General features: G+C 35.4%; 6 protein-coding genes, 1 long non-coding RNA gene and 2 pseudogenes across 7 annotated transcripts in view; 3 read left to right on the forward strand and 6 right to left on the reverse strand.

Moving 5' to 3' along the window:
* Positions 1-6,416: 6,416 nt before the first annotated feature.
* On the reverse strand, positions 6,417-7,889 carry LOC113773951 (annotated as a pseudogene).
* A 15,976-nt stretch (positions 7,890-23,865) lies between these two features.
* On the forward strand, positions 23,866-34,236 carry LOC113773952 (annotated as a pseudogene).
* On the forward strand, positions 29,336-33,288 carry LOC113773047. The gene is made up of 4 exons (XR_003468741.1): positions 29,336-29,647; positions 31,473-31,563; positions 32,644-32,880; positions 33,009-33,288. It is a non-coding gene; the product is annotated as an uncharacterized LOC113773047 (long non-coding RNA).
* A 9-nt stretch (positions 34,237-34,245) lies between the features above and the next one.
* LOC113773953 (disease resistance protein At4g27190-like) lies at positions 34,246-45,385 on the reverse strand. The gene is made up of 4 exons (XM_027318541.1): positions 42,512-45,385; positions 35,498-36,328; positions 35,315-35,370; positions 34,246-34,484 (listed from the first exon to the last, which is right to left on the reverse strand). The coding sequence occupies exons 1-3, from the start codon at positions 45,383-45,385 to the stop codon at positions 35,347-35,349; spliced, it is 3,729 nt and encodes a 1,242-aa protein (XP_027174342.1). The 3' UTR covers positions 34,246-34,484; positions 35,315-35,346.
* A 21,486-nt stretch (positions 45,386-66,871) lies between these two features.
* On the forward strand, positions 66,872-70,144 carry LOC113773046. Its single transcript, XM_027317566.1, has 5 exons — positions 66,872-66,992; positions 67,291-67,381; positions 69,047-69,413; positions 69,674-69,910; positions 70,039-70,144. Exons 3-5 carry the CDS (start codon positions 69,267-69,269, stop codon positions 70,057-70,059), a joined length of 405 nt encoding a protein of 134 aa, XP_027173367.1. The 5' UTR covers positions 66,872-66,992; positions 67,291-67,381; positions 69,047-69,266; the 3' UTR covers positions 70,060-70,144.
* A 9,432-nt stretch (positions 70,145-79,576) lies between these two features.
* LOC113773954 (disease resistance protein At4g27190-like) lies at positions 79,577-84,427 on the reverse strand. The gene is made up of 6 exons (XM_027318542.1): positions 83,875-84,427; positions 83,682-83,766; positions 83,456-83,528; positions 81,752-83,410; positions 80,340-81,167; positions 79,577-79,651 (listed from the first exon to the last, which is right to left on the reverse strand). The coding sequence occupies exons 1-6, from the start codon at positions 84,425-84,427 to the stop codon at positions 79,577-79,579; spliced, it is 3,273 nt and encodes a 1,090-aa protein (XP_027174343.1).
* Positions 84,428-96,674: 12,247 nt separating this feature from the next.
* Positions 96,675-97,319, reverse strand: LOC113773099. The gene is made up of 2 exons (XM_027317634.1): positions 96,892-97,319; positions 96,675-96,757 (listed from the first exon to the last, which is right to left on the reverse strand). The coding sequence occupies exons 1-2, from the start codon at positions 97,282-97,284 to the stop codon at positions 96,683-96,685; spliced, it is 468 nt and encodes a 155-aa protein (XP_027173435.1). The 5' UTR covers positions 97,285-97,319; the 3' UTR covers positions 96,675-96,682.
* A 693-nt stretch (positions 97,320-98,012) lies between these two features.
* Positions 98,013-100,955, reverse strand: LOC113773955 (disease resistance protein At4g27190-like). The gene has a single exon (XM_027318543.1). It carries the CDS (start codon positions 100,953-100,955, stop codon positions 98,013-98,015), a length of 2,943 nt encoding a protein of 980 aa, XP_027174344.1.
* Positions 100,956-140,323: 39,368 nt separating this feature from the next.
* Positions 140,324-144,179, reverse strand: part of LOC113773957 (disease resistance protein At4g27190-like) — a 4,252-nt gene continuing 396 nt past the window's right edge. The window contains exons 1-2 of the mRNA XM_027318544.1: positions 141,921-144,179; positions 140,324-141,145 (exon numbers count right to left, since the gene is read on the reverse strand). The exon at positions 141,921-144,179 is cut by the window's right edge and continues 396 nt beyond it. Coding sequence (XP_027174345.1) covers positions 140,324-141,145; positions 141,921-144,179 — 3,081 coding nt within the window. The remainder of the gene's footprint in view (positions 141,146-141,920) is intronic.

Consider the following 144,179-nt stretch of genomic DNA (forward strand, 5'->3'; position numbering starts at 1 on the left):
CACAATACATAGATACATTTTATTATTAAAAAAAAGGACTGGCAAAACAAGCTATATAAATTCCACAAGTATACTTTTATCTCCACTGCCTCAATATACTTCGTCTGTTACGTAGGTGAGTTCTCTTCAGCACAGAAAATGGTCTTTGAAGAGTTCTGTGCAGCTGCAATAAATGTGCACCATCTTGAAGGCATGGAAAGCTGGGAGCAACTTTTTGGGAACTCATAAAAAGGTTGTCTATTTTGCTAATTAGCATGACTTGTTACATGTCATTTGAAGGGGGCAATAGGAATTTGATGTATTAGAGATCCATCATAGCTAAAATGAACAACTGGGAATTCTCACTCTAAAGTACAAATTTACGTCTGAAATGTGATCCCTTTATTTGCTTTAGAACTAGTAATCCAGATGAAATAAAATGCATTGACTAGAAGCAGCTAGCCACTGATACAGATTTACTCTTTCATGGGTTTACTTAGAAATGGTTGAGAATACTGGTTTGTGTCACGATGCTAATAGCAGCATCAAAGTACATGCCTCGTAGCCCTGTGCAATAGGATCTCCTAACACTTGACTTTATGATTGATGAGTAGTTCTTTAAATGATAGCATTCTTAATGCTACTCCTGAATTATAATTTCTACACAGAAGCTCGGACTTAGTCCGTCAGTCCCGATGACTGAATTATAATTTCTGCTGGACTGGATACGGCATTCTGATAACTCAGTTTCTTGGGATTTGTGAGGCTTTTGCATGGAGTTCCCCATGAACATTTCAGAAGGCTTGAAACCACCAACTACTCAGATTGATCCTTCAAATGCTTCTCTTAATCAACAGATTAGCAGCATCTCGAAGGATTACAGATTTGACTGTTAATATAGCACGTAAAAGGCAAGAAGTATCTGTTAATTGCAGTCGTAGGGCGCTCTCAGTGCAGTAGCTGAAATTTGTCAGTTCAAAGCCATTTCAGCTTATTCTTGCAGTAGTATGCTCCTGCTCATTGTTCTCCTTGTATCTCTTCCTCCAGCGTTAAAATTTTAGAGGATCTTACAATTGATGACAGATATTAAAATTGTATTTAGGACTAGAAAATAGCTTAAAGCTGCAGTAAGTTTTGCGGCTTTGGATGTATCCCTTCTGTACCCTGGCTACCTTAACTTCTTAATAAATTTTTACTTAGTTCTATAACTTAAATGTTTTCTTGAGCGTTCGAACTATATTGGTTGGACTCCCATCTGTTGCGGCTCTGCTTTCCCTTCTTCAAGGAACTTCTGATGCAGTTAACTACTTTCTGTTCATTTAATTTCTCCTCTTTCCGGAAAAAAATCTCTCACATATGATTTGGTGTCTGGAAGTATATGTTCTGTCCTCATTTTGGCTCCTGCGATGGATTGCACAGTAAAGTGAAAAGGAAGCATTTCAGTTTGTTCAACTTATTTTAGTTGGACAAATTTGTCATCGTAACCTTGAAATGGGACTAAAGTAAAAAATTACGACAGCTAAGAAGAATAGCTATTCGACACAATAATGAATGAAGAAAAACCTGTTATTGTAATCCGAAAAGTGTCATGCTGTTACAAAATTTCTTTGCAACTTTCACCCACATATAGAAGGCATAATTCAATCAAGCATCCCAAAGCATCATTAGAAATCAAAATATTCACAAGGAACGAAAGTTCTATATGTCACCAATATCCAATATGAGAACATGAGTTCGTCAGGAAAAGCGTAGTAGTTTTGTACAATTATCAAGTCCAGAAAAGCGTTTGGAAAAGCGTTATGACAAATCTAAACTTATGAAGTTGTAAACCACCAATTTAAAGATAAATTTTATATCTTATTTTGATTAAATATTATTAATAAATATTTATGACATATTTATAATGTCATTTAATTTGACTCCGATTAAACCCGATCGAACCAATTGATCCCTGACCCCTGAGCTCAGCCGAGTCAATACCCGGTCCGAGTCTGAAAACATAGCGGAAAAGCGTTTGGAAAATATGAAACAGGGTAAGATCCTTGTAATTTTTTTTTTTTAAAAGATAGATCAATAGTAAAGCCATGTGCAATAGTAAAAGTTTAAGGTAATACGTTTCACTATACTATGGGACCAAAATTAGCAGCATGCGACATTAAGGAACTATTAAAAAATAATTAAAAATAAGCATTGCGACTTATCTGCTTCGTAGAATTGAATTTAAAGGGTGAAAATGTTTTAGTTTTGATTAGTATTTAGTATTTATATTGGTGTCAAGACTTAATTTTTTGTAAGAATAAACTTCTAGCAGTTCTATAGCAACTTTCAGTGACCACTTGTGTAATGGAATACCATAAAAATCTCTATTGAACCATGTATATTTTAGATTCTGCCCATTTAGAAGACAAACTCAACCACATTTTTATTGTAGAAACACACTTATAAATTAAGGAACATGCTTCAATAAAATTTTCTTAAAATCACCCCCAGAAAAATCAAGAAGGTAAGCCCAATTAAATTTTAAAATTGTTGTTTAATCACCTGTTGGTCCAGAACACATGCTGGCAAAATTTGAGTGCCTGTTTGAGTTAAAATTTTCTTTTTGGAGTGTTTTTAGAGAATTTATTGTAGACTAGTAATACTTCACATATTTTACATGTGATTGTATTATCCTAAAATATAATACTTTTTTAGATATTATGAACAACCATCATACTTTAACAATAGTATCATATGAACCTACTAAATTATTTATTTTACATTCATTATATAGTCCAATTAATCATCTGATCATATACTATGTCAATAGATTAGATAATTTGAAATATTTATCTAACTTTTTTCTCTTTTTCTTTTTCTTTCACTCTTGTAGATGCCTTTGAATCGTTAGCTAGTTGTCCTTCTTTATTTTCACAAATTAAGCATAAGCAACAATAACTTTTTGATTCCAGCATCACCTTTTTTTTGTAGTATCTATATTTCTGATGATCTTGGAATTGGAATTACAATTGTGGATAATCAAGAATTTTTCATTAACTGATAAATTGGGAGTAAAACGCAAAGGGACAGTTTTAGATAAAAGTGCTTTATTATTTTAATTGTCTCCATAATTCAAATTTGCTGCTTCATTTTTTGTCACAATTACCATTATTGAATATTAGGGGGAAATGCAGTTTTCATCCCCAGTGTTTGGATGAGGGACCAAGTTCGTCCTCAAAGTTTCAGCAATAGCACATTTAGTCCTCAATCATTGTCAATTTTGGTCAATTTAGGACAATTGACAGAAAACTCTTGAAATTGGATGGAAAGTAGTCACATGAGACGCATGCTCCTTTAGTGTAATTTATTGCAGCCAACAAAAAAGAAAAAAAATTGTCTTCTTTTTTATTCTTTTGTCTTTTTTTAACAATGAAGAACTTTTCCAATATTCTCACTGACATCAATCGGACGATCGGCTGGCTACTAGCTAGAAGATTGGTGAAAGTGGATCCATGTAGAACCCCATTGAAGAAAAATGTCCCTACAAAAGAAGGAATTAAATGATTGGTCACCCCCACAATAGGGATCTCATTATAATCATGTTGAACACTACTATATGTAAAATAGGGATTAGCTCATTATTGACTTTGGATTTACTTTTGTTTATGGTCCCCAACTGAATAGGATACAATTCATTAAGAATATATACGTGTAACTATTATCAGAATTGAGATTGCAATTGTACGAAATTGGGAACAAATTATGTGACCAGAATCATATGACAAAATTGAGATTTCACCAAGTTTTCATACACAAAATAGCTTCCTTACAAACATAAAATGTCCACTTCCATACGTAAAATGTACATAATTGATCAATCAACAGCTGGTTTTCATACTTCTCTGCTGCTACTTTAGTCTACGTTTATCCTAAATCCTACCTCTTACAAACAAAGGATTATCCAACTAGCATTCTAGCAAACACATTTGTTTCCACAAAATACAATCTCAGTCTGGCAAATTTAACAACATTTCTTACTAGACTTAGCAACAGCTTGCCCCACTTTCCATTTGCTTTGCTTGTTCTCCTCCAAGTCAAAACCAACAACACCATTAGGACTACAATAATGATGATGAAAATTTTCTCCCTCTTTCGTATCTTTTCAATTATTTCTTCCAACTTATTCACCCTTTTTGGCAAACCAGGTATAAGCACCCTTCCTCTTGGACCAATTTCCTCATCAACCTATCAAAATACTTGCACCTGTCGAGTCTAATAAAACATAATTCAAAAATTTGTTAAAATCAAAGTTTTACTGGTGTGTCAATAGTACAATGAGTTCTTACTAGCCACAAAGAACAACTAAGAAATCTTCTTTTAAATTTTCGCCCTGCTAACAAGTTGTTAGTTTTGTCCTCAATCCACAATTGCAGACACGTGTTGATGAAATCGAAGAAGCAGAACTTCTTCTTCTTATTTTAGCACTCTAGGTTCTCCATGGCCTTCGCTATTAGAAGTAGAATAATAGGTATTGAGCATGATGAAACTTTGCCTGCAAAACTTAGGGCTAGAAAAAACAGAGCATATACTCAAGAAAGAAGAAGACACCACTACAAGAAAATTGTTCATCAGTGACAACACAAAGTCATCACAGAACATACAAATATCGTCACAAATACCTTTTATTGACGACTTTTTGATCGGCACAAAGTCGTCACTAAATCCCCGTCGGTAAAAGTAAACAGTGACGACCTAAAATGTCGTCACTAAATAGTTCTCATTAGTGACGACTTTAAGTAGAGCATTTTTGACAAAAGATCAATTCGTCAATAAAACACTTCCAGATTGTCGTCACTAATGACAACTATTTAGTGACAACTATTTGGTCGTCACTAAATAGTTGTCATTAGTGACGACAATCTGGAAGTGTTTTATTGACGAATTGACCTTTTGTCAAAAATGCTCTACTTAAAATCGTCACTAAAAAGCACCGAAAGCCATTGTATATAACTATTTTACTGACAGCAATTGTCGTCACAAATGTAACTTAGATTTAGTGACAGTCTCTGTTGTGACAAGGAGTTTTTATTTTCTATTTTGTGACAACTTTTTTTTGTCATTAGATAATTTCATAATAGCTTAATAGTCATAATTTGGCCTGTTATCATTGCTAAATCATTAATTTTAAACAAACCATACAAATAAACATGAATGATTGATAACCAAAAGTATTTGCATTAGATTACATGGTAATAATATAGCATTCTCAAATGCCAAATTCAAGTGTACATTGCCCAACTAATGCCTACAAAAATAACATTTGTCCAAAATATCACTTGTACATAAGGTACATTTACAAAAGCAATCACAGTTTAAGAAATTGAAGAACATCTAAATGAACCACTCCATGAGCAAAAGGCAATTTTGTCTTCAACATTCTTCAACCATAACCATAGATATCTTCCAAAAGCTAGTATGAATAGCATTTATCTGTCATAAAAGAGTAAAAGAAGTAGGTAAGGGGAGGAGTACAATAATAAAGAACAAGTAATGAGACTTAGATTATTAAGACAAAAATTACAATTCATTAAGAACCTCATATAATTTGGCCCACATATTACAACACCAGCAAGAAGTTAGAAATCACAGTCCAATCTATACAAATACAACACTGCATAAGCTCAACTAAAGAGCTCTCTAAAACAGTTTTTTTAAATTTTCTTTCTTCTTCTTTAAATAGCTCAACTTATTGAACAATTAAATTGGACTCCCACAGTAATTATTGTTTAATGTTTATGCTTTTGGTTGTTTATATATTAAAACTAGGTGATTGCTTCCCATGCAAGGCGTGGGAACTTTAGACCTGTTAGTAAGGTTGTATTTGTTATTGTAATATTTTTAATATTTTAGATGATGAAAAGAGTGATGTGGTGTGTATCGTGAACTTGGGCTGGGAGTGAAAAGGAGTATTAGTCAAAAATATATTAGTTCAAAGAGTAGTCATGTACTAATACAAAGGATACAGCCAATGCAGTAATGATGATTCACAAGAAAAAGGAAAGCATGATATTTACATATACAACAGTAATTTAGTATAGATGATTCAAAAGAAAGAGGCTCCTTTGACGTTCAAATACATTCCATTAACATGTAACAACAACTCAGATGACAATGAAATAAATTCACAAGTACCAATCACTTGGTCATTACTGCAGTAACAGTTAATGGAAGTAGCAAGATATTGCTACAACTTGGTCACATGCAAATTTTTTTTTTTGTTCTGGGTTCACAAGGAATGAATTCATAAATTATGAAGCAGCAAAATTAATTCACAAGTACCAATCACTTGGTCATTACCACAGCAACAGTTTCAATACCAACAGTTTCAACTTTCTTGAGACAATCAAGTTGCATCTTAAGTTTGCAAAATATCAAGTTTTACATGTCCATTAAAAATTTTAAAAAGTACCTTTGTTTTCATCATCACCTTTCCGGCTTAGAATACCTCCTTGAACACCACCCCCATAAGCCACTGCTTCATCTGGTTTTACACTCTTGTTGGGTTCCTTTCCATCAAAGTAGTCCTTGAGAAGTTATTGGACTTTTGGGATCCTGGTAGCCCCACTAACAGGAACAATTTCATGCATCTGGTGGTTCTCCAAACCAGCATCCCCCATAGCCTTCTTGACAAGTCCCATGTTTTTGCTAAAGAGGTCATTGTTCAACTCGTCAAATCAAGCATGAGTCCTAACTTGCTGCTGGCTGCTTAAAGCTCTTTTGGCACGTTCAGCTTCCCTCAGTTTTCCAAGTGGTCTATTGTGGTTGCTGATGTTCTTTCCATGTTTCTTGTTAATCAACTTGATGAAATATTCTATAATCCTTTGATGAAAGCCTTTGCCTACAATAAAACAGAGCAATTAGAACCATATGAAAGCTTTTTATAAGAAATGTAACTAATAAAACTTATACAAGAAATTGGTTGCTTTAATCATTGTTCAATATTTTGCAAAATCAACAGTTAATTAGTGTAGTTAGATAAACTTTTTTAATTCGTAGTTAGACAGGCAACTGCTGCTGCTCTGGGTTCATTGATAGTCCTAGCAACATTCAGCCCAGCAATAATACCTGCATTCTTTGTTGCCTGCCTCTGGGCATCATTGAAGTAAAATATGATTCAACGAGTAACTCTAGAAATTGAACTATACCGGGAACAGTTACCACAGCATCCTTAATTTTCTTTGCAAGGAAAGCTTCAGCTGCTTCTTTCATCTTAGTTAAAACCATTACACTAATTTCCTCAAGACTGAAGACTTTAACCTTACTATCCTTAATTTTCACCTAGATATAAGGTTTTCCATCCTTGTTCACAATCTTACAAGGAACGAGCTTCATATCCCTCTAAACTTCATTAGTCTCAATCCTGTTATATAACAGTTAAGACTTCAGTGAGCATATGTATACACACCAAAATGTTCCAGCAAAAATGATAAATACACGAGTGTGCCTTACTTTCATCCAATAAGTCTCTTGACATCAAAGATAGTTCTTTCAACATTAACATCGAATCAGTCTTTCGCTACCAGCAAATGCAATCCATGATGGCTTAATACGATTCCTTGGTCATTTGCTGTGATTTCAACATGACCATTTTTGTAAATATGAGCACATGTATAGGTAGTTCCAAGATCTATTCCAATGACTATTCCCAATTTTGCAGCTTATTCTTTGGTGATGGAAATTGTAGATAGACAGCCTTTTGCACCGAAAAATATTATTGGAAAAAGTAAAACTCTTATGTATAGTTTTTGAGAGAAAAAAACTAAAACACTGCAGGATGAAGCAATTCCACACTCATGATGAAATCCACAATTACTCGAGCAACCGTGGGATTGAAGAGTTCGAAGAGCTTGCTCAAACATTGTGGTGACCATCCCAAGAACAAGTGGAAAAAATAAGAACTCATTTAATTTCAAGAAAATGAAATGAACATCAAGTATCAAACTAACAAACAGTGCAGGAACAGAAGAAGGATATGAACTGCGAAGAACAATCTGATAGATAGCCTAGTGGTTAATGGTTTTTTTTCCCATCTCCCTTTTTTCTTCCTTCCCAATCCTTCCTTGCTAAAAAATGGCTTTGAAAGTATCAAATAGTACCTATCAAATTAGCGAACTGAGTTAGTTTAAAGAAGATCCTATAATAGTTATTCTAAAAATCTTTAGTCACTTGCTACGTGAGGAGGGCGTGGCAGATAATAACTCTTTGTTTTTTGGCTCATTTCGAATTGATATACTTTTTGGCTTAATTGGAGAGAACTAATTTGAATCATTTCCAACCAATTTACAGATAAAAAAAATTTCATTTATGAAAATGAAATAGAAAAAATAATAGCACAAAAACAATGAAAATAGACATCAATGGCTAGTAAAAAAAAGGTGTTCTTTTATCATTGAAAATTAGGCCAATGCTGATCAATGAGCTATAGTTGTTTGACTATCAACAGACATAATATCAAGAAATTATGAGAGCTTTTTTTGCTGTAACATCAACAGGCATAATATCAGATGTGTAATCTTGTTTTACCAGAGTTTCTGCCTATACAGTGATAATCTAGCACATTAACAGGCAAAAACAATAATCAGGCAGACAGTCACTGAATCGAATAATCAGGCAACTTATTTTCATTGAGCACCACCTTGCCATCAGAATAGTAAAAGTTCGCTGTCTCTAAGTAGAATTTTTTCACTTCACAATATTTACAATCCAATGCATCAGGCAGACGGTCAACATTATGGCTAATGAAATTCAGAGCATCTAACCAGCTATATTTTTATGAGCGTGTTATGTGCATATCAATGGGTTATAAATATTTGAATATGAATAGATGTAAGATAAAGAAAGAACGAGACCTTTGTTTTGCATACAAGTCTTCTCATACTTCATCCTCCAAAACTGGGAATCCTAAAATTAGTTCTCAATACACGTAAGATGGTACTTAACTACCAGTGTTTTTCATTGGTTGGTGGTTGTGATAGTACCTAGACAATTACTTTAAGGACAAGCCTGTTCCATATTACCAACTGAATGCAAAACCCATCTCCACTACACTGTCTTCGGTATTAACTCAACATTAAAATAGAGTTAAAAAAATGCTTACAACCTATAGTATAATTGTGCAAAATTGAAGTTTTCACCATCTTTTTTTTTTTTTTGAAAAATAATAAATATTTCTTCATAAAAAAAATTTCATGAATCACTTATCAGCATCTTTGACTACAAGAATTAGTACCTTTTAATAGATCAGCAGAAAGCCGCAAGATTTTTCCAAACTTTATCAACCACGCTGCATATCACATGATATTATTCCCATTCAATTGTTGATGGAGGCTTGGAAGTAATATCTTGAACAACTCGATTTACACCACGTACACTATTGCATATCTTTCTTGCAACAACATCAAGGAAATTGTGTTCAAAATTGTACCAGTCAGCAGTCATCCCATCTTGACTTGTGACAGCTCTCAATGCAACAACATGAGAATGTGTTCTTTGATCACCTTGAACTCCAACAGACCTTATGGGCAAGAAAACAGCAAAAGCTTGCTATATTTTAAAAAAAACAACCAAACCAAATCAAACCAACCTTTACTAATGATTCTAAGAAAAACCCACTTCAATTTTACCAAGAAACAAATTGCAAAACAAATGATACAGGAAAAGAAACATCCAACTTCATAAAACTAAACAAAAAACCCATAGAAAACAACAGAAAACGTAAATGGAGTTTGAAAGTGATATTCTTAGAGGGGTTCAAATGCAACTAAATAGGGACTTAACTGAATGAATTATGGATGTTTTAGGGTCGAATTACGAAGTTCAGGAACTCTGGGGCTAAATTACAAAAAAGAAAATGGAATGACCGGAATTGCAAATTTAAGCAAACGATCGTCTTCCCCAAGCAGATTAGGCATCAATCTTCTATTTAGACCTTCACTCGGGCATTTTAACAAACAGTACATGGGCATAGAAGGATCCAGCAATTTTTGCTCAATTGGGACTGTAATTAGCCCCCCAAAATTTGTCAAAACACAAGAGATTTCAGTCCAAACAACATACAATAGCATACAATCTAAAATCGTTAGCAATCAACATGAAGTTGGCACTGAACAAACGCACGGCAAACATGCTTTGAGACTTTTCAATGTTCATACTAAAAATGGAAAACTAAAATTCAAAGAAGGCAGACGGCTTACAGCGTTTGCTTGGCGAAGTCTGCAGGCGATGGTGATGGTCGAAGGAAGGTACGAATGATCAGGCGGCTGTAGCTGCCATGGTAGCCGCGCTGGAGCTGGGCGCCAGTGGTGGGTGGCAACATGAAATCGAGGAGCGACAGTGAGAGAGAAAGGCCGTGCGGGAAGGGGAGATGCGTCAGGCAGCTAGGCGGCGCACGAAATGGAGGTGCCGTGGCGGAACTTGGAGGCGGCGGAAATTGGATGAGAGCAGAGTGACGGCAGCTATGGAGATTGCGCGCTGTGATGGCCGATGAGCGGCTGTTGCTCTGTATTTTCTTTGTGTCCCCTCTAGGCCAAGACCTTTCTCTGTTTCTGGTTTCACTTCCTCAATCACCAGCCCCCAAATGAAACTTTAGTTTTTTCCTTCGTTCCCCTGCCGACGTCCCCCTTTTCTTCCTCGACAGCTAAAAGATTTTGGGCAGAAATTTGCAAAAAATATTGTAGAATATTAGGGATTTGGAAAAATTGGGGAAAATGTATAGGAGAGAGAAAAATGAACCTTTCCAATGAAAACCTTGCCCTTTAATGCTGGACAGCCATGGTGATGCTAGTGAGAAGCCAGAGAACGGATTTGTTGTGTGGGTGAAGGTATCAGGTGCCGTGCGGAAGCTCTGTTTTGTGCTCAGTGCAGAAGCTTGTTTGTTTCAGCTCGGTGAAAGTTTGTGTTGCTCAAGTGTTCCGTTGCTTTAACTCAGACCAAGTGTTCCGTTGCTTTTGTTTTCAGAATGTGTTCCGCTGCTTTGGTCTTTGCTTTGCTTTGGATATTGTTTTTGTTGCGCGGCACTTTCACTATGATTTGATCAAAATTTTGACTTCACTCATTTTCCCTCCATTTGATACCAAAAATCATGTTTTTTTCTGGATTTGTAATATGGTTTGAACCATAGATTTTAATGCTATAGTATTATTCTTTATTTTTTAGCAAAAAATAAAAATTTTCATCAACATAGGTGGCAAAATTTGTTAATTTCATATAATTGAAAATGTACTTTTATAATTTGCTAATATTTTATACTAATTTCTTATAATTGCAGCACTAAAGAACATCATGTAATTGAAAATAATTAAACTCAAATTATATGGTTATAACATAGTTTCAATAAAAATAATCATTTTCCCAACATTTGAGACCAATCATCATGCTTTTTTTATTTTTAATTTGGTTTGAAGCATAGATTTTATTGCTATAGTATTATTCTTTATTTTTTAGTACAAAAACACAAATTTTCATCAATATAGGTGGCAAAATTTGTTAATTACATATAAGTGAAAATATACTTTTATAATTTGCAAATATTTTAGCCCTACAATTTTTTATAATTGCAGCACTAAAGTACATCATTAATTGAAAATAACGAAAGTCAAATTCTATGGTTATAACAGACTTTCATTAAAAATAATCAAATGCTATTAATAAGACATTATTGTTAAGTCAAAATCAAAGAAAATTTAGTGATGACATAATGTTATCACTAATTTATTCAAGATTATAATGACAAGAAAAGTCGTCACTAATTAAATTGCTAGTTTTTAATATTGTCAATTGCTAGTTTTTAATACTTTTGTGAAAATATTGATAATGGTTGAGAAAATTTTGTTACATTACTGCAAGTGATAAATGTACTTTTGTTCTTTTTCAAACATTTATTTTAATGTTTAATTTTGTTTAAAACTATTGTACTAGTATAGATTTGCAAAACAAAACTTAAGTTCTCAATAGTTAAAAAATTCATTACAGAGAAAACACAAAGTAGTAGTTGCAAAATGTGTATAAATTACAGATATTTTAATGTGTATAAATTACAGTTTATTTTAATGTTTAATTTTGTTTGAAACTATTTTACTAGTATAGATTTGCAAGACATAGATTTATGGGTAATTTCTTTTTTTTTTGCTTTCACATATTTAATTTATGTTAAATACAAAACCTACCAGTTTCCCTTTCATAAAAATATTAGTGCAACACTTTTTGAATTTTACTTACAAACATTTATGTATTTAACATAAATTAAATGATTCAGAGTGAAATGCCCATAAAGAGCAGAATATTTGTTCATGTAATGGAGGAAACCCACAAAGAGTTGGTACTTTATGGGCCATTTCTTTTTTTAAAAAAATTTAATTTATGTTGAAAAGATAACCTGCCAGTTTTCGTTTTGTAAGAAATCAGTGTAACACTTTTTGAATTTTACTTACAAACATTTATAAATTTATCATAAATTATATGTTTGAGAGTAAAATGCCCATAAAAAGTTGGTACTTTGAATAGATAATGCTCATTTGCCCATAAACTACACTCCCTGAAGGCTATTTTGTTAATTACTTTGTAGTACTTTGTTATTCCTTTGCTAATACTACTTGGCATGTAGTACAAAGGATAAATCTGGCATAAATTTCTTATTCCATTGATAAAAAGACCTGCCTGCCTTATAACTATTGTAATGAAAGATATATCTTTAGAGTTTATAACAAATTATTACTTAAGTTTGAGAAAATTATAAAATATTTATGCATAGTTTATCAAGATACCATTCGCAATTTCCTAATAAAAAAATAGGGGCTAAATTGTAAAAGCTAGGGTGCCATAATAGAAATAATAAAATTGGTGTATTACATATGGGGGTTAAATTGCAAAAGTTAGAGTGCCATAGTAGAATTAATAAAATTGGTGAATTACATATGGGGCTAAATTACAAAAGTTAGGGAGTAATAATAGAATTAAAGAAATCGGTGCACTACATATGGGGCTAAATTGTAAAAGTTAAGGTATCATAATCGAATTAATGGAATTTTTTACAACATTTGGGGCTAAATCGCAAAAGTTAGGGTGGCACAGTAGAATTACAGAAAGTGACTTAGAAATAAGTACTTTAAACAGTGACGATTAATTCTTGTCACTAAATCCAAATCGGTAGAGTGACAGTGACGATATTAGAAGTTGTCACTATATAGATCATTTTAGTGACAACTTTTTCAAGGTCGTCACTGAAGACTTAGTTGCTTTGAGCAATTATGACAACTTTCCTTGTCGTCACTAAACAACCACGTTTTGTGACGACTTTTGTCGTCACTAAAAAATGTTGTCACTAATGACCATATTTCTTGCAGTGTAGTTTGTGACGAAAATAACGGGTCGTCACTAAACATTTAGTTGCTTTGATGCAATTATGACAACTTTAGGTGTCGCGACTAAAGAAGCTCCTTTTGTGACGACTTATTGTCATCACTAAAAAATGTTGTCACTAATAAATTTTTTTTTTAGTGATCAGTGACGACAACAAAAAGTCGTCCGTAAATAGGCCAAGCAATAGTGATGATGTTCTTAATGTCGTCACTATTGTGTGTTCTAAACACTCCCGCGCTCTTGCTAAAACTTGGCGGGAATTTACTAGTGACGACTTTTCTAAGTCGTCACAAATGAGTTGGCTCCCATTAGAGGTTTGTGACGAGTTAAAAAGTCGTCAATAAAGGATCCACTTTTGTGACAACTTTTTTTCGTCACAGAGAAAAGTTGTCACTGATGACCAATTTTCTTGTAGTGCACGAATGAAAAAAGAAGACAGTTTTCCCCATTTTGTTGGTTGCAATAAATTAAACTAACGGAGTATGCTTCTTACGTGACTATTTTCTATCCAGTTTCAAGAGTTTTCTGTCAATTGTCCTAAATTAACCAAAATTGAAAATGTTTGAGGATTAAATGTGTTCTTGTTGAAAATTTGAGGATGAAATTGGTCACTCACCCAAACATTAGGGATGAAAAGTGCATGAATATTATTCTAGAAGAGAGTACTTAAACCATCTCTAAAAACTAAGACTAGATTTTACAAACACTGTAATATAAGACTATTGATACTTTAGGTATCAAAACATCCATCATTTGTGTTGAATTTTTCAACGTTTTGTCATTTTTTGTCATTCTTTGTGTCATTTTATGTAGAGTACTTTGGACATCATTGAAAACTCAAACCAATTACACGAACACTTTAATGTGACTGAGACAGCTGGTACTATTGGTGAAAAAGGGAAAAAATCCACTTTTTGTCCTTAAACTTTGAGTTAAGGACACATTTCATCTCCAAACTTTTTGACGCACCACAATTAGTACATGAATTAATTATTTTTTGCCACATTTAGTCCAAAAATGATAAATTGCTTAATTTGGATAGAGAAAGTCACGTGTTTGGCACGTGGCCGTTAAGTAAAAAAAAAAAAAAAATTTCAGTCAAAATCAACGCCACATCAGTTTTCTCCATCCAAATTGAATATTTTACCGTTTTTGGATTAAATGTGGTCCAAAATAATTAATTTATATACTAAATGTGATGCGTCTAAAAATTTGGGGATAAAATGTGTCCCTAACTCAAAGTTTGAAGATGAAAAGTGGATTTTTCCCGGTGAAAAAGTATCTACATTTACATCTATATTTATTTTTTATAGTTTTGCTCGATTTGGGTGATCTTAATGTTCTTTTTTATGACATCTGACTTGAATTTTGCAATTTTTTTGGGTAACATTTATCATTCTTTATGTAATATTATTTTTTTTCTTTTAGTTTTGGTCTTTTTTTAGTGTTTCTTTTTTTTTTCTTTTGTTTACGATTAATATTGACTTGTAAATGATGTATAGTGCTATTTCAGTTATAAGACTATCTTTGGACATGAGTGTTTGAGTTTTAATACACCATCACTCAAAGGGACGTTTCATCTTTGTAACCGTATTTATGAATCATATTAATTGATATTGATTATTAATGAAATGCAATAAAATGTTTTTAATTATTGAAGAAAATAGTAATTTTGGAATCATAAAAACTAAAACCAATTTTTTTCTACACTTCTAAATAACAAGGATTCATTGTTCTAAAGTAAAATCGTCACATTGGGTGTGACATACAAAATTCTTCCCTTTTGTTTGAATTGGATGGATACAACTAATATAATTCATCTATTTGCTGAACGTTTCTCAACTCATTTTGTGTTTACAAGTTTAAGGAGATTTTTCTTTATAAATTAAAATGGTATGACGCAATATAGTGAACATAATCATCAATTAATGTTTTGTCTTCTCATCAACCAATATTTTCTAGAATGAATTTAAATCATCATAAATTATAAGAGTGGAATATAGAACATTAATCATCAATCAGTAAGGGCACAATTAGGATAACAAAAACTAAGATCATAAAAATGCAAACATTCAAAGGTACCAAAACACATGATAACTTTTATAGCAATAATGATGATAATGATAATGATAATAATATGTTTTTAAAAACTTTTTAGATGTGAGGCTTTAAGTTGTTTTTAGAGTTTTTGAGATATATTTGGAATACCTCTCTTTCCCTTGGGACTTGACATCCCTTCTCCATCCTCATCTCCTTCCCCTCTCTCACCCCTGACCATGAGGTCCTCTCTCTATTCACTCCTTTCCTTTGCCCCACCCGCCATTCCTTTCCATTGTCAAACCCCTATCCCCTTTCTCTTATCTCCAAACCTCCTTCCTCTCCATTATAGAAGTTAGGGGGTTGATGAGCAAGAAAAGGAGGATGGATGGGAGAAGTTGCAAGGAAGGTGGGGATAGGTGATGGACAATAGAGCTATTGGCTCAATAGAGGTTCCTAATAAGAAAGGAATATAATGGTGGAGAGGGGAGGAATGATGATGATGAGGTGTGTGTGTTGGTATGTATTTTGCTCTTTTTTTTTTTTTGCTTTTTTTTAGTAATTTTTTGATATTTTTAGATGTTTTTGGGTGTTTTTAGTAATATTCTACGAGGTGTTTATTATAGATGTGTATTTTAGGTACGTGTTTTTTTATAAGTACAGCTATCCAACCAGGGATTTGGCTTTTTTTCTAGTGGATTCTCTCTCCATTTATTGCAGTGCATATTTAGATATATGACACGTGTCTTTATTTATTAACAAGGGTTACGTTAATCAAATTTAAAATGATCATGTCCTTTTCTAATAAATAAAGACACGTGTTGTCATGCATCTAGATGTACATTATATGAAATGGAAAAAGAATCCATTGAAAAGGAGCTAAATCTTCCAACCAACAGCTTGGATCCTATCTAGTAGATTCTCTCTCAATTTTTCACAATGCACATCTAGATGCGTAACACGTGTCTTTATTTATTAACAAAGGTTAGGATTAGTCAAATTTAAAAGGATCATATCATTTCTTTTATTAACAAGGATTAGAATTAGTCAAATTTAAAAGAAAAATCTTCTTTCCTAATAAATGAAGATGAGAATTAGAAGATTTTTCTTTTAAATTTGACTAATTCTAATCCTTGTTAATAAATGAAATGATAGGATCCTTTTAAATTTGACTAATCCTAACCTTTGTTAATAAATAAAGACACGTGTCACGCATCTAGATGCGTATTGTAGGAAATGGATAGAGAATCCATTGGAGGGGAGTCAAAATCCTCCAACTGAAAACTTGGCTCTCTTCTCGTGGATTCTTTCTCCATTTTCCGCAGTGCATATTTGGATGCATAACATGTGTCTTTGTTTATTAATAAAGGTTATAATTAGTCAAATTTAAAATGATCACGTCTCTTATTAGCAATTGAAAACACGTATCATGTATCTAAATGTGCATTATAAAAATGGCGAGAGAATTTAATGGAGCCAAATCCCCCAACCGACGCTAAAATTTAAAAGCGACAAGGGGTTAAATGTTAGATTGTCTAACTTACAAGAATTAAATTGGCATTTTTTATTTATATATGAACACTTTGCTATTCAAAGACTAGAATCTAATTATTTCCATAACTTGGAGAAATTTCATTTGAGAAAAATATATTATAAGTAGAATGTAATTTGGCTAGTAGTTATTCCGTTATTTTCGATTGTGGGTTTTGGATGTCATGAGTCATAAATAACAAAAGGTAAGTGTACTTTGGGTTAAAAGACCATTTGACTTGATTTTTTTGAAAATTTTATAGAAAAATATTCGGTAATAATTTGATACATACAAAATAAAATGTGATTCAGAAATGGATTCTGATATATGTAAAGTAAAAAGTGATTGAGAAATGTTTCATAGAAAACAAAATTTTCTTTGAAAACTATAATTCAAATAGGTAATAATTTGTATATTTTTAAAAAAGGGTAATAATTGGTAATACGAATTTTTGGAAAAAAAATACAAGACTAAAATTGAAGAAACCTCAATGAAAAATATTTGGACAAATCACTAGCGGGGTAAATGTAATTAACTGTAGTCGTAATTTACCCCAGATCTTCTATTCTTGTCGTTCTTACAATTGGTTGCATTGCTGTTCTCTACCTTGCATCTTCTTTCTTTTTTTTATCTCTTATGGTTCATTATGCAACTGGAAGGATGAAGGTTCATGATAGAAGGTATTGGTAAAGTACAACATTGACAAAAGTACAAGTGAATTTCGATATGTTATTGATTAAAGAATTTTGCTTATACATTATGTCTATTATGGGTCTATTGGTGATTTTGATTGGATATAGAATGGATCTAATTTTGAAGAAGAGAGAGATCTACATCTTTTTGCAGTGTTATGTACAACTGATTCTTTATCTATGATGTAGTTTGTCTTAAAATGGTCCGTTTTTTCTAGGTAAGTGAAATGCGTATAATATCGATATAGAGGAATTTTCATCTCACTTTGATTTTCCCAATTCTTTGTCCCCTTCTATTACTCAGTTTGGTTCAAAAAGTTGTAAATTTTACTGATCAGGAAAGATATGGTTATATACAACATTGGCAACACAAAGTACAAGTGTACTACCATAATAGTATTGTAAGAAAATTTGCTTACCCAGAAGGCATACAATGTGTTCCGTTTGTGACTCTGATTGGTTGTAAGATGGGTCTGGTATTGACAAAGAGGAAAGCTGCATCATTTTTTGGTATAAACTAGAAGTGAATTGTTAAATCTGGTTTAGTTTACCTTGAGATAGATTGATTTTCTCTTGGTAAGTACTGTTGTTATTACTGTTATAAAAGAAATGTCCATCCTCCATTTTATTCTCCTTTCCCCCTTTTTCTGAGCGAATTTGATTGAGAAAGTTATAGATTTTATCATTTGGAAAGAGGGTGATGTCTGAAAATTGCAATGGAGGTTTAAGTGCCTTCAATTGAATTCTGTGCCTAGGGGAGTAGAAGAATATTGCTTTCACCTGAGTATGTATTATTGGATTTGAATTTACTGTTAGTCCTATAATCCTCTAGGGATTTGTTGGGAAAGACGGGAACTTGTAATTGAAGAGGAGAGTTTTAGAGTGCGAATTATGGGTGACACAAGTTCACACTGCATTCCTTGAATGTTGTTTTATGATTTAAAATACTGTTTGAGGTTTTGCAAGATTATGAGGTTAGCTGATGAAATTTAGCATACAGAGATAATGTGACACCCCCACTTCTCCCAAGGGCGAACCCAAGGGTATCCGCGGGACGCCTGCCCAACTCTCGCCAGGACTCGAGACAAATCTAATTCAAACCTAGTCTAATACTAACAATGAAAGTCAGAATAAAGGTACGAAATCATTTCCATACATATATATCCAGTCGTGCATCACAATTTCAAATTTACAATCACTTTTCCCAAAATATACAACATCCAAAAGTGTCTAGTCGATTACAATTAAACCATTAATACAAAAGTGTCTCAAGTTGGCATTTCCTTAACTTCTTCCAATCGGGTTCCTGTTAAGGAAAACAAACTAATGGGATGAGCCAATACTCAGTGAGATCAAGAAACACACATGCAAACACATAGTCCAAGTAGCAACAACAATTACATTATAAGCAAAGCTATCAAATTCGAATAATTCACACTTCGAATAGGAAAATAAACAGAAACAATTCAAGGATACTGTAGCTCTCAGGAGCTAAATTCCACGTAGTCGTATCCGAGTTTTGATCACATCTCCTGTTGACACTCCGTCAACCACATAAGTATCAAATCCGTAGATACACCACTTTCTTCGAATCCCATCACCGTTACACCCCCTTACTGGGCCCGCTCATCAAAGTTTTGATAATACCCAAGTATATTATGGCAATACTACGCGAGTAATGCCAAGCAAGATCTCTCCAATAGATCATGCTCTACGAATATCTCATGATTTGCTAAGCTTATCAACCAAGCCCATGCTGGCTCAAATCGCAAAGTTAATCAACGAGTTTGGGCGTCCCTCGAATACGAATACGAATTTAAGTCGATAAACAACGCTCAAATCGACGATTCCAAATAGGAATCACAAATACGAATCACATCCACATTACTATGTACAAGTCGAATATGAATTCACATAGCAAAAATTCAAATATAATTTCATTCGAAAGAGAGAGAGTGCGGTAAAGTACACACTCGTCTCAAATTTTCAAATTCACATAACGGATAAGAACCAATTAACCATTTAGCAACAAATTCATGCATTTGACACTCACAGTGATTCAAGTAGCAAGTTCAAATGATGGTTTAGGTGTCTCTCGTGAGATCCTCTGGAAGGTCCTCTTGAGCACCTGAACATTTAATAATAAACTATCACTTATACATCCCAATTAATAAGGAAGATTGTACCCTTGTACAATCTAAAAAAATTTCACGAGAATGAGCCTTAATTACTCGTAAATCGAGACTCAAAAGTGAGGTTTTAAAACACAAGCAAAATCTGATTTTCATCCTTGAAATCGAGTGTAAAACGATCCAGTGATATCAAAGGAAAAAGAGAGAGTTTGCAAAACTCCATTTCCTTGAAGTTAGAAATTTTCAGATTTATTACATTTACTTTGAAAAATCATATCTCACTCTCTACACGTCCAAAATTGGAAAATTTGGTACCGTTGGAAACTACTTCCAAATTACTAAAAGTTCCTAGCATACACTTTTCCATGATTCCAAATGGAAGGCATTCAAAATTGGCTCAACGTTACTGTTTTAAGCTTGCAAGACAGTTTTGAGGTTGATTTTTCGCCAACTTTGGAAATTCGGTCAAATTAACAGAATTTGAACTAGCCTCTCAAATTTGAAATTCAATTAGATTTGCAATCAAAGTTTAAGACAAAACAAGCAGAATGAAAATCGGAGTTTTGAGCACCAAGATACGGTAGCTCAAAGTTGCTGCAAAAGTGAAGTTGTCAAGCAAATTCCAGGTTTAAATCACGTACTTTGGGACTTTGTTTGAACATAGAAACGGACTCGGAATGGTACAAAAATTAGCAGTATTACACTACCATATAAGAGTTATTTCTCTACCAAATTTCATAGGAAAATTCATTCGGGAAGTTGGTTAACAAAACCATCAAAGTTTCCAAATCTCCAAGGCAAAGCTGCCTTGTACCTTTAGTTTTCTTTTTCTCAAACCTTTGGCCAATAAATTGCCTAAAACATGCCTCATTTATGATATCCAGGTCTAATAAGGATCCAAGATACATTCGGTAGGTGATTTACACCAAGAATTTCGAATAGTAAGTCCCAAGTCAAGATTGGTAGCAACTCTGTCCAAAATGAGGGTTTTGAATCATTGAGTCAGTTTTGGATTTCGGCCACAACTCACTCAATTGAACTTGGAATCGAGCGTGGTTGGTGGTGTTGAAAACTAGATTCATAAAACTACATTTTCTTAGAAGAAATTGTTTCCAAAATCTGTCCACAGCCAGCTCATATTTGAGCATCAACTCGCTGCTCAAAACAGAGCTCCCAGTGTAGACGTGAAATAGGACAGTCATGTTCAAACGATTGGTATGGACTACTCAAGTGGAATCAGAATGTCCATTTTATACAGTTGGAAATCTGGGAATGTCTAGTTTCCATTGCCGCAAACAACACTCGATTTTGACATCAGAGTAAGAATTATTGCCAAAAGAAAAAGACTGCCTGGGCAATCCGGGAAATTTTTCCAGTTTTGCTAAACCTTTGAAATCACTACAATTGGCCAACCAAATCATGTTATTTTTCAATGAAACTTTCTACACCATTCATATAACATGTATACATCATAAACAAGTCATTAAAACCTTAAAATTTCGCACCAAAGTGCACGAACATGGCAGGGGTAAAATGGTCACTTTTGTTCATTGCACCTTCCTTGAGTTTCTACCAACAACCCAACATCATTCCACCAATTTAAGCACTAAACTAACATTAATAGCATTATCATTCACCAAATCAGTCCATCCAACTAAAGTGGGAGTTCATAGAGCCCACACAATAATTTTTTCAACATAAACAAGCTACCCACAAGCATGCATAAGCTTATATGTGCACTACTACTTCCATAACTCAAGATTTTCAAGGTTGATCGTCCATTACCTCTATTGACAAGCAAAACAGAAATTTTCGGCCCTCCTTAGCTCAAGAAAACCATGGAAAGCAGCCCCCTTTTGTAGCTTAAGATGATCACCAAGTGTTTAGCTAAGTGTGGTTAAATTTTGGTGTGATTTGGTAGAAGATTTGATGAAGAAATGAAGAAGAAATTGGAAGAGCTTTTTGGTTCTTTTTTTCTTTCTTGATGCACGGCTGCTATGGTGAGGAAAAGAGTGTGTTTTGCAGCTGAAAAAGCTTCTTGAGAGACTTAAGAATGAGTGGCTCAAAATGCTCCAAAAGTCAACTAGGACTAGTGCGCGCACGAGCGCGTTTCGCGCTCGATTCCTCTTGAGTTTATTTCACTAGTGCATTAAACCTCTAATGCACTTATATTCATACTATTATTATTCACTTTTAATGGTCTAAAAATAATGGTCTTAAGTCCCTCAATTAATCGCACGCATAAAAACGCGTACTTCCGATTTGTGCGCGATAAAGTGAAATTTTCAAGAATTTCTTATAACGGTAGTATCACTAACTAATAATTGAATACTTAAACATAAAAATACCTATTTCAAGACTAATGTACAAGTTTCCAATTTTTCAAGCTTATTGTATTCTCAAATCGATTATTATTTCCAATCGCGTATTCACTATTCTCACTTTACGAGTTTTCAAAAATTAAATTTTGAAACGAGTCATTTTAAAAATATAAGTAAGTCATAGATCAATGTAATTAGGTCTCAAGAGGCTAGAAAATAATATTCGGAGTAAACGGCCAAGTAAATAATTAAATGAGTTAGAATTAGGAGTTTAAAATAGATAAATTTTGTGAGTCTTCACAGATAAACCAGCACATGGTGAGCTGTGGTAGCATGCAACTTTAGTTACATATTAATGAAAATTTTAGCTGGACTTGATCTACAATTATGACAAAAACAAATGTTTTCTAGTTACCTGCACGTTCTGCATTTTGACTTCCGAGATTTTAGCTTACTCTGGCAAAATTTAGCATTTTAAGACTTTCCATTCTTCTTAGTGTTTTGCACTTGGAGGACCTGTTTCCACATTCAGTTGGAAGTCTTACTTTATGGATGTAATCTTTAAAAGACTTGCAGCAGCTAGCTTTATGCTTTGGTGCTACTGGATTTCAGGCTTCGTGGACCTTCCACTTTTCATGGCCTCTTTGACTCTATTTGCTCGTTTAAGCACAAGAAAACCATCTATTTTGACAATTGGTGGTCTTAGCATTCCAAGTTTTTGTTCCTTTTCTTAGACCAAAATTTTGCCAAAAAAAAAGGCCTACTCGTTCCTGTGTTTTGCCCCTTTTATATGTTTAAGAACCTTTGTAATTCCTCTAGAATGTGCATCAATCCAATACACAACAAGAAAGGGATTCTTCACCAATCAATTGATGCCAGTTCATAACAAAGTTCAGTTCTGGTGAAGACTAGCATTTAGCATCACTGCAAACTCTGGCCTCTTACAGTCAAAGAAAAAAAAAATATATAAGAAAAAAAAGGTAAGATAGAAGCTGTTCCAGGTGCTACTTGTTTGAACCAAAAGATGCAAGATGTCGAGTTTTCCAGTATCGCTAATTGCTTACATATGCTTTTAAAACAAAAATGAAACAACAAAGAGTAAAACAAATTGATGCAGCTGAAAATTTTTGTGAGTTTTGTTCATTTTATTCCATTTGTATTTTCCTTAAGTGCCTGATAATATACGTCAGTAAATAGTGGCCATTTAATGATTAATCCACATTTTTTAATTTTATTTGTTAGGTGGGCAGCTAGCTCTTGCTCAATGTATTCCTTGTATTATCTTGATCTCATATCAGAAATGGCTAATAACAGTGGCATCGGGTGCTATTGACAAGCAAGAAATTGGAATCCTGAGGGACTGCCAATGTGGCCGGAAGGACCTCAGATCAAATAGTCTGTATTCCAATATTTTACTCGTAAATCAAACAGCGATGTCTCTGTCATGGTAATTTTACTTCTGTACTGCCTTTTGCTTTGCTTTGTTCTAAACATTCTCCATCCTTCTTGCATTCAATTATTTGTTTAAGAATGATCAATCTTTAGGATTTTGTTACATATTGTTGAGGGCTCTTTTAATATTGTTTTTGGGTTAAGTTTTTAGCCCTTTAACTTGTTGAATGGTGCTTGGGTTGGTCATTCCCTTTCTCCCTCTAAGTTTAGGTTCACTGAGGATTACAATTTCATTGCAAAAATTTCTTTGTGAAGCTCAATGGACTTAGTTTTTTGAATCTTGATAAATTTCTTGTAGGTATTAATCATGGTAATCATTCAAGTTCATGAAGTGCAAGGATCAGAATAACCGTAATGCTATTCTCGTCATATTATTTTCTTCCTTTAGTGGCTGGCATGAAGTCGAAGATTGGAGCAGAAAAGGTTGGTTCATGGTGCTATATGCAGTATTTTGTTCCATTTTCTGTTTCTTGTCATTATTATCAGTGACCGTTGAAACACGAATTATTGTGCTGTGGGACTTTCCCTTGTCCTAGAAATTTAACTTGTTTGCAGATAACACTCTTCTTATTAGCATACCATCTTTTCTGGTTTATGCCCATGCAATTGGTAAAGTTTGCCTTGCTATTTTGTTTTTAACTTACCCACTTATCATGGTAATGTTTTCAAGTGTTTGACAAAGCAGGACCTTACCCATTCATGTTTATGATACTTAAGTTTAGCAACAGGCTAAAACATAATTAAGTGGAGGCTATATTCCGGAGTTTTAAGTTTTTCTTTTTTTCCTCCTCTTATTTGTAATATACTTTTCTAATCATTTGTTGAGTTGTTTTGGGGTCTTGTTTCGTGGTCTCAAGTACACAGTGTGAGCTTTAGACCTTGGAATGACATGATTCTAAAGTTTGCTCTATAGCTGCCTATGATGTAAAAATCGGACCACTGCTTGTCTCTAACCTGAGAGTCAGGTGGCTTGTAGATAAAGAAGAATAAACTTCTCTTTAAATGTGAGCTTTAGACTGAAGCAATTCAGGTTGCTTTGGAAAAATTCCCACCATCGGCTTAGTTAAATAATCAAGAAGTCTTTTTTGGTCTAATTGTAGCCCTCTTGGTGCTTTAATTGTTTTTGACAAGTTTTATATCAACTAATACTCGTTCAAAGTCTACTAACTAATTGGTGTCTCATAATTGTCTTAGAGCGTTGCTTTCATTGGTTCTTGTAAATTGTGTAAGTAAGCTTAATTACAAGCTTACATTTAGGCTGAAAACTAACTTCATTATTGTCTAAAAGTGGATGTAAAAAATGTCGATCAGTTGATTTTTTATTTTGAAGGTCTTCAAAGAGCCTATCAAGAAGTTAAGAGTTGTTCCAACTTTCAAACTCTGTATGTTAGCCATTCTTGATTTTTGAATTTGAAGCATTATAATATATGGTTTATTTGGATAGTGAATTATTTGCCAAAATTTATTTTCTTGTATCATCAACACATTTTTCAACCATCTTTTTATCCCACATACATCACATCAAAAAAGTGTTACAGTAGTTTTTCAAAAAATTATCCCAAATAATCTACTATCCAAACACACTATTATATCCATTATGTACTCTAAGTTGTTTTTGGTCATTTTTGTAAATGTACAATTACAATGTGGCAATTCATTTTTCCATGTTCTTGCTAATCTAATTTAGACATGATAGGAGCATTGCATATATTTCTATTGATGATCTCCTGAAGGTGCTATATATGGTGTGAACTTTTTTGACAGGGGGAATTATTGCCATGAGTTTTCCCCTTTCCTTCCTCTCCTATAGCTGAAGAGGAAAAGAACAGACAAACAAAACTAAACAAAACAAATCAAAAAAAAGGAGGAAAGAAAAAAGGGTTCTGTCAAATATGGGAACACAATGGTCTGCCATAGGTGTGATACTTAATAATGCCCTTGTATAAATGTGTTTTGCTCAATATTATGGGGAAGATAGTCGATAAGTTGACCTTATGTTTGGTAGCCGAAATTTATATGCTCGTTACATTATTTGTACATTGCAAATGTATCGTTGCTTTCTTGAGTTGACTATCATAGTTTGGATTATTGAAAACAATAGAACCTGGGCTTGTAGTAAACTTGATGTTGAGAATACTGTGGATTTTGTTTGGAAAAACTGGTCATGATATCTTAATGATACGTAAAATTGCTATTCCTATTGGAAGATTTCTAGTTGGTGCTTCTACAAGAAGTTTGAAATATGTTCCCCTTTTGTAGTCATTTTGGTGATGGGACTTTAAGAAGACTGATTATTTCTACCATTCACCACTCCCTGGCAGGGTAAACATTAATGTCATAAAAGCTTGACTACTGCAATTAGTTGTAAGGTGCATTGTTACTTTTCGCAAACAGGTTGTGAACTTTTAATTTTTTAAGAAAAAATAATATTTCCTTTTCCTGTCTGACAGTTGAAGCTTCTACATATGTAAATGAACACTAGTGTTAGGGTAAGCACAGGTTCTCTATTAATGTTTGGCACCACTCGTAATAGGTGCGTCACGTGCTCTTTGCATTGAAAGAAGTCTAGCATACATGTCAAGGGGCAAGTGAGAGTCCTTGATAAGTAATTTCTTTCTTTTATATGGCTTAATCATATAGATGAGGGAGATATAATTCACCACATAGAGAGACTGTATTGTGCTTGTGAGTTACACTTGAAATTTGTACAAGAAGGCTTGCCATTTCACTGCTGCATGCTTTACTAGTGGGCTCCTTTAGTTGGTTGGTTGATTATAATTTTGGTGCACAGTGTAGGGCTTGAATATTTTACAGGAGATCTGAGAATGAACCTTGGTGTTCAAACATGACAGTGAGTTTCTTTTTGTTTCAGAGCCATTCTTTTCAGCTAGCTGTTTGTGTATGCCCCAAACCATTTTTGTCAGAGGTGCTGATCATTGGTTGGTGTTGGATTTACAGTTGGAGAGTCAAGAGTGTGTACCAAAAAAAGTTTTGGGTGTACCTTTGTGTTCTACATGTATTTAGAAGTTTCATACACATGTTTGGTTCATCTGTCACTCAAAATGGCTTTGCCTAATTGTGGTCTAATGTTATCCATATGTGGGCACCTGTTTGAATACCTTCTTTATGGGAGCTAAAAGCTCTAATATGACATCATTGATGCTTTCGAATTGCTAGCGTTCTATTGCAGTAAGCTATAACATTGCTTTGTTTTAAAACTTTCTGTTTTTAAGTGATTGACATTTAATATGATTGGTGAGGTTTCCTATTGTTATTTGTACAGATTAAGGTGCTTCTTGGTGATTGTGATGCTATCCATGTCAGATGAGGTGATAAATTGAAAACTCGTAAGGATAGGTTCGGCATTGATCAGTCTTGGTATCCTTATCTTGATGGGGATACCTGTCAAGAATTTATTTCCTGCAGAATTGCAAAATGGGTCCCACAGAACAAACCTTTTTTATTGCTTGAAATGAGAGGACCCCAGGTTTCTTTGCCCATCTTGCCTCAAGGTATATTATCTTTCACTCTGATCCTCTGAACTTTATATGATTGTCTTCTTGGGAGTAACAGTAGATCAAAATTTTGTATATCCTTTGCAAACCCCCCTTGAAAAAAAGAAAAGAAAAAGAAAAAGGCCTTTTACTTGTCAAATGTTTAGATACATTTTTTTGCCTTGGTAGTTGTATGAGTTCTAATACCGTTCCTTGTGTCAATTTTCTTTCTGCCAAGAGTCACTTTTTAGGTGGAAATTTTTTCCTCTTGAATTGTAGCTTGGTTGTACTAAGCTGCTCAGGAAAAGTATCATTACCCTTTTGTGTCTTTTCTCATGGTTATCTAATGTACAAATACTCCTTTGACTGTATTGTAAGTGATTTAGTAATGTTAATCTTTCTTGTTTGGTTTAACATTTCCTGATCAGGACATCTTATGGGTTAGAAGACTAGAAAATTGCCCTTTCTTCTTTGTATTTGTTTGTGTGGTTTACAATTAATGGAGTGTGTTTGATCTTAGAGTTCTTCTCAACCAAATTTGAGGTAGGGGTGGGTACGGGTCGGGTACCCGCCCCTAACAAGATTTGGCTGACCCGAACCTAAAAAATCGGATCAGCCATTTTACGACCCTAACCCGCTCCTAATATTTTCGGGTACTCAAAAAAAAGGGCGGGTCATAGGGTACCCGCCCCTAAAAAAAAATTTATTTTCTAATAAAAATATATTTTTCACTTAATATCAACATGTTTTACAATAAAAAAAAAGTATGCTTTTCAATTAACATTGGTAGAGATATTATAATCAAAATCCATACATCACCATTCTCATACATTTCATCTAATAATCAAACCAATTTCATAAATTTAGTACATATTAGAATTATAATATCTAATAGATAAACGAAGTTTTATGATAATTTTGAGTACATCACCATTTTTATGCATTTCATCCTTCTACAACATAATAAACACAAGAATAATAAGTATATGGCAACTTTTCCAACTTCCTTAAGGATGTTATGGTACAAGATTGCATCCAAAATGAGTCGATTGTGGAATCAAGTCCGGAAAAGAATTGAACAGAGCTAATAGTTTTTGAAGAAAGTATAACCAAAATAATCTTGAAAAATTTTTCCCAACTTTCTTACATCATTGGAATAGACCTTATTGCATTAAAGGTGATAAAAAATAAATAAATTTCTTGCACTAAAATAAAAGGAGACAAATTTAAAAGACACAATTGCAATAAAATAAATAAATAAATGAAAGACACAAATGTTTTAATCATCTAGCTAACAGAAAATTGGAGCTCCAAACACAAATTTTTGATTGAATTGATGAAAAATTTGTAGGAAAGATCGATGGAAGTATAATAAAAATGAAAAAGAATGAAAGGGATGAACAATTTTTATGATAGAGTTTCACAAATTTTTCTTTCTTTTATTTATTTGGTTCAGGTTTCACCAAGAATATTTGCTTTTTTTAGACAAACTGAGGAGAGACTGATTATATGAGATTAAAATATGAGGTTGTGAACCACTTTACTTATACTTAGGATTAAAAATTATAAAATTATATAATGAACCCTTATTTTTTTAATATTTATATAATATACCATGCGGGTCGGGTACCCGCGGGTTTTTATTTTACTGATCCGTATCCGTATCCATTTTTGCGGGTACCCGATCTGCATCTGTCCCGCTAAGAAAAATCGGATCGGATATCCTATTTTTCGGATCAGATCGGGTTAGTCAGGTTTCAGATCGGATCGGATCGGTTTTTTTTTTTTTTTTTTACCCACCCCTAATTTGGGGCTTGTGCTAAATCGGCCACATTTGGTTTTTTTTTTTTTTATGTGAATATGACTGTGCGACTAAACTGTAAATAAATACATATGGTAAGATTAATTTCCCATCCTTGTTTTCCTATTTTTTTTCTCTAAACCATCTATCTGATATATTCCAAGCTCCAAGTTTGTCACGAAGAGATATGGCAATCCTCGCTATGTTGTTTAGCAATAGTGTTTGATTTTTATTGTCTTCATGACTTCTGTAATATTGTTGCATAGATTCACTACTACAAAAATGATCTTTAGTCACACACTTAATATGACATTTTCTTAAAAGTGTCACAACAGAGAGTTAATGTAACATGCAGTAGGGAACGTCATTACAGTGACAAAGAAAATGACGAGTACGACGTCGTATCACTCTAATTCGTCCAAATAGAAGTAAAAAGTGAAAAACAAATGCGGGAAAGAGAATGGCGCTACACTTCAGCGCCATTTTTTTGGGGGAAAAAATCTAACAACTCCAATGAACCCACTGAACTTTACTCTTTGTTCATCCGAGTTCTCTCTCCTAAAATCTTCAATCACATTAACTCTCTCTGAAAAAAGCCAAAATCCTTCACCCCTCTAACAACCGAATCCCTTGTTTCTTTCCCTTTCTTCTATCCGATTTTTAATTCTCCCCAATTTGAAGACAAAAATGTAATATTTGAGATCTGTCAGCCCGAAGTGCAACGGTGGAGGACGGTGTTCATTGGAAATCGCCAACAACTCTCAGGACTTGTTCTTCTACTTACAACAACATCTGAAGGAAGATTACTACCAGGTAACCTATACATTTTAGACAAAATTAATAACTTTTTTTTATTACTCTATTTCTTCTCCGGAGACGGCGTGGGACATGGGGCAGGAGCAAGATGGGTGACAGAGGGTAGCCCAGGCGGTGCCTTGCTAAAAATTATCACCCAACTCGACATTCATTTTGGGTGCTACTCTTTTTGCCCCCTATAACTAAAATTTTAATTGGATTCATTCCTCTGCCACTCTTCGGCTGCCTCAGAGAACCTCGACTCTGGTAACAAAATTGCCGTTCCTCATTCCCTTCGCCGCCGTTAGACCCAGAAAATTGGACCTTTTGTAACTGCAAAAGAATGGTGCGAATAGCTGAGGCTAGAAAAATGAGATCTTTAGGCTCATCATACGCTTGTTTGGAGTTTTTGAGTTATCAATCTCTACAAAGATGCTTAGTCAGCGGAACTGCAAAAGGGAAATCTAAAATCAAAGGATCACAGCCATTGAAGAGATCGAAGGTAACAACCAATAAAGGAACTGGGTCGGGTGATTCGAATCAAAAAGAAGGTGGGCCTAGAAAAAAATCTGAATTTGATGAATTGGTCGACGAGTGCTTGGCTTTGACTTCCCCAATCAGATTCTTGAAGCATAAGGAAAAAGCTAGGGAAGCTGAGAGAGAAAAGATGGGGCTGAAAAGTAAGGTAATGATTACACTTGGTTGATGAGTATAGCAGGGTTCTGATTACGCTGGGCTTGCCAAGGAGTATAGCAGGGTTCTGATGAGGAAGCATAGAGCTAGACAGGCTGCTGAGTCTGCATTCTTGAGGTGTAAGAAAGAAGCTATTGAGGCATTACCCGAGGGTCTGAAGGCTGCTGCTTTGGTCCCCAATTTGACACCCTTTCCGGCGAATTGATTTATGGCCAATTTTCACCTCCTATTGAAGGGTATATCGAGAAGGTTAAGGCGGCAGCCAAGAGGAGTTCTGGCAAGGAAAAACTTAGATGATCGCTTGAAATTTTTTTTATTACTTTCTTTTTGGGTTTCTTTTTACTGCATTTACTGTCTTCTTGCTGAATTTTCTGGTTCTATTTATTTTATGGTGCATTTTCAAATTTCACTTTCTTTACAAATATGTGCCTTCTCTTCTGGCTACAAGAATTCTTGCTGTAATTGAGTTTATTGTGAAGAAGAGTGGCTTTTTAGTCATCTTTGCACTAGTTCATTGTCTGAATGGTTATCAAATTACCCAGAATGCTTTTACGCTAGGATTTGTAGGTAGGACCTGAATTCATTTTACTAGTTCATTGATCCTGATTTGTATCTTGTTCTGTTATTGAAGTAGCTTGAAAATTTCTGTTATTGAAGTAGCTTGAAAATTTCTTGGACTGCATAGTTGTTGACCCATAATGCAGTTGGTCTTTCTCCAACTTTTGAGACGCCAATATCTATTAGGAATAGCTGCCCATAGGCCATCCGACAACTTAACAGTTGGCTAGTACCTCATGTGCCTTCCAGTACTAGTTTCTTTGCAATAACTAGAATAGGACTTTTTACTTGACCCTTTTGCGTGAGCTTGACTCCAGCCTTGTCACCCCATTTTTCTTCTTTGGGAGCTCCAGGATTTCCTAAAATGGTTAGCAATTAGGTGTTCTCTTTAAATATCTTCTGCCTTTGCTGCAAAACTTGACCAAAATTGAAGTAGGTAAATTGGCTTAGAACTTCCTACCACTAACATTTGCATCATTGGTATTGAACTTGATATAGAATGCTCTGCCCATAGGATTCTAATGCAAAGTGCATCTTACATACATAGCATATATCAAGTGGTGACTAAGTCAAGCTTATTCCATCAATGCAGTTTCAAGTTTGTAGCGGCCATCATCTTCGATTCCATCTAGCGAGCACTGATCGTTGATTCCCTTTCCACTTGGAGCAAATTGGAGTTGTTGGTAACCAAAAATATACATTATGTTTCTGCTACTCTTAGGTTGCCAATACATTATAGTTCGAGGCAATTATTTCAATTGTATAGAAATTCTATTGCTGATTAGTTGGGTTGCTAATATGTTGTCCAAGTTCTCTATCTCAAATTGATATTGGCTATATTATTGGACTAATTTTGAATTCCGTAGACTGTTATTCTTTTGTGCCTACCATCTGTTCGATAGTTTGTGTCTTACAATCTGAAATTGAACTTTTGCTATCTTTCCTTTTGATATCATATTCTGTTTTGATACTTTTGGATTAGTTCTTATTACTCAAAAGTCTAGAACACCTGGATATGTGAACATTCTGTTTTGAACTGCCTAGAACACTTGGATTAGTTCTTACAACATAGTTTTGATACTTTTGGTAGCTTTACTTTAGAAGATATTCCATGAGTGATTTGTGTCTTCTATTAATCCTGTTGAAATTAGTTTTCTTATCTAAGTAAATGTTTCATGCAAAAATCAGTAATAGTTTAGGTAGAATTCTCTTGTAGATGCTAATGAGGCTTTTTTTCTTTTTATAATTAGAATCTATGTGAACATGGATAAAAGATGGATGAGTATGTCACGATCAAGTGATGAGTATAAAGCTGGTTTAGAAGATTTTCTTGATTTTGCATTTACGAATGGAAGTATAGGGGAGATGATTTTATGCCCATGCATTAGGTGCGGGAATGGGGTATTTGTCACGAGAGAGCAGGCCAAATCACACTTGATATGGAAAGGGTTTATTAAGGGATATACTCAATGGTTAGCTCATGGAGAGGTATCTTCGAATTTGCATCATACATCTTCACATTATGACCTTTTTTAGATGTTGCGTTCACAAATGGTTTTCATGAACATGTTTGTAATTGCTTTATGTTAATTGTGGAGATTCTTGTTTTGGATATCATTATTGATTGTAATGGACTGCACTTTGGTTTTGGTATTTGTTGTGGCTGTCATTTTGGGTTGATTCTTGTGGTATTGTGATTGAATATCTGTTCAAGACTTGCTCTCTTATATGTGGTTATATGTTTTATAAAATTTGTTTTTAAGGTTGGGGATAAAGTTACAGTAAGAAGCATGGTTGATTCGAGCAAAATTTGTGCTGTTGGAGTGGTTAGAAATTTGGATCCAACTTCTGAAGTTGGTGACACACCTTTGGGATCACATTGGTGTGAAATCCATGTGAATGTGCCTGTGGAGAATGATGAAGAGCTAATGAGGCCATACCATAATTTTCGCAAGATTGGAGATGCAATTGGAGTAGCTATTGCTTGGCCAATAAACCTGGTAATCTTTTTATCTTATCTTTATCATTTGTTTAACTTAATTTTTATTTATTTTCTAACATTAAAACTGTAAAAGAAGAGCTGTAGATGTGATTGTAACTCCTATTTCTTGGTTTATGACACTTGTAGGTGATTCTTGAAGAAAACTAAAGGATCCTTGGGTCAAATGGCTATATTTTGAAGACATTGTCAATGCGTTTTTTGTTGAGTTCTTGTTGAACTATTGCTTCTTTGATATGTATTGGCAATACTACTGCAATACTCATAACTTTTGAAAAATCTCTGAATTGGCATGTAATTTGTTGACATAGTAGCCATGTAAGTTACTTGGATGATGTACTTTTGCACCAGTTTGGCTGCTTGTATTGCACTAATTACTATGAAAATGTAAATCACCTTGATTTTCCTTTATAAGATGGTACTAATAACTTTATTATTCCAAAAATTAGAATCTATATTGTGCAGGCAGGATGAAATGTGATTCTGCTTTTGGGTATAAAAATCCGGATGGTACACAGGGCTAATGCAATATGATGTATTGACACTAAAAAGTGTCACCACTTCGAGTTTTGCAGTTCATAATATTCACAAATTTTCATGTTAACAAGTGTCAGAACAACCTAATCTAGTTACACCATAAAAGTGTCATAATATTTCATTTTACTTATACTGCAAATGTGTCATAATATCTTATTGTACTTACACCATAAAAGTGTAATAATATTTCATTTTACTTATACTGCAAATGTGTCATAATATCTTATTGTACTTACATAATAGAAGCGTCATGATAGATCCAATATATGACAGGCATCAAGTGTCACTTTAGATTCATATAACCTTACCTGTTCTCCAGCATTTCTTGTCATTTAAAAGTGTCATTAAAACGATAAATAATAACATTTATAAATGCCAACAGAACTACAAATTAGGACTCATACAACTGTCATAAACCTATAGTGACGCTGGAATGGACGACGTTTCTAGCAGAGCGTCATCATAGATCAAACGTCATTACATCGAGCTATAATGACGCTTTTAAATGTCGTAAAACGACATTTTTGTAGTAGTGATTGAACAAGAAGAGAGTTCAACATGGATGTATTGCACTGTGTACAAGTTGGCATACTCATCAAACTGCAGCAGCATATTGAGTCCAGTAATTGAAAACAAATATCAACTCTTTATGGTAGAGAGACTAATCATGATGGGAGCCAAGATATTCATGAGAATGTTCAAGGAAGATTACAATGATCTTAGCCTCACCGATATCCAAAAAAGAATTGTCAGGAGAATTAGGATGTATGTATGTACCTTTAGATCCATAGGAAACAAAAGCTTCATTCTTTATGTTTAAAGTCCATGATATGATACATACAATGCATTTATTAGTTGAAAGTCATGATACAATACATACATACAATATGTTTATTATTTGAAAATCAATGACAAAAGTGGGCACATAATACATATATAAGTTCCACACTTATAGTATTAATCATGTTAAGATCTCCATCCATATCTGATAGCCCAATCCACCAATTCAGTCAAGACTGTGGTAATTGGACCACATTATTCGATCAACTTGATGGTTCCCACAACATTCTATGAAAGAAAACAGAGGCATGAATATTACAACTCTGTCATAATGTCCAAAACAAATATAGATGGTATAATACATTGGAGCTCCCACATCAATTTGACATCAGGCTTGTGTAGCTCCAGTTTATTTTTTGCTTTCTCTACTCAGGATTTTTTTCCTTGATTCCTACATGGAATATTCAATTTTATATCTTTGAAGAGATGGGAGATTTGAAAGCTGAAATATAAAGGCTGCAATTTTTCATAGCGGAAATTATTTTTTTTATTGGAAATTATTTTCAAAAAATGAAAAGAAGAATATTTCATAAAAATACATACATTGCAAGAAATATAAGCAAACCCAAAACAAATATAGGATTTAACTTCTTAGTTTTTACTCCAAAATAGTAATATTTGGATGAAAAAAAAAAGAGTTGATGAGAAAACCAACAATACAAACTCAGTATAGAAGTATAGTTCACAAACAGTAAGAATCAGTGCATAATACTACACGAAAGTAGAATCTGATTGATTAATAGAAGAAACAAAGCATATAGCCTGCAACTTGTAATTATAACTTATATTCACCTCAAAAAAATGCAAAATAAAAGGGAAAGATGAAGTTAGAAGAAAGGGAAAACGTAAAGTTTGTAAGCATATAGAAAGGTATTTACCTTAACATCCAAATGGAAAATTCCGCAAGAGTTCATATAATTTTCTAATCAATGAGATTCCACAATTATGTAATACCGTTCATTGATTCATTCATATAAATCCAAAGCATGCATACTGCAGCTTGTGATTACAAAGAAAGGGAAAAGATAAAGTTTGTAAGCATACAAAAATGCACGTACCTTAATATGCAGATAATCGTGTCAATTTGAAATTAATAAGGACAAATCTCTCGATCCTGTAAAATATAATATGCTCAGCAATAATTATTTAAAATATACATTCTCAACTCTTAGGGAAATAAGTCTACTGAAGTGAGACAAAATTAAAAGGGTTGGTTGAAAATAGAGCGAAGATATTAGCACCTTTAAATCCACAGGAACTTCAAAATCCTCTATATCTCCAGGTGCTGTTTGGACTTTCTTAAGCAATGATGCATTCAACTTTCCGGAACAGAATTTCTTCAATTTTGGGCAACTCTCTATGATCAATGTCGTGAGTAGGGGAAATTTAAACTCATAATCCTCCCGGTGACTACCACCAAAACTTCGAAGATTCCCAAGCGCTTTCAACTGCAAAGAGCTTAATTTAGGAAACACGAACTCCTTGCTAGTTCTTCCTAGTGCAATTTCTCTATGTTTTCCAACATCATGATGCCGAGCATTATCTTCTTGGCTGACCTCTTCATCTTCCTCACCTATAACTCCATGCATTTCCGAGCACCAACGAACGTTCAGTCTCTCAAGACTTATGAGCATGGTGGCCACACAAGGAGGATGAAACAAACATTTTAAAGGGCAGTTGACCACATGTAGACTTTTTAAGTTTTGGAATACTCGAACCCCTTCAGGAAAATTCCTCCAAATATGGATTAATCTTGGACAGCCATGCAAGTCTATTGACTCTAGTGTGGGGAGAATTTCGAGTCCCTTTTTTGACAGCATATTACTAACTTTTAGACCCTCAAAGTCGACAAGAGATTCCATCCCATTACAAGCCCACATGCGAAGTACTTGCAAGTTTTGTAATAATGTAACTGTATCAGCTTTGGCAATGCATCGGATAGAGCTCCAGCGCCAGAGCTTCACGGATTTCAAGTTGTCGAGGGACCCACTAGGCATTTCCCTTCCTATTAGTTGTTCGGGGCCATCAGCAAGATAAGTAATGTCTAGTACTTCCAAGCGGGGTAGTGAAACCTGAAAAATTTGGCAAACTTAGCCCCATAATGCAAAATGCAACATGCACTTACAGTAGTGTTCGGATCCATCCAGCTGCTAGCAATCTATTTGTTACGCTTGATGACGTGACAGACATACCACCACGTCACTAGAGCGCCAAAATTATTGTTGTCAATATTTTTATTACCCTATTTTTATTCATCATCACTGGACTTTTAATTACTAGTACTACACCAAACAACCCTATTTCTTTTTTTCTTTTAATTACTGTTTTTTAACCTTTTTTTTGTTTTTTGTTTGGGGGCTTCGTTGGCTGAAGAGTATCCGAGTTAGTTGTTGAAGATTGGAGTCGAGAAACTGAATTATATCAGTAGGGAAGATAGAAGAAGAGAAATCAGGAGGGAGAAAGGAGAAGAATTTCAGTGGGAGGAGGGAAAAGATAATGAGAGAGACAGATATTATTGAGAAGAGAATTAAGCAACAATGAATCTGATGCTTATTACAATTGCAGATGTAATACTTATACAAATCCTAGTGTTCTTTCAAATACCAGATTGCTAGCAATTAACTAACTTTCCTGCCAAAACTCTTCATTCTGTTAGGACCAGGCTTGGTCACGTGATTCTTCCCCTGTGCTCCCATTTCTCATGCTACCTCCTCTGCTGACTCTTTCTGGTAGTTAGTTTAATAGCTTCCCATGAATTCAGGTCATAACAATGCCTCTCCCTAAAAATAATCCTAGTCTCTAGGATTGATTAAATTGGAAAGTAGGGAATTGAGCATGAATGAATGTCCAATCTTCCCAGGTGGCTTCCTCAGGTTCCATGTTTTCCCATTGCACCAACACCTGTTCGACCTCTTGCCCTTTTCTAAAGATTGTCCTCTGGTCTATAACTGCTGAGGGAGCAACACCAAACTCTCCATCATCATTTAGGGTAGGCAAGGCAGTGCTAAGAGGAGCCCCCTTAGGTGACTTCTTGAGTAAGGAGACATGGAAAACAGGATGTATGGTTGATCCTGCTGGTAACTTCAACCTGTAAGCTACAGTCCCCAACTTTTGCTCTACTTGATATGGCCCATAATACTTAGCCGCCAGTTTTATGTTCCTTCTTACAGCTACAGAAGTTTGTCTGTAAGGTTGAAGCTTCAAATAAGCCCATTCTCCTACTTCAAATTCCCTGTCACTCCTCCCTTTATCTGCCATTTGTTTCATCCTGTTCTGAGCCTTCAACAGATTCTCCTTGAGCAAGGAGTTCCAGCCCACTCGTTCTTGTGCCCAATCCTCCACTGCAGCTACTAGTGTGCTATCAGGCCTCAGGTTCATCTGAGTAGGCTTGTAACCATACAAGGCCTGAAAGGGAGACATTTGTAAGCTATTATGGTGGTTAGTGTTGTACCACCACTCTGCAGCAGGTAGCCATTTCCTCCATTTCCCTGGTTGATACATACACATACTTCTCAGGTAATTTTCCACACACCTATTCACCCTCTCAGTCTGTCCATCAGACTGAGGATGATATGCAGATGACAGATTTAATTCTGTGCCTAGCATTTTGAAGAGCTCTTGCCAGAACAAGCTAGTAAAAGCCTTGTCCCTATCAGAGACAATGTGTGTTGGTAGGCCATGCAACCTAAAAATCTGATCAAAGAATGCCTCTGCGACACTTTTAGCAGTATAGTGAGAGGTCATTGGAATAAAATGGGTGTATTTAGTGAATCTATCCACCACCACGTAGATCACATTACAACCAAAGGACTTGGGTAATCCCTCTATGAAATCCATAGAAATTTGTTGCCAAGCTTGGTCAGGTATGGCCAGTGGCTGCAGCAAACCTGGATAGGGGCAATTTTCATTTTTGCTCCTTTTGCAGACCTCACAGCTCTGTACATATTGCTCCACTTCCTTCTTCATTCCAGGCCAGTATAGATAACTCTTAATCCTCTGATAAGTACCAAGATTCCCAGAATGTCCCCCAAGACTAGAATCATGAAAACAGGAAACCAGCCTTTGTCTTAATTCAGAATCTGCTCCTATCCACACCCTTCCTTTGAACCTTAGAATTCCCTGGTTATAGGAGTAATCTGGTAATGCGTCAGCTCCCATAGCTAACTTCAGCAGAACCTCCTTGGCCATCTCATCACTGTTGTAGCTCTCAGCTACCATGGTCAACCACTGAGGCTTGATGGCAGTGATAGTATGCACAGATGTTTCTGCTGTATTCTCCAAGTCACCCCTCCTTGACAAGGCATCAGCAACTACATTTTCCTTCCCTTTTTTGTATTGAATCTCATAATCCATTCCCATAAGTTTAACCAGCCATTTTTTTTGGAGAGAGGTGTTAATTTTCTGATCCAACAAGTATTTGAGACTCTCATGATCAGTTTTGATAATGAAATGGTGTCCCATCAAGTAGTGTTTCCACTTGTGAACTGCAGTGATGAGTGATAAGAGTTCCTTCTCATAGGTAGACCTGGCTTGATTATTCTGTCCCAGTACTTGGCTGTAATAAGCTATTGGCCTCCCCTGTTGCATTAGAACAGCACCAATGGCTTTCTGACTGGCATCAGTTTCCAGCAGGAATGGCTTTGAGAAGTCAGGTAATGCCAACACTGGTGCTGCACTCATTGCCAGCTTCAATTGTTGGAATGCAGTTTCTGCAGCAGTACTCCATGCAAATTGATCCCTTTTTAGCAGTTCAGTAAGAGGCTTAGCAATCTCCCCATACCCCTTAACAAACCTCCTATAGTAACCTGTCAAGCCCAAGAATCCTCTGAGAGCCTTTACACAGGAGGGCGTTGGCCAGGACAGCATAGCTTCCACCTTGGATGGATCAGTTTTCACCCCTGCACTAGTAATTATGTGTCCCAGATACTCTACTTGGTCTTGACCAAAAGAGCACTTAGATATCTTTGCAAACAAAGAGTGTTGTCTCAGGGTTTCCAAAACTATGGATAAGTGGTGTAGGTGACTCTTGGAGTCTGGACTATAGATTAAAATGTCATCAAAGAACACAAGAACAAATTTCCTTATATAAGGTTCAAAGACAGAGTTCATTAGTGCTTGAAAGGTGGCTGGGGCGTTTGTTAGACCAAATGGCATGACAAAGAATTCATATAGACCAGAATGAGTCCTAAAAGCAGTTTTATGGATGTCATCAGGATTCATCCTGATTTGGTGATAGCCCGATCTCAGATCAATTTTAGAAAAAATCTTGGCTCCATATAGTTCATCCAATAAATCATCTATAATAGGTATAGGAAATTTATCTTTAATAGTGAGGTTGTTCAGTTGCCTATAATCAATACAAAGCCTCCAGCTCCCATCTTTCTTTTTTACTAAAAGAGCAGGTGATGCAAAGGGGCTATGGCTATCTTGTATAAGGCCAGAGTTCAACATCTCTTTCACCTGTCTGTCAATCTCATTTTTTTGTACATGAGGGTATCTGTAGGGAGGAATTTTGAATGGTTGGGCATCTGGTTTGAGGGGAATTTGGTGATCATGGCATCTATTTGGGGGAAGGGTGTTTGGTTCTGCAAAGACATCATCATACTTAGCCAACAACTTAGTAAGAGAATCTGGTTCAGAAATTACCTGTGAGTTGTGAATCTTCACCATACATGCTTGCTGCAATGCCTTCCTGATCTTGTGTTTGACATACTTGTGAGCTGAGGGACCTTGCTGCATCCTTACGTTTGCATTGTTGGAGTCTCCATTTAGCACCACTTGCTCCCCTCCTTTTTCAAAAGACAGATTCAGCTTCTTGAAATCAAAAGTAATAGGACTATAGGACTTCATCCAGTCAACTCCAAGGATCAAGTCATAAGGCTCCAGGTCCAATACAAACACATCATGTGCAAATCTGTGGCCCTGCATGCTCCACTGCATCCCTGGAATCCACTGGTCACATGTCAACTCCTTGCCATCAGCTATCTTGACCTTGAAGGGCCTGTGGTTCTGTACCCTTTCTGGAAATTGCTGAGCCACACTCCTCCTGATAAAGCAATTAGTACTTCCCCCATCTAGCAGGACTGTCAAGTGCTGGTTCATATATTCCCCTTGCATTTTGATAATGCTTGAGGATAATTCCCCTGACAGTGCATGCAAGGTTAGCATCACCTCATGCTCTTGCTGAGTTCCCATGTATTCAATAACCTCCTCCTCTTCTGCTGTGTGATTTTCCTCACCCTTCTCCTCCTCCCCTACTATCATCATGTGGATCCCCTTGCTTTTGCAATTGTGACCTGGACTAAATCTTTCTCCACACCTGAAACATAGGTTGTGATCCTTCCTGTACTGGAATTCAGTGGGGGAGATTTTCTTGAAAACTTGCTGTGAATTAGACTTCCTGCTGAATTCTGTTGGTGATGTCCCAGCTTGTCTTGCTCCCGGATCCTGAGCTCCATTTCCTCCTTTGTTAATTCCAAATGAGGTTGAGTGCATGGTATTTCTGAGTATAGGCCTACTGGACTTGTGAACCAGATCCAAGTGATGTTCCTGCCATCTGGCCATCTCAAAGGCAAACTGTAGACTGTCTGGCCTGTGCATCTTCACGGCAGATTTAATTTCCCCCTTCAGTCCACTTAAGAAACTAGAAATGTAGTAGGATTCAGTCAGTTCTGGCATCTGGATCATTACAATAGACCTCAACTCCTCAAACTTCTCCTGATAAGCCAAAACAGTGGAGGTTTGATTGAGTTTGCTAAACTCTTCCACTGCATCAGCCTCTCCCACAGTGCTGAACCTCCTACATATTTCTGATCCAAAATCCTTCCATTGGACTATTCCCCTATCTTTTTTGAAATTCTGATACCAGAGATCCGCCTTTCCTTCTAAGTGCAGTTCCACAAGGTCCATCTGCTGCTCCTCAGTAGTGCGAAATAGTTGGAAAAATTTCTCACACTTCCTGACCCACTCCTTAGGACTGTGGCCATCAAATCTGGGGAAATCCAACCTGGGGACCCCCATGGGCCAGTGTTGCCCCTCTCCTCTAGAGGAATTGCCAAATTCACCATGCCTGGTATTCGAATTTCCCGCATTTCGATTGTTAGGAGTCCTTTCTGCAGAACCATTAGGATTTCCCAAAATGCCTTTGTCCCCCTGCAAACTCCTCAAAATCGAGCTGATCTGGCTACTCACAAAGTTCTTCAGTTCTGCGCTATTTGCTTCCAGTAAGGACCGCATCTCCCTTTGATTAACTTCCAACTTTTCCTCCATGACCTGCTTGTCTGCTATCATGGAATCGAGAACCGCTTGAATCCTGGCATCCTGTTTCCTAAGCTGCTCTTCGAAGCTTTTCATGCGTGTACCTTCTGCCATTATGGATTGTGGAAGAACTTGCAATCCGAGGACCGCAAGCTCTGATACCACTGTTGAAGATTGGAGTCGAGAAACTGAATTATATCAGTAGGGAAGATAGAAGAAGAGAAATCAGGAGGGAGAAAGGAGAAGAATTTCAGTGGGAGGAGGGAAAAGATAATGAGAGAGACAGATATTATTGAGAAGAGAATTAAGCAACAATGAATCTGATGCTTATTACAATTGCAGATGTAATACTTATACAAATCCTAGTGTTCTTTCAAATACCAGATTGCTAGCAATTAACTAACTTTCCTGCCAAAACTCTTCATTCTGTTAGGACCAGGCTTGGTCACGTGATTCTTCCCCTGTGCTCCCATTTCTCATGCTACCTCCTCTGCTGACTCTTTCTGGTAGTTAGTTTAATAGCTTCCCATGAATTCAGGTCATAACATTAGTTTACCACTTCTAACCTTAAATCGTCACAAGCTGTCTTTATTAGAATTAAATAATCACTAATAACTACCAAGAATAATTGTACAACTCCAGGTAGAATTTGCTCAAGTAACAAACAATAGGGAGTGGTACTAGTTAGTTACATACAGCCTTCAAATTCACTTCCACCACAATTTAATAGTCAGTACATTTGTACGTGAAATGACTGACATTAATATGAGTCGTACAAACAAGTCAATTTGGAACATTAGTTTTACCTTTACAGTAGTCAACATTAGAAATTCCGCATCACATTAACTGATGAAACATTATTAATTTTGAAAATATAATTAACATATTGAGAAAGAAAGTGCTTGCGTGTGTTTTCGGTGTTCACCTGAATTCAACTATATTAAGTATATCATATAATTACACAAACTAAAAGAGAGAGAGAGAGAGAGAAGACAGACCTGGTCAAAGAAAGCCACAGCTTTATCATCTTTAGAGCCAAAACCAATAAAGTTTGTCCCGCTTAAGGTTAACGCTTTGAGTTGGGGTAGTTCAAGCACTTCCTCTCTCAGACTTTCCTCCCTCGGAACAATTCTCTCCAAATTTTCACATTGATATACGTATATACTTTGAAGTTTCACCAGACATTTCAGTGCTGATTGTGAGAAGAAAGTTGTAATTTGATGACAATACTGCACCTCAATAGACCTGAGGTTGCAAAGCGATGGAGGTTCGACTGATCCCTTCCACAAGCACTCTAAGGCACTTATAGAATAAAGTCTCACCTCTTGAAGTTGACTGAAGCACCCAGATGGAAGAAATCCATTACATATTTCTTTCAACTCCAAACCTTCTAACTCCATGGACACCAAATTTTCAAAAACATGTCCAGCAACAAAGTTGGCGGTAGAATCAACAAGGCATTCATATTGTCCACCGTCTAGACGAAGCTTTTTCAAATTGATGAACCCATTTTCACCCAAGTCAGGCACAAGATTCCTTAAGCATGATGATATTGGAAGATCCAAAGTGAGATTCTCCGTTCTCTTGACAATGCTAGTAACATTGGGGTCAAAAAGTTTTTTCAACCCTTCATCACAATGATCTAACAGATAAAGCTCGAAGCTTTTCCCAAATTGATAGTTTATGCTGAGATTTGCCATTGCTCTTTCATAATTATCTACTGCAATGTCAAATCTTGACAACCTCTGAGTATCAAATTCTTGCAAACATAGAAGTATGACGCTAAGGTCATAAAAAGCAATCTGGAGACATGCAAGGTTAGCGATTGATGAGATCTCTTTAAGGCATCCTATTTCCTCTTCTTTATCTCTCCCTAGCCGCAAATGATCACCAGATCCCAAATACAATTCTTCTAGTTTCTTCAAGCTTGACAAGATACCACTAGGCAAGGGATGGAGGCTACTTTCAACCCTCAAATCCAACAACTTTAAATTACTCAACTGACCGATTTCAGCTGGAAACCGATCATCCAGAATGTCGGATTTAAAGAGGCTCAAAGTTTCCAATTGCGTCATGTGTCCAATCATTGACGACATTCCAGTGCCCAATACACAATAATCCAGACACAGTGTTCGAAGGCTCCTTAACATTTGGCCAGGCCATGGCAGTGGAAATTCAATAGACGAGTTGTTTAATTCCATGACCCTGAGAGCTTCCATTCCTACAAAAGAGTCTTCTGATAGGTTGAGTTCCCCTGATTGGACTACCAAACGCAACAACCTAAGCCTTGGATATTCCTTGCAAAATGGAAGTAGATCATGATTGGAATCTTGCAATATTAGTGAAATTGCCGTGTAAGAATTCTTTTCTCCCAATCCTGAATTGCTCACTAAAAACTCATGCTCGTCTTTTGATGCAATTGACAAGCACACATCTCGCACGACATCGTGCAATTTTACAGAGTCTTCTTTTTCAGCATCATTTAGCAACAAATAGGAGCTTTTCAACTCATCAACCAGCAAGTCTACTTTGTCCCTTGCATCTATCAAATTCTCTGTATCCCGGAACAATTGTAGCCCTTTTCCATACCTAACCAAGTGTTCGATCGGAATACTATAATCCTCTGGAAACAAACTACAAAGCAAAAGTAGGTGCTTAGCTTCATCGGTTCCCAAATGATTATAGCTCCACTCAATTCTTAAAAACACCAGATCTTGAACACCTCTTAGATTTCCCATTCTGTCCTTTCTTAGTTGCCGAAGGGCACGATCCCAGGATTCTGAAGTATGATTGCTCTTTAATGCCTTGGCAACAACAACGATTGCAAGAGGTAGACCTTTGCATTCCTCTGCAACCTGCTTTGCAACACCACTCAAAGCAGAATCATCAGAAATTTCTGCAACCTCTTTAAAAAGAAGCCATGCTTCTTCTTTAGGCAAGACATTCACCTCAAAAATTTCAGCTCCCATGTCCCGACAAGCATCTAAGGATCGAGATGTCAGTATAACTTTTAAGCCCTTGCATTCATCTTTGACGGGAATTCCCAGACTCTTAAGATCAAGTTCTTTCCAAATGTCATCCAATATAACAAGAATTCTCTTGTTACGGCCAGTCAGTCTCGTATACAATCTTTTAGCTCTAGCAAGATCAGTTTGCTTTGTTATCTTTAGCCCTAATTGCTCAGCAAGTTGATCTTGGACATTTCTCATGTTTGGACTTTGAGACACTGTTGCCATGGCGACTTCATCAAACAATTTCTCGAACTTAACCTGGTCAGCAATTTGTTTGACCAGAGTAGTCTTGCCTACGCCGCCCATACCACAAATCGCCATTAGGTTAGTTTTCTCCTGCTTTAAAGCTTCCATCAATTCCTTCTTTGTTGACATCCTAGAAACTAGGCCTTCCTCTAAGGACGGGATTGATTCACTTAACGACATTTCCCCGATTGGAGCAATGGATCCAACTTCATCAAATTGCCCCTCTTCTAAGAGTTTTTCAACAACACTCGTTACTTTCACCGCACGTCGGCCTAGCAAATAGCATGACTTCAAATTCGGAAGCTTGACAATATTAAAGCAATTCACCTTAGCAGTCTCCATACCCACAAAAATAGTATGTGCATCTTTCTTTACATCCTCAACTCGTTTCAGCCAATCAACAACAGTTGCTTTAATTTCTTCAGCGTTGTCTTTTGCTCGATTTACCTTTTGTTGCACCTCAGTTTCCTTTATCTCAAGTTTTTTGATGTCATCGCTCAGAGTTTGAACATTACTTTTGTAGAAGATTAAGTACTGAAATTGGCGCAAAATTGGATTGATGCACTTCTCTACAATTGTTCCCACAATTGAATTGGCAATTTCTTGGATTGCCATTATTGCAAAATTCTGTTCAAATTTCTATTACTGTGTTATTTGAAAGATATAGAAAAAGTAATCTAATAAATTGCATGAAAAATATGAAAAAGATTCAAGGATACGTAAATAAGGTAATAAAAATTGTGTAAGAGTAGAAGTACAAAGAAGGAAAAAAAATGTTAGGCATTGAATTGAATTTAATGAAATGTTTCTGGAAAAAAAAGAGTAAAGGACACAAATAACTCATAAATTGTTCTCACCAACAAATATTTTTTCAATAGATTGTTTTAGATTTTTGTAGAACTATTTTGGATAATACATGAGGTACAGTTTGGTGCAGAGTTATATTACATTTTCACCTATTTGACAAAACTATAAGTTTTCATATGTCCAACAATTGACGAAATGTTGTCAATACACAATCTTAGGGACAAAAATACCGCTTTGACTGTAAAGTATGTTAGTCTCTATAAAGTGTGTCAATGTATTTGAAAGAAAACTGTAAAGGCTAGTTTCACAAGTATAATGATGCTTTTACTCATTGCTTTAGCAGGATTATTATATTTAAATAGCCGAAATGTCTCAAAAGCTTCTTATATTTTCTCTACATGTTTAAATTTGAAATAACTTGCAATCATTTCAAGTCTGATGAGTAAATCATTATTAATTCATGATAATTTTGATGTTAACGAAAATTATGATTAACATGAAAAAGTTCAACAAATTTAGGAATCTGAAGATAAGAAAATCCTTGTCTTGGCGTAGAGCAATGACTGAAAAACGTCATTACAAATCTAATTGACTTCATTGTTTGAACAAATCCCAAAGGAAGATTAGAAGTAGAACTAATTGACTTTGTTGTTTGAAGAAAAAATTAGCGACGAAGAATCAAATTATCACTATATTTATTCCTTTTTCTACTTCTTCTTCCAAGTGCAGTTTGAAGAAAAAATTAGCAGTGACGTCTTTTAATCAAATTAACACGTGTACATTGTAGAAACCACCAATCAATTCTAGCGGCATTTATTAAAACAATGAATAAGTTCTTCATCATTGTATATCACAAATCTGTTATGTGTATCTAAATACATAATCTACAAGAAAGTTTGTTGGTCTACATCAAAAGACTACCCAAGCAACTTTACTTTTATTTGTATTATTAGAAAAGCACACCCTATGGGTGTGCAAATTTGAAAAAAATAATTTAGTTGTTTTTGTTAAAACCAATAGGGTGTGCAAATTTGAAAAAAATAATTTAGTTGTTTTTGTTAAAACCAATAGAAGTTATTAGAATTTTTTTGACAAATAAAAAAAGAAGTTATGATTTTTCATTGGCAAACAAATCAAAAAAATAAAATTTACTAGAAGTGGAAGTTATTAAAACTTACTAAACTTAAAGTAGTTGTCTTTAGTAAATCTTTACTTTTGTAAGGGCAAAATTGAAGGCCTAATACCAAATCCCCTCCTTATGCTTTATATATAGAAAAATTGAAGATAGCACAAATGTAAATCACACTAAAGTTAAGTAAAAGTGAGTATAGTTAAGTGTATCTATTAGATCAGGGGAAGGGAGTGTAAGCGAGAGATCTCAAATTTGAATCCTCCCACTTACACTAAACAAAAAAAATATTTTTTTAAAAAATGTATGTATATTAGATAAAAACCTGTTTAAGGTCCTAATCATTTGAGCAAGTCAAACCAAATTCAACTGTCATACAAGTATTTCGTGAACTCATCCATATCAATAAAAAGTATACATAATGCATATTGAAAATTAAAATCACCATCCTCCCAAACCTCCCCACCCACCCTTCCCCTACAAAAGAAAAATAAAAGTAAAGATATATGAGATTAAGCTAAAAGAAACAGAACAATAGCGTTTGCAAGCCTATGAAGTTTATGTACCTTAACATCTAGACAACTCTATTTGTCTCTTTTTTTTTGTACCAATAATAGAATTGAATGCCTCAAAAAGGTGACCTCTCTTTCCTGTGAAATACATACTCGAGATAATTAATGAAAATATGAATTCTCAACTCTTAGGGAAACTAAAATATTGTGAAGTGAGACACAAAATTAAAAGGTGAAAATCCACAGAGATGGCTTCATTCTCTACTACAATTTTCTTAAGATTTGGTGCATCCAACTTTCTGGAACACAATTGCTTCAACTTCCTAGAGCACATTATTTTTAAATGAGTTAGACAAGAAAATTTGAATGCACAATTCTTGCGGTGACTACCACCAAGCTTAGAAGATTTCGGAGGAATATTACACTTGTACTTACATAATGTATTGTTATATATAGGCACAAGTATTTGGTACCTTTATGTGACACATGATAGGTTTTTTTAAATGATTATGAGATAATAGTGATTTTTGTAGTTAGCCCTTCTATCTTTTTAAAAGCTTCAACCCCATGTTAACTCCAGAAATTGAAAGCGCAATTTCTCCAAATTTCCTTTCTTTATTCACCGGTCAATTGTCCAAATTTTCGTTCACAACTTTTTTTAAAAACAAAAATTAAATCCTAAACCACGCAAAGCCAAAACCAGTTCCCAGTATATCTAATAATTCCTTCCAATATATTATTAACATCCAAAAATATGTAGTGGCTGATTTCATGCAAAAATTAAACATTGAAAACAAAAGGCAAAATATGAGACATAGAACCGACACAGTAGCTAAAAATACTTTTTTTTTTAATGAAAAACACTAAAATCTTAATTGAAGATATTGTTCATGCATGTCGTGAAAAAACCAAGCACAAGAATCATACCAATAGAATAATAACAAAGCAGACATCACGAATAGAGTGGAATGTAAAGACTAATGTTTTGAAACATGAGTCGTTAATTGAACTAATGATGTGTTCGGATCATAGTTCAATCGGTTGGACCGATTCAATGATTTTTTAAAAATAAATTATATAAATATATGTGCACAGAATAACACGTCCAATAGACTAATTTAAGACTTTATATGATAAAAAGTTTAATATTTTCAAAGAATTTCGACTTTCAGAAGTAATTTTTTTAAATTATAAGTTAAAAAATAAAATTTATCTCAATTGTATCTACCAAAAAATAATCTTAAATTCTACCCAAAAACACCACAATATTCTGAAATTAGACAAAACTCATGCCTTTGGGTATTTGACATTGTGAGTTTAAACTTTAAATCAAATCTTTTGGAATTGAAGATTGCAACTTTTATTTTTTTTTAAATTTGGAATTTGGAGGAAGTTAGGAAACTAGAAAATAGAAATGAAAACTTGATAGGAGACAAAAGCCCAAAAGAAAGTGAGTAGGGTATGGGCCGTATGGCACTTAGTGATTAGTTTTACGGTTAAGGAGAACCTATTCATTTTTATTTTTATTTTTGTCAATTTCATAGAGAAAAATAAAAAACCTCCGATTCAATGGTCCATTCTAGTTTGAATGGGTCACACAATTCTTATCAGTTCCTAGGTCCAATCAACCCAATGTATGAATTGAATTAAAGCCATGGCCGGTTCGCAATCTTACTGACCGAACCGACCGGTCCAACTGAGGTTTCAAAACAATGGTAAAGACCTATAGTAAAGCATAGATTTTTTGGACGCTTAGTATAGAAGTTACAGTAATGCAGAAAATGATGAAAAGTAGATCCATGACATTGGAAGGAGAGTAGACAGAAGAAGAAGATACGAGTAAAGTCAAGGATATTCAGTATTGAAAAAAAATGACCACTATGTTTGAGGACAAAATTCGTTTGTAGGAGTCTTTAGAAATTTTGTGGCCTTCTTAGTTATTTACCAAATTTAAAAGAAAGGGATAATTTTAGAAACTTCCCTCGAGATTTTTGACAATTTCACCTAGTACCCTTGAGGTTTTCAATATTACACTTACCTCCCTTAACCCTATAAATGAACATAATAACCTTAACATGTTAATATTTTTTTATGTAATTAAACAATTCGCTCCTAATCTTGTGCATATGAATGTATCATACAATTAGACATTTAATGGAGACAAAAACAAGATATTCACCCATGAAATAACCAATTATGTCCTAAACATAATTTTAACATACTACAAATTAATTTTAATTTTGCTTGGAGGATCTAGAGATAAATAGAAGATTTCAGATGAAGGTTTAAAAAAGATGGGGCTATTGTTGGTACTCCAACATTTGAGAGATAAGATATTACACTAATGCGGTTGGTGAAATTTTTTGGGTTAATAATGCTAATTTGGTTTTTATCATTTTTAACTTAGATAGAGGTTTTAGAATTTAGAAACTGATGGTGTGGTAATCTTGGTGATAATAGTAACAATTTGAGATGTGGGAATACAAAAGGTTTAATACAGTAAATATGATAGTTGAAAGTAGGATTGAGATTCTATGTATGTTCCTTTCTTTTTTTAAGAATTTTATAAGAAGGTAAAATGAACTTTACAATTTCATGAAGACATTTTGGATTATTTGTTCAAAATTTTGACATTGAATGGTTTTTGTTACCAAAATGATAAACTCAAGGAAAATATGTGTAATTCTTTAAATCTCAAGAGAACTAGGTGAAATTGTCAAACAACTGAAGTGTGGTTTCTGAAATTATCCCTACGAGAAATCATCTCAAGGGCATAACATGCATTATTAATAGCTAAAAGCCTAATCAGCGCTGTGTTTTTTTCCCTACACATAGGGTCAAAAAATGAATTTACGAGAATGCCTATGTACCAAGTTGTCTAATATTGCTCCACAAAAGATTCAAATAACTCTCTGAAATTATTAAAAGGTCCCCAAAGCAAGCAGTTGAAAGTTGAAGCCATGTGAATACTAACATATGAATTATATACATCTTTCCCTGAATTCATATTCTTATCCCCAGTGATCTTGATGTGATACTCACTTGGACACAATCTAAACAACGAACACCAATGGTTTGGCAGCGGAAATATGACCCAATCTAATCCCCAAAGTAGCGAACATTATTGATACTATCTCAACCCACTACTTAACGAATTAGCTAACCAAACTATAAATAGAGGAACGCCACAACCAAGGAGTTACTTGATTAATAAGTTCGCTTGAATAACTTGAGAAAGATTCTCAAATATTCAAAGAAGCTCTCTTGGAAAGAGAAAAGTGAAAACTCACAATTTTATTAATTCAAAAATTGATTATGAAGGTCTCTTGCTTTGGTTATTTATAGCCATATACTTGACAACCTAAAATGAATTAGATTCACTTAAACTAGAAATCTTAAAATGAATTGGATTCACTTGTTCCCTAAACTAACAACTAATTTAATTCGGTTATCCAAACAAGGTCTGGCCGAATTTTAGACTACAAGAAACGACTCCATTTAACAAGGACAAATGACAATAAAATCCTTGCTTAACAACACCAAATAAAACAACTTGGACTAATTAGCTAACTAAATCGATTTGCTTGGACAATCTTCATGTTCTCACCAGATCTTCTCATGGCTAGTTGATCAATTAAATACATTCATTACAATGCACGTACCTGGTGGTTATTATTATATTGTAGATCGGTATACATATGCTTGTGGGTTACTAGTATTATTATTTACTTTACTCATATTCTTATCTGATCTTCTCATGCCTCATCAATTAGATACGTGTTATAACAACTCATGTACTTTTTGGTTATTATTGTATTATGGATCAAAGTGAGTATTTTTATTTTTTTGTTATCATCGGCATCATTGGTTTGGAGTAGAACAATATTTGCTTAATTTTGTAAAATAAACGGTGGGTGTAGTTAAGTAAACAATCATTGCTATGAACATAGTACTTTTTTGGCAATAATCTTTATGTCTTACCACCATCATAACAAAACTTATTACCTTTACAGCTAAAATTAATACTTAGTTGGAAAACTGACCATTTAATCCTGGAGGTAGAAGCAGGCCATAGCCGTGTTTTCTTGTTCTTATACTTCTACTTAAACAATGCATGGACATTATGACAAATTATGCAAAATTATGATTATGATTTGTGGTTTTACACCCACAAAAAAACATACTTAAGTGCTGAACTAAAAGAGAGATTAAAAAAATATAAGCACATACCTCTTTTTGTTGGATTGATATGAAAACCAAGGTGATAATCCCAACAGAGAATTGCTGAGAGATATAAGTGAAGTTGTGAATAGGTAAAATGAAGGACAAAGAATTTGTGGGTGGGAAAGTTGAGAAACTACAATCAACAAGAAGGCAAATTTATAGGGGATAGATATGATACCTTGCTAATGCAGCTGGAAATGGAAATCCCATTTTTGGTTAGTAGTTTTTACACTCTATACTATATTCCTTAGAATGGTAACCATCACTTTTATTCTTTCCCCGTCACTTTTACTGTTCTAAAGGAAATAAAGTTACACACTTGCACAAGTAATATTATGGGGACAAGTCAAGAATCAAAGCCTGAAAAAGCAAAATTCAAAACAATTATGGTAGAGTAAAGATTGCTTCTGGGAAATTCGCTAGCCCATCGATGACTCAATTTCATCCTACAAAAGAATATTGAAGATGCAAAAAGCAAATTTCTAGTTAACATGTGAAAAACAAGATCTTACTTATTATATTCATTGTTCAATATATTTATGTCTAATATATATACACATACACGGGAGGAGCCAAAGCTTGGAATTTGGGTGGCAAAATTTATAAAGATATATGCTTAAGGGGCACTCTTATACTTTCGTAAAAAAAAATTTTGGGTACTTATATTGATACAAGTGAAAACTTTTAGTATGTTAAGAAAGTATAAAAGGACTTCTAAAATCCTGGGACGGCAAAATCTAATTTCTACAGGGATGTATGTGAAATATTAACAAATTTTTAAGAGGGCAATTGCGCCTCCCTACCCTTCTTGCATCCGTCATGTACACATATATACAAGTACACTTGTTTGAATCTGGAGAAGGTACCATTATATTATTTTTGGTTCTGCCTACTTGTAGTCACTATAATATTTAAGTGTACATCAATCCAAGGACGGAACTAGGGAGGGGCATGAAGGACCATCTTCTCCCCTTTTTCCTCTCTTAAGTTCTTGATATTCATATTTTTTTCCTTAAAATTTTGAAAATTTTGAAAAACTTTTATGTCAAAAAAACTTTTAAGCTATTAGCCTACCTCAATCAAAAAATTTCAAAAAATGTCAGGTTGATTCGAATGTTTATATGCATAAATATTTCGTTCCCTCGAACTAATATTTTTCATTCCATCCTTGCATCAAACTTGTTGTATAGAATATATATGAAATATTTTAGTGTTATATATATATTATATACCTACTATTTTACAGATAAAATATAATATAGTAAATAAGATAGTCGTACAAAATTGGATGTAACCACAACTTTGCCTGTCCCAAATCCCTTTTGTCCAACCTCAAGGAAAATTTGTTTATGTTTAAGTATAGTTTAGATATGCTAGGCATGCCAATAAATCTATCTTCCACAAACCCAATCCAACCGATCCTTTTTTTGTTTTTGGTCTTAACATTTAAACCCAAACCATATTCATCCTCAAACCTTATATGAGAATTATAGGTTTCGTCAGAGCTTGATTTTGTACAATCCAAACTCAGACCCTTATCAAGACTCAAACCATATCTAAACTCACATGCATACCTTAATTATTCATTAATAATATAGTAGCTATGTCTTAGAATGTTTTATTACCTAACGAAATTTTTATTAAATAGTTGAAAAACTATAACAAGAATTAACAAACATTTATAGGGGAGAGAGGGCAAAAGATCTTCTATTATATATTTATCTGACTTGTGTTACACTCTTTGGTCAGCGTAAATTGTTTAATATTTGGTGTATTTTTTAACCAAGTTAGTGTACTCGAGGCTTGCACAAAAATTGTATTTTATTGGTGTAAGTCTTACAACATTTGATATGCACAAAACCAAGCGGAAAGATACACCAATATTCAACAACTTACACCAACCTGAGGTATAACATGGGTGTAACGTAGACTTCTACAATAGAAATTAAATCCTTTGCTAGATAGAGAGAAGATACTTTCTAGTGTAACCGGAAGTTTGAATCCCATTTTTGCTCTGCAGTTATAACATTCTGTCCTATAGCCTTTGGAATGGTAATCATGACTTCTATCTTTTCCTTGTCACTTTTACTTTGTGAAGAAATGATGGTCCACAACTACTTTAATGGTACAAGTAAAGAATCGCAAATCCTCAAAAAGAACAAACTCAAAAATAATCTCATGAAGCAAAGAATGCTTCTAGCCAATTTGTTACCCCCACAATTGTTGTTCTTATAGGACAAAAGAATATTGAAGTTGCCTTTTGCCTCAAAAAGAACAAATTCAAAACAATCTAGTGGAGCAAAGTATGCTTCTGCCCAATTTGTTAGCCCCGCAATTGGGATCTCATCCCACAAAAAAAATACGAAGATACAAAAGAAAAAAATGAAGTTAAAATGTGAAATAATTGAATATATTTGTCCAAATGCCTCCAACCCGCAGTCAAATTGTTGTTTACATTTTGATATAGGTTAGATGTATAATTGTGCTGTTAGAAGGAAGTGTTTTGATCTATAGAATTAGACAAGGAAGGATAGAAGAGAATTAAAGAATTGAAAAAAAGTCGAGCAGGGTCCCTATTACCCTTGTAAGTGATTTCATTCCTGTGGGTACATGTCCATGATGCATATGGTATCAAAGGGGAGGAAAAAGAAGGAAGAAAGTTAATGGTTAGGAAATAATAGATAATCCTCAATATCAAACCTTACACCTGTGACGCCCCCACTTCTCCCTAAGGCGAACCAAAGGGCATCCGCGGAACGCCTACCTGGCTCTCGCCAGGACTCAAGCAATTCCATTCAAACTTATTACCGGACCACACAATACGAGTCAATAACTTAGATACAATAAATGCGGAAGCGTTCAAGTTTAATGAAAGTCATCCGTTATCCGACCCGCACATCGGGTGTTCAACAACCATTATATATATCTCAAATATACATCATGCTCCAAAAGTTACATTCGGATTCCAAAATATAATCCAAAAGCCAAGACATAGTCAAAAGTAATAGAAACCCTAAACAAAAGTGTATTAGGAAGGTTTCTTCGATACCTCGCCAAATTCAATCCTGTTAAGGAAAACAAATCTACAGGGTGAGCAAAACGCTCGTGAGGCCAAGAACACACATGCAGACACATAGTTCAGATAACAAGCCCAAATAACAATTCAAATAATAGCTTGCAAGTAATTAATAACGCCAACAAAATGTAACCAGAAACAATTCAAGGATATGGAAGCTCTCAGGAGCTAAGTTCCACATTTTGCCGATGTCATTCGTATATCTCCCCGTGATGACTCTCCGTCAACCGGGTTGATATTTTCATATCCGTAGTTCACCACTTACTTCTCATCCGTCCACCATACACCGCTTCGGGCCCGCACGACATTTATAAGACGATACTTCATGAGTATGCCAAGCGAGATCTCTCAATAGATCAAGCTTATCATGTGAATCTCATGGCTCACCAAGGTTCCCGACCAGGCCCATGCCGGCTCGAGTTCCAAGGTCGGCCTATGAGTTTGGGCGTCCCCTATGTATCATGTAAATGTCGAGGAGATTCACTCCATCGACGTATGCAATCATAGCATACCATGTCATATATTCAAGCATTTGACAGGTTTAAGCATGTATCTTAGGTCATGTAAACCAGGCAAAGCATGTTAAACATGAGTCATTTGTTCAAATGAGAACGAGTGCGATTAAGTACACACTCGACTCCATTTTTCAAAACCAAATAGACTAAGCATGTAATCAGGTAAGTCAAGCATGAATCAAGTCTTTAGAGTTCAAGTAGGCATACACTTGACACTCACCAAGTTATGCAAGCAAGTAGGTTGGAGGGAGAGTTCAAACTTCCACGGTAGGGTCCTCTTGGAGGTCCTCGTGCGTGCCTGAGTATCGAATAGAAGACAATTTCTATAAGTCCCCAAGTGGCGAGAAAGATTGAACACGTGTAGGGCTCGGAAATATTTTGAAAATTTCGTTTAAGCTTGTCTTTGAAGTTGGATTCTCAAAAGGTGCAGGACTCGAGTAAAATTGGATTATTATTCTCGAAATCATTGGATGGAAACGAGTACGAGCGAATCGATTGCAAAACGAACGATCAAAATCGGAAGTGGGATGGCCACGTCACAATCTGGCCGGAACCTGGCCGGATATCCGGCCGGATTTCTGGTCGGATTGGAGGCAGTAGCCATCCTTATTTTTTTCAAATCTCAACTACAATCCGGCCGCTTATCCGGCCAGAAACTGGCCGGATTCAAGGCCGGATTTTAGAAAAATGCTTCCCGCGTGGATTTCTTTTGAATTTTCCAGAATTCTCGATTTTTGGTAAAATCTTTGAAAAATCATAACTTCTTTTGTACTAGTCAAAAATTGGAAAACTTGGTACCGTTGGAATCGTCTTTGAAGTTACTAAAAGTTCTTAGAAGACACTGTTCCATGAATCGAAATGGAAGGTATTCAAAAAATGAGTTTAAAGTTGCTGTTCCAAATCACCCAGGATTGAGCCCGGGTTGGTTTTTCGCTAACTTTGGAAATTCGGCAGAATTCACTCGTTGCAAACCAGCCCTTGAAATTTATAGCTCAATTAGAGGTGCAAGTAAGGTTTAGGACAGAACAAGCGGATCGAGAATCGGAGTTTCGAGTATCAAGATATGGTAGCTCAAAATTGGGAAAAATTCAAGACTGTTACAAAATTTCCAGATTTGGTTCCGACTTTGGACCTTTTATTAAGTGTCGAAACGGATTTGGATTGACACCAAATTTTGCAGTATAATACTCCCATATGAAGGGTATCTCTCTATCAAATTTCATAGAAAAATACCCTCGGAAAGGGGGTTAATCAATCAACCAAAGTTTGGAAAAATCCATAAGGCAATCTGTCCAAATCTAAGGTTTTCAAAAACGGGGCAGTCGCCGTATTTCGCTCATAACTCCCTCAATTTAACTCGGAATTGGGAATGGTTGATAGTGTTAGAAAATATATTCACAGGGCTAAAATTTCACAGAAGAAATATTTTCAAGTTTCAGCATGCAACTAGCTCGAAATTAAGCCTAAAGTTGCAGCATCATCAAATCATTTCGGCAGAACGGAGAAACAGGGCAGCTGAATTCAGATGAATGGTGCGGTTCACACACATGGAAACAGAATATGAATTATACACCGTGGGAAACATGGGAACGTCTAGTTTCAAATGCCGCTAACGGCACTCGATTTCGACGTCGGAGTACGGAGTTATGGACGAAACACGAACACTGGTCTGGTTACGACGTCAACCGTTTCCAGATTACTAGCTTTGGAAAATAAATTCTTTTGATCAACCAAAACTCAATATTTTTCAACGAAATTTTGTACACAACTTCTACAACATGTAAACAACACAATCAAGACATTAAATCCTCAAATATCTGCAGTAAAGTGGCCGAACAAACAGGGGCAAAATGGTCAAACTTGGCCATTGCACTCAACGTGAGTTTCCAGCAGTTTTCCTTCAACAAATCACTAACTTAAACACTGATCTGATATCATAAACTTCATCAAGCACAAAATCAGAAACAACCCAAGAGTGGGAATTCATAGAGCCCACTTTTTTTTCCAACAATACAAGCTACTAAAGTGAAGATTCCAGCTCAAATGCATAAATCAACCTCCATAAGACAAGTTTAAGGTAATTGATCATTACCTACTTTGATGGTTGTTTAAATCAGAATTTTCGGTCCCTTTGAAGCTTGAAGAAAACCGTGAAAGCTCCTCCCCTTTTCAGCTTAATGTGTTGTCCAAGTGTAGAGCTAAGTGTATGTGAAGTTTTGGTTGAATCTATGGAAGTTTGGTAGTGATTTTTGTGAGCTTGGTAGAAGGAATGGTGAAGCTGCTGCGGCTGAAGCTATCCGTCCATTGCAGCTAGAAGAAATGAGATGCGGTTCTGGTTTCCTTTGCGTACAAAAGACGCTTGACGTCTAATATTTTAAATATGTCAAATCAATTACAACTAGTGCCCTACGCGCGCGTTTTGTGTTCGATTTCTCTTACGTTTGTTGCACTAGTGCACTAAACCTCTAGGGTACCTATATTCATATAAATATTATTCATTATTAATTGTCCCAAAATAATGGTCCAAAGTCCCTCAATTAAGCGCGCACGTGAAAACACGTAATTTAAATTTAGGCGCGATAAAATGAAACCTTCGACAAATTCTTATAACGATCGTACCACTAACTATCACTTGAGTATTTAAACCTAAATTTACCTATTTTAGGACCATTGTACATGTCTCCAAATTTTCGAGCTTATTGTACTCCCAATTGGCTAAAGTTTTTCAGACACGTTTTCACTTTTCACTAATCAAGTTTTTAAGAAAATAATTCTTGAAATGAGACGCTTTAAAAATATAACGAAACTATAAAACCATGTACTTAGGTCTAATAAGGCTAGAAAATATTATTCGGGGCAAAAATCCAAATAGATAATTAATTGAGCCAAAATTAGGGGTTTTAAAAATAATAATTTTACGAGTTCTCACGTGAATTGAGTATTAATTCCTCCATTAACCTTTCTTAATCTATTATTGATCGTTCTTAATTCTCCAATATTAATACACTCCCGATTCAAGTATAGCATAGAAAAACGTGCACCCGTCGTTCCGGACTAAACAAATTTTCGAAAAGCGAATTTTTCAACAAAACGCTTTAAAAATATAAAGAGGCGTCATTCCATATAAATGGATTTAAAATGGTCGAAATAACTAATTCGAAGAAAATGAGTGAATAATCATTTAAATATTCCAGTAATATTCTATAAAAATAAGAAAATTTTCGGGTCCTCACATCACCTCTTTTGTAAGCAATTTTTTTTTAGTGTAAGTGGAAGGACTTGAATTCGAAATTTCTAACTTACATTCTCTCCCTTTAAACTATCCAACCCATCCCTTCCCCCACCCTTCCTTTTGCAGGCAGGTTTAACTGACTTGTCTTGAGGTGCAATTAAGTCAGTGGTATAACGGAAATAACTTAAAAAGGCAATATTTTGCAGAACTCAAGTGTAGGCGTGTCTGTGGACTTCTTAACTTATACACGAGTTCATGAAGGTTCATCCATATACTACACTGGAATTAACAAGTAAATTTTAGAATATTTGTCTAGATAAAAATAAAAACTCATACTACTTGTAATAGTATTAAGGAATTCTATAACTTTAGGAATTCTTATCATTTTTCTTACTTTTATTGCATAGTTGTAAAATAGATTTATTTACTTTAATTGTGGTAGTCTAAATAATAAAGAAGTTTGAATTACATTCTAATAATTGATAATCTTTCCTATGAAATTGACATTCAGATATTCCTTATACTCGTGTACTGCCTATGTACTTGCAATAGTAGAAGCTCTATAATGTATAATGTAAAACTTTACAATCATAGAGAGCTCTATGATTACCATTTCCAACACTCAAATCTGTGTAGAGCCACGCAAATGGGTGGTGGCAAAAGACTAGTAATTTAGAAAAAGAGAATCTGCATTCTACAACTTCAAAAGGAAAAAAATGCAGGATCCTTTTGTTGTCAGGAATTATAATCTCCATTGACTTGACTTGTGGAAAACAATGAAAGGACAGATGCCATGTAGTAAAGATTACTGCAGGTTCCAAAAGATTGTGATGAAGGATTAAAGTGCTTTGCCTTAGATGTAGGGACAAAAATTTTTAATATAGTATTCTATAAACTTTTCATTAAGAAAAATAAGTGTTGGAAAAAATATAAATAGGATTGTCAACCAGCTTACCCCAAAAAAAGCACGGTGAACCTACTCTTTAATTGGGTAGGTAGACTTTGGATCTAAATAATATGTCTGAATTGAATGTGAGTCGAACTTGAATTATACTAGACTCAAATCTGATTGGAGCCCAGCTTGATTCTATAGCGGCTTTCAGTGACCACTTGTGTAATGCAATACCATAAAAATCTCAATTTGAACAATATATTTTTTTAGATTCTGCCTATTTAAAAGACAGAGTCAACCATATTTTTATCTTAGAAACACACCAATAAAGGAACATACTTCAATTTTCTTAAAAACACCCTCAGAGAAACCAAGAAGGTAGGCCCAATTAAATTCTAAAATTATTGTCTAATCACCTTTTGGTCCAGGACACATGCTGGCAAAATTTGAGTGCCTGTTTGAGTTAAGTTTTTTTTTTTTTTTTTTGGAGTTGTGCTGAGAGAATTTATTGTAGACTAGTAATACTTTACGTATTTTACATATGTTTGTATTATCCTAAAATATAATATTTTTTTAGATATTATGAACAGCCATCATAGTTTAACAATAGTATCACATGTATATACTAAATTATTTATTTTACATTCATTATGTAGTTCAGTAAATCATCTACTCATTCATATACTATGTCAATATTCTTTTACTCTTGTAGATGTCTTTGAATTGTCAGCTAGTTGGCTTTCTTTACTTTCTCTAGAGCAAATTAAGCAAAAGCAACAATAACTTTTTGATCCTCGGATCACAATTTCTGTAGTATCCATGTTAATACTTCTGATGATCTTTGAATTGGAGTTAGAATTGTGAATAATCAAGAATTTTTCATTAACAGATAAATTGGGAGTAAGTTGCAAAGGGACATTTTTAGGTAAAAGTGCTTTATTATTTTAATTGTCTCCATAATTCAGGTTTGGTGCTTCATATTTTTTTAATAACTACCAATATTGAATATTATTCGAGAAGAGAGTGCTTAAGGGATCACTAAAAACTAAGACTAGATTCCGCTAACACTCTAATCTAAGACTAATGATATTTTGGGCATCAAAATATCCATCATTTGAGTTGAATTTTTCAATGTTTTGTCATTTTTTGTCATTCTTTGTGTCATTTTATGTAGAGTACTTTGGGTATCACTGAAAACTAAGGCTAATTATACTAACACTTCAATCCAACTAAGACGGCTGGTACTATTGATATCAAAGTATCTATATTTACATCTATATTTATGTTTTTATATTTTGGTTTGATTCGGTTGATCTTAATGTTCTATTTTACGATATTTGAACAATTTTTTGGGTAACGTTTATCATTCTTTATGTCATATTATGATTTTTCATTTAGTTTTGGTCTTTTTTTGTGCTTTTTTTCTTTTGTTTACTATTAATATTGACTGGTAAATGATGCATAGTGCTATTTCAATTATAAGACTATCTTTTAACATGAGTGTTGGATTTTAAATACCCTATTACTCAAAGGGATGTTTCATTTTTGTAACCGTATTCATGAACAATATTGATTGTTATTGAAATGTAGTAAAATGTTTCTAATTATTGCAGAAAATGGTAATTTTGATATCATAAAAACTAAAACCAAATTTTTTTTCTTTTACTTCTAACTAACAAGGATTCATACTAAAATCAAATTGTGACATTGTGTGTGACATGCAAAATTCTTCCCCTTCATTTGAATTGGATGGATACAACTAATATAATTCATCTATTTGCTATGAACGTTTCTCAACTCATTTTGTGTTTACAAATTTGCTTACCGTTCTTGATCGTTTAAGTCATAAACCGCTATTGTATGGCCGTTTCAGTTACGTGTGTATATAATCTGTCTATACAGACTATGAGGCTTTTGACGGTGACGGTCAAGCTCAGTCATTTGTATCGTTTTTCATGCCAAGTTTTATCAAGTGAGTAATTGGGTTATTTATTGATGTGAAATTGTTAAAGTGTTTTGTATACGTTAAATGGGTATTTAGGCGAGAGTGTACTTTATCTCACTCGATCTAAGCCCATCCTTTGTTTTGATTTCATATGTGAGAATACCTGCCTTATGTTGAGTATCACCCTTTTGCTGTGTGCTGATGGGGGTGATTACATGACTTGAATTAAACTCCTTTTGCTATGTACTGTTGGGATAAGTACTTTGTTGCGTAATTTGTTGAGGAATACCATCTATTGAGAGATTGGATATCTCAGGGCTTGGTTCCAGTCCAGTTCCAAAGGTAGACGAACTATTCGAGCCAGTCGGGTTTGGTCGAAGATAGTTTCATGCTAACCTTGGGATTTAGTTCTTTGTTAAAGTTTTGACGAAAGCTAAGTTATTTTGTTTCGCTTGAGCTGTTGTATGCTGTTGACTGACCAGCGGGGGTTGATAAGGTGAACGGGGAAAGTTAAGTGGAGTCTATGGTCTATGAGTACTTTGGTTGACGGAGTGTCAACAGGCGTTCAAGCTCGGGGAATTGAATTGGTTTTGGAGCCACCTGTATCCTACTATTGTGATGTTACCTTTTTGTTATTGATGTGAAATATCCTGATTTACTTGTTTATTGGATGTGATTTTACATTTTTACCCCTGATTATTCACTAAGCATATAGCTTACCATATTCCATTTGTTTTCCTTAGCAGGGGGTACAAGTGAGGCTTGAGATGTGTTCAGACTAGTGTAGTCTAGTTGTTTTGAAATTTTGACTTGTACTCGCACTAGCACCCGACTAGAGTTGATTGGACTTGGATTATAAACACGTTAATGTATTTGGGTGTGTATATATTAAGTTTGAACTTGTAGTGTTACTGAGTTTCCATGGATGTAAGTTATTTTCTCGAGTTTTGAGGGAGTGAGTCCTGGCGAGAGTTTGGCAGGCGACTCGCCGAACCCTTTGGTACGCCTTAGGGGGAGGTGGGGCCGTCACAGGTGGTATCAGAGCCACTTCACGTAGTCTCTGCGCAGAGTGAGGTTGGGTCAAGTGGTGTTATGGTCCTAATTTCGTGTATAGGTGTAAAGGATTAAGGACTCTGTTGAGCATAAGTTACGAATCATGAAACGTTCTAAGTTTAAACATTTATCATGGTACTTTGGGGACAATAGTTAGGTATGTCAGGTAGGAATGTCTAATATGGGTGATTTACTCTTAGGACGGGCCGGCTCGAGTGGTGAATTGTCTTATTGTGGATTCTTGTACTTGGGTACCAAATAGTAGAGAGCGCTAGAATAAGGGTCTGTATCTTGATTGCACTTGAGGTGAGTTTTGATAGCAAAGGTTAAGGCATGGATGATTCTAATATTTAACCTAGTCATTGGACTGATCAAAGGGATTGGAAATACTTGAATTGCCTGAGAACGACTAGGCTGCGCCCATTTGAGATTTGAACTTGTTTTGGCGAGTGTGCTCTTACGTACACGTAATGGACCTGATTTGACTTTACGCATGATTAATATGACTTATATGTAGACTTGAATTCGGTGACTGTTTGAGAATGTGAATTACTGGGTATAGGCTAGTCGAGTGAGTTCTTATTCGTACCCGTGCTCCTTGAACTTGAAGTAATTGACTCTGCTTTTGAACTTATATGTTTGAACCCTGTTTTGACCTTGCTTTTGAACTTATTCGTACTCGTGTGGTTGTAGACCGGTTACTACTCCTCTGTCTCTGGTGAGGCATTGCCTATTGTGTTTTCAAACGCCGCCAGGGATGAACTTCTTGAACTAAGACTCACTGGTGAAATATAGCCGTTGTGCTAGCTTGTTGTGTTGTCCAGCACCGCTAGGGGTAAAATTTCTGACCTGGGAAATTTTTGACTTGACTGACTTTTGCATGTTCTAATTGGTTACTTGTTTAGCAATCGGTTGGCTCTTTACTAAGTGATAAGATCATATATAAGGGATTGGAGTGATTTGTAGTCCTTGACTGACTTTGGAGGACTATTTTGACTGGATCAGTACCCGTTGGAATTTCGAGGATGAAATTCTTTGAAGGAGGGGAGATTGTGATACCCCAACTTTTAGGATACTATTTTTGCTTAGTCTCAAAGAGGATATTACGATTTCTTTAGTTTATTTTTAGTTTAAGACATTATTTTGTTTTAAAGACTAGAAACCCTAAAGTCTATAAACCCTAAAGTCTAATCAAAACCCTAGTTTTCACTTGTGACTAGCCGGTTTTCTTAAATTTCTCATATTTCAACCGAAACCCTAATTGTAATCTATGCAATTGTAAAACCCCTCATATTTTCTTAAAATTCCCTTTAATTTAGAATTTATTACTTTATAATAACTTTAGTATACATTCACCTCACCAATATCTACAACTAATCATAAAAATAAGGGTTTTCTTTTTACTTTCATCGTTACGATAAATTAGGGTTTTCGCGTCTTTTCGTAGTATGATTATTCGGTACGAAGTGTGGATCAAATTTGATGATTAAGAGTGAGTTCTAGATGATATTAAGAGTATAATTAGAAGTGAAAACAATAAGTTAGTAAATTATAAGTTAAAACCCTGGTATACACGATTTAAGGAAAAACGGGTTGAACCGACGGGTACCGTTTGTTACCGGATGAGTGCACCACTTGAACATTACTTTATTACCTTAATCTTTTCACTTTTATTTCAGTAAAATTGGCCCTAAATATCTTCTTCAAAGGGCCAAAATTCTTGACCAGAAAATCAAGGAAAAAGAAACAAAATTGACTTCCAATCAAAAGGTGACACTTGTCCAATTTTAACCCAAATGAATTCCTTTCATTTTAACCTTCTTGAAGCTTCAAATCAGCCACCATTTCTGCATATTCCAGCCGTGAGAGTGAAAGAGAAAAGAGGGAAGAAACCATTCAATTTCCATCTTGATTTTAGCTTAATTTGAGTGAAAATCCAAAAAACTAAACCGATTAATCACTAGTTTGGGAGTTTGGGAAGCTTAAGAAAGCAAAAATTTCAAGAGGAAGTGAAGGATAATGCTAGCAAGCTTTGTTTTGAGGTAATATGGCTGCCTATACTTTTCTTTGTCCTTTAATCATGTTGGAGTTGCTTAGTAGCTTGTATTTGTGGTTATAATAATGCTTATATCAAGTGATTTTGGATGATTGGAATGATGCAATTGAGTTACGGTTTGAATGATACCCTCCTCATACTTGTTGTATGGATGGTGTATGATGTATATATATTGGTATAAGAGGTGGTAGTGATGGTTTCAAGCTGAAAATGAGATTTATATCTTGATTGTAGCAAATTTCTAGAATTGAAGTTAGTATGTACCCTGTTCTGTCCGATTCCATTTCACCATGTTAGAGGCCGAATTAGGCTTAGTATAAAACATGAAAGTTGTAGACAATGATATTTTATAGTTTCCTACAAAATTTCAGATCAATCAGAGCAACGTATCCTATGAAAAGACAAAAATACCCCTGACTCTCATAGGTTTAGTCTAATTGACAGTTTTGACATTTCACCAATCTGACCGCATCTGTTCACCCTGATGCATACTGAATTAGTGTTTTGCCAAAACAAAAAAGTTGTATTATTATGTCTTAAATTTCCAACGCCACTGGAATAGCCTCGATTGGACTTCGGTAACCTAAGTTATTGTCGTTTACGCATAAGGTGGTTAACGAGCCTGAATGGGAGATTCAGGTTCTGTCATTGGAGATTTTTACTTAGATACACTACAAACTGGATTGAGTGGTCTTCATCAAAGTTGTAGGCCTTTGTCTTAGCTTCGAAACGGTATAAATTTCACCCCAATCTGATAAACGTAGCTTCGGTTGTGCTCGTTACGCTAAGTGACGGAAAATCTGTCTTTTGATTTATGCCTTAGATTTCATTTCCGGACATGTACCTAGTTTAATTTTGTACTTGTATGACTTTGAACCTATTGAATGGCTGTTGAAATAAGATTACTTTGTGAGTGACTTTGGGACTGTTTGAGGGAAATATTGAAGTCATAAATGACTGAAAAATAGGTAAACACAAGGGACATGCCACCAAATTGTCATTAGAGATATAAACTAGCCTTTGGAGTTCTAGTTCTGTATTTTGCAAATTTGACTTGGATATACTGAAAACTGGGTTGAGGTGTCTTCATGGGAGTTGTAACCCGTTTTGTACCATTTTCATTATCATGCACGCGCACGTACATTTCTCAACTGTTTTTGCCGTTTTGGACCGTTTAGGTCTACTTTTGTTATTTTGTTACCATTCCGGCCGTTTCGGCCAATTTCGACATTCTTTTAGCCTTAACGTCGTTTTTTACCGTTTTTTATTATTTTGACCGTTTTTGACCGTTCTCGATTGTTTAAATTATAAACCGTTATTGTATGGCCGTTTCACTTATGTGCGTATATAATCTGTCTATACAGACTGTGAGGCTTTTCACGGTGACGGTCAAGCTCAGTGATTTGTATCATTTTTCGTGCCAAATTTTATCAAGTGAGTAATTGGGTTGTTTATTGATGCGAAATTGTTAAAGTGCTTTGTATATGTTAAATGGGTATTTAGGCGAGGGTGTACTTTATCTCACTCGACCTAAGCCCATCCTTTGTTTTGATTTCATATGTGAGAATACCTGCCTTATGTTGAGTATCACCCTTTTGCTGTGTGCTGTTGGGGTAAGTACTTTGTTGTGTACTTTGTTGAGGGATACCATCTATTGAGAGATTGGATATCTTAGGGCTTGATTCCAACCCGATTCCAAGGATAGACGAACTATTCGAGCCAGTCGGGGTTTGGTCGAAGATAGTTCTATGCTAACCTTGGGATTTAATTCTTTGTTAAAGTTTTGACGAAAGCTAAGTTATTTTGTTTCGCTCGAGCTGTTGTGTGCTGTTGACTGGCCAGCGGGGGTTGATAAGGTGAACGGGGAAAGTTAAGTGAAGTCTACGGTCTATGAGTACTTTGGTTGACGGAGTGTCAACAGGCGTTCAAGCTCGGGGAATTGAACTGATTTTGGAGCCACTTGTATCCTACCATTGTGATGTTACCTTACTTGTTTATTGGATGTGATTTTGCATTTTTACCCCTGATTATTCACTAAGCATATAGGTTACCCCATTCCATTTGTCTTCCTTAGCAGGAGATACAAGCGAGGCTTGAGATGTGTTCAAACTAGCGTAGTCTAGTTGTTTTGAAATTTTGACTTGTACTCGCACTAGCACCCGACTAGGGTTGATTGGACTTGGATTGTAAACACGTTAATGTATTTGGACGTGTATATGCCTTGTAGCTGGATCTGAGCATCAATATATATATTAAGTTTGAACTTGTGGTGAGTTTTCATGGATGTAAGTTATTTTTTCGAGTTTTGAGGGAGTGAGTCCTGGCGAGAGTTGGGCAGGTGACCCATCGAACCCTTTGGTACGCCTTAAGGGGCACTACTACAAAAAAGACCTTTAGTCACACACTTAATATGACATTTTACTAAAAGTGTCACGACAGAAAGTTAATGTAACATGCAGTAGGGAACGTCATTAAAGTGACAAAGAAAATGACGAGTACGACGTCGTATCACTTTAACTTGTCCAAATAGATGTGAAAAGTAAAAAAACAAAAGCGGGAAAGGCAATGGCGCTACAATTCAGCGCCATTTTTTTTTTGGGAAAAATTCTAAGTACGCCAATGTGCAATGAACTTTACTCTTTTCATCCTAAAACCTTCAATCAGGTTAACTCTCTCTCTGTAAAACACCAAAATCCTTCACCCCTCTCACAACCGAACCTACATCTGAAGGAACATCTACTTACAACATTGAAGGAACATCTGAAGGAAGATTACTACCAGGTAACCTATACATTTTAGACAAAATTGATAGCTTTTTTTTATTGCTTTATTTCTTCTCCGGGGACTGCCTGGGAAATGAGGCAGGAGTGAGGTGGGTGACGGAAGGGGTGCCCAGGCGGTGCCTTACTCGGCCAAGTGACTTACTAAAAATCATCACCCAACTTGCAGTAAATTTGGGTCCTGCTCTTTTTGAACTTGATATAGAATGCTCTGCCCGTAGGATTCTAATGCAAAATGCATCTTACATACATAGCATATATCAAGTGGTGACTAAGTCAAGCTTATTCCAACAATGCAGTTTCAAGTTTGTAGCGGCCATCATCTTCGATTCCATCTAGCGAGCACTGATCGTTGATTCCCTTTCCACTTGGAGCAAATTGGAGTTGTTGGTAACCAAAATTATACGTTAAGTTTCTGCTACTCTTAGGTTACCAATACATTAAAGTTTGTGGCGGTTATTTTCAATTGGATAGAACTTCTATTGCTGATTAGTTGGGTTTCTAATATTTTGTCCAAGTTCTCTATCTCAATTTGATATTAGCTACATTATTGGACTAATTTTGAATTCCCTAGATTGTTATTCTTTTGTGCCTACCATCTGTTCGATAGTTTGTGTCTTACAATCTGGAATTGAACTTCTGCTGTTTTTCCTTTTGATATCATTCTGTTTTGATACTTTTGGATTAGCTTGTGGTTTATCATACTAATTCAGAAATAAAGATTACCATAAAAATTAGGCATTTAGGGACTAGAAATGTAGCATGTTATTTTATTCAAAAATGCCAATATCGTTAGCTTACAGAATCATCACCGTTCAGCAAATTTTGACAGATTCTTTGCTTGGTTCTTTTCTATTTTCCTTAGGTACTTTTATAAGTCTCAAAAGTTGTACTTTTCTGTCACGGAATGTTTATTTCTGATTAAGGCAAATAAAAGAAAATTTTGCTTTTATGACAAAGACTGGAGCTTAATCCATCTAAATCCTCTTAACGTGATTTTGTGACTAACCATTGGAGCACAAACAGGTCACTTGCTGGGAAAGTGCTAATAAGCAGAGAGTATTAACTATTGACATGTATATATATATATATATAGTCCTCTTCATTTGGTGCAACTACTAGTTGACTTGATCATATCAAGTTATGACTTATTAAGTTTGATCATATTGTATGATTTGGTGTAACTATTCATATTAAGTTTCTCACACACAAACACACGCACATATATTGTTGTTGGATTGAATCAAAATTTTGTGGCATTCAATGATCATGTATTTAGTTAAGTGCCTAAATCCCAATGAATCTTGCCTTTTCCTTTGCTAGTAGCCAATAAATTAAATTAAGAAAATCAGTACATGCATAAACTAACAACTAATAAAAAAACTATGAAAATCAGGCCTAATCAATGAAGTCACCCCACCATGGGTTGTACTGTCAATGGGTGCAGTCCTGAATTTCTTTGTAGGCTGCAATATTTTCTTGATTCTTGTTGTCTCACTTAATCAAATTGATTTGTTTTGAAGTTTGACAACATTTTTTGGGTTGGTAAAATTCTTTTAAAAAGCTTCCTTTTGGTAACTTTACTGTTGTAATATTCCATGAGTGATTTGTGTCTTCTATTAATCTCGTTGAAATTTGTTTTCTTATCTAAGTAAATGTTTGATGCAAAAATCAGTAATAGTTTAGGTAGAATTATCTTGTAGATGCTAATGAAGCTTTTTTTTTTATATAATTAGAATCTATGTGAATATGGATAAAAGATGGATGAGTATGTCACGATCAAGTGATAAGTATAAAGCCGGTTTAGAAGATTTTCTTGATTTTGCATTTACAAATGGAAGTATAGGGGAGATGATTTTATGCCCATGCATTAGGTGTGGGAATGGGGTATTTGTCACGACAGAGCAGGCCAAATCACACTTGATATGTAAAGGGTTTATTAAGGGATATACTAAATGGTTAGCTCATGGAGAGCTATCTTCGAATTTGCATCATACATCTTCACATGGTTCATCAAATGAAGTTCCACCACTGAATCCCATAGATGATATGCAGGGGTTGTTACAAGATGCATTAGGAGTTCTAAACCAGGACCTAGATATGGGAGAAACATTAGAAACAGAACAGCCGAATATTGATGCAGAAAAATTCTACAATTTAATAAATGATTCGAAGCAGCCCCTTTATCTAGATTGCCCGCACATATGGTTTAGGAGTTACACAAGCTGATTTGTGGGGTGACATACCAAGTCTTTCAACATGTTTTCGCTTGGTTATGGAACAAAGCGGTGCGATGTCAAAAATGGAGCGAAGAATTCAGCAACTAGAATCAATTCAACAAGGAAGATCACAAGGACAAAGTTCGCCATCTCAGCAAAGATCTACTTCACAATCGTCAAATGCTATTCTTCGGCCAATAAAGGTAATAAACAGTTCAATTATGACTTTCTTTAGATGCTGCTTTCACAAATGGTTTTCATGAACATGTTCGTAATTGCTATACGTTAATTGTTGAGATTTTTGTTTTGGATATCATTATTGATTGTAATGGACTGCACTTTGGTTTTGGTACTTGTTGTGGCCGTCATTTTGGGTTGTATCTTGTGGTATTATGTATTGAATATCTGTTCAAGACTTGCTCTCTTATATGTGGTTATATGTTTTATAAAATTTGTTTTCAAGGTTGGGGACAAAGTTACAATAAGAAGCATGGTTGATTCGAACAAAATTTGTGCTATTGGAGTGGTTAGAAATTTGGATCGGACTGCTGAAGTTGGTGACACACCTTTGGGATCACATTGGTGTGAAATCCATGTGAATGTGCCTGTGGAGAATGATGAAGAGCTAATGAGGCCATATCATAATTTTCGCAAGATTGGAGATGCAATTGGAGTAGCTATTGCTTGGCCAATAAACCTGGTAATCTTTTTATCTTATATTTATCATTTGTTTAACTTAGTTTTTATTTATTTTCTAACATTAAAACTGTAAAATAAGAGCTGTAGATGTGATTGTAACTCCTATTTCTTGGTTTATGACACTTGTAGGTGAATCTTGAAGAAAACTAAAGGATCCTTAGGTTAAATGGCTATTTTTTGAAGACATTGTCAATGCTTTTTTTGTTGAGTTCTTGTTGAACTATTGCTTCTTTGATATGTATTGGCAATGCTACTGCAATATTCATAACCGTTGAAAAATTTCTGAATTGGCATGTAATTTGTTGACATAGCAGCCATGTAAGTTGTTTGGATGATGTACTTTTGCACCAGTTTGGCTGATTGCATTGCACTAATTTCTATGAAAATGTAAATCACTTTGGTTTTCCTTTATAAGGTGGTACTAATAACTTTATTATTCCATAAATTAGAATCTATGTTGTGCAGGCAGGATGAAATGTGATTCTGCTTTTGGGTATAAAAATCCGGATGGTATGCAGGGCTAATGCAATATGATGTATTGACACTTAAAAGTGTCACCACTTCGATTTTTACGATTCATAATATTCACAAATTTTCATGTTAACAAGTGTCAGAACAACCTAATCTAGTTACACCATAAAAGTGTCATAATATTTCATTCTACTTATACTACAAATGTGTCATAATATCTTATTGTACTTACATAATAGAAGCGTCAAGATAGATCCAATATATGACAGGCATCGAGTATCACTTTAGACTCATATAACCTTAACTTTTCTCTAGCATTTCTTGTCATTTAAAAGTGTCATTAAAATGATAAATAATGACGTTTATAAGTGCCAACAGAACTACAAATTAGGACTCGTGATAACTGTCATAAAACTTATAGTGACGCTGGAATGGACGACGTTTCTAGCAGAGCGTCATTACAGATCAAACGTCATTACATCGAGCTATAATGACACTTTTAAATGTCATAAAACGACATTTTTGTAGTAGTGGGGAGGTGGGGCCGTCACACAAAATGTCGAGCAGAATCGCATGTTGATTTCAACTGGATGGGATAATGTATCTCGTGTTGAATTCTTGCGGCTCTTTGGACAAATTATGAGCAATTAAAATTTTCCATCTTAGGTGAGCTCGGGGTGGTATATTGTAGCTTAATATTTTCTTTTACACTGCATGTAACTTTTGAAATGTAGCACAAGGGAGTTTTAGCATTTGACATCTTCGAAGAGTGCTTTCAAGTAGTGCGTTGCCACAGGATTTCATTTTCATGTAAGAAGTCATTCTTATATGGTTTTTGGAAATGCTTGTAGAGCTTCTTCTTACTCTTGGAAGGAAAATGCAGTGTTGCATTAAATGGTTCAAACAATTCGGGAACTCTCTTTACCGCTAGCACAAATGTGAATTATAGTCCATTGGAAGTTAGTATAAGTAGGTGAAAAAACTTTTTAGGGCTTACCTAAAAATTTGAACCTAGTCAATTAATATTCTCTAATAAAACTAGTGGTAACTGATGCATTCATAATTACAAGCATTCATGCATATGGTAGCCAAAAAAATATGAACATAGGAGTACATCTATGGCTACTGGGCCAATCCTAGCGGTTCAAACCTCTATTACACTCTCACTCAAAAAGAACTAAACAAAAACCTCATTCTTTTGCCAGAGACAGACCTGTCAGAGCACAAATATGTAATTGAATGATATTTCTGCAAGAACTATGTAAAGTGCCGCAAACAGAAACTTGTCCAAGCAAAAATATGGAATTGAATGATATTTCCACAAGAATTATGCGTAACAACTGAAAGACAAATTCAGAGATGAAAAAGAATTAGGATATCTGTACCTTTAAATTCACAGGAATGGATTTATCCTTTATGTCTAAAGTTCATGATACAATATGTACAATATGTTTATTTTTCCAAAGTTATGATAAAATACATATAATACATTTATTATTTGAAAGTCACCATACAATACATATAATATATTTATTATTTGAAAATCAATGATAAAAGCGGGCAAAACATAATGCTTATATAAGTTTCACACTTATTGTATTAATCCAATTGAGATCTCCATCCATGTCCGATAGCCCAGTCCACCAGTCAGTCAAGACTATAGTAACTAGACTACATTATTCGATCAACTTGATGGCTGCACATTATTCTGTGAAAGAAAACAAAGGAATGAATATTACAATTCTATCATAATGTCCAAAACAAATGTACATGGTAATACATTGGAATTCCCATGTCAGTTTGCCATCACACTCGTGCAGCTTTAGTTTATTTTTTGCTTTCTCTACTCAAGATTTTTTTCCCCTGATTCCTATATGGAATATGCACTTTTATATCTTTGAATAGATTGTAGCTGAAATACAAAGGCTTTTTTTTTTTTTTTGGGCAAAGCCCCAAATTGGGGTAGGGATGCCATCCCCTAATTTATTTATATCGAAAAAAAAATACAGCAAATTAGAGGAGGGCCAAACCTGACCTCTGTTGAAGTAAAATAGAAAGACAGTTATGGATCAAACATATGAAAAAAAAATGATTAAAACACATAACAAATCAATCGAACGAAATCATCCACATGAGGGTGCCCCACATTTGTGGGATTGTGAGTGAGCATGGAACTTTGGTTTAACATCTTGACGTGTTTGCATTGTTTTACCTTGTTTTGAGAGCTGCTTCCTCGTTTTCTTTGACATCACTTGGGTAAATTGCTCGTGAACTAGTTTCTGGTCGTGATATTTGTCTTTATCACGTTGTGAATCATCCTTTCCCTCTTCATTTTTGTTATCAGTGCATTTTGTACTTGAATGAAGAAAAGGTTTTAGATGAACGAGAGGAATCTTACCATGTAATTTCTCCCATTGAAACTCTTTGAACACATCTTTAAACTGTGGCACATTTTCAAACCGAGACTTTTCCGTTTCTGTTCTTGTAATTGTACCCACAACGGGTGTGTCTCCAACTAATACCACATTATGTGGATCATGACTTTTGTCTACCTTCTCAAGTGCATCGTTTCCCACTTTAGACGTAATTTGCTTACGTTGCTGCGAAGAGTCGCTAGTATCCATCGCCTTCTCTTTCGATGCAGCCTCTGTGAATGTTCCATTAGCTGGTGAATGGCCATCCCCAGACTCCGAATCAGTGAATTCCCCCTCATCAAGTTGGTTCGTAGCTTGGGGCTTTACCGAACGCATCTCTTCGATTTCCCGAAACACTTGATCAGCCAACTTATGAATGATTTCACCTGCGGTAGAAATAATGGTCTCCTCTACTAACGCAGCGACAGACAACCCAGGCTGCTGGGGTTGGGGCGAGGGGGGCGCCGCTGGAGAGTATCCACCATCCATCACCTGCTGCACCCCAGGCGATGGGACAGTCCCTGCCGATGTATGCTCAACCCGCAACTCGCCCTCTTCCTGCGCGCTTTCCAGAGCTTCCTCTAAGGCATTGCCCCCAGGTCGCTGCACCTCCGGAGTCAGAGTAGGAGCCCCAGGCCTCTCCGTGGGAGTCACCGCATCTCCCATAGTTATCTTGTCCGACTCCTCACTGCCGTTTGTCTCCTCGATAGCTGCTGTCGTACCCTCCTTGTTGCTCGTAGCAGTGGGTTTCAGCCCATGAGTTCCGGCACCCTTCGCTGGTTTGAGCGCAGGGTTCTTCCTAAAGCATTCCGCTTCCGCGTGGCCGGCGCGCTGGCAAAAGGAACAGAATGCATGCCAGCTCTCGTAGTCGACCTGCTGCCAGTGCCCATAGGTGTCGTCTCCTATCCATATACGCTTGACAGGTTCCATCGCCAAATCTACTTCAACCAGAACCCGAGCCACCGACGGCCGCTTGAAGGAGGAAGTCACGGAATCTGCTTGCAAGGGGCGACCCAACAGCGCCCCCAGTTTCATCAGGTACTTCATAGTGAAGAGTGGTAAGAGAAGGCCCGGGAAGCAGACCCATACAGGTGCTATGGAGGAGTCCTTGTTGGACTTGAAATCTAGCGTCCATTTAGAAACAGTCATTGGAGCGTTGTGAATGAACCAGGTCCGCCGCACAAAGAGCCGTGTGTAGTCCTCCTCTGTTGAAGGTTGAATCAGCACGTGGTTCGCATCCAATAATCCCACCGAGCACTCCCCCTTCAGACCAAGGGTCACAAAGAACTTCCTAATCACCTCCATGGATGGGCGGCGCAGGGCAAAACGCCCCACCAGTGCGTTCTTGAAAGGCTCCGCCAGCAACGACAGTTCGCTTCTGGACAGGAGCAGCGCCGGCTCGCCGCGGTATGCACCCAGCCCACCTAGGTCTGGGCCCGTCAATGCGCTGCATGGGTTCTCCACCACTGCGGCAAAGGATTTTGCCGGCACGGTGCCCGTGCTGGCACCAATGTTCGGCGGCCAAGCGGCCGCCATGGCAGACTACCCTAGAAACTTTCGGAAGGTGTTCTGGACCCTAGAAACTTATATCCGTTATTGACTTCAATAATAATAGTTTAGCTGAAATATAAAGGCTGCAATTTTTTCACAGTGTAAATTATTATTATATTTTATATAAAATTATTTAAAAAATGAAAAGAAGAATAATTCATAAAAATGCGTACATTGCAAAAAAATAATAAGCAAAGCCAAAAGAAAAACAGAATTTAACAGCCTAGTTTTACTCTAAAATAGTATTATTTAGATGGAAAAAAAGGTTGATCAGAAAATCCAATATAGAAGTATAGTTCATAAGAAAACCCAATTTTTCACAAAGTGAACTCAATATAGAAGTATAGTTCATAGATAGTAAGAATCAGTGAATCTGATTGATTAGAAGATCAAAAGCCCACATATTGCAACTTGTAAATAATAACCTCCATTCCCCTCAAGCAAAAAGAAAAAATAGAGATAAAGATAAAATTAGAAGAAAAGGAATAGGTAAATTTGTAAGCATATAGAAAGGTACGTACTTTAAGGTGCATATAAATCTGTCCATGTGATTTTATGCAAAATAATATTGCTTTCACCTGAGTATGTAGCATTGGATTTGATTTCACTGTCAGCCCTGTAATTCTCAAGGATTTTGTTGGGAAAGACGGGAACTTGTAATTGAAGAGGAGAGTTTTAGAGTACTAATTTTGGGTGACACAAGTTCACACTGCATTGCTTGAATGTTGTTTATGATTTAAAGTACTATTTGAGGTTTTGGAAGAATATGAGAGGTTAGCTAATGAAATTTAACATATAGAGATAAACCAGCACAGGGTGAGCTGTGGTAGCATGCAACTTTAGTTACATATAAATGAGAATTTTTGCTGGACTTGATCTACAATTGTGACAAAATAAATGTGTTCTACTTACCTGCACGTTCTTCCATTTTGACTTCCGAGATTTTAGCTTACTCTGGCAAACTTTTGCATTTTATGGCCTTCCATTCTCCTTAGTGTTTTGCGCTTGGAGGACCTGTTTTCACATTCAGTTGGAAGTCTTACTTTATGGATATAACCCTTAAAAGACTTGGAGCAGTTAGCATTATGCTCTGGTGCTACTGGATTACAGGCTTTGTGGATCTTCCACTTTCATGGCCTCATTGATTATATTTACTCACTCAAGAACGAAAAACCATCTGTTATTGATGATTGGTGGACTTAGCATTCCAAGTTTTTGTTCCTTTTCCAATACCCAATATTTTGCCAAAAAAGGCTGACTCATTCCTGTGTTTTGCTCCTTTTGTACATTTCAAAACCTTTGTAATGCCTTCTAGAATGTGCATCAATCCAATACACTCCGTCCTCCTTGCATTCAGTTATTTGTTTACAAATGATCAATCTCTAGGATTTTGTTACACACTATTGAAGGCTTTTTTAATCTTGTTTTTGGGTTGGTAAAAGATCCAAGTTTTGAGCCCTTTAACTTGTTGAATGGTGCTTGGGCTGGTCATTCACTCTCTCCCTCTAAGTTTAGGTTCACCGAGGATTACAGTTTTGTTGCAGAAATTTCTTTGTGAAGCTCAATGGGCTTGGTTTTTTGAATCTTGATAATTTTCTTGTAGGTATTAATCATGGTAATCATTCAAGTTCATGGAGTGCAAGGATCATAATAACCGTAGTGCTATGCTCTTGTCATATTCTTTTCTTCCTTCAATGGCTGGCAAGAAGTTGAAGATTGCAGCAGAAAAGGTCGATTCACAGTGATATATGCAGTATTTTGTTCCATTTTCTGTTTCCTGTCATTATTATCAGTGACTGGTGAAACATGAATTACTGTGCTGTGGGAATTTCCCTTGTCCTAGCAATTTAACTTGTTTGCAAATAACACTCTTTTTATCAGCCTATTATCTTTTCCGGTTTATGCCCATGCAATTGGTAAAGTTTGTCTTACTACTTTGCTTTTAACTTGCCTACTTATCATTGTAATGTTTTCAAGTGTTTGACAAAGCAGGACCTTACCCACCGTTGTTTATTATGGTACTTAGTAAGGGGATAAAATATAATTAAGCGAAGGCCGAATTCCAGAGTTTTTAAGTTTTTCTTTTTTTTTCTCCCTTTTATCTGTAATATACTTTTCTAATCATTTGTTGAGTTGTTTTGGAGTCTTTGTTTCGTGGTCTCAAGTACACCATGTGAGCTTTAGACCTTGGAATGACATGATTCTATAGAATGCACTATAGCAGCCTGTGATGTTAAAATCGGACTGCTTCTTGTCTCTAACCTGAGAGTCAGGTAGCCTGTAGATAAAGAAGAATAAACTTCTTTTTAAATGTAAGCTTTAGACTGAAGCAATTGAAGTCATTTTGGAAAAATTCCACCATCGAGTTAGTTAAATAATCAAGAAGTCCTTTTCTGGTCTAATTCTAGCCCTCCTAGTGCTTTAATTGTATATGACAAGTTTTATGTCACCTAATACTCATTTAAAGTCTACTAACTAATTGGAGTCTCTTAATTGTCTAAGAACGCTGCATTCATCGGTTCTTGCAAATTGTGTAAGCAAGCTTAACTACAAGCTTACCTTTAGGCTGAAAACTAACTTCATTATTGTCTAAAAGTGGATGTAAAAAATCTTGATTAGTTGACCTTGAAGGTCTTCAAAAAGCCTATCAAGAAGTTAAGAGTTGTTCCAACTTTCAAACTCTGTATCTTAGCCATTCTTGATTTTTGAATTTGATGCATTATAGTATATGGTTTATTTGGATAGTGAATTATTTTGTCAAAATTTATTTGCTTGCATCATCAACACATTTTTCATCCACCTTTTGGCCTCATATACATCATATCAAAAAAGTGCTACAGTATTTTTAAAAATTATCCCAAATAATCTACTATTCAAACACACTAATAGTTTATATCCATTACGCACTCTAAGTTGTTTTTGGTTGTTTTCGTGAATGTACAATTACAGCGTGGCTATTTTTTTTCCGTGTTTTTGTTGATCTAAGTTGGACATGATAGAAGCATTGTGTCTGTTTCTGTTGATCATCTCCTGAAGGTGCTACATATGGTGTGAACGTTTTTGACATGGAGAATTGTTGCCATGAATTCTCCCCTTCCCTTCCTCTACTATAGCTAAAGACAAAAAGGACAGAAACAAAACTAAACAAAACAAATCAAAAAAAAGTAGGAAAGAAAAGAAAGTTCTGTCAAATATGGGAACACAATGGTTTTTCATAGGTGTGATGCTTAATAATGCCCTTGCGTAAATGTGTTTTGCTTGGTATTCTTTTGAAAATGGGGAAGATAGTCGATAAGCTGTCCTCACGTTCGGTGGCCAAAATTTATATGCTCATTATATCATTCACATACTGTAAATGTTTTATTTCTTTCTTGAGTTGACTATCAAAGTTAGTTTGATGAAAATAGCAGAACCTAGGCTTGTAGTAAACTTGATGTTGAGGGTGCCGTGGAGCTTGTTTGGAAAAACTGGTCATGATATCTTAATGATGCGTAAAATTTCTGTTCCTATTTGAAGATTTCTGGGTGGTGCTTCTATAAAAAGTTTGAAATAAGATGTTCCCGTTTTGTTGTAATTTTGGTAATGAGACTTTCAAAAGAGTGATTATTTCTACCATTCACCACTCCCTGGGAGGGTAAACATTAATGTCGTAAAAGCTTGACTACTGCAACTAGTTGTAAGGTGCATTGTTGCTTTTCGTAAACAGGTTGTGAACTTTTAATTTTTTTAAAAAATAATATTTCCTTTTCCTGTTTGACAGTTGAAGTTTCTAGATATGGCCGTAAATGACCACTAGTGTCAGGGTAAGCACAGGTTCGCTGTTAATGTTTGGCACCACTCTTAATAGATGCGTCATGTGCTCTTTGTATTGAAAGGAGTCCAGCATACATGTCAGGGGGAGTCTTCGATAAGTAATTTCTTTCTTTTATGTGGCTTTAGCTTATAGATGAGGGGGGTAATTCACCACATAGAAAGACTGTACAAGAAGGCTTACCATTCCACGTTTTCCGAGTGGGCTCCTTTGGTTGGTTGCTTGATTATAATTTTTGATGCACAGTGTAGGGCTTGAATATTTGACAGGAGATTTGAGAATGAACCTTGGTGTTCAAAGATGACAGTGGATTTCTTTTTGGTTTAGAACTATTCTTTTCTGCTGGCTGTTTGAGCATGTACCAAACCATTTTTGTCTGAGGTGCTGATCATTGGTTGGTACTGCATTCGCAGTTGGAGAGTCAAGAGCGAGCACCAAAAAAGTTTTGGACGTACTTCATTGACGGGACATATGCCTGTTCAAAGTCAATATAGTGTTGGGGAAATGGGGCAGTATGACCGTCCCTGAACAGTTAATGGCCATGATCTGGCCTCAAAAATTTGTGCGGCTGAGATCACAAGTTGTAACTCAATTTCCACGTCATGTGTGGGTCCCACAAAAATTTACTTTAAAGTTACGTGATGTGCAAAAAAAGTTACGCGATATACAAAGAAAATTACGCACAGTTGAAAATGGCCAAAACCGTCCGTGCCCCTTATCCATAGTATTGGTGACCTTTGGGTTTTATATGTATTTAGAAGCTTCATACACATTTTTGGTTCATTTGTGGCTCAAAATGGCTTTGGCCTAATTGTGGTCAAATGTCATCCATATGTGGGCACCTGTTTTGAATGCCTTCTTTATGGGAGTCTAAAGCTCTAATATGCCATCATTGATGCTTTCGAATGGCTAGTGTTCTATTGCAGTAAGCTATCCACACTTATTATAATACAATACATATAATACATTTATTATTTGAAAATCAATGCCAAAACATAATGCTTACATAAGTTCCACACTTATTGTATTAACCCAACTAAGATCTCCATCCCTATCCGAGAGCCTTGTCCGCCAGCCAAGATCGTAGTAACTGGATCCATATTACTCGATCAACTTGATGACTCCTACATTATTTTTTGGAAAAAAAAGAACAAAAGCATGAATATTGTAACTTGACAATGTACAAAACAAATGTACATTTTTATACATTGGAATTTTCTGTATCAATTTGTCACTCAGACTTGTGTAGCTCTAATTTACTTTTGTTGTCTCTATTTTAAGATTTTTTTTTTGGCAACTCCTACATGGAATATTCACTTTTATATCTTTGAAGAGATTGGAGCTTTGAAAGTTGAAATATAAAGATTTACATTTTTTCATAGTGGTATTTTTTTAAAAAAAATGTAAAAGAAGAAATATTTCATAAAAATATGTACACTACAACTAATATATGCAAAACTACAAGGAAAACAGGATTGAACAGCATTAGCTTTATCTGCAATAGTAATATTAAGATCAAAGAAGCTAATAAGAAAACCAACAATGCGAACTCAATGTGTATAGAAGTATAGTTCATTGATAGTAAGTATCATCAAATATGTATGTGACGTGAAAATCTGTTCAATAGTTTACCTAAATATTTGGAAACATCAAACCATATTAACTCAAAAAAAAAACCATATTAATTTCAAAACTTCTAAATTTTCGCCTTAGGATAATATTGTGTTCTAATCAATTAGATTCTATTGTCATATGATATCATTCACTGATTCACTCATATAGATCAAGAGCATAAATTCAGCGGCTTGTAATAATAACCTCCATTCCCCCCAAAGCAAACGGGAAAAAGAAAAAGATATAAAGATAAAATTAGAAGAAAGGGAATATATAAAGTTTGTGAGAATATAGAAAGATATACCTTAACGTCCATTCAAACAACTCCATCATAGATTCTTTTTCTATTAATAATGAGGACAAATCTTTGTATCCTGTAAAATATGCTCAGAAATAATTATTCAAAATATACATTTGCGACACTTAGGAAACTAAATTTAGTGAAGTGAGACAAATGTGCTTAGAAATAATTATTCAAAATATACATTCTCGACCCTTAGGGAAACTAAGTCTAGTGAAGTGAGACAAAATTAAAAGGGTTGGTTGAAAATAGAGTTAGATATTAGTACCTTTAAATCCACAGGAGCTTCAAAATTCTCTATAGCTCTCGGCGTTGTTTGGACTTCCTTAAGCAATGAGGCATCCAAATTTCCGGAACACAATTTCTTCAACTTTGGGCAACTCATTATGAACAATTTAGAGAGTAGGGGAAATTTAAACTCATAATCCTCCCAGTGACTGCCACCAAAGCTTCGAAGATTCTCAAGATCTTCCAACCACAAAGAGTTTAATTTAAGAAACACGAACTCCTTGCTGATTCTTTCCTGTGCAATTTCTCCATGTTTTCTAGCATCATGTTGCTGAGCATTATCTTCTTGGCTGACCTCTTCATCTTCCTCACCTATAACTCCACACATTTTCGAGCACCTACGAACTTTCAGTTCCTCAAGACTTATGAGCATGGTAGCCACACTAGGAGGATGAAACAAATAGTTTAAAGGGCAATAGTCTACACGTATACTTCTTAAACTTTGGAATATTCGAACCCCTTTAGGAAAATTCCTCCAAATATGGGTTAGCCTTGGACAGGCAAATAAGTTCAGTGACTCTAATTTGGGAAGAATTTCAAGTCCCATTTTTGATAGCATATTAGGAACTTTTAGACCCTCAAAGTCAATAAGGAATTCCATATTACCCCACCACCGCTCAAGTGTTTGCAAGTTTTGTAACAGTGAAACAGTATCAGCTTTGGCAATGCATCGGATAGAGTCACCATGGTAGAGATGCATAGATTTTAAGTTGTCAAGAGACTTGCTAGCCATTTTACCTCCTATTAGTAGTTCGGGGCCATCACCAGGACTATTTATCTCTAGTATTTTCAAGCCAGGGAGTGAAACCTGGAAAATCTGGTAAAACTTAGCGTAGCCCACCCCATGATGTTGATTACAAAACGCAAAATGCAGTTACAGTAGTGTTTGGATTACCTGTCGTTATGCATAGATGGGTGTGTTCGTGTGTCAAAGAATCTTTAACAAAAAAACTAATTTGTCGATTATGACCTTTACTAGCACCAAAAACCCAATTTTCGTTAATGATGAAGGCCTAAAATGTAACTGATGAAACATTGATTTTGAAAATATAATTAACATATTGTAAAAGAAAGTACTCGAGCGTATTTTTAGTGTTTACCAGAATTCAACTATATCATATAATTATTACACAAATAGATAAGAGAGGAGATACCTGGTAAAAAAAAAACCCCGGCTTTATTATCTTTGGAGCCGAAGCCCATCAAGTTTGTCCACTTAAGTGTCAAGACTTTGAGTTGGGGTAGCTCAAGTACTTCCTCTTTCAAACTTTCCTCCCTCAAAACAATGCTCTCCAAATTTTTACAGTCATAAGCTACTAACTTCTAGAGTTTCATTAGACATTTCATTGTTGATTGTGAGAAGAGAGTTGTAATTTGAGCACAGTTTCTTACCTCAATAGATTTGAGGTTGCAAAATGATGGAGGTTCGATTGGCCCCTTCCACAAAAACTCCAAAGCACTTACATAATTAAGTTCCACCTCTTGGAGTTGACTGAAGCACCAAGGTGGAAGAAATCCATACCATATTTTGTTCAACTTCAGATCTCTTAACTTCATGGACACCAAATTTTCAAAAACATGTCGAGCAATAGGATTGGCGGCAGAATCAATGAGACATTCATATTGTCCTTTGATCAGATCAAGCTTTTTCAAGTAGATAAATCCATTTCCACCCAAGTGAGGCACAATATTTCTCAAGCATGATGATCCAGAAAGATCCAAAGTGAGATTCTCAGCTCTCTTGATAATGCTAGTAACTTTAGGATCAAACATTTGTTTCAATGCTTCAGCGCTAGACAAATCATCCAATGGTTCGTCATGAGAGAAATAAAGTTCGAAGCTATTCTGAAATTGGTAGTTTCTGCTGAGATCTAACGATTTTCTTCCATACTTACCTACTATAATATGAAATCTTGACAGTTTCTGAGTATCAAATTCCTGCAATAGTAGAAGTAGGAGGTTAAGGTCACATAAATCAATTTGGAGACATGTGAGGTTAGAGATTGATGAGATTTCTTTAAGGCATCCTCTTTCCTCTTCTTTATCTCTCCCTAGCTGCAACTGACAATGAAACCCCAAATACAATTCTTCTAGTTTCTTCAAGCTCGACAAGATACCAACAGGCAAGGGGTGGAGGCTATTTTCAACCCGCAAATCCAACAACTTTAAATTGCTCGGCCAAGTAATTTTAGCTGGAAACCGATCATCCTGAATTTCGGATGCAAAGAGGCTCAAAGTTTCCAATTGCATCATCTGTCCAAGCATTGATGACATTCCAGCGCCCAAGTAACAACTATCCAGGCACAGTGTCCGAAGACTCCTTAACATTTGGCTAGGCCATGATACTGCAAATTCTATATGGAAGAAGTTTAAATCCATGACCTTGAGAGCTTGCATTCCTAAGAAAGAATCTTTTGGCAGGTCCAATTTCCCTAATTCGAATGGCCAATCGAATTGGAATACCAAACGCAATAGCATAAGCCTTGGATATACCTTGCAAAATGGAAGTAGATTATGATTGGAATCTTGCGATATTAGTGAAATTGCCGTGTATGAATTCTTTTCTCCCACTCCAGCATTGCTCACTAAAAACTCATGCTCTGCTTTTGATGCAATTGACAAGCAAACCTCTCGCACAACATCATGTAATTTTACATAGTCTTCTTTTTCACCATCATTTAGCAACAAATAGGAGCTTTCTAACTCATCAACCAGCATGTCTACTTTGTCTCTTGCATCTCTCAATGTCTCCGTATCTTGGAACAGCTGTAGCCCTTGTCCATACCTAACCAAGTCTTCGATTGGAATACTATGATCCTCTGGAAATAAACTACAAAGCAAAAGTAGGTACTTAGCTTCAGCAGTTTCCAAATGATTATAGCTCAATTCAATTCGTGAAAACACCAAATCTTGAACTCCTTTTAGGTTTCCCATTCTGTCCTTTCTTAGTTGTCGAAGGGCACGATTCCAGGATTCTAGTGTATGATTGCTCCTTAATGCCCTAGCAACAACAACGATTGCAAGAGGTAAACCTTTGCATTCCCCTTCAACCTGTTTCACAACATCATTCAAAATGAAATCATCAGAAATTCATGCCTTCTCTTTAAAAAGCTTGCATGCTTCTTCCTCAGGCAACATATTGACCACAATAATTTCAGCTCCCATAATACTACACACATCAGAGAGCCCAGATGTCAATATTACTTTTAAGCTCTTGCATTCACCTTTGACGGGAATTCCCAGAATCTAAAAATCAACTTCTTTCCAAATGTCATCCAATATAACAAGAGTTCTTTTATCACTATTGGTTAGTCTCTTATACATTCTTTCAGCTCTTAAACAATTAGTTTGCTCAGATATTGTCAGCCCTAACTGCTCAGCAAGTTGATTTTGGACATTCCTCATGTCTGGAGATTGAGACACCGTAGCCATGGTGATGTCATCAAACAATTTCTCAAACTTAACCTAATCGGCTATTTGGTTCACCAAAGTAGTCTTGCCTACGCCGGCCATACCACAAATCGCCACTAGGCTTGTTTTCTCCTGATTTAAAGCTTCCATCACTTCCTTCTTTGTTGACATCCTAGAAACTAAGCCTTCCTCTAAGGATGGGGTTGATACACTAAAACGCATTTTGTCTAATGGGGCAATGCTTCCAACTTTATCAAAATTCCCCTTTCCTAAAAGCTTTTCAAGAACACTCATTCTTTTCGCCGCACGTCGGCCTAGCAAATAGCGTGACTTCAAATTCGGAAGCCTAACAATATTAAAGCAATTCACCTTAGCAGTCTCCATACCCTCAGAAATAGTATATGCATCTTTCTTGACATCCTCAACTCGTTTCAGCCAATCAACAACAGTTGGTTTAATTTCTTCAGCATTGTCTTTTGCTTGACGTACCAATTGTTGCATCTCAGCTTCCTTTAGCTCAAGTATTTTGATGTCATCGCTCAGAGTTTGAACGTTGCTTTTGTAGAAAATCAAGTACTGAAATTGACGCCAAATTGGATCGACACACTTCTCTACAATTGTTCCCAGAATTGAATTGACAATTTCTTGGATGGCCATTATTGCAAAATTCTGTTCAAATTTCTATTACTGTGTTATTTGAAAAATAGAGAAAAGGGATCTAATGAATTGCATGAAAAATATGAAAAAACTTCAAAGATACATAATTAGGGTAATGATAATTACGAAAGAGTACAAGTACAAAGGCAGAAAAACAATGTTAGCTCATTGAAGTAAATTTAATGAAATGATTTTGGAAAAGCAAACGTAAAGGATACAAGTAACTTAGAAACCTTTCTCACCAACAAATATTTTTTTTAGCATAGATTATTTTGGAATTTTCTAGAACTATTTTGGAAAATACATGAGGTACAGTTTGGTGCAAAGTTATATTACATTTTCAACTATTTGACAAAAATGTAAGTTTTCATATGTCCAACAACTGACGAAATATTATGAATATACAATCTTAGGGATAAAAATACCGCTTTACCGAGTATGTTAGCCTCCATAACGTGTGTGAACATATATGAAAGAAAACTGAAAAGGCAAGTATTAATGATGCTTATATATATTTGTACTAGTAGGAAAAGTACACCCTATGCATGTGAAAATTAAGAAAAAGTAGTTTAGTTATTTTTGTTAAAACCAAGGGTAGTTATTAGGCTTTTTTTGGGGAAAAAAAGAAGTTATACTTTTTTAGGCAAAAAAAAAAAACAGAAGTTACTGGAAGTGGAAGTTATTAAAAATTACTAAACTTAAGTAGTTGTCTTTAGTAAACCTTTACTTTTGTGAGGGTAAAATTGAAAAATCAAAAGATGACACAAAATTTTAATATCAAACCCCCACCTTATGTTTTATATATAGAAAAATATAGGATAGAACAAATGTAAATCAAACTAAAGTTGATTGAAAGTGGATATAATTAAGTGTGTATATCTGATTAAAACTGTTCAGGGTCCTAATCATTTAAACAAGTCAAACTAGATTCGATTCTCATGTAAATATATCATTGATTCATTCATATAATTAAAAAGTATACATAATGCACATTGAAAATCAAAATCACCATCCTCTGGTACCTCCTCACCCACCCTTCCCTCACAAAAGGAAAAAAAAAGTAAAAATATACGAGATTGAACTAAAAGAAACAAAACAGCAGAGTTTGGAAGCCTATGACATGTGTGTACCTTAATATCCAGACAACTCTTTTTGTCTCTTATCTCTGTACCAATAATAGAATTGAATGCCTCAAAAAGAGTCTCTCCATCCTGTGAAGTACATATCAGAATAATTAAAGAAAATGTAAATTCTCAACTCTTAGGGAAACTAAAATATTGTGAAGTTAGACACAAAATTAAAAGCTGGAATTAAAAGAATTAGGGTATATGTACCTTTAAATCCATGAGAATGGCTTCATTCTCTACCACTTTAACTTTCTTAAGATTTGGTGCATCCAACTTTCTGGAACACGATTGCTTCAACTTCCTGCAGCACATTATTTTTCAAATGAGCTTCTCCAACCACATGTTAACTCCAGAAATTGCGAGCGCAATTTCTCCAAATTTCCTTTCTTTACTCACCCCTCAATTGTCCAATTCTTTGTTCACAACTTTCTTTTTTTAAAACAAAACTTGAATCCTAAGCTACACTAAAAAAATTCCCAAACTGCACAAAGCCAAAATCGTTTGTAGGAATTTAGAAATTTAGTGGCCTTCTCAGTTATTTACAAATTTTAAAAGAAAGAATCTCAAGAGCTTAATATGCATTAATGGCTAAAATCTTAATCAGCACTATGTTTTTCTACACCTATGGGTAAAAAATGAATTTACGAAAATGCCTATGTACCAAGCAGTCCATTGTTCCACAAAAGACTCAAATAACTCTATCAAATTATTAAAAAGTCCCCAAGGCAAGCAGTTGAAAGTTGAAGCCATGTGAATAGTAACATATGAATTCTATATATCTTTTCCTGTACTCATATCCTGTGTTTTTAAACTCGGACCGGACCGGCCGGTCCGACCGATTGAACCGGGAACCGGCGAGGTATCCGGTCCGAGTCTCTTTGAAAACCCGCTAGTCTAAGAATCGGTCAAACCCGGTCAAAACTCGGGTTTGACCGGGAACCGCTAGAACCGGAAAGATCCCGGTTTTCTTCTTGTTTCTTTCTGATGTTACTTCATCCTTGCTTCTATGGCTGCTTCTTCCCGTTTTTTTTCCATCTTTTGATCATTGACCAGTTCCAAGAGAAGTGAAGTAACAACCCAGATTAAGAGAAAAAATGCATTCCCTAAATTTTCTAACTTGATTTCCTGCAACTTAGTTCTTGAAATATTTGAAATCAAATAGGAGGGAAAAAAAAAGAATTGAGCAAAGAAGGGAAGAAAAGAGAGATGAGGGAAAAAGGAAAATAACAAAAATAAAGAGAGTTTTCTTGTGTATTTGATTTGTGGGGATAAAGGACAAGCGCCTGAACTGGAGTAGCACTTAGCCAAGCTTAGAACTATCAAAGGCGATTCCTCTTAGTTTTAGTACGGGCACTAGCTAAAGCTCCCAGGGAGCCAAGTCTGAAGTCCCACTAAGAAGTCAAAAGAACTTGGCTTGGGGATAAAGCTGCGGATAAAGCTTTGCTCAGGAAAAGAATTCCTTCTTACTGGATCAGTAAAAGTAAAGCCAAAGACGGACGAGAAGTTAGGTAGTGTTGGGAATTCTATCAGGTCTACGTTTTTGATTGAACCTCTATGACTTCGCTAAGATGACACCTTTTACTCCATCAATCTCAGGGCTAACACAACTGAAATGGTTAAGGAAAAGGAAACCCCAGCGACCAAGCGAAAAGAGTAATAGTGAATGGGAAGGAGAAGAAGGAATCAGGATAAAGTGAAAAACAAAGGAACTGGGCGGCGGCTAAGTGCTAGGTTAGGTTGTTCCCAAAATTTTCTAATAATTTCATTTTGACCCTATATTATTTTAAGAAGTATAAAATCCACCCATTATATTTTTTTAAACTACAAATTTACCTATAACTTTTAAGTGCATTCTTTTTGGATTAAATTCTAACTCATCAAATATGTATATAAAGTTGTACACCACCAATTTAAAGGGATTTTGTATATATTATTTTAATTATATATAATTAATATATATTTATGACGTCATCCGATTCGACCCCGGTTGAACCCGGTCGAACCCATTGACCCCTGACCCCTGAACTCTACCGAGTCGATATCCGATCCGAGTCTGATAACATAGCTCATATCCTTATCCCAATGATCTTCTTATGGCATACTCATCAATTTTTTTTTTTTTTTTTAAAAATAAATCTGATCTTTATTAACACAGAAAAGAGAAATTACAGAGACCGTGTGACTAACCTACCCTGAAACCGAACATACCCTCACGTACGGAGTTGACAACCTATCTAAATGCAAAAGAGTCCGAACTTTAACAAGGAGAGCTATTTCACTCCAGAAGCGACCATCCGCCCCTAGATCCGAGGAGGTTATGGCATACTCATCAATTAAATACATTCATAACGACGCATGTATTTGTCGGCCAGTATTATATTGAGGATTGGTATACAAATAATTGTGAGTTATTATTATTATTATTATTATTATTATTATTATTATTATTATTATTATTATTATTATTATTATTATTATTAATTTATTATTATTATTATTATTATTAATTTATTATTATTATTATTATTATTATTATTATTATTATTATTATTATTATTATTATTATTATTATTATTATTATTATTATTATTATTATCATTATCATTATTATCAGCCTCCGAATGAGCTTCTCATGGCATACGTGTTTTAACGACACATGTACCTGTTGGTTATTAATGTATGATGGATCAATGTGGGTATCCTTATGTTTTATTATCACTGGCATCAATTGGTTGAAGTAGCATAATATCCGTTTAATTTTGTTAAATAAGTGGTGACTGCAGTTAAGTAAATAATCATTAGTTAAAAAAAATTAGTACTTTGTAGTTATAATGTTTATGTCTTACCACCATCATAACAAAACTTATTAGTTTTATAGCTAAAGTTAATATTTAATTGGAAAACTTACCATTTAATCCTGGTGCTAGAAGAGGGCCATAGCTGTTTTTTCTTGTTCTTATACTTCTACTTAAAAAATGCATGGATATTATGACAAATTATGCAAAAATATGATTATGATTTGTGCTTACATGCCCACGCAAAAACAAAAGAAAAAAACATATTTAAGTGCTGAGCCGAAAGAGAAATTGAAAATGATAAACACATACCTCTTTTTGTTGGATTGATTGAAAAACCACGGTGATAATTCCAACAAACAATTGCTGAGAGATATAAATGAAGTCATGAATAGGTAAAATGAGGGATAAAAAATTCATAGGTGAGAAAGTTGAGAAACTGCAATCAACATCAAGGCAAATTTATAGAGGATAGGTATGATACCTTGCTAATGCACCTGGACATGGAAATCCCATTTTTTATTAGTAGTTATTACACTATTCCTTACAATGGTAACCATAACTTTTATTCTTTTTCCCATAAATTTTGCTATTCTAATGGAGATAATTTATAAACTTACACGAGCAATATTATGGGGACAAGTCAAGAATCAAAGCCTGAAAAAACAAAATTCAAGACAATTATGTTAAAGATTGCTTCTGCATCCCAGAATTCATGGTCCTTCCAAGTGTTGGTGTTGTCCGTACGAGTTGGTTGAAACGTTTGAGCATGTTTTCTTAATGGGCCAGGTTGCCAAGGAGGTTTGGGCATACTTCGGAGGGCTGTGTGGCATTAGCTTAGGCTCATCTGTTCGAGCTCATCTAGCCTCTTGGTGGTTGTCCTCCCCTGCTTCGGAGAGGCAGAAGGTCATATATTATACTCTTCCAAGCCTTATATGTTGGCATATTTGGAAAGCTCGGAATAAAGCAATCTTCGAAGCAATTATACCGCACACTACTTCTATCTGTCAGGCAATCTTTTTGGAGACTAAACTGCTAATTGAAGGCCATTTTAAAGAGAATATTAGATGTCAGTCATTTACGCAGTTATATGACTGGTCCCATCAAACAAAACGGAAGTTTGGCTTCAAACTCGTTCAATGGAAACCAGGAGAGGGGGAGGATTATTTCACTTTGAATACTGATGGATGTTCCAAAGGTAATCCTGGGACTTCTAGTGGAGGCGGAGTTATACGGGACGCGGTAGGGCGCCCCTTGGTAGGTTTCTCAGCTTTCTTCGGCGAGGCATCCAGTATCCAGGCTAAGGCATTGGCTCTCTTGATAGGACTCCGATTATGTGATCAGAGGGGAATTACAAATATTAACGTCTAGGTAGACTCCCTACTATTGGTGGGAATTCTGCAACGTCGAATCAATTGCCCATGGTGTATTCGGTTATAGGTCTGCGAAATTCGTTAGCCCAACGATGACTAGATCTCATCCTACAAAAGAATATTGAAGATGCAAAAGCCAAACTTTGAATTAACATGTGAAAACAAGATCTTACTTGTTATGTTTATCGTTCAATATATCTACGCCTAATATATACACACATACATGGGAGGAACCAAAGCATGGAATTTCGTAACAAAATTTATACAGATATATGCTTAAGGGGCACTCTTATACTTTTGTAAAAAAAAAAAAATTTCAGGTACTAAGTCTAGTATTTACATTGGCATAAACTTTTTAGTTTGTTAAGGGAATATAAAGAACTTTTAAAACTTTGGGAGGGCAAAACCTAATTTCTATAAGAATGCATGTGAAATATTAACAATCTTTTAAGGGATATAAAAGAATTTTTAAAATCTTAGGAGGGGGCACTCGCGCTTTTCTACCCTTCTTGCATTTGTCAAATACACATATATAAGTGTTGAGATATGTCAACTTTTTCTACAATTTTTATTAGATTGTGTTTGGTACTAAAATAATTTAGTTTATAGTTAAATAAGTCTTGTTGTTAAGATATTTGTTAACTAAAAATCATGTTGGTTTGTTAACAAATATTTTAGCTAGGATTTGCTGAGCAGAAGATTATGTTATCAAGTAGTTTTGTTAAATAGTGAGTTGATTAATGAAGAAAATAAGCTTATTTTCAGCTTTAATACAAGTCTTTTGTAAACCTATTTTTTTGCAACACTAATTAAGGTGTTGTTTATTAGTTTATGCCCTAAAAAACCAACAAAATTGTATTAAGAACTTATGTCCTAGGGGTTTGTGTTGTTTATTAAGAGTGCGTAAATTGAGTGAGGATCCTTTATCAGTTCAAAACCATGATAGGAAATAACTTTTTGTCAAATGCTTCAACTTTTAGTGATGAAACTTACCAAATTTGGGTCATTAAATTTTGGACTTATTTGGTTGTTAATAATCTATGGGTTATGGTAGACAAAAATTTTATTCCACCACTATTCAAAGAACCAATGCATGCACAAATTACAGGCCACAGAATTATATTTATACAGAGATCTAATGCCAGCATTCATATATAATTTTTTGATGCTGTTTTCATAAGGATAATGACTTACGATTTGATCGAGAATAAACTACTCTCAATTAAAATGAAAAGAAAAAAGTTTCACTATGAATTAGTTAGATTTTGGCAACTTTAAAGGGAAGCATGATGAAATCAAGGATTTAGATCCTGAAAGAATTCAAGAGGAGACCATTGATAAGTCACAAGGTATCAAATTGATTCCTAAAATTTATCAAGAGTATAATATTATTGGATTTGGGTCTACAGGTTTTGCTAGTGATGACAAAAGTTATGAAGAACCATACAAAACTTCATATTTTTTGTATAGATTCAAATATTGTAGAAGGGTGTTTCACTTTGAACCTATGAGAAGGATATTTGGATCCATAAAAAAACCATCTTTTATTTGGAGTTTAGCGTAAGAAACCAAAAGTAGTGATTTGTTGCAAGGCAAATCTTCAACTTGAAAGTCAAAAAAAGAAGTTCAGTGCAAGGCCAATTTGCAGTTGCAGAGGTTCTTACAAAAACCTTGTCCAAAACAAGGTCTAATGATTTGAGCAAACAATTCAAAATTTATAGCAAAATTGACAAGGAGGAGTGTTGAGATATGCCAACTTTCTCGGTAGATTTTATTAGATTGTGTTTGGTACTAAAATAATTTATTTAGTAGCTAATTAAGTCTTGTTGTTTGGGTATTTGTTTACCAAAGATCATGTTGGTTTGTTAACAAACATTTTAGCTAGAATTTGCTGAGTAAAGTGGGATCAAATAGTTTTGTTGACATTTTTTTGAAAATTATTAGTTGAAATTATGTTAGTTTGTTTCATGTAAATACTATAAATAGTGAGTTGATGAATGAATAATACAAACTCATTTACAGTTTCAATACAAGTTTTTATAAGCCGTTTTTTGCAATGCTCACTAAGGTGTTGTTTCTTAATTTATGTCCTAAAAACCAACAATAAGTGCACTTGTTTGAATTAGGGAAGGTACGATTATGTTCTGTCTGGTTCTGCATACTTGTTGTATTCACATAAGTGTAATATAGACTTGTGTAACATAAAATCTTCTGCTAGATGGAGAGAAGATACTTTCTAGTGTAACGGGAATAGGAATTCCTTTTTTGCTTTGTAGTTATAACATTCTGTCCTATGGCCTTTGGAATGGTAATCATCACTTTCCATCTTTTCCTTGTCGCTTTTACTTTGTGAAGGAATGATATTCCATAACTACTTTAATGGGTACAAGTCAAGAATCACAATCCTCAAAAATAAAAAACTCAAAAACAATCTCGTGAAGCAAAGAATGCTTATGGCCAATTTGTTAGCCCCACAATTGTTAGATTCATCCGACAAGAGAATATTGAAGTTGCCTTTAGCCTTCAAAAAAAAAAAAATTGCCTTTAGCCTTAAAAATAACAAATTCAAAGCAATCTAGAGAAGCAAAGTATGCTTCTGCCCAATTTGTTAGCCCAAGAATTGATAAATCTCATCCCAAAAAAGAATATGAAGATGCAAAAGGAAAAAATGAAGTTAACATGTAAAATTATTGAATATACGTGTTCAAATGCCTCCAATCCCCCAGGCCCAGTCATATACTTGTTTACATTTTGATATAGGTTAGACGTATAATGTTTACTGTTAGAAGGAAGTGCTTTGATGTATAGAATTAAACCAAGGAAGAGAAGAAGAGAATTAAGGAATTGAAGAAAAGCTGAAGAGTAGGGTTCCTATTACACTTGAAAATGATTTCGTTTCTGTAGGTATGTGCTCACCGTGCATAGGTTGCCTAAGTTACCTAAGAGAAAGAAGGAGGAGGTAGAAAGTTAATAGTTAGGGAAGAATAGATAATCCTCAGTATAAAACCTCACCCCTCTTTTATAGGCAAGTTTAACCGACTTGACCTGGGGAACAATTAAGTTGGTGGCCAGTACAACAGCAATAACTTAAAGGGTCAATTTTTCATCGGATTCGAGTCTAGGTATTTTTGTGACTTGCTAACTTATACACGAGTTCATGATATCCAAACAACGAACAGAATTTTGAGGCAACATTTCAACATGTACAACGTACCTGAGAATTAATTTTTGTATGAACAACAATAGTTTTAGAGAAGCTTCGTCATGCTAATCATTAATTAGGAATCTGTGGGAAATTTTCAGCAGGAACAAGCTGTAAACGTGGTTAATTTTTCTAGCTCATGATACCTCTCAAACAGTTTTGTTTCCCTTGAGATTTCCTGTTAAGTAGCACGATCGATGTCGAGCACAATGGGCATATCGTTGAGTACAACAAGAGGAAACAAATGTTTCTCTTTCTCGTTGGAACTTATCTCGTTTTGAAGAGTTGATGCTTGGGACTTATGCAAATAACGAGTATTGGGATAGGTTTATATCAGGTGGTAGCTCATTAGGCATTGGAAACGGTGGGAAATTGACTTTTTCAGACCCATAAGTTCTCTAGATTTAGATTTGGGTCTAATTAAAATTAATGGATCTGGATCTGGATCAAAGAGATCCAATCCAAATCATATATATTGACATGCCTAAACAGAAATAATTTTATAAGATTGAGATTTTATTGCAATTTTACATCCTCTGAAATAAATATATGGTTAAAGAATTAATATTCTTATATTAGTCTACTTGTTTAATTCTTGTTTTAGATTTTAGTCTTTGGTTTGTTTTGTGGGACAATGTTACTCTTTTTGTTACTTATATCTATCAAATGTAATTATATTTTAAATTTGATAATTGTTTCATAATCCTACCAAGCATGTTAAAACTAAACACTCACTGAGAATAGAGAGACGTGTACAGAGATTTTTCTCACTGATTTCTTTATTTTACTTGAGGTTTAGAGCTTGAGTTTTTTATTTGTTATAGAATGAAATTCTTTGTTTTTAATTAATAAAATTGAGAATTTTTCATTCAAACAGTCGAAGTTAGTTAGCTTATACTTAAGAAAATTGAATTTCATCTTATTTTTTAATTTCTAAAGTTTGTAGCAAGAAATTACTTTTCGTACTTGTTTTGTTTGCAAAAGTCATTACATTTGAAATTTATTCCAATTCAATTTTTTTTTTTTGTATAAAACTGTCTTAATGAAATTTTATTTCCGAAAAATATTTTAATGTTTTATTTTAGCAAAATATATCTCAAAGATGGTATTACCTTACATGAAAAACCCAAAGAAATCATTCCAAATGTGCTCTCCCTTAGTGTATCTCAAAGAGATTAACTTATTTCCTAAAAGATTAGAATTTTTCTTCCTATTTATCTTATATTCTAAGAGCAATTCAAAGGAATCTAGTACTAGTTTACAATAAATGATTTTCCTTCATAATTGCATAATTCCATTCTAAGCCTAATTCTATTAAAGAAAGTTTACTTAAATAGAATTTTATTCCTAAACTAAAACATGAAAATTGATATTGTTTCGGCATTAGTGTATCACGATATCGCATCATAATTAATTGTAATTGGAGTATATGGTAAGGGTATTATCAGGAAAAAAAACCTAAATCTCAAAACTACCAAATCAAATTGGTGATTTATTCAATCTGTCTTTCTTTTTCATTTTTTTTATTTTCTCCCTTTTCTTTTGTTTCTCCACAATTGGTGCCTATTTCTTCCATGTAAAATTAATTTACATAAATTTTGTTTTCCAATTCATGTTCAGTTTCTATGTTGTCCTCCTAAAGTTTGTCTCTTGTTCTTCACTAACTCTGGAATCTATTTTTAAAACTCTATTCTGGATGGAAATTTACTTTAGCAAGTTTATTTTCCAAGATGAAATTTGAAGGCCGTGTTACATGAATAACCGCAAAAAGAATGGAAAAGGACCTTGGGAACATAATTTAGCCATTAAGGGTCACTTATTCTATTAATACTAATCTAGAATTAGATTAGATATATGTCAATAATGTCAATCTCTGGACGCATTTTTTTCGGAAAAAGAAAAACAAAATATGATTCTTATGCACTTGAATTAAATTCAACCATGTCTACGTTTTTTGTATAACTATCTTGTGCAATGAGACATTGAATTTATAAAAGTTTAAGAAGGTTAACATACACTAAGTTTGTCAAAACTTTTAAGAATATGACCTTAATTAATACCTGGTCAATAAAATTTAACACAAAATTTTGTCAAGTGAATTAATTTATAACCTATAACCTTTGCAAATCAATTTCCCTTCCATAAGGAATTCTACTTCTAAACAAAACTTAAAGGTTGGTAGGGTATAAAAAGCCCCAATAATACTTAAAATTACATTTATGTTTGAAAATAGAAGAAAGTCATTAATATTACCAATAAAACTAAATCACCAGATCATTTTGGTGCTTTCAATATATGTATATATATATATATATGTTTGTGTGATTTAATTATATTTACCTCCCCTAAGGTTTGTTCATTGAGTTCGGAATATGGTAAAATCGTATGGATTTAAACCACTTAAAGTGGCAAGCCGTATATAGTGACAATTGATGAGAGATAAGGTTTGAACTTGTAACCTTCCATCCTACCAAACCTTAAATGCTATGATGGTGACCAACAATCCAAATAGCTGTATACAATTGAAAGCCCCAATAACGAATTGATGCTACTGCACTCGTTCTGTATACAATTATCAATAGTTCGCAAATGATTCTTCGAAAAATTTGGTCAAAATCAGCTTGTGAGAATTGGCGATGGTGTGGAGTAGGCAGAAGGCGGTGATGAATGGCCTAAGACGGCATATAGCTTCGCTATTAGGGTTTGTATTTTATGGAGTAGGGAAAAGAGAAGAGAATAAGTAGGATAGAATCAATTACTCGTATAGGCATTTTGGGACATCCAATTTGTACTTTTGTAGGTCATGTCAATTCCTCAACTATCAATTATCTGACATGCATCTACATTTGTTCATGTATATATTGACAATGCATGAAAAAATGACTTTTAAAAATAATGAATCTTGAAAAGAAACTTCTTGAAATCTGGGAATAAATTTAAACGGATTGAAAATGCCTTATAGTTCTTGTCCTTTTCAAAGGCATTTGCTAAAAGGACATTTATCAATGATTTGTTTATTGGGCCCTAAATATACAGTTATGAGCTCCACAAATATTCTTTTAGCACAGCTAAGATTTTCATCCATGTCCAGCTGCCAAGTACATAAAAGCACAGCCGTAGCAGCGGACCACACTATTGGCTTAACTTCTTGACTCCTGCAACATTCAGATAAAAAAACAAAGGGCATGAATATTGCAATCCGACATTAAATATGAATAATGTCCAACATAAAATTACATGGTTAGATATTGAAACTCCCAAAAAAATTAATCCAACATACTAATATTTACGGCTTGAAAAAAAAAACTAATATCTACATCAAAGATGTTGATAAGAGAACTGACAATACAAAATTCCACAGCCCCAACTTACCTATTATTATTATTTAAATTTTTTCCCTTACATATTATTTATTTGTATGTTAGATAGCACAAACGTAAATCAAATTAAAGTTCACCAAAAGTGAGTATATTTAAGTATGTATATTAGGTAAAAAAAAAACCGTTTAGGGTCCTAATCATTTGAACACAAGTCAAACCAGATTCAATTACCATGTAAGCATATCATTGATCCATTCATATACCTCAAAAAATATATACATATAAATGCACATTGAAAATCAAATCTCCAAGCCTTCCCCACCCCCACCCCGCCCCTAAAAAAAGTAAATAAATAAATGAAAGATGCATGAGATCGAACTAAAATAAACAGAAAAGGAGAGAGTGCATGCAAGCCCATGACAAGTGTGCACCTTAACATCACGACAACTCCCATTTCTTCCTTCGGTAGAAATCAGAGGCCGCTGAGTCCCTCAAAAAGATGAACTTTCTATCCTGTGAAATATATACTCAAAAATAGTTAAAGAAAAACGTAAATACTCAACTCTCAGCTAGGGAAACTGAAGGATAGTGGAGTGATCGGACAAAATTAAAATGGTAAATTAGAATTGGGATATGTATTAATGTACCTTTAAATCCACAGGAATGGCATTCTCGACCACTTCAACTTTCTCAAGATTTGGTGCATCCAGCTTTCCTGGACACAATTGCTTCAACTGCCGGCACAGCAGTATTTTCAGATGTGTTAGACAGGGAAATTTGAGTTCACATTCCTCGCGGCGACTACCAGCGAAACTCAAAAGATTTGGGAGGCCTATCAAAATTAAAGAGCTCAGTTTGGGAAACACAAATTCCAGCTTGTTGCTTCTTTCCAATGCAGAGCTCTCTCTATGTTTTCCAACGATATCTTGTTGCTGAGCATCATCTTCCTGACTGATCTGATCTTCTCCTAATTCCCCACCAATAACTCCATACATTTCCGAGCAATCACTAATTTCAAGCACCTCAAGGCTCACAAGCATATTCGCCACACAAGGAGGATCAAACAAAAACTTCAGTAATTTGCACTCCCATACTATAAGCTTTCTTAAGTTTTGGAATACTCGTACCCCTCTTGGAAAATTCCTCCAAATGCGGGTTAATCCTGAGGATTGTTGTAATTCCAATGACTCCAGTTTGGGAAGAATTTCGAGTTCTGTTTTTGTTAGCACAGGAACTTTCAGCCCCTCAAACTCAAAAAGTAATTGCATCCCGTGACTGTTAACCACAAGTTTCTGCAGATTTTGTAATATTGTCACCCCATCAGCTTTGGCAATGCATCCGATACAGCTATCGGTGATCTGCAAATACTTCAAGTTCTCAAGATACCCGCTATGCATTCCATCTCCCACTAACTCTTTGGGGCGATGCCTATAAGTTTTAATCTGTAGTCCTTCCAGGCGAGGCAGCGAAACCTGGAAAATTTAGTTACTTATGTAATACAAACATGAATCTTCGCACATATGTATGTATGTTTATGTATGCCCGGTCAATGACCTGGAGGAAAGGTATCTTTTATCAAAATTTGTCATTGTCAAAATTTCATTCATCACCATTTGGTTTTTACTTGCGCTAAAAGATTAAATAAAAAACAAATTTTTTTTTTGGCAAACTCATTCAAGGACTAGAATATGACCACTGAAACAATTTTGAATATTTAATTAACAGTTTTTGGGAAAAATAAATTGCTTCTTCAGTGAGCTCATTATGGTCAAATACTTCTTTGACACAAAGGAAGTATATCAGAAAGAGAGACAAAGAAACACAGAGAGAGAGAGACCTGGTTGAGAAAAGCTCTGGCTGTTTCACGTTTGGAGTCAAAACACAAGCAGCCTGATTCTTGCATCACTAAAGTTTCGAGTAGGGGTAGCTCAAGCACTTCCTCGTTCACACTTTCTTCCCTCATGACAATGCTTTCCAAGTTTGTACACTGATGAACTACTAGCTTTTGGAGTTTCACTAGACATTTCAGCGTTGATTGTGAGAAGAGAGTTACAATTCGATGGCAGTATCTTAGCTCAACAGTTCTGAGGCTGCAAAGTGACGAAGGTTCAATTGGCCCCTTCCACAAATGCTTAATATTTGTGTACTTAAGTTTCATCTCCCGAAGTTGACTGAAGCACCGAGGTGGAAGATTCCCACGACATATTTCTTCCAAATTCACATGATCTAATTCCATGAACACCAAATTTTCGAAAACCTGTCGAGCAACTAAATTGGTGGTGGATTCAATAAGGCATTGGTGTACCTCATGGTCTAATTTAAGCCTTCTCAGGTTGACAAATCCATCTTCATCCAAGTCGCTCACCAGATTCCTCAAGCAGGGCACGCCCTCAAAAGTGAGATTCTCTGCTCTCTTAACAATGCTGCTAACTATAGGATCCAATGCTTGTTTAAATACAAACCTCCTCTTATGATACCGATAGTAAATAAGTTCGAAACTGTTCCGAAATTGATACTCTCTAGTAAGATCTCTCCGGTTAATTTTATGATCAGCTCCTACAATGTGAAATCTTAACAACCTCTGAATAGGAAGTTGGTGCAATAACTGAAATAGGAGGTTAAGGTCATAGACATGAATTTGGAGACACTCAAGGCAAGAGAGTGATGCGATCTCTTCAAGGCATCCTCTTTCTTCTTCTTTGTCTCTCCCCAGCCGCAAATGGTGAGGAGATCCCATGTACAATTCTTCTAGTTTCTTCAAGCTTGACAGGATACCATGAAGCAACGGCTGCTGACTTCGCTCGACCCTCAAATCCAACGACTTTAAATTACTCAACCGAGCAATCTCTACTGGAAACTGATCACCTTGAAGTCTGGATTTAAAGAAGCTCAACATTTCCAATTGCATCATATATCCAAGCATTGATGACGTTCCAGTGTCCAATACACAATAATCCAGGCACAATGTCCGAAGGCTCGTTAACATTTGGCCTGGCCATGATAGCGAAAATTCTGTGTGTGAATTGTTTAACTCCATGACCCTGAGATCTTCCATTCCTTCGAAAGCATCTTTTGATAGGTTCACTTTGCCTGATTGGAATACCAAACGCAATAGCTTAAGCCTTGGACATTCCTCGCCAAATGGAAATAGTCTAATGGAACCTTCTAATGTTAGTGAAATAGCCGTATAAGGACCAAATGAATCCGGTAGTTGGTGCCTTTCTTCCTCTGTAGCATTCCCTACCAAAAATACATGCTCGCCTTTTGATGCAATTTTCAAGCAAGTTTCTCGCATGACATCATGCAATTTTACATGGTCTTCTCTTTCACTATCATCCAGCAACAAATGGTAACTCCTGAGGTCATTAACAAGCACGTCTACTCTGCATCTTACATCACCTAACGTGTCTCTCTCGTTGAACAATTCTAGCCCTTTGCCGTACCTGACCAAACATTCAACTGGAATGCTATAATCTTCTGGAAACAAACTGCAAAGCAAAAGCAGTGACTTAGCCTCGACACTTTCCAAATTGTCGTAGCTCCACTCAACTATTGAATACACCAAATCTTTTTCTCCTTCTAATTCTCTGAATGTGTATTTTTGCAGCTGTCCAAGGGCCAGTTCCCAGGATTTTAGTGTTTTACAGTTAGTCCTTAATCCCCTGGCGACAACAACGAGCGCGAGAGGTATACCTTTGCATTCCTCTGCAAACTGTTTTGCAACATCACTCAAAACGGAATCATCAGAAATTCCCGCAACCGCTTTAAAAAGATAACATGCTTCTTCCTCAGGCAAGGCATTAACCCCAACAATTTTAGCTCCCATGTTCCTGCAAACACAGGGGGACTGAGATGTCACTATAACCTTTATCTTCTCGCTAACAGGAATCCCAAGACTCTTGAAGTCAACTTCTTTCCAAATCTCATCCAATATAACAAGAACTCTCCCGCTTAGTCTATTATATATTGTTTGTCCAAATCTGGCACCATCAATATGTGCTGGAATTTGCACCCCTAACTGCTCAGCAAGCCGATTTTGAGCATTTCTCATGCTTGGATTTTTAGACATAGTTAACATGGCCACCTTATAAAATAATTTTCCATACTTAACTTGGTCTGCAATTTGGTTCACCAAGGTAGTCTTGCCAACACCAGCCATACCACAAATCACAATAAGATTTGTTTTGTCCTGCTCTAGAACTCTCATCACTTCCTTCTTTGTTGACATCAGAGTAGGTAGTCCTTCCTCTAACAGTAGGGTTGATTCACTAAAAGACATTTTCTCTAATGGAGCAGTGTATCCAACTTCATCAAACTGCCCCTCGCTCAGAAGTTTTTGAGCAGCATTTTTTCTTTTGTCAGCATCTCGGCCTAGCAAATAATGTGACTTCAAATTTGGAAGCCTGACATTAAGGCAATTCATCTTGACATTTTCCATATGCCTAAAAATGGCGTCTGCCTCTTTCTTTAGATCGTCAACTTGTCTTAGCCAGTCAATGACATTTGGTTTAATTGATTTACCATTGTTAATTGCTGCATCAACTAATTGTTGCACATCAGCTTTCTTTAGTTCAAGTTTTTTCATCTCATCCCTCAGAGTTAGAACGTTGCTTCTGTAGCGAAACAAATACTGACATTGGTGCAGAACTGGATCGACACAATTTGCTGCCATTGCGCCTGCAATGGTAAGAGCACAATCATTGATCGCCATTATTCCAATATTTCTGTTCAAATTAATGTCCGTTATGTTTTTAGAAAATAGAGATATAGAGATCTAATTAAATATGTGAGATATAAATATAAACCTTGTAACAATTGAATGAGGGAAGACTAAATACTTAAAGAGTAAAGAATGTAAAGATTCAGGATAGAGAAAGAAATTCTAGGCCATTAGAGTAAGTTCACAGAAATGTTTTGGTTACATAAAAAGGGAAGAATATTAGTAACATTTAGATTGCTCTCACCAGAAAAATGTTATGCATACCTTATTTTGTATTCATCTGAGACTAATGTTATGAAGAAAATATAAAATTTCAATACGTTCACCTGCTAGCAAAATATTGTATAAATGTAAGGGAAAATGTTAATTTGGGAAAATCGTTCAAAATATTCCTCACATTTGGTAAAATAACTTTTTTCATCCTTTACTTTTAAAAGCGTAATTTTACGTCCTTTACAAATTCACATTGGTCAAATTTGGTCCTTATCTTAGTGTTCAACTAATTTTTGGTTGGAATCTATTACGTGCCTTGCACATGATCATTTTTGAGGGGTAAAATTGTCAAACATATTTCATATAATCTGATCCATAGTCCCTCATATTTCATAAAATGAATTTTTTCGTCCCTTATATAAATTTTTTCATCCCTCACATTTTGCAAAATGAAAATTTTGATCCCTCATTGATCATGTGGGTGATAGTCTTTTCTTATTTTTGAAAACTTATATATATGTCTATTTGATTTTACCTGAACAGTACAAATAGCATGTAATATATTTCTATTTAACTTCACTTGAATAAGTTAATTGTAGTTGTAGATGAAATCAAATACAAATATATTACGTGTTACTCGTATTATTTTGGGTGAAATCAAATAGATATACACATGGGTTTAAAAAACAAAAGAAACTATTCATACACATGATCAATTAGAGGTGAAAAATTCATTTTGTGAAATGTGAGGGATGGAAAAATTTATTTTTTGAGATGTGAGGTATGAAAAAATTCATTTTGTAAAATGTGAGGGACGAAAAGTTCAAATTATATGAAATTTGATTTGACAATTTTGCCCCTAAAAAATGATCACGTGTAAAGCATGTGGTGAATTCCGGCCAAAAACTAGTCAAAAACCTAGGTAGGAGCCAAACCTAACCAATGTGAATTTATAAAGAATGTAAAATTACACTTTTAGAAGTGAAGGGCAAAAAAAGTCAATTTGCAAAATGTGAGAGACGTTCCTTACGATTTTTCCTGTTAATTTTGTTTCAAATATGTTAGTCTCTATTAAAATTGTATGTATATGATATGACATCTCAAAAGGCTAGTTGAATAAACAGGAGGATTTTTAAACTCCAGCCGCCAAAAAATCTCCAAATCTTCATTTACTTTTTTCTTCCCGCTGGATTTCAAGATAACTTCAAAATGTTTCAAGTCTTACGAGTAAATTATTATTTGTTCATGATAATTTTAGTTTTAATGAAATCATGATGAATATGAAAGTTTAAGAAACTTGGGAGCTCTTACTGGAAAAGTAAAGAAAAGTAAAAAATCATTCGGGACATCAAAATTAGGAGTCTTAGATTTAAAATAAAAGGAAGGACTTAATATGAAACGGGGAAATAATTGAATAATTTCATTAGGGACATTACATGCAAAACCATTGTAGCCCTCAAACTTAGAAATCCTAATGTGAAGATTAAGCCTGGAAAATTGATCTCTCAAAAAAATTTATGAAAACCTTTCCTTTCAAATCCTTCTTCTTTTAGTCTAAGCATGCATATTGCAGAAACGATGCCAGATACAATTGGTAATGTTTAAAGAATTTTTCTAAGGGGTGTCTAATTGACACTCATTAACACACCTAAATTACACCTAACTTATTATACTAAAACACATGGTCACATTTAATCCACTCACTACATTTAGTCACTTTATTAAAATTAGCTATACTATTTCAAAAAAACCAATCTATGAAATCGTTCTTAACGGGTGTCCATTACGTATCTCGTAGCCGAGCTAATGTTTAAGAACTCCCATCTACTTCATACGTCCAAATCTGTACTAAAGCTCCTTGGTCTAAAGCTTAAGATCATCAAAAAAAAAAAGATCTCCTAATTGTTCTGAACTTTAATTTTATGAAAAGAGCTAAATTGTTCCGATAACTCTCTGTTAGTAGGTTTGCTTTCATTTAGATGTCCTTGAGTAACTAATAAACAATCAACTAACAATAAAAAATCGTATATATTTGCGATGACATGTAAGATAAAAAGTCTCACACCAACAAAGTCAATGACGGGATTCCTCATATATAACTTTCTTTTGAGTATTGCGCTGGTGAAACTTAGATTTGAGATGATCAAATGCAGAAATAAGACAGTCTACAAGAAATTGAAAATTTTTGAACTTTCGTATCCTTTATATATCTAAGTTTTGGGCAGGTGGCTACAAGTTGTCTGAATAACTTCTGAAAATATTAATAAATATCTTGATTTTGACCTAAATATAGAAATCTGTACTTATATTGCAATTAACATCTTCATCCCGACCTCAATATAGACATCTGCATTTATGTATTATAAACAATCAAAAGAGTAAAATTTTTCTTTGTAAACCTCACCACAACTATGGCTTGTAACCATTTCCTCACTTCTCAAAAGATCGTCTTATGTCTCATCAATCAAGTAGATGCCCCCTGCCTCCGCCATGACCCTTTGTCTAGCATGGTATAAACTTGTGCAAATTTCAAAATCATATTGATAAACTCAACTATTTGCAATCACCAGGACATTGGCAATGTTAGACCATTAATAACCATAAGGTCTATACCATTTGCAGTGAGTTTTATTCGAACCATTCTGGTAATTTTATTTTATTAATTGAAAAAAATTACTTAAAATAAAGGTTTGTCTACACAGCTATATATTTCTAAGAAGATTCATGAAAAAGTGTCCAATTCATAGGAACATTCATGAAAAATATAAAGTTTCCAATTCCAATATAATTTTTTCAAATTGAAAGTTAAATATAAACTGTTTGTCATCTTGTAAGTTGTACATAAGTCTGCTTTTCTTGCATTCTACAGTTAACCCTATAAAATAAAATTGGGATGAGTAAAAAGTGAAAAAAAAATTGTTGGATAACCTGAAAATCAACCCAAAATGGTATACACAATTGGACTTGAAAATTAATAAATGAAGGAAATGTAAGAGATTAAAAAAAAAAAAGAAATTATCCTTTAAGCAAATAGTTTAATAAATTTTGCCCCCACTAATTAAGAACATTTCTTAGCTCTGTCACTGAAAGTATGTCAATTTTAGCTATTATTATTATGTTATGCACCCATATGAATAACTAGATTTTTAAGTATGATGAACATGAATCTGTTGAGGTAGATAACTAACTATTCATTTGATCAACTTTACCTATTTTTAATGAAGTTTAATTGTATGCTTTGTTAGAAACCTACTAATTTAAATGTTTCCATACACATGTATATACATATACGCACAAACAGACACGCATTTAAAACCTTAATTTGGGGATCAATTTGATTAGACATTCTTCATTTAAACATAATGACCATTAAAATGTATCAAGATTATACGTCAAGAGGTTACGATAAGAGATATGTACTGAGAAATTAATTAGATGTTAGTTCTACGGTGCAAAACGCAAAATAGTAAAGAAGCAATCTTATATAGTGTCTGCAGTTCCTTTGAATTATATTTCATCTCCAAAACACAATACACTATTGCCTGTTTTTCTCCACCTAATTATTGTTCTGACTTCAAATTATGATGAGTTTGCATCTATCCTTTTTGCTGATAATTTGCTTGAAAAAAAATTTAGAGAAATTGATTTTTTTTTTAGGTGATGCATTAAAATACTTACATTTTTTTTAATATAAGGAGTACTAATTGGCTAGGATCAATTCATCTTATCATTTCTTGTGCGCTCTTTCAATTTGCACAGTTGGAAATAGATATTCCTATCAGTATTACCATTATTATTCCTACTATTATTAATTATTATTAGTTATTATTAGTATCAATATTATTATTACTACTATTGTTATTGTATACATATAAGTTGCATTTGAAAGGGTGGTCAAAGAAGAAATACTTATTGCAATCGAAGAAGCACGTGATAAAGACATATTCGTTCAAAAAATAAGAACAAGTTCTTCTATTTCAATCATAATACTTTGTATATTAAATTTGGGTCAGGTGAACTAAAAGTTATGAAACTTTTTCAAAATCTTATCTGGCCAACTATAGTTTTTTTTTCCCTGTCAAATAGCCGATTGAACTCTTAAACTGCTTCATTTTGATCTCCGTCTAAAAAATGGATTAACCCAAATGGAATATGCTGCACCTCATGGGATGCTACATATACACTACATTAAAATTAGATTACATAGGACTATATTGTAAAACTACGAGAAGCTGGGGTTAAAAATACAAAATAATAGAAAAGTGTGGGACTTGACCGCAAGTTCCATCTCGTTTAACCGATTTATTAATGGATTGGTCAAAATAGAGCTTTTTAGGAATTTGATCGGTTAATTGGCATGAAAAAAATTATAATGGATTAGACAATATTTTAAAAAATGTGGTAACATATAGAGGTACAAACGAGTCGAGTCTTGGCCTAATCGAGAAGACTCAACTTAGTTTTATGAAATTCGAACTCGAATTTGAGATCAATGAACGCAAAATGTAAAGCTCGACCTTAAAAAAATAATTATTTTATTTTTAAAAAAAATAAAATAATTATTGTTCTTAATAAATAATAAAATATTATAAATATATATGTAATTTTACTATTAAAATAATAAATATATAATTAAGCTGCCTCATGAGCTAACAAGTTGATTATTTTTGAATTCGAATTTGACTTGATCAGCTCGAAGTTGATTCAAACTTGATATTGACCGAGCTCGGACTCGAGTTCCTTGGGAGTGGATCGATTCATTTGCAGCCTTAGTGACATATGGTGTACTTTACCCCTCAAACTTTTCATGACATATGGTGTACTTTACCCTTCAAACGTCTCGTTATTTCATAAGTCTTTTATCCAACTAATTGTAAAAGAAGTGACTGTTTTATTGTCGAGCATAACACTAATGAGTCAATCACAAAATGAAAGAAAAATAGATGGAGTTAACATTTGTGATAATTAATAGAGCTTTATTTCAATTTTACACAATAATCTCAAGAAATTATAAATTTTCATTGTCTCTGCAACATTGTTAATACCACTAATGAACTATAATTGTAGCTTTTGGATAAAATTATGGGTTACCTGATGTTATGACTAACCTTTTCTTAAACAGTATTAGATGAAACATCATTTTGTATCAAAGTAATGTATTAATCAAGTAATTTATGTAATGTTTAAATTAAGTAATTTACCAAGATTTGAAAATTTAATGAGTCCTAGGCATCCGTCCTTATTTATCCCTTGCTTGTTCATTTTAAATCCTTTTTACAATTTCACTATTTTTATATATGAAACCTAGAACATTAATCAGTTATAAAGAGCTCCAAGATGATATATGGAGATGTTAAAATATCATTTGAGTACCTATTAGAAGATTTTCTGTATTTCTTTCCTGCATTTCATTCTTGTAATAGAAATTAAACTTTTTTCTACTAATAGAAATAAATCTTATAGTTATCAATTTCTTCTCCTATCAAAATTATCGTACTCCTCTTCATCTTTTATATATATATATATATATATATATATATATAGGCAGTGTGTGCATGTGTGTACACCATACAAAAGATGGTGAAGAATGTACGGTTTGAGAACCATTAATCGCCTAATTTAAATTTTAAATTTAAAGATCAATTGATCAAAAGAACCGTAAACGAGTTTGAATCACTTTAATTGACATAAGAGATTCAAAGTGGTGTTGCCGACTTGAAAGTTTTCTAAGCACAAAAATGTTCACAACACCACTAATCTTTCAATTTTGATGCTAATAAAATTGGTAATTAAAAAATTATACAATTCTAAGAAAAATTATCAAATTGAGAAGTTGTGCTATTACACTGGCCAAAGAGGAAAAAAATTTCCTTGTACAATTTTTGAACTGAGAGAAAACATTTAAGTTTAGAAAATAAAAAACAAACTATATGAGAGGAAACAATAAAAAAAAAATTTACTTATACAAATCTTAATCTGGGAAAATATGTCAAGCTGAACACAAAAAAAGAAAAAAAAATGGAGTGCCTTAGTTGTTCAAATCTAGAAACAGCTCAAAAAAAAAAACCTAGAATAAAAAAAATCAATTTATGTTCTTATACTAAATAAGGTTTATCTTTGACAACTCTTTTAACACTTTTTAGTACTCTGTCCCAGTTTACCTATCATAGTCAGCTTTGCATACAGTTCAAGAAAGGTATAAATTTCAACCATAACTTACTAACTATCAAAGCAACTTTTTCCCATTATTGCCCATCAATTAATATTCAACATTGTGTGAGTTGAGTTTAGAATTTTAAAACCACACAACTACCAGATACAAAGATGATATGTATGTACACTATTTATTGGAAGAACAAGACTTAAATTTTTTCCCCTCGCAAATCGTATGAAGGGTACACTAGAAAACTTGGGCATTATTTATTTCCATTTCTAAACCATGAAAAATATTTTTTTTGGACAAACTAAAAGAGAAATCAAGACTTATAAAAGATTTTGATAATAAGTATACATATTACCACAGAGCTTTCCTATTCTTATACTTCTACTTTGATAAGACATAAAAATCAGTGGAACTTATGCAAAAGTATGCTTAGAGCGTTTGCTTGCACGCTCAATCAAAACATACTAGAGATTGCAAAATATAAAACACGTACCAGGTTTAGTTTGAAGGAGTGGAAACTTGAGTGGTAATCCCTCACAGAGACTTGTTGAAAGATAGATGGAGAAATAATTTACGTGAAGCCTTAAAAGAGCAATGGGTCAGTATGCTGGACAAAGAAATTGTTTGAGAAAGTTGAGAAGCTACAACGAAGGTTAAAGTAAATTTATTGGGAAGACGAAGAAGATACCTTTCTGGTCTGGTCGGGATGGAATCCCGTTTTTGCTTTGTGTTTATGACACTCCAGCCTTTACCTTGGAAGGGTAACCAGACGTCAATCTTTTAGCCATTTACCTTTTACACTTTAGTGTCCTAAAGGAAATGAAAGTTACAGAACTAATATTATGGGTGCAAGTCAAGCATCAAGAATAGCCAACTTCTTTAAGAGTAGTTGATCACTATATGAATTGTAGGGTGGGAGGTCAAAAATTCATAACTTATATTCTATCAATGTGCCACTATATATGACTTTTTCTAAATTTATATGACGTGCATTCGTTTGATCCGATGATGATTCACCTCATTAGACTCGAGTTGGAGTAAACTAGCCGATTATAGTTCGCCCCATTATGCTTAAGTAGGTTAGTTTAGATGTGTCGTTATATCAAAAAAAAAAAAAAAGTCAACTCAAAACAAATCTTAATGGAGCAAAATTCTCTTCTGGCCAATTTGTTAACCGCAAGTTTAGAGCTTTCAATTGGGTCGTTTGGGTTGGGCTCTTCTGAATCTAAATCCAAGCTCATATTATAACTTATTCTTGAGCCCGAAATTGGCCCACTGGAGCTAAAAACAACACACGAAGCTTGGCCCTATTAGATTACGAGGCTTTGGGCTGAAAATGGGCTTGACCCAAAATAAAATATTTAATAGATTCCTCATCGTTAAAATTTGATATTTTTCTAAAAATGTAAGATTTTAATGGGAAAAACTTAAATTTTTGGATACTTTTAATTAGTATCCCAAATTTCTTAAATAATACTAGTGTTAAAAAATAATCAACATATAACATAATTTTTTGATACAAGAATTGAACATACATATGTATACAAAATTTTAACACTAAACATTAAGAGATATGGATAGGCTTATACCGGGTTACGCCTTGAATTGCCCAAGCTTAGCACAATTTGATTGTGGTCCTATAATTTTGATCCATACTCTTGTTGGCCCATTTATATAAAATGCTCAGGGCTTTTTGTAGGATTAGATGGCCTAGTTCGGGCCAACTCGATTCAATTAACAGTTCTGTTCTATCCATTTTTGTAGGCATGTCAATGGGTAGAATTTGGATTATATCTCTTGGATTCAGATTCAAATCCATTAAATTTAGCTAGATCCAGACCTTTATGGGTCTAAAAAAATAAGTTCCAAATCCAAATTCCCCTGGATCTGGGTATCTAATATGTATCCGTTGTATTTTTGTAAACACACTAAAATAAAAATATATAGATTTCAAAAAAATATATAACATCATCCAATTTTTTTAAAATAATAAAATTAATATTCAAGAAGTTGAATGCAATATTCTGAACTCAAGAAAATAACTACTATTGACTGCTTCTATTTATTTTTAAAACTTCAACTGTATCTACGTCAAATCTATCATTTATTTGTCTTTACTTTTTTTAAAAAAAAAAATTTGTACTAATTACAATGATAACTAGGAATAGGTTGAAAGAAGAAAATAATCATGAAATTTTACTGTATTCAATCCAATAACCATATAATATTAGAATATTTTATAAATTTTTACTAATATATATATATATATATATATATATATATATATATACATGGATCTGAGTTGGATCTGGTTTGGGTTTGAATTTAGATATGGATCATAGAAAATCAAACCCTATCCAAACCCATTGTAGGCACCAAAATTTTTTATAAATCATTCTTATTTATTTATTTATCTCTCTATTTTTTATTTTATTTTTTCACTTTTTCTAAGAAAAATCATTTCATTTTATTTGATTTTTATTTGATTGTTTTTGTAGAAAAATCAGAAAGAAAAGAAAAGAAAAAATCAAAAAACAAAATCAAAATTAGATGTTTGTAAAAAGAAAAAAAACTGTTCTTCACGTGCGCGTGCACTGCATCTTCTTCGTACAAGGAGCAAAGAAACCAGTACAGAAATTGCAGCTGGATCGTGGAGCAAATTTTGTGTGATTTTCTTCCTTTTCTTTTTCACCAAGCCTTGCCTGTGCCAAGGCTACCTCACCCCTCAATCTTTTTCAAGAAAATTTTGGAAGAAAGAGGATCAAATTGCTCAAAATGAGCCAACAGAATCAGCTTTCATCCTCACCTTTGAAGTGAGGGTTTATTGATTTTGTTTCGTACAAAAGAGTTAAACACGCAGCTTTAAGGTAAGGGGGAGTGAGAGAAACAGAGAGAGAAAAAAAGAAAAAATTTCCTTCTGCATTTTCCGAGATAAGGCTGATCTTCCAGCCTTCTTGTGAGGGGATTTTCTCCTTCGATTTAGCTTCATTTGAGAAGCCGTTTATTTCTACATTCTCTCCAAAGTCAAGAGAGCAACTTTTGTTCAAAAATCTTGTGGAAATAACGACTGGAAGACCGTCGAATTTAGCTTCAAATGTGCTACTCCACCTCCGCTGCACCAGTTCCAATTTTGTGCAAAAACCTTAGCAAGATCCGCTCCTGCTCGCGTTTTTGGCTTCAACCTCGCTCAAAATCATCTTTAGATACTCCCTTAAGAGCTCCTTATTAGGTCTGACGTCGATACAGAAGATTTGAGAATGTTTTATGGAAATTTATGTTCATGAGACTTTGATCCTTTTTTGTGCAATTACATGATTGTTCGGTTCTGTTTGATGTTCATTTAAATCCACAATGGTATAAGCTTCATGTGTATACAGAGGCAGAGGTCCATGCTTAAAATGTTGAAAAAACACGATTTCGGCGGAATTCTAACCAGTTTGGACGCAATTTTTGCAGTTTCCGAGTTTCGGGTGGGTCGACGCGTCGGAAACTGCAAACCTGCCGAATTGTTCTTCTTTTCTTCTCTCTATTTTTCCTCCATTTTTCTCTTTCTTGTTCTATTTGAGCCAAAAATGTCGGATAAATGTGTTATGAGCTACAAATTTCTTGGGCCAAGACTTTTCTTTTCCTTGGGTTTTGCATCGAGCTTAAAGTTTTTTGGTTGGAAAAAATGAACGGGCCAGTCCATCTTTTCTCTAGATTTTTTGTTGGGCCACGGGAGTTTAGGCCCAGAAATTAAATAAAAAGGGGCTCGATGGCTAAAACGAATATTGCAGTCAAGTTCTTGATCTTCTAAGTAATTCTATTGTGGTCCTAAGACTTCGAATTTCTTTCAATTAGGCCCTTAATTTAATTACACTTTGATCCCTAAACTTTATCTTTTATTTTCTTTTGCCCCTAATCTTTATAATAATTATAATTTGACCCTAACACTTTTCAATTTTTTACAATTGGGTCCCTAACAGCTTGATTTCTAAGTATAATTTGTCTATCTTCTTTAATTGTTAATCATGCATGCCTCATTTAAATGCATTTAATCAGTAAATTTTAGGGATTTTATGTTCATTTATATTTCTTTATAGTAATAAAGTGAATTTGTCATATATTTACACTTTCTTTTTAATTATTAATTAAATTGGTTTATTGACTATTTTGTTGATTTTGGAGCATAAATAAGGCAAATCCAACTTCATTTAACCACTACTTCAAGGGAAGTACCTTCTATTAGTATTTTAAATTCTTTCATATGCTCCTATGTATTTTTTTGTGTGTGATTACATGTTTTGAGTGCTTTTTCTTTTATATACTCATTTTTATTCATTTTTAAATTTTCATTTATTTTATTTTATTTTAATTTAATTTTGATGATTTTTAGGAGTCATTTAAATGCCAAATTGTAATAGATAGATTTTATTTTTGCCAAAAAATATAATTAGTTAGATTAATGTAATAGTTAGATTATTATTTTTTAAATCCCCCCTTAGATTATAGTTAAGACTCCAAATGTAATAGTTAGGTCTTTATGTGCGTTTCTTTGCTTGTGTACTTATATGTTTATTCATTTGTTTAGGGTCTTTGCATCTAAATATTATGCTTATGTGTTGCGTGCTCTATGTGTTTTATGTATTTATTTGTTTTAATTATATTTTATATGATTATTTATTTATAATAAATGCATGATGTCACTACACTAGTCCAATACTAGTTGTAGCCTTTTTTCCCGATTTCTCACTAGTCCAACTCTAGTGAAGACTTGTAGAAATAGGTTAATCCAATTATAGACCCTTCAAATTGTTTTCCTTTATATTCATACCTTGTGTGACATTTATTGCATTTTTCTTATTTTTAGGTTATTTTCATTTGTATGATATTTTCCCTACTATTATTTCTTTACCCTCTATATGTTTGAACGATATTATTTAGAATTGTATTTCATTTTAGAAAATTAGAAAGAGGCTAGTCCATTTACTTGATTAGGTTAGGAGAATCACCCTTCAAATATGATAAATGAACAAGTATGGCTTCTTAGTTTTATCATGATCTTATCCCCTCTATAAAAGGACAATTGAGTCGCGAATCTTAGTTTCTCGTATCCGTTGTGCTGCGTCTCCTCTTTTAGTTCTTGTATATTTGTCTATATAGCACAATTTTCTTTTTCTTTAAGTTTCATCTTTCGCATATTCGTGACATCTTCGAAGGATAATTTTGGGCTTTACAATTAATGTGACATATACCAATTAAACTTTGAAGAGACATTTCAATCTTCCCGATATCCCCTAGGTTTAAGTTTACAACCATATAGAAGCATTTAAATGTGATAAGTTTTACAAGTTAGTCTAAAAAGATTTTTGACTAAATCTCGCAACTAACCTTGGCTAGATTGAAAGGGTGTCATAGATCAAATCTTTGTCTTCCCTTTCTTCAAACGTGACTCTCGAACTCTTTTTTCTAGCTTTCAAAGGCTTGGAGTCGTTTTTAAAGGATTTTAGTTATTTTTATTTTAAAATATATTTTTAGGTGACTTGGTACACCTAAATTCAATATTAAGTGGCGATTTCTATTTTTCTTAAAAACCATTTTTAGACTAAATTTTGGGTCAAAACCGTTGCATTTTTTAAGTCCCAGTTTAGCCCCTTTTTCTTTGTTTATTTTCTAAAAAAAAAATACATTGGGTGTGTTTGGATTAGGAAGATTTGAAATAAAAAAAATTTACTTCACAAATTCCAATCACCTTTTTATCTCACATACATCACATCACAAAAAATGCTACAGTAATTATCTCAAATAAATCATCCAAATAAACTCTTATCCAAACAAACTCATTTTCTTTAACACAAAATTTTATTTTCAAAAATGGGGCGCGGCACCCTTAACTAGGGGTGAGCATTCGGTGCATATTCGGTAATTCGGTGCACTGAATTCGGTGAATTCGGTTATTCTACCTGTAAAATTTTAAACCGTTTTCAATTCCGAATTGGGGCATAACCGAATTCATCCGAAACCGATTTCAAATTTGAAAACGGTAATGAATTCGGTTAAACCGAATTCATTTATTTAAAAAATAAAAAATAAAAACCTGTTATCAGCTTAAGTTTGCAACGCTGCTTCCGTACAATTTACAGGCTATGAGGCTAATTGCAAACTAATTCTAATTGCAAACTTACAGGCTACAAGCCTACAACACCAATTCAAAGGAAATCAACATCCAAATTATTACACACACATTACAAATGCCAAAATCCATCAAATACAAATCTGGAGTACCAAGTACCAACTGCCAATAGACAATACAACGACAAGTTATTCAAAGTAACACTAACAGACATTTTTCAAGTTCACATTTCACAAGTCACAATGAACTGAATGCAGAAACCAGAAATCAGAAATCAAAATCTGAAAACTGACTGCAACATAATTTAGTTCCAGACTTCTATTATCTTTAAAGAGTGATTGAAGTTTCAGCACCTCCATTAGTCAAGCCTGCAACAAAACATAAAAATGAAATATAGTAGTTACTTTAAAACAATAGAGAAATGAAATTTTACAATAATCAGCATATACAATAGATAAGAAATATGTTACCAGATTCTAAAGCTTCAAGATCCTCCAATTCTTCTTCCACATTCAATTTAGAATCCGATGGCCGAAGCCAATCTTGAGTGCAAATCAAAGCTTGCACTATTTTAGGAGTTAAAGAACTCCTAAATGGATCAAGGACTCTTCCACCCGTGCTAAAAGCAGCTTCGGAAGCAACTGTGGATACCGGCACAGCCAACACATCACGAGCTAGTTTAGAGAGAACAGGGAATCTAGGACTATTCACCTTCCACCATGTCAAAATGTTGAAGTCATCTTCTTCATCTTCACAGTCCTCACCAAGATATTTATCCAATTCAGTTTTTGAATCCTTGCCCCCAGCTTCTATTTTTCTCTTTTTAAACTCCTCTTTGTACTTGTGTTGGATACGTTTTCCAGCATCCATATCACCAGCCATTGCACCTTTATCTACTGCTCCAGATTTACTCGAAGAAGCTGAGGCATTGACTTCAGGAGGGGAGCTGAGTTTTTTGTACTCAGAAAACAGTTGCACTAAAGCTTCTTTTGCAAATGAAGCTATGTTTGCACCATCATACGGACCATACATTTTCAAAAGTACAAACTCCACATACTCAAATTTAATACGTGGATCAAGAATGGGGGCAACAAAAATAAGCATATTCATTTTTTCTATTTGTCCCCAATACTTATCATACTTTTCTTTCATTCCGAATGCCATGTGAGCCATTTCTTGGTTATCACTTTCCATCATGTTGTTCAAGACTGCATTCATGCCACTAATGTCTTGAAAAAAGGTATTGCAAGTGACATACTTAGACCCAGAGACCTTCAAAGTCAATTCATAAAAATTTTCTAAAAACTGAATAAGATATCTTGCTTTCCTCCAATCAGTTGATGTTGGTACAGACTCAAGTTCTTTAATCATGTAAGGATCCTCTAGTGCGAACCTATCAAAAGCTCGCTCATATAATTGAGCTACATCCAACATCAAATAGGTGGAATTCCACCTAGTAGGACAATCCAAACACAACAATTTCTGTGATTCTATTTTTTCAGCTGTAGCACACTCTCTAAACCTTTTCAACCTAGCAGGTGATTGTCTTACATACCTCACAGCTGCACGAATAGAATCAATAGAGTTTCCAAGCTTTTTCAAACCATCATTAACCACCAAATTTATTATATGAGCAACACACCTAACATGAAGCCACTTTCCCTCCAAAACAGATTTTCCCCAATTAACAATTTTTCCCCTCAAATAATTAACTGCAGTGTCATTTGAGCTAGCATTGTCAACAGTAACTGTAAAAATATCATCAATTCCCCACTCAAGTAGACATTTCTCTACAGCTTGCCCAACATCAACACCCTTATGACTAGAAATTGGAACAAAACTTATAACCTTTTTTTTTAAATTCCAGTCATTATCAATAAAATGAGCTGTAAGGCACATATAATTAATTCTTTGAATTGAAGTCCAAGAATCTGTTGTGAGACAGATTCTACTAGAATTGTGCCTAAGCAACTTTTTCAATCTTGTTCTTTCATCCAAATAAAGTTGATAACAATCCCTAGAGACCGTCCATCTAGAAGGCATTCTAAATTGAGGACAAGCAGCACGCATCACTTCTTTAAATCCAATGCCTTCAACATGTTTAAAAGGCAACTCATCGACAATCACCATATAAGCAATTTTCTTCCTAATTATCTCAGCATCAAATTTCCATGATAAAAGTGCAGCCTTGGTTTCCCCATCCCCTGTTTCAGTTTCCCCAAAACACAATGTAGCTTGATTAGTGTATTTGTTGTTAGGATTCTTAGGACATCTGGTTATATGATTTCTCAAACCAGTTGTACCATTAGTCCTACCATCAGCAGCTATGCGTTTCTCGCAAAAAAGGCATTCACCATATCTAATCTTACCCTCAACAACTTCTTTGAAGTGTGACCAAACTGTAGATCTTTTCTTGTATGGACCTCGCTTCTTTGGCTCTTTTCCTCCTGAATCTGCCGAGCTAGGAGCTGGAGCTGGAGCTGGAGTAGGACTTTCAGCTGACCAATCTGGTGATGTCATGACTTGATTGGGATTGTTAGTACTTCCAGTAGACATGACTGCAATAATTTGGAGAATAATGCAAAAAATCATGTCAATTGCAAAATCTCAGCTTTATGCGTAAAAAAAAAGACTCAGTATTAACTTCACCATAAAAAATAGATTCAGCTTTATGCAAAATGTTGTAGGCCGATATAATATTCAAGGCAAGAATAGACTAGTTTCAAAGAAGCACAAGTGCATAACTTCATCCAGAATGTTGGCAAGACCCATTAATTAAGAGAATCTCCAAGGACAAGGAGGTAAAATTTTCATTTTAGCAAGTTTTTTTCTTTTTAATTTTTCTAACGGGTAAAAGGTGGAATTTTTCCCCAAGGTCTTAACTTTTAAAGTCGATCTTGGCCATTTTACTGCCAGAGATGAGCACTTACCTAAGCGAGCCAGAGATGAGCAGTGATTGGTGCTTCGGCTTTGGCACTCAGCAGCGATGAACCAGCACGGCAGGGATGAACTGGTGAAGTGAGAAATTCGGTCGAATGAGGACTGAGATGGAGACAGGAGAGACGTAGAGTGCGGCGGAGAGCAGCTTCGATTTGGGAATTGGGACTTGGGAGTGAAGTTGTGAAAGCCCTAAGTGAAGCCGTGAAGGCACTACCGCACTAGGCAGTGATTGTTCTGATTATCAGCTGAAATCTGACTTTTCCCAAATTCATCCGCAGTGATTGTGTAATTTTTAATTTACAAATTGGGGCTCCTAAATTATAATACATTCATTATGCTCCTCAATGATTTATAAATTATTACTAATTTGATCCCCAAATTTATTCATAATTGAACACATTACTTATGTTCTAATCATTTTGTGGTTTAATTGGCATTTATTTGATCACTTATACCTAGAATCCTTAGTCTATGATTTAAGAAACACATAAAAAGTGATTAACTTAAACTAGAATAAACCTTAGACTTAGACTATACAATGATTGGTGATAATTTATGAATTTATAATTTACAATGACTAATAATAAGCAATATTAATTAGTAGTTACAATGAATTTATAATTTACACTGATTAATAATAAGTACTATTAGTTACAAACTTACAAATTACAATGACTAGTGATAACTTATATTAGTTACAAACTTATAATTTATTTCAAATCAAAATAAAAACTTATTTACTTACACATGTTATTGTGAAAGTCAATACACTAGTACATTGATTTGCAATTCATATGCATTCACTTACACTGCTAACTACTTAGCTATCTTATCTATACTTAAAGTCTTAAGAATTAAGATTAGTGAATAGATAATATGAATTTTAAAGTTAAATATGTAGAGTGCACTAATACTTGCAAGTTAGAGATTACGCATTCAAATATTCAATAATTCAAACATGAATGATGTATCAAATTACCAATATCTAAATTTAATTACTAATTATGTTTATTGTTTAATATTTAGTATTATGCAATATGCATATATGACATATGTGTTAATTATTATCTAATTCTAGTCATGTTACTCATGTATAAAATAATAAGTATTATAGTTATCTTATATTGTTATGTATTACTATATATTTGTATTATTATAGTCATATAACAATTAACAAATACTAAAATAATATATTGTACATTATTATATATTATTATTATTATAAGTACATGATATGATGATAAATTGATAATACATTTTCTAATTATTATTAATAGCATTTACCTATATAATATAATAAAGTATTAGTAGTATATACTGTAACAACCCCACCTCCCCCTAAGGCGTACCAGAGGGTTCGGCGGGCCGCCTGCCCGGCTCTCGCCGGGACTCAGTCGTTCTTTAATCAAATCCAGAACAAATCACAAGAATAAATAGGGCGGCAATCCAAACTTAAAGTGGAACTTATATACATTGCTATCTCAAAAGAAAGTACAACCATCAAATGTACAAAGGTTCTCACTTCACCATACAACTAGCCCGTGCCAAGCACTAGGGCGAGAACCATTACAAAAGAAACAAAAGACCTAGACTAGGCTAGTCTATGCTCTCATCTTGCTCGCCGTCCCCTGTTAAGGAAAACAAAACTAAAGGGGTGAGCTAAAAGCTCAATGAGGTTCCAAACAGATAATCAAACAATCAAACAATCAATTCAATACATTAAAACATGGAGTATCAATAATTCAAGAAACATTTACAATGGAAAGCAATAGTAACATTCATTAAAAGGATACGGCTCACAAGGAGCAATTCGTTCATTCGTTCATTCGTTCTCCTGACATTTCCCCTTATTCCTCCAATCATTTGAAAATGCATTTTTCGTTTATCAATAAACCCTCGTTCGTTCGTTCGTTCGTTCACTCCCGTCCTGGCCGTTGGCCAGTCTCCACCAACCTACAGGGTAATACTCGAGTATACCAAACGTTCACCCAAGTCCCTAATCGCCCGACCGAGTCCGCTTCTGGCTCGAGACGACCGGTAACAAGGGCAATGGCCAGTTCAGCCCAAAAGCCTTACATTCATGCGCAAGTAACATTTCAATTATTAAATCCTTGAAAATTACACAGTTATTTAGGTCGAGTGCGATAAAGTACACACTCGCCTAGAAAGCTCGTTTTGGAAATCATTAAAAACAATTAACACATTAGCAAATGATAACAACAAGCCATAAAGTCAAATAAGGAACACTCACCTAGATATGCAAAATAACGTGCAAAATATCCTTCCGGATATTGCCCTTAGTCACCAATGAAACCTAAGGTTGAACAAGAGAACATATTACAGTTTATCGAGCAAAACATTTAAGGGAAACAAAGAAACCCGACTAATTAGGAGTAAAACGTGTAAAGATGACTTTCAAGTAAGAAGAGGGTTGTTTGAACCCCAGGATGAAAAATCATGTTTTGAAATGGAAAACCGGTCATGGTATTGGCCAAACAAAAGTATACAAGTTCAAATAGAAACCTAGCCCTCGAGCGAAAATTTGGGCAGCACGCCCTTTGTGTTTACCTAATTTTCCAGCCATTTTGGCTTCATTATTTTTCCTCAACCATAACCCAACATCACACATAAGCAATTCAAGTCAAGAGCCGTTCCATAGGCTCACAATATCATAAGAATAAGAATTACAACAATCACAAGTGCAGAAATTCAACTTAGCACAAGACAGATTTGACGTACGAATGCGGAAATAACATATCCAAAGCTATGCTTATCGGATTGAGACAAAACCTATGCCGTTTCGAAACTAAGACACAGAGCTACAACATTCATGAAGGTCACTTAGTCCAGTTCCTAATGTAACTTAGTCAAATTCTCAAATTACTAAACCAGAAACCAATTCGTCGGCTGTTTAAACGCAGAACACTGTAATGGACATATCTCAGAGTACACAAGTCCGAATCAGGTGTTCTTAGAGGCATTTGAAAGCTAATTCAGAATACTACAACTTTTATGTTTTGGCAAAAAGCTAAATCAGAATGGATCCTAGTCGAAAAACGTGATAAACTGGACTTAACTGATCACACGGACTGCTTGGGAAATACTTAAAATAGTAAGGGTATTTTGGACTTTTCACATCTACGTTGCTCCGATTGAGCTGAAATTTTACAGACAACTATAAAACATCATTCCCTACAACTTTCATGTTTTGGACTAAGGCCAAATCAGCTCCCAACATGTTCGAATTTTCAGACTAATTTCGGACAGAAATCTTGACAGAAAAGGAACACTTGAAGTTCATTTAAATTCCACCCAATCAAACGAATTTCCAGCCGTTCAAATCAGTTCCTAGCTAGTTAGATTCAACTTCCAATCATCAATCATATGTTTTACCACAAGAATCAAGAGTTAGGAAATTGGTTTACCTCAAATCCTTAAGCATACCCCCTAGCTGGCCGATTCTTTGAGGAGATGTATCCTTGAGCTCCAACTCTCCAACAAAGTTCCCTTTCTTTTTTTTCTTTTTTTTTTTTTCTCTCTTCTCCTAGCTCACCCGATGCTGCCTTTCTTCTTCTCCAAGCTCACGGTAGCTTGTTCTTGGTGTTGGCTTTGTTTGTTTTGTCTTATGTCCTCCTAACTTAATAGCTAAGTCTATTAATAGTAAAGCAAAACAAGAGATGGGTCATGGGCTTGGGTAATTAATGGGTTTATGGCTTAGGCTTCTAATGAAATTAAAACTTAAAGGCCCAACACTAAAACTCTACTTGATCCAATGTAATTAACCCATTGGTTTACTTAGTTTAATTAAAACTAACTTAAGCCCACCAACCCAAGGTACTAATCACTCAAACCACCGTACTAAACATGCATGGATGCACATACAATCACGAAAATATTAATTGGTTGAATTTAATTTAAACTTAACGGTTTAGTTTTGAAAGTAGGATTTTAATGATTCAATTAAATTTTTCACTTTTGGTATGTAAAATACTCTGTGAAAATTAAAACACATGGTAAAATATATTTTTCACACAATAGCTACTATAAATATCCATATTTAATTTATTTGAGACAATTTGGAATCCAGGATCTCACATCCATAATGCACCTCAAATTTAACATGTACGCACTTATACTAAAATAAATGATTTAAAAACGATACTCACTTATAAAATCTCTGAAAATTAAATGATTAATTGATTGAAAGCAAGGAAAATACACGCGGAAAAATAAAATAGAATAAAATAAAATAAAACAAGGAGAATTTTGCGGGTCCTCACATATACTAATACTAAATAGCATTTATCTATATATTATATAATTTTATATGCCAATTTGGTAATTCGAATGCGGTAATGCGGTACCCGATTTCAATTACCGAATTGGAATGCGAAATCGGTTATTACCTAATTCATAATCTCATTACCTATTTCATACCATATTAGAATTCGGTGAATTTGGTACGTACCGAATTTGTACCAAATTACCAAATTCCCGATTTCAAATTACCGAATTGAATTTGAAATCGGTTATGAATTCGGTAAGAACCGAATATGCTCACCCCTACCCTTAACTCCTTTACAACCTCCGAGTCTAGGTAGGGTCTGAATTTGAGAAATTAAATCCAAACCGTACTCAAATACATTGGATCTGGGTGGGATCTGAATAAGATCCTATCCATTGGCATGCCTATACATTTGCCATATCTCATCCCACAAAAGAATATTGAAGATGCAAAAGGCAAAATTGAAAGCTTACAACCCAAGGTCTTGCTCATTGTTTCTTTTCAGGTGGCGGCTGGAAGCATTTTAGCCATTTAGATATAGCATCCAAAAATGATATATTGATATTGATACACTTAAAGTGCTTTCAACTACTTAATAATGACTATATTGAGGAATTGGAATAAACAGCTTTAAGTAATAAAAATAAAATGACTAACAACTCTTTTGGATAATATATATATATATATATATACATATATGAGTGATTCATGATTCAGCTAAAAAAAATATTCAAGTATTACTTCTTGATAGATAGACATCTAAACTAAGCCTCATTCTATTCTAGAGGGTGTCTTTATCTATATAGACTTACGTTTAATCCCCAAAAAAAAAAAAAAAGAGCACAGACATACAATGCTGACATATTTAAACCAAGCATATTTAGAAATTTAGTAGTTTTAGAATTGTATTTATTATTAGGCAACTAGATTATAATTAGGTGTAAAAGTTGATTTAAAAAATAAAGTTAAATTATGAAATTATAATTAGAATATGTTTTGTGGTTATGTTTCTCTACTTAAGAACTTGAAGTCCTATGTTTGTAGTTGCAAAAAATTGGTTCGTTAATGAAATAGTATTTCAATTCTCCCATGCCTTCCTTTTGTTTATGTTGTGATTTATCGTTAATTTGTAAAATAGTTTATTGTGATCAATCAAAGACTTGCGGTGGTTTCTTTTGTGATTAATCAACCGTGTTTTATTCTTGGGGTTTTCCTTCATTGGGCGGTACTAATCAAAGTTCCCATGACTTACTAAAATTTCAGAAATTAAAAGTTCCGTTACGTGATTTTTTGTGCTAACAAGTGATATCAAAACTATAAGTTTAAGAGCTTGATCCTAGGGTGTTTGTGGTGTCTGAAGGATATGCAGAATTTTTTATAAGAGAGCCCATACCATAGAAGGCTATAGATGCTGTAGTCAAGTACTCGTATATTAAAGAATTGGACCATGAGAATTGGTCTTGGGGAACTTGTTAATTGATTGAAATTAGAAAAAATTGACCCTAATTGGAAAGAGATCTAAAAAAAGGTACTCTGTCAACATTGTTGGTGTAGGACAATGATCAAAGATCCTGTCAAGAATTGTTTGTTTTTGTTAACTTTAGAGAGGAGAAATTTGATCAAGGCACAAGTTATGGAAGTCAAGAAATTCAAGTAGGAAAGCAAACTTATTTATAAAGGTATGTAAATTATTTTAAATTGCCATGGAGAGAGAATTTGTCAGTAGTGAAAAATTAAAATTTTGCACACACTTTTTTTTTTTTAAATAATTACTTTATTCATTCCAGACCACGAAGACAACGAACACCAGGGAAAACCCCAGTTACTACAGCCTATGCACGCCCTATCCTAACACGCCTAACCAATGGCACCCCAAGTCTATTCATCCTGCACTCTCCCCGGGCCACCGAGGGAAGAGTGCGCTCAGTACAGTAAACCCTGACCAGCTCTTGCGGATGAGATACCCCCATATTCGCTAGTATATCAGCAACCTTATTTGCCTCTCTGTAGCAATGCTCAAACCGAGTCCCCCCTACCAGGTGCCAGATCTGCTCCACCTCCCTTCTAACGGACCAAGGACAAAGGCATCGCCGCTGGAGTATGTCAACTAACAACATTGAATCCGATTGCACTACTGTGGGGAGAAGCCCCTTTTCAAGACACACCTGAACACCCTTCAACATGGCCAAAACCTCAGCACGAAGACTAGAAGCTTCCCCCAAGTATGCCGAAAAAGCAACCATTAGTTGCCCATTCGAGCCTCTAAGTATGCCGCCTCCACCACTCGCTCCCGGGTTTCCCTTAGAACAGCCATCCGTATTGAGCACCATATCTACTGGACCCCCTGCCCTCCACTGTACAACTGTGACCTCATACCGATCAGTCGATTGAGCTACCCTCTCATAGAGCAGCGGGAAATCGCTCACTTGGACTGTCATGCTGAACTGAATCTCAAATGCCGATTGAACATCGTGGAAGACCGCCCCACATACCTCCTTCACACGAACTCTAGTCCCCTCAAAAATCGCTCTACACCTCGCCTTCCAAATGTTCCAGCAGATAAAAACTGGAACAATGTCATATACAAATCTCTGCTTTCCCATTGGAGAAGGTGACATCCACCAATCAAACAAATGCGCTCGGAGGCTATCGAATGACCAGCCAATACCACATACGTTCTTAAAATACGCCCAGATCTCTATCGCAAGCTGTCCTGTAGAAAACACATGCTCCAGTGTCTCTCCTGAGGCAGGCACACAACAGAAGCACTTTGACGCCAACTGGAATCCCATCTCCCCTAAGACGTCATCCAAAGGCAGTCGCCTCATGAGCAAGCGTAGCATGAACAAGGACACTCTCACAGGTATTCTAGCATGCCATATGCGAGAAAACACCAATGACCTGTTGCGACCTTGGCGGACCTCCTGAAAAGCTGATGCCAAAGTGAAGAGCCCTGACTGCGTCAATCTCCAGACCACTTGATCTGTCCCCCTTCCACTCAAAGCCGGCGATTGCATCACCTCATCCACAATGTTAAGCGGCAGAATCTGTGACAGCCGACAATTATCCCAGGTACCATTGAACAAAACATCGGAAAACGATAAGCCCGGAACCACCGATGCTCTGAGAAAAAGAGGCCCACTCCCCAACCAATTATCAAACCAAAAATCACATGTCCCATCGTTAAGCAGCCATACTATTCACAATTCCGTCTGGCGACTGACATTGACCATACGTCTCCAAGTTGGTGAAGCAGTCTGAGATCTAACCACCTGACAAGGATGAACCCATTTACAGTACTTTGCCCGCATGAATGTTGCCCAGAGAGATGACCCAGTGCGCAAACCCCACCAAAGCTTACAAGAAAAAGCATTATACACATCGCGAACCCGCCGGAAACCAGCGCCACCTTCCTCCACCGGATAACAGAGTTGAGACCACCGAATCCAGTGATGCTTAATCTGCTCACTGGAGGTCCCCCATAAAAAATTTGCACAGACTCGCTCAATACTCTTGAATGTAGCCACTGGCATAACTGCAGCAGATAGAAGGTGCGTCGGAATCGACGATAAGACATGCTTGATTAGCACTAACCTGCCTCCAGGCGACAAAAATTTAGACCGCCAAGAGAGAACCCTTGCTGAGATAGCATGACACACCTCCCCAAAATACACGGATTTGCACTTGCCAATGTACAACGGGAAACCCAGGTACCGGACCGGAAAGTGCTGCCTTGAGAAGCCCGTAATTCGCTCAACCACCCTCCGCCTAGCGAGCGACATTGACGGGTGCACTAAATATCCACTCTTCTGAACACTCACCAACTGGCCAGAGGCTAATTGATACATCTCCAAAACCCGCATAATATCCTTCAAAGATCTAGAAGAGCCATTAGCAAATATTATTACATCATCCGCAAAGGCTAGATGGGTGACTGGCGGACAACCCCTGGGTGCCGTGAAACCCAAGAATCCCGCCTGTGCAGCAAGACTATTAAGCCCCCGGGATAACACCTCCGCTCCAATGACGAATAATGCTGGCGACAACGGATCTCCCTGCCGGACCCCACGACTCGACTTGAAAAAACCATATGACGCCCCATTAATGATGACCGAGAACCAAACATTTGACATTAACCTCCAAACCATGTCAATGAATCTCTCACCAAATCCAAATTTGCGCAATACACTGACAATGAAAATCCACGAGACACGATCATATGCCTTTGCCATGTCAAGTTTTAATGCGACATTTCCCCCCCTCGCCTTATTCCTAATCCCTGATACCAACTCCTGAGCAAGGAGATAATTCTCTGTTATATTCCTGCCTTTGACAAACCCTGTCTGCTGTGGAGACACAATCTTGGGCAGTATCCATGCTAACCTATCCGCCAGAATTCTAGACACCACCTTGTTGAAAAAATTGCACAAACTAATCGGCCTATACTTAGAAAAGTCCTGGGGGCTTGGCACCTTGGGAATTAAAACGATGGATGTGGATGTTACAAAACGAGGCAACTCCGCCCCACAAAAGAAACTCAATACCGCATTATAGACATCCTGCGCAATAACATCCCATGCAAAAGTAAAAAACTGACCTGTGAAGCCATCAGGGCCTGCAGCACTATCCCCATCCATCTCAAATACCACTCGTTTCACCTCCTCCCTAGTTGGATCAGCTTCAAGGGCTGCCCTATCTGCCTGTGTCACCATATTAGGGATCAAGTGCTCCCAATCACCAGCTGGCCTGCCAGAACTCGAGAACAAATCCGAGAAGAACCGCACAGCCTCATTGGCGATCCCCTCTTCATCTTCAACCCATACGCCATTCTCATCCTTCACTCTATGGATAGCACCCTGCACCCTCCGTTGCTAAACCGTTGCATGAAAATATCGTGAGTTTCGATCACCGTATCGAAGCCACTTTACTCTAGCCTTCTGACTCCAAAACTTTTCTTCATTGAGCAACGCGTGTCGTAGCTCAGCTTGAGCTTTACTCAGCTCAACCTGTGCCTCCATCGAATCATCCAGCTCCATACGGTTTTCTGCTGCCAGCACATTCGCTTCCGCCCTCTTAACAACCTCAAACACATTTCCAAAAACTCCCTTGTTCCAGTCCTGGATGGCCCGCCTGGTACGCATTAGCTTGGAGCACAATACCTTTAACGGGGATCCAGAGCTCTCTGCTTGCCAAGCCTGGCGAATTACCTCCAATAGCCCTGGATTCGATGTCCAAACGTTTAAAAACCGAAATGCCCTAGGCTTGTTATTCATTCGCGACACCAACGAGACCTTCAGTGGCGCATGATCTGATGGATGGCGGGCCAAGTGGACTACCGAGATTGACGGGGTACTCTCAGCAAATTCGCCATTGATTAACACCCTGTCCAGTCTCTTCCAGATTCGTGCTTGTCCTCTCCGGTTATTACACCAAGTGAACCTGGCCCCCGAGAACCCTGCATCAAACACTTCGGCATCCTCCATGAATGCCAGTAACTCCAACCCCTCAGATCTTGCGAAGGGCCGACCTCCACGCTTCTTACTCGGGTCCGCAATGACATTGAAATCCCCGCACACGCACCATGACCGTGAGGTGGGCTTATCGGCCATTAGATCGTGCCACAACACCCTCCGCTCCTCCACAGTGCATTTAGCATGCACAAACGAAAAGCACAGAGACCCATCCAGCCAAGGATGTTGGACTGCTACGGAGACGTGCTGTGACGAACTACCTACTATAGAACATACTAATGGAGTACTAAAGAATACCCATATATCAGCCGACAGGTTCACAATTACCGAATCAAATGGCAATCTTAATTTAATTAAATTAATTTGCGAAACATCCAGTTTGGGCTCACATATTGCAACAAACATTAAATTGTGCAAACGAATTAACTTAACCAATCGTCGTAAGTTGGGAGGTTTCGCAACCCCTCTTATATTCCAAAAGAGACCATTAATCATGGGATAAAGGTTGAAATGAATTTTGAGAGTGCATTACCGCAGACCGAAGCTGCCTGACCGACGGGCCCGGAACCCGTACCCCTTTCTTTTTTGTTCGCTTGTTGCCATGATCCATCACTCTGGATTGGTCTATATTCATCCTGAGCACGGTGTCTCCCATGCACGTGTGATGGCCTAACTCAAGGCTATCCGTCGCCTCTTCCTCTTCCCCTTCACTTACTGATCCCCGAGGCTGCCCACGCAAATTAGTAGACTGCCGTTTCTGGTCCCTAGTTGCATCTCTTTGTGTTGGCCCAGCCACTGCTCCTACAATCTCCAATTCTGCTACCTGACTGAGTTCGCAAGGGAGCTCTACCAAAAGTTCTCCAATCGCAGTAGCCGTCCGCGACTGCCCAGCTGCAGCCGCACCAGAACTGGTTTCTCCACTCTGCATGCGTGGGTCTTTACTTGCATCTTGCTCACTTTGTGTTGGCCCAGCCATTGTTCCTTCAATCGCCAACTCTGCAACCTGACTGGGTTCGCAAGGAAGCTCTACCGTGAGTTCTCCAATCTCAGTAGCCGTCCGCGACTGCCCAGCTGCAGCTGCACCAGACCTGGCTTCCCCATTCTGCATGCGTGGTGCTAGACCTATGCATAAAATGTCATCAGGTTCCCGTATCTCCTTCTGGACCACCGTCGCCTGCATCCCCGGGTCAGCAGGCTGCCGCGCTTGATCCTTCCTCTGGGTCACCTCCGACAACAATGGTGGCAACCCTTTATCATTGCCGTTGTCCTTTTCGCTGCCCACTTCCTCCCCGCAAGACTGACCGGCTGTGGTCGCCACCATCTCAGAGTTGGGAGTGCGCAACGTCTGGTGTAGCTCCAGCCCTGCCTCCACCAGTGATTTGTCCGTAGCCTTCCCCTTCCCATCCGAATTGCCCAACTGTTCTCCGCCCTGAGTTGGGTTTGTTGGTCCCTTGCCGTTGTCCCGTCCTTCACCCAGAGCTATCTGTCGTCGCTCTGATTCCTTGCCCTTCCGACGTGGGTTTTCTCGGTTGCTTCCAGATGGTTTCAAGCCCGGGTTCTTCTTGAAGCAATCATTCTCCATATGACCCACACGATCACAGAACTTGCAGAATGCTGGCCAGTTCTCCACCTCCACCGGTTGCCAAAATCCATAATCATCATCCCCTATGTAAATTCACTTTACCGGCTCTTTGGATACATCCATCTCCACTAGAACTCTTGCCACAGACGGCCTGCGCAAATCTGAGGTTGCCGAATCCACCTTGAGGACACGCCCAAGCGTGGCCGCCAGTTTGAAAATCTGGTTTTTCCCAAAGAAAGGGATTGGCAGCCCCGGAAACGCAACCCAGATCGGAACAACCGAAGGCTCCTGGTTACTCTTGAAGTCAAGCGTCCATTTTGCTACAACCATTGGTGCGTTTTTGACGAACCATGTTCTGCGCAGAAACAACCTGGTGTAGTCTTCTTCCAGAACTGGTCTGATGAGAATGTGACGTTGGTCCAGCAGACCCACGGCACACTCCCCCTTTAGGCCGAGGGAAACAAAGAATTTGCGCACAGCTTCCATTGAAGGCCTAATAGACGGGAACCTCCCCACCAGAGCATTCCGGTAAGGTGCAGCCAAGGTCTGCATCTCCTGCCGTGAGAGACGCAGCGCAAGTTCCCCACGGTAGAGAGAAATTTCACCGATGCCTTCATCGACTATCGCCGCAGCTGATCTGCCCGCCACAACCGCCGCGAAGCTCCTGCCATTTCCGTCACCCAGATCCGGCGGCTTAGGAGCCGCCATGCCAGGGTTAAGAGTTTTCCGTAAGGGTTTCAGAGGGTCCCTGGTTTTTCGGAGCTACCTAATTATTTAGCCTAAAATCGTTTCCGCACACACTAAATACTATTGAAAGACAAGAATGGGAGGTAATAATGGAGAAATGTCTCAAAAGGTGTAGTTTGGGTGACATTCTTAAAATAAATTCTTCCTATCATTCTCAAAAGAACAAAAGAAAAAGAAGGTGAAGTTTTTTTTTTTTTTTCTTTTTCAAGACTATGCAGAAATCCATGGTTGAACAATATTACATTAGACTCTTTATTGATTCTCAATCACCTAAATGTTTTTGGTTAGATCTCTGCTATATTTGGATAGAGCTTGATTATGAGTTTGATTGTAAGTCAAAACTTGGTTTAACGTGAGAAGTTAATTTGAAAAAGATATGTTTGTTGATATGGAAAACACTTTTGAAATTTTCGATATGATTGAAAATTATGATTTGCATATTTTGTTTGGGGTGATTGATGAAGAAAATTTTGTCAGTGAGTGCATTAAAATATAAAAGAAATTGTTAGTACTTGTGGAGTGAATGAATTTTCCATTGGCAATCATGGAATTAAAAATTATTTGCAAAAGGAAAAGCATGAATTATTGTTTGGAAATCGTGTAGATGTTTATCATGCGTATGGAGGCTCTATTGGTGAATGGGTGAACATTGATGAATTTTTTAACTAAACAGAATTAGCAGCCAAATTGTAAACAAAGTACAAGTATGTCCCGCATCCATTGGTGAAGATGAAAAATAAAAAATTAAATTGAAATTACATGTGAGTTATAATGTTACAGAGACTGCAAAAATAATTCAAACTCATGATGGTATTAGAGATGACAATATTTAAAAGTTTGATTTAAGGAAGGCATTGTTGACATATTTAAACCAAATATAGCATCCCAACATACCATCAAGTTGCCCCACCAACATACTAACTGATTACAATTACCCTTAGACTTGAAATATAATCAGAGGCCACAATAATTACCGTCACAGCCAATAGGTGAATAGGCCATTGTTATTTTTTTAAAAAAAAATTATGGCCCAAATTCTATCTACTATTTTAATCTCTACTTTTTGTAGTTTATTTCATTAGTTTCGCAATACAATGGATCAATTGCAACCCTTTAAAATTTCTACCCCAACTTAATATCGGTCAAGCTTCTAAAAAACAAGTGAGAAAAGATGCTGTGAGAACCCGAAAATTTTCTTATTTTTATAGAATATTATTGGAATATGTAAATGATTATTCACTCATTTTTTTCGAATTATTTATTTCGACCATTTTAAATCCATTTATATGGAATGACGCCTCTTTATAATTTTAAAGCGTTTTGTTGAAAAATTCGCTTTTCGAAAATTTGATTAGTCCGGAACGACGGGTGCATGTTTTTCTAGGCTATACTTGAATAGGGAGTGTATTAATATTGAAGAATTAAGAACGATCAATAATAGATTAAGAAAGGTTAATGGAGGAATTAATACTCAATTCACGTGAGGACTCGTAAAATTATTATTGTTAAAACCCCTAATTTTGGCTCAATTAATTATCTATTTGGATTTTTGCCCCGAATATTATTTTCTATCCTTATTAGACCTAAGTACATGGTTTTATAGCTTCATTATATTTTTAAAGTATCTCGTTTCAAAAAAAAAATTATTTTCTTAGAAACTTGTTTAGTGAAAAAGGGAAAACGTGTCTGAAAACTTTAGCCATTTGGGAGTACAATAAGCTCAAAAATTTGAGACATATACAATGGTCCTAAATAGGCAATTTTAGGTTTAAAGACTCAAGTGATAGTTAGTGGTACGATCGTTACAAGAATTTCTCAAAGGTTTCATTTTATCGCGGCTAAATTGGAAATACGTGTTTTCACGTGCGCGCTTAATTGAGGGACTTTGGACCATTATTTTGGGACAATTAAGAATGAATAAAATTTATATGAATGTAAGTGCCCTAGAGGTTTAGTGCACTAGTGCAACAAACGTAAGAGAAATCGAACACAAAACGCGCGCGTAGGGCACTAGTTGTAATTGATTTGACGTATTTAATATATTAGACGTCAAGCGTCTTATGTACGCAAAGGAACCAGCAATCTCATTTCATTTCTGCAAAGCTTCATGGCCGGATAGCAGCAGCAAAAGGGACAACCGAAACCTTCAACATTTCTTCTTCCAAAGCTCATGCAAATCACCACCAAATCTTCTAAAAATTTAGCACCACTTAGCCTAAGTCTTGGACAACACATTTAGCTGGAAAAGGGAGGAGCTTTCACGGTTCTTCAAGCTTCAAAGGGGCCGAAACTTCTGTCCTAACCAGCCATCAAAGTAGGTAGTAATCAATCACCTTAAACTTGTCTTTTGGAGTTTGATTTATGCATTTGAGCTAGAATCGTCACTTTAGTAGCTTGTATTGTTGGGAAAAAATGGGCTCTATGAATTCCCACTCTTGGGTTGTTGCTGATTCTGTGCTTGCTGAAGTTTATGATGTCGGATTAGTGTTTAAGTTAGTGATTTGCTGAAGAAAAACTGCTGGAAACTCACGTTGAGTGCAAAGGCCAAGTTGGACCATTTTGCCCCTGCTTTGTTCGGCCATTTTAATGCAGAAACTGAGGATTTAATGGCCTGATTATGTTGTTTACATGTTGTAGCAGTTGTGTACAAATTTTCGTTGAAAAATACTGAGTTTTGGTGGGTCAAACGAATTTATTTCCAAAGCTAGTAATCTGGGAAAACGGTTGCCGTCGTAACCAGACCAGTGTTCGTGTTTCATCCATAACTCCGTACTCCGACGTCGAAATCAAGTGCCGTTAGCGGCATTTGAAACTAGACATTCCCATGTTTCCAACGGTGTATAATGGACATTCTGGTTTTATGTGTGTGAGCCACACCATTCATCTGAAGTCAGCTGTCCTGTTTCTCCGTTCTGCCGAAATGATTTGATGATGCTGCAACTTTAGGCTTAAATTCGAGCCAGTTGCATGCTGAAACTTGTAACGATTTCTTCTGTAAAATTTTAGCCCTGTGAATGTATTTTCTAACACTATCAACCATTCCCAATTCCGAGTTAAATTGAGGGAGTTATGATCAAAATACGGCGACTGCCTCGTTTTTGAAACCTTAGATTTGGACAGATTGCCTTAAGCATTTTTCCAAACTTTGGTTGATTGATTAACCACCTTTCCGAGGGTATTTTTCCATGAAATTTGATAGAGAGATACCCTTCATATGAAAGTATTATACTGCAAAATTTGGTGTCAATCCAAGTCCGTTTCGGCACTTAATAAAAGGTCCAAAGTCGGAACCAAATCTGGAAATTTTGTAACAGTCTTGAATTTTTCCCAACTTTGAGCTACCGTATCTCGGTACTCGAAACTCCGATTCTTGAGCCGCTTGTTCTGTTCAAAACTTTACTTGCACTTCTAATCAAGTTATAAGTTTCAAGGGCCGGTTTGCAACGAGTGATTTTTACCGAATTTCCAAAGTTAGCGAAAAACCAACCCCGGCTCAATCCTGGTAATCTAGAACAGCAACTTTAGGCTCATTTTTGAATACCTTCCACTTAGATTCATGGAATGGTGTCTTCTAGAAACTTTTAGTACTTTCAAAGACGATTCCAACGGTACCAAGTTTATCAATTTTTGACTAGTAGAAAAGAAGTTATGATTTTTCAAAAATTTTACCAAAAATAAAAAATTCTGGAATTTCAAAAGAAATCCGTGCGGGAAGCATTTTTCTAGAATCCGGCCTTGAATCCGGCCAGTTTCTGGCCGGATATGCGGCCGGATTGTAGTTGGAATTTGAAAAAAAATGAGGATGGCTACTGCCTCCAATCCGGCCAAGAATCCGGCCGGATATCCGGCCAGGTTCCGGCCGGATTGTGACGTGGCCAGCCCACTTCCGATTTCGATCGTTCGTTTAGCAATTGTTTCGCTCGTACTCGTTTCCAACCAATGATTTTAAGGATAATAATCCGATTTTACTCGAGTCCTGCACCCTTTTGGAAATCCAACTTCGAAGACAAGCCAAACGAAGTTTTCAAAATATTTCCGAACCTTACCCGTGTCCAATCTTTCTCACCACTTGGGGACCTATAGTAATTATCTACTATTCGATGTTCAGGCACGCACGAGGACCTCCAAGATGACCCTACCGTGGAAGTTTGAACTCTGCCTCCAACCTACTTGCTTGCATAACTGGTGAGTGTCAAGTGTATGCCTACTTGAACTCTAAAGTCTTGATTCATGCTTGACTTACCTGATTACATGCTTAGTCTATTTGATTTTGAAAAAAATGGAGTCGAGTGTGTACTTAATCGCACTCGTTCTCATTTGGCACGAATGACTCATGTCTAACATGATTTGCCCGGTTTACATGACTTGAAATGCCTGCTTAAACATGTCAAATGCTTGAATACATGAAATGGTATGCTATGATTGCATACGTCGATGGAGTGAATCTCCTCGACATTTACATGATACATGGGGGACGCCCAAACTCATAGGCCGACCCTGGAACTCGAGCCGGCATGGGCTTGGTCGGGAACCTCGGTGAACCATGAGATTCACATGATAAGCTTGATCTATTGAGAGATCTCGCTTGGCATACTCGTAAAGTATCGCCTTATAAATGTCGTGCGGGCCCGAAGTGGTGTATGGTGGACGGATGAGAAGTAAGTGGTGAACTACGGATATGAAAATATCAACCCGGTTGACGGAGAGTCTTCACGGGGAGATATACAAATGACATCGGCAAATGTGGAATTTAGCTCCTGAGAGCTTCTATATCCTTGAATTGTTTCTGGTTACGCTTTGTTGGCGTTATTAATTACTTGCAAGCTATTACCTGAATTGTTATTTGGGCTTGTTATCTGAACTATGTGTCTGCATGTGTGTTCTTGGCCTCACGAGCGTTTTGCTCACCCTGTAGATTTGTTTTCCTTAACAGGTTTGAACTCGGAGGTGAAATGGAGAAACCCTCTTGATGTACTTTTGTTTAGGGCTTGTTATTACTTTTGGTTATGCCTTTGGTTTTGGAATTGTACTTTTGGTATGGAAATGTGACCCTGAGAACTGTCACAGTTGGTATCAGAGCCATATGCCGACAGTTGGGACCTTAAGTCCTTCGTCTGGAAAAGCCCCGAGCCTCTCGTTCGTGAAGAGTCACGAAGCGAAACTCTCCGTAGGGGATGCCCGCGTGCGGGTGGCAAGCTGATAGGTACCCCGTGATGTGACCCTTTGGACGAAATGTAATCTGTATTCTGACGTGTGGTTTGGAGAATGGATGACTATTATTAAGTTTGAATACTTCCGCATTTATTGTATCTAAGTTATTGGCTTGTGTTGTGTGGTCCGGCTATAAGTTGAATGGAATTGTTTGAGTCCTGGCGAGAGCTAGGCAGGCGTCCCGCGGATACCCTTTGGTTCGCCTTAGGGAGAAGTGGGGGCGTCACAGATGCAATATCAAATATTGTGACATCAATGTTCCATTTAGGGAGATAAGAAAAAGAATTGCAGTGATTACCAAAGCACGCGAAAATTGCATTCTATCAAGCCTTAGTTTTGACTATTCCTTTGTTTTTCGGTTTCTATCTCTTAACGATCAAAACTAGAAAAAGAACATTAACAAGCTTTTGGAACTCATTTATGAAAACAATTTTTTCTTTCTTCCATGCTTTTCATCATTGGTCTGCCTCCACAATTTGGTGTTAAAGATCAGATTCCTTTTCTTTTTTGCTGATACAAAGGTTTGTCAATCATTAGCTTATTCATCTTTTAATTTTTGTGATAATGGTTTTTTTATGGCTGACATATATATATATATATATATATATATTGTATGCCTACTGTGATAAAAGTATAATTCAGTTATAGTCTCCATGATGGAATTTAAAAGTAAGTGTTTCGCAAACAAATCTCTTTTTTTTTTTTTTTTTTTGTGAGATGAGTCTATTTCCATGCTCATGATTATTGGACGCCACTCTAAATAGTGTATAAACAACTTTGATAATGTTGTACCATTTCCTTTCCTTCAACTGAAATTGTTCCTTAGTTCATTTTGTGCCATCTAATATTATTAGTGAAAGAAGAGCTGATTTTCTTCACTTCTTTTGGCCCTTATCAATATCAAGTTTTTCAATAAAATAGTTTTTTGGTAGGGTTTTCGCTCATTTGTTCCATAGCTTAAAATAATGGAGCAACAGTAATGACTTGAGTCCCTTTTCTATTCGTTACGTTGTCATTTTGGTACGTATTGTTTTTTAGTTTCACATTTTGGTGTTAATTAGGATGCTGAAAATGTGGTCTTGTTAGGAACTTTTATTAGTTACTGCTGTAATAAAGTAAGAGTAAATCTTATATATTGCAGAAATTATATATTATCATCGTTAGATTCATGACATATGTGTAGAAATTGAATTTTAAATATAAATTTTGCATAGTTGCATTTTTTTTTATTGTTTTCCCTTTCTTTACTTTTTCTTGCTCATTAATTTTCTTAGTTTCATTTATGGTTCGGCTAAGGAATCAAGGATTAGGTCAAGTGAACAACTTTAGTTGTCCTTTTCTAATGTTAAATTTTTAAGTACTAAATTATTTGGGTTTTGACTTCCAAGCATTTGTTTTATTTGTAACTTTTAATTTCTCTTAGTATTTTATTTTTTCAATGGGAGAGGGGTAGGATTTGAGAGGGGAGGGAAAGGGAGATTTGAAACTCAGTCCTCTAATTCCTAGAATCTTATTTTAGCTAATAGACAAGGCCTCATCGACATTTCTCTTAGTTTTGTTTTATACCTGTAAAAATGTATAGTATTGTGCTTTATGCTTGATGTTAATATGTTAAACTATCACTAATTAGACTATAAATTCAAGAAATTTGCAATAAATTTGTATTTCTACAATAATTTTTTCTTTTCTTCAATATTTATTTTATCATGCATAACATGAGTTTTTAGACTATATTTTTTAATTTTATTTTATTTAAATACCATGTTAGGATAGAAATTGGCACTAAAATTTTACTTCTTTATTGGGACCCTTTTGCTTTTTTACTTTACTTTTGTTAGAACAAAACAATTTCACATAAATTAACACTAACATGGTACTCTTCTTTTACTATTTGTCTAATTTAACGCATAATATTCTTGCATTTTTTTATTGTTTTCCCCTTCTTTACTTTTTCTTGTTCCTTGATTTTCTTATTTTCATTTTTTTGGTTTGGCTAAACACTTCGGTGGTTTGGAATCAAGGGGTAGGCCAAGTTAAGGACTATACTTGTTCCTTTTCAATGTTAAATTATTAAGTGATAAATTGTTTGGGTTTTGACTTCTAGGCATTTATTTTATTTGTAACTATTTCTCTTAATTTTTTTCAGCAAGAGAGTAGCAGGATTTGAAAAAGGAGACAAGGGAGGGGATTTGACACCAGGACTTCTAATTCCTTAGACCTTAATTTTAGCCAATAGACAAGATCTTCTCTATAGTTCTTTTAGTCTTGTTTTACACTTTTACAAATGTAAAGTATTATGTTTTTCGCTTGATATTGATATGTTAACCTATCACTAATTAGAAAATAAATTTGTATTTCTACAATAATGTTCTTCTACCCTTTAATATTTATTTATGCATGATTTTTAGACTATATTTTTTCCTTTGATTTTATTTAAATACCACATTAGGTTAGAAATTGATACTAAATTATTTTACTTCTTTTTAGGACTCTTTACCTTTTTCTTTTCAATTTTTTTACTTTGTTTTTATTAAAACAGCGCATTTTCACATAAGTTAACACTAAAATGATACTCTTCTCCTTTTTTTTCTTCTATTGTTCTAAGTTAAAATATAAACGTTTGTATAGCACGGGTCAGATTGCAAGTATTGTAACATATTTACTCATATTTATTCCATAAAAGTATTGCTTTCTAAATATTCAACTACCATACTAATTTGTAAAAACTTTTGTACATAAATTTATTGAAATATGATAATATTCATCAAATACTGCAATGTATACCCAAAAAATTAAAAAGTACTCTTTGATATAGTTAATAAACTTTTCTAATGATTCTAAATCTAGGACTACAAAATTGTTCTAAATGAAATACAGAAGACGTAGCAATCCATATTCAATATCTAGCAAAGTTATTAAATTTATCACTATAACAATTAAATTCATACTGAACAAAGTATGTATGAAAAATGCAAACTTTATTAAACAAGAAACAAGTTGTCAAAAGAGTTAAAAATGAATGTGTAAATGCCTTAGAGTTCTTGAATATCACTCCTTTGTAAGGGCTTTGATAGAAGACTTTTATCAAGGATATTTTTTTGGCACCCAAATATACAAAGGCATAATTTATTGTAGAAAATATATATTGTGACTGCAGATAAAGTACATTGTGAAAGGCATTTCACATGATTGCGTATTACAATTACTAAGTCCAATCCTAACGGCATAATACAACACATAAAATACTTTTATAATTTAAAAGTAAAAAACAAAATAAGCAAAATATGCTTATATAAATTCAAGACATATTTTACCACTGCTAAGATTTCCATCCATGTCCAGCATCCCAATCCATCAATCAAGTCTATAGTAAGCGGACCATATTACTTGCTTAACTTGCTGATTCCTACAACATTAAAAAAAATAAGGCATGAATATTACAACTTTGACATGACTTATGATGTCCAAAATATATGTACATGGTTAGACATTGGAATTCCAAAATCAATTTACAACTCACTTGTAGCTCTAGTTTACTCTTGCTTCTTCAATTTAATTTTTTGTTTCCAATTCCTACATTAAAATTTCAATTTTAGAGATTTGAAGAGGTTGAAAGCTTTTGAAAGCTTAGTTATAAAGATCGTAAAGTAAATAAATGAATATCCACAGTGGGACTTGACGAAGTTCTATCATGCACCAAATTTTAATAAAATCTAAATACCCTATTTTCTAAAAGTATACGGATCATTTATCGAGTACAGGATATTAGATATCGATCCCACAGGAAAAATTATCAATTACCGATAATTTTCAAACTCCTTTATTATTTAGACTACCACAAATGCAAGAGATGAAATCTACACTAAGAGCATGAAATAAAAGTAATAAAAATAACAATAGAAAACTCCTAGGACTACGAAATTCCTTATTGCTCTTGCAAGTGAAATTATCGGTTAATTGAATATTATTATCTTGGCTAATTATGGAATAATTTTTTAATATATGTGAAACATACTCTCATAATTAATCAACTATACTTGTAACTAAGTCATACCTGCTCTCGTGGTTATGAAATTAACTACAAACTCATTTTTTCTATAAAATCACATGAAACAAGCCACTAAAGCTGCAAAGGTGTATCTTTACTCTCATGAGTGCACTATCTAGATTTAGTAATTTCTTAAACTAGTGTTAAATTCCAATTCTTATTGTAAACTTAACACCTTAAGATTATCACAATTAATAGCCAGTTAATCATGATTAGATAAGCAAAAGTGTTAAATAACTTGATCAAAATAATATCATCAATTAACCAAGTAAATATCACTTACAAGACATAGAAAAGTTCATCTATAACTCTAAGTATAAACTTTAGCAAAACATGAAGAGAATGAAAAAAAGACCATACTTGTATTTTAGCTAAATATGAACTCGATACAAAAGAGAAAGTGATAGAAGAGAAGTCACCCTCATCACAACATGAATTCCAAACTCTCTATCTTGTTCCTTAATTCTTCATCCAAATCTAGCTACAAGTACAAGAACGATAAACTACACTAACTAATATTATACTAATGAACTAAGGGAAACTAGTGAAGACTACATTTTCTGCAGTGTTTCTAGCCTTCCAAAGTTATATGAAATGTTCTCCAAAGCCACTATTTATAGATGAATCAAGCTCCAATCAATTATGTTAAAGTTGGTTCTAGTTGGCTCTAATAGTCATCAAAAGTTACTTCTTCAAGTTTCCAATTTTACTTCTGCAGAAACCAGCCAAGATTGATCTGCAAATGAGCTGAAAAAGTTGTGTGAAAACTGAGAAAGTTGTTGTTCAAGTTGCAGAATCGATTGAAAAATATGCACCCATGAGGTCGCGCATTGTGGGTGCGTTTTGCCTCTCCTGCAAGTTTGCTCTTTTCTGGTCAGTCTTCAACTTTACTCTGTTTTTGCACCAATTTCAATTAATATTTTCTTGATGATGGAGGCTAAACTAGCTCTTTTGCAAAACATAAAAATGATCAAAATACTCTTGACCAGTCAATCCACTATTTCAGCTTTTGACAACAAAAATGGCCAACTGTATTTTGACTTTTTGACTAGGAAAACTCATGAACTGAATTTCGATGTTCATAAGAATGTAGAGCTATCTGTTAGATTCAAAATGACTCAAGAATCACCTCAATCTGATGCTTGTAGTTCAAGTTATAGGTAAATACCAATAGGTGTCAAAGTTATCAAGCTTCTCTTCTTTTATACTTGATTGCATTTCATTTTTTGAATATTTTGCACTACATATTCTCTCTAAATCACTTCAAATCATCAACAATCATCCAAATATCTTCTCAATTCACTCCATTTGATGATTGAATCATTGAAACCTATAAAAATATGAAATTTTCACCACTTTAATCCATAGAAATGTAATTTGTTACACTTGGACCACAAAATGTCAACTTCACTTGAATCCTAGTTAATTAGCTATGAAAATAAGTAACACACATCAAAATTAAATAATAAAATACAGTTAAATCACTCAAAATGCACACTTATTAGGACTTCTTTTCAAACAAATAAAAACAAAGAAAATTTCAAAAGAAATATGTAGAGTGCTAAAAATACAACCAAGACCAAAAGAAGAGTAGGATTCAAAAGCAATAGTTTTACTCCAATATAGTAAAATTTAAATCAAAGAAGTTGATAAGATCACAAACAATACAAATTCCAGAACGCCAACTAGATATCATTTATTTGTATGTAACCTAGCACAAATCCGAACCAATCTATATATGGTTCAATGAAAGTATGTAATACAATTAAGTGCTTATCTGAGGTCAAAATATGTTTATGCCTTAACTAAGCATTTGGACAAATCAAATCATACCTCTACATGTAAGCGTGCATAAGGCTTAGAAGTGACATCTCATCTAATTAAATAAGGAATAGGAAGCGAATGCCCTTTCGGCAGATGAATTGAAGAAGAAGGATCACATTATCTCCTTCTATCATTGGTGCTATCGTATATAAAGGGAAAGACTAATTTTACGTGGAAAGGTGATCTTAATTATAAATTTCAAAAGATAAGAAAAATTGGATTATATAGGCTAATGTTCTTTGTCATGTAACACTATTCACTGATCCGCTCATATAGATAAAAGCATGCGCATTGAGAATTAAACTTCCATACTCCATCCCCACCCCCAAAAAAATGATGGAGATAAAATTTAAAGTAAGGAAAAGAAGAGAGAGTTGATTTTGCAAGCATATGAAAACTGTGTACCTTAACATCCACAGGAACAACTCCATTTATGGAGCATAGACAAGTATGACTCAATTCAGCGTTTTGTTCCTTAGGGTTTGATTGTATCATACCTCCATGGTTCGATTGTAGGTCTATCATTGGATGAATTGCATTACTGAGATTGATACTAGAAAAAGGACGACCGGTACGGCTAGGCCGTGAACAGCCAAAGGATCAAAACAGGTGCTTATTCCCCCTTATCTCTGAGTAGGTAAAAAAGATGATCTCTCTATCCTGTGAAAATACTCACTCACAAATAATTAAATAAATGCAAGTTCTCAACCATAACTATAGTGAAGTACAGAGACAAAATTTGAAGGGTAATTTAAATATTGTATTAGGATATGTCTACCTTTAAATCCAGAGGAATATTGGCATCATTCTCTTCCACTTTGACTTTCTTAAGTAATGGTGCATCCAATTTTCCGGGACACAAATTCTTCAACTCCGGGCAACGCATTATTTCCAATTGGGTCAGTGAAGGAAATTTGAAGTCACAACCCTCGTGGTGACCACCACTGAAGCTTTGAAGATTTTGGAGGTTTACAAAGCTTAAGGAGCTTAGTTTTGGGAACAAAAACTCCTTGTTGGTTCTTCCCAATGAAATTTCTCTTTTTTCCCCACCATCATGATCTTCTTGACTGGTCTCTTCATTTTCCCCCGCTATAACTGCATACATTGCCGGGCAAAGACCAACTTTCAATTCTTCAAGACTTACAAGCATATCAGCCACGCAAGGTGGATAAAACAAACATGGTAAACTGCACCCCTCTACTTGTAATATTCTCAAGTTTTGGAATACTCGAATCCCTTTTGGATAATTCCTCCAAATGTGGGCTAATCTTGTTAACCCTCTCAATTCCAGTGACTTTAGATTGGGAAGAATTTCAAGCTCCTTTTTTGATGGAATGGGAACTTTTAGACCCTCAAGGTCGAAAAGTAATTCCATCGAAGGACAATCACCCATAGAAAAGCTCTGCAGATTCTCTAACAATGCCACACCATCAGCTTTCGCAATGCATCTGATAACATAGCACCTTGAAAGCACCAAAGATCTTAAGTTCTCAAGAGACCCTCTAAGCATTTCACCTCCTACAAATTGTTCTGGGCGATAACCAGGACTTGTAAGGTCTAGCATTTCCAACCGAGGGAGTGAGACCTGAAAATTAAAACGTAAATTGATTACAAATGCAACTGGAGTGTGGCATTTGCAAGCTTGTTTAATTTCTCTTCAATCTAACTTCGTCTTAAAGTTTGAAATGCATGTCTAGAAATTGCAAATATCGATCAAATGTATTCACGATATTAATTGTTACATAATAGAACAGTTCTAGTACATCCAGGGACGGAAACTAGCCTTGCCAATGACATCAAGTAGGAAACGTAACTCTACCAATGGCATTAGTCCTTGCTATCAAAATAATATTGTCGTCAACAATTTATTCATTAATTTATCATTCGGTCTCTACGGGTGCTAAAAAATTCTACACAAAACAACATTTTTTTTTATACTGATCATATATTGAAGGAGTAGATCAATATGACTACTAAAAAAATTTTCTATATATGTTTAATTAACACTTTTGGAGCAAAATGCTTGAGTCATGAGTTTTTGGCAATCACCTAAATTCATGGTCAACTATTTCTTTGACATGAAGTATATCATATAGAAATACAGAGAGAGAGAGAGAGACCTGGTTGAGAAAAGCTCTGGAATATGTATCGCCTTCGCAGCCAAAGCCCTCTAAGCCCGTATATTTAAGTGTTACTACTTTGAGTTGGGGTAACTCAAGCACTTGATCCTTCATATTTTCTTCCCTCATAACAATGCTTTCCAAATTTTCACAACTATATACGACTATCTTTTGGAGTTTCACTAGACATTTCAACACTGATTGTGAGAAGAGAGTTGTGATTCGCTGACAGTTAGATACCTCAATACCTCTGAGATTGCAAAGTGACGGAGGTTCAATTGGCCCCTTCCACAAGTACTCAATAAAATTCATTCTCAGGAGTTTCATCTCTTGAAGTTGGCTGAAGCAACGAGGTGGAAGATTTCCATAACATATTTCTTCCAATTTGCCAGATGTTAATTCCATGAACACCAGATTTTCAAAAACATGTCGAGGAGCTAGGTTGGTGGTGGAATCAATAAGGCATTCCCATGAACCCGACTTCAATCTGAGCCTTTTCAAATTGACAAATCCACTTTCATCTAAGTCATTCACAAAATTCCCCGAGCGAAACAAGAACCCAAGGTCCAAAATGAGATTCTCAGTTCTCCTGATTATGCTAGTAACTGCAGGACACAATGCTAGTTCGGAATCTTTCTCGTCAGGCAAATAAAGTTTGAAATTCCTCCGAAATTGATAGTCTCCACCGTTTTTTGTCTGAGTTTGTTTGCAACTAATGTTAAATCTTGACAACCTCTCAACAGGGAATTCGCGTAATAATAGAAGCAGGTCGTCAATGCCATGTAAATTAATTTGGAGACATTCAAGGCAAGCCAGTGATGTGATCTCTTTAATGCATCCTCTTTCTTCTTCTGCATTTCTCCCTAGCCGCAATGGACGATGAAATCCCATATACAATTCTTCTAGCTTTTTCAAGCTTGACAAGATACCAAGAGACAACGGGTGGCGGCTACTTTCAACCCTCAAATCCAACACCTTTAAATTACTCAGCTGAGCAATTTCGGTTGGAAACTGATTATCCCGAAGTCTGGACTCAAAGAAGCTCAAAATCTCCAATTGCGTCATGTATCCAATCATCGACGACGTTCCAATCCCTAACTCACAATAATCCAGGCACAATGTCCGAAGGCTCATCAACATTTGGCCAGGATCTGATGGTGAAAATTCAATTTGTAATTTGTTAAACTCCATGACCCTGAGATCTTCCATCCCTGCAAAAGAATCTGGTGATAGGCTGATCATTTTGCCTGACTGGAAGACCAAACGCAGCAGCCTAAGCTTTGGACATTCCTCTCCCAATGGAAATGGTCCATTAGAATTGCCCTTCCATGTCAGCGAAACAGCTGTATAACGACCAAATGAATCAGGTTGCGGGTGCCCTTCTTTTCCTCCAACATTCCTTACCAAAAATACATGCTCGCCTTCTGATGCAATTTTCAAGCAAACATCTCGCACGACATCATGCAATTTTACATGGTCTTCTTTTCCACCATCGGTTAGCAACAAATAGCAACTTTTAAGGTCACTGATACTCTGGTCTACTCTGTATCTCATATCTCCCAAAGTCTCTCTATCTTGGAACATTTTCAACCCTTTCCCATACCTAACCAAACATTCGACTGGAATGCTATAATCCTCTGGAAACAAGCTGCAAAACAGTAGTAGTGACTTGGCTTCAACACTTTTCAAACGATCATAGCTCCATTCGATTCTGGAAAACACCAAATCTTGAACTCTTTCTAGGTCTCTCATTGTGTACTTCTTTAGCTGTCCAAGGGCGAGTTTCCAGGATTCTGGTGTTGTATAATTAGTCCTAAATGCCCTGGCAACAACAACGATTGCTAGAGGTAATCCTTTGCATTCTTCTGCAACTTGTTTTGCAACGTCACTCAAAGCTGAATCATCGGAAATTCCCGCAACCTCTTTAAAAAGATGCCATGCTTCTTCCTTAGGCAAGGCATTCACCTCAAAAATTTCTGCTTCCATGTTCCTACACACATGAGAGAACCGAGATGTCAATACAACTGTTAAGCTCTTGCACTTACCTGATCTAATGGGAATTCCTAGACTCCTAAGATCCACTTCTTCCCAAATGTCATCCAGCATAACAAGATTTCTCTTGTCACTATTGATTAGTCTAGTATAAATCTGTTCAGCTCTTGCACGACCACTGTGCTCAGATTTTAATTTCATCCTTAACTGCTCAGCAAGTTGATTTTGGATATTTCTCATGTCTGGATTTTGAGAAATAGTTGCAAAGGCTACGCCATCAAACAGTTTCTCAGACTTAACCTGGTCGGCAATTTGCTCCAACAAAAAAGTCTTGCCTACGCCGGCCATACCACAAATTGCGAGTAGACTTCTTTTATCCTGCTTTAGAGCTTCAATCACTTCCCTTTTCATTGACATCCTTGTAATTAGACTTTCCTCAAAGGATGGGGTTGATTCACTAAAAGGCATTTTCCCCAGTGGAGGAAGGTATCCAACTTCATCAAACCG

The sequence above is a fragment of the Coffea eugenioides genome, chromosome 6 (assembly GCF_003713205.1).
Source record: "Coffea eugenioides isolate CCC68of chromosome 6, Ceug_1.0, whole genome shotgun sequence".
NCBI classification, from domain to species: Eukaryota; Viridiplantae; Streptophyta; class Magnoliopsida; order Gentianales; family Rubiaceae; genus Coffea; species Coffea eugenioides.

Bases quoted from the DNA above. Each gene is read 5' to 3' on its own strand.
- LOC113773953 (XM_027318541.1), bottom strand. From the start codon at position 45,385: ATGGCAATCCAAGAAATTGCCAATTCAATTGTGGGAACAATTGTAGAG. The intron at 36,329-42,511 runs GTCTGTCTTCTC...CAAATTTTTCAG, and splicing joins CTGTGGCTTTCTTTGACCAG to GTTTCACTACCCCGCTTGGA. The intron at 35,371-35,497 runs GTGCTAATATCT...TATATTTTACAG, and splicing joins AAGTTCCTGTGGATTTAAAG to GATCGAGAGATTTGTCCTTA.
- LOC113773046 (XM_027317566.1), top strand. From the start codon at position 69,267: ATGGAACAAAGCGGTGCGATGTCAAAAATGGAGCGAAGAATTCAGCAA. The intron at 69,414-69,673 runs GTAATAAACAGT...TTTGTTTTCAAG, and splicing joins CTATTCTTCGGCCAATAAAG to GTTGGGGACAAAGTTACAAT. The intron at 69,911-70,038 runs GTAATCTTTTTA...TGACACTTGTAG, and splicing joins TTGCTTGGCCAATAAACCTG to GTGAATCTTGAAGAAAACTA.
- LOC113773954 (XM_027318542.1), bottom strand. From the start codon at position 84,427: ATGGCCATCCAAGAAATTGTCAATTCAATTCTGGGAACAATTGTAGAG. The intron at 83,767-83,874 runs GTATGGCCGGCG...CTCAATCTCCAG, and splicing joins AAGCCTAGTGGCGATTTGTG to ACATGAGGAATGTCCAAAAT. The intron at 83,411-83,455 runs GCATGAATTTCT...GTTGTGAAACAG, and splicing joins GCAAGCTTTTTAAAGAGAAG to GTTGAAGGGGAATGCAAAGG.
- LOC113773099 (XM_027317634.1), bottom strand. From the start codon at position 97,284: ATGCTTGTGAGCCTTGAGGTGCTTGAAATTAGTGATTGCTCGGAAATG. The intron at 96,758-96,891 runs GTACATTAATAC...TATATTTCACAG, and splicing joins CCATTCCTGTGGATTTAAAG to GATAGAAAGTTCATCTTTTT.
- LOC113773955 (XM_027318543.1), bottom strand. From the start codon at position 100,955: ATGGCGATCAATGATTGTGCTCTTACCATTGCAGGCGCAATGGCAGCA.